The sequence below is a fragment of the Dysidea avara genome, chromosome 1 (assembly GCF_963678975.1).
Source record: "Dysidea avara chromosome 1, odDysAvar1.4, whole genome shotgun sequence".
NCBI lineage: Eukaryota > Metazoa > Porifera > Demospongiae > Dictyoceratida > Dysideidae > Dysidea > Dysidea avara.
Genome location: NC_089272.1, coordinates 8,737,094 through 8,881,272, shown reverse-complemented (window position 1 = coordinate 8,881,272; position 144,179 = coordinate 8,737,094). Strand labels below are relative to the sequence as shown.

At 38.5% G+C, this 144,179-nt stretch overlaps 7 protein-coding genes, 6 long non-coding RNA genes and 1 pseudogene across 21 annotated transcripts; 10 read left to right on the top strand and 4 right to left on the bottom strand.

Annotated features, from left to right (window-relative positions):
• Positions 1–1,350: 1,350 nt before the first annotated feature.
• On the top strand, positions 1,351–4,919 carry LOC136255881 (uncharacterized). Of its 5 annotated transcripts, none has more exons than XR_010701193.1 (8): positions 1,351–1,608; positions 3,767–3,814; positions 4,018–4,099; positions 4,176–4,268; positions 4,324–4,438; positions 4,494–4,565; positions 4,619–4,676; positions 4,730–4,919. It is a non-coding gene; the product is annotated as an uncharacterized lncRNA (long non-coding RNA). The 5 variants fall into 5 exon arrangements; XR_010701184.1 differs by having other exon boundaries at positions 3,712–3,814; XR_010701177.1 differs by having other exon boundaries at positions 3,767–4,099.
• Positions 4,920–22,827: 17,908 nt separating this feature from the next.
• Positions 22,828–23,362, bottom strand: LOC136255386 (uncharacterized). Its single transcript, XM_066048166.1, has 2 exons — positions 23,310–23,362; positions 22,828–23,254 (listed from the first exon to the last, which is right to left on the bottom strand). The coding sequence occupies exons 1-2, from the start codon at positions 23,360–23,362 to the stop codon at positions 22,828–22,830; spliced, it is 480 nt and encodes a 159-aa protein (XP_065904238.1).
• A 14,866-nt stretch (positions 23,363–38,228) lies between these two features.
• LOC136255897 (uncharacterized) lies at positions 38,229–39,345 on the bottom strand. 2 transcript variants are annotated; one of them, XR_010701195.1, is made up of 3 exons: positions 39,172–39,345; positions 38,502–38,569; positions 38,229–38,448 (listed from the first exon to the last, which is right to left on the bottom strand). It is a non-coding gene; the product is annotated as an uncharacterized lncRNA (long non-coding RNA). The 2 variants fall into 2 exon arrangements; XR_010701199.1 differs by lacking the exon at positions 39,172–39,345 and adding an exon at positions 38,760–39,165.
• A 50-nt stretch (positions 39,346–39,395) lies between these two features.
• LOC136255905 (uncharacterized) lies at positions 39,396–41,316 on the bottom strand. Its single transcript, XR_010701200.1, has 4 exons — positions 40,316–41,316; positions 39,857–40,256; positions 39,658–39,810; positions 39,396–39,607 (listed from the first exon to the last, which is right to left on the bottom strand). It is a non-coding gene; the product is annotated as an uncharacterized lncRNA (long non-coding RNA).
• A 2,733-nt stretch (positions 41,317–44,049) lies between these two features.
• Positions 44,050–44,690, top strand: LOC136255947 (uncharacterized). Its single transcript, XR_010701223.1, has 5 exons — positions 44,050–44,157; positions 44,235–44,297; positions 44,349–44,414; positions 44,469–44,537; positions 44,594–44,690. It is a non-coding gene; the product is annotated as an uncharacterized lncRNA (long non-coding RNA).
• A 7,901-nt stretch (positions 44,691–52,591) lies between these two features.
• LOC136255129 (uncharacterized protein DDB_G0290587-like) lies at positions 52,592–53,161 on the top strand. The gene has a single exon (XM_066047879.1). The coding sequence runs from the start codon at positions 52,592–52,594 to the stop codon at positions 53,159–53,161; it is 570 nt and encodes a 189-aa protein (XP_065903951.1).
• Positions 53,162–54,491: 1,330 nt separating this feature from the next.
• LOC136255031 (uncharacterized) lies at positions 54,492–56,014 on the top strand. Its single transcript, XM_066047783.1, has 3 exons — positions 54,492–54,771; positions 54,817–55,879; positions 56,011–56,014. The coding sequence occupies exons 1-3, from the start codon at positions 54,492–54,494 to the stop codon at positions 56,012–56,014; spliced, it is 1,347 nt and encodes a 448-aa protein (XP_065903855.1).
• Positions 56,015–60,143: 4,129 nt separating this feature from the next.
• On the top strand, positions 60,144–61,190 carry LOC136254947 (uncharacterized). Its single transcript, XM_066047699.1, has one exon. The coding sequence runs from the start codon at positions 60,144–60,146 to the stop codon at positions 61,188–61,190; it is 1,047 nt and encodes a 348-aa protein (XP_065903771.1).
• Positions 61,191–77,688: 16,498 nt separating this feature from the next.
• On the top strand, positions 77,689–80,912 carry LOC136255665 (uncharacterized). 2 transcript variants are annotated; one of them, XM_066048482.1, is made up of 4 exons: positions 77,689–78,561; positions 79,571–79,679; positions 80,145–80,373; positions 80,508–80,912. In XM_066048482.1, the coding sequence occupies exons 1-4, from the start codon at positions 78,305–78,307 to the stop codon at positions 80,576–80,578; spliced, it is 666 nt and encodes a 221-aa protein (XP_065904554.1). In that variant the 5' UTR covers positions 77,689–78,304; the 3' UTR covers positions 80,579–80,912. The 2 variants fall into 2 exon arrangements, 1 of the variants encoding a protein (XP_065904554.1); XR_010701034.1 differs by having other exon boundaries at positions 77,692–78,451.
• A 64-nt stretch (positions 80,913–80,976) lies between these two features.
• On the top strand, positions 80,977–84,170 carry LOC136255653 (uncharacterized). Its single transcript, XM_066048460.1, has 6 exons — positions 80,977–81,419; positions 81,465–81,667; positions 81,705–81,960; positions 82,957–83,084; positions 83,571–83,720; positions 83,941–84,170. The coding sequence occupies exons 1-5, from the start codon at positions 81,254–81,256 to the stop codon at positions 83,583–83,585; spliced, it is 768 nt and encodes a 255-aa protein (XP_065904532.1). The 5' UTR covers positions 80,977–81,253; the 3' UTR covers positions 83,586–83,720; positions 83,941–84,170.
• Positions 84,171–84,371: 201 nt separating this feature from the next.
• Positions 84,372–86,801, bottom strand: LOC136255953 (uncharacterized). Its single transcript, XR_010701233.1, has 3 exons — positions 86,202–86,801; positions 85,083–85,191; positions 84,372–84,616 (listed from the first exon to the last, which is right to left on the bottom strand). It is a non-coding gene; the product is annotated as an uncharacterized lncRNA (long non-coding RNA).
• Positions 86,802–99,259: 12,458 nt separating this feature from the next.
• LOC136254695 (gastrula zinc finger protein XlCGF57.1-like) lies at positions 99,260–109,447 on the top strand. The gene is made up of 4 exons (XM_066047454.1): positions 99,260–99,307; positions 99,357–99,443; positions 100,960–101,083; positions 108,403–109,447. The coding sequence occupies exons 1-4, from the start codon at positions 99,260–99,262 to the stop codon at positions 109,434–109,436; spliced, it is 1,293 nt and encodes a 430-aa protein (XP_065903526.1). The 3' UTR covers positions 109,437–109,447.
• Positions 109,448–117,241: 7,794 nt separating this feature from the next.
• LOC136255159 (zinc finger protein 431-like) lies at positions 117,242–138,883 on the top strand (annotated as a pseudogene).
• A 3,139-nt stretch (positions 138,884–142,022) lies between these two features.
• LOC136255868 (uncharacterized) lies at positions 142,023–143,859 on the top strand. Of its 3 annotated transcripts, XR_010701166.1 has the most exons (10): positions 142,023–142,308; positions 142,455–142,498; positions 142,549–142,728; positions 142,778–142,838; positions 142,890–143,068; positions 143,119–143,259; positions 143,310–143,408; positions 143,460–143,547; positions 143,601–143,670; positions 143,722–143,859. It is a non-coding gene; the product is annotated as an uncharacterized lncRNA (long non-coding RNA). The 3 variants fall into 3 exon arrangements; XR_010701167.1 differs by having other exon boundaries at positions 142,455–142,728; positions 143,310–143,402; XR_010701163.1 differs by having other exon boundaries at positions 142,455–142,728.
• The last annotated feature ends 320 nt before the right edge of the window (positions 143,860–144,179 follow it).

Below are 144,179 nucleotides of genomic sequence, written 5' to 3'. Positions count from 1 at the left end.
GGCAATATCTTGGTCAAACTTCTCTGGTACTGGTAATAATTGTCACATTGAACCATTTTTAGATACGATTGATGACTTATTTTTATTTCAGCATATTAATGAACCCACGAGGTACAGAGAAGAGGAAACTCCCAGTTTGTTGGACCTTGTTTTAACAAACGAACAGGATATGATCAATAATTTAGTGTACCTACCGCCCCTGGGAAATAGTGATCACATATGTATAGAATTTGATTTGATTTGCTACTCAGAACCAAAGAAGTATGATAATCTTAAATATAACATTAGAGCAGCTAACATTGACCTAATGAAACAAGCTCTTACTAATGTGGACTGGGTATCTAATATGGAAACTCTCGACACTAATGAGTCTTGGTTATTGTTTAAGTCCATCTTTCAAGATATTATTGATACATACGTTCCTACTTATAAACAAAGAGAAAGAAAAAGTTTGTATTCCAATATTGAAGTATTCTCTTTAAAGAAACAGAAAAACAAATTGTGGAAAAAGTATCATTCAACTCGTTCTCCAACTGATCTATTAAACTTCAAAACTGTAAATAATCAACTTAGAAGCCTAACTCGCAACCTTAAAATGACTACGAAAAGCAATTAGTTCAGAAAGTTAAATCCAAGCCTAAAGCTTTTTGGAAGTATGTAAATCCAAAGTTAAGACATTCCCCAGCATTACTGAATTGATCTGTTCTGATGACACTGTGACATGCTCTGATTTGAAATGGCTACCTTGTTTAATAATTATTTTTCCACTGTTTTTACTAATGAAGATATCACTTCTACCCCTGCAATAGACCCTAATGGTTCCCCTCCCATATCTGAGTCGATAGATTTCACCCCGGATATTGTTTTAGATAAAATTATGAACATGCATAACAATAAGTCTCCAGGACCAGATGGCTGGCCAATTTCTATAATAAAATCTGTGGGTGAATTTAATGCTATCCCATTGTCCATTATCTTCAGCAAATCATTTATTAGTGGAACCTTACCGCATGACTGGAAAAATGCCCAAGTGACATCCATTCACAAGAAAGGTGCTAGAAACAATGTTAGTAACTACCGTCCAGTCAGTCTTACGTCCATTTTTGGTAAGTTAATGGAAACTATAGTTAAAGATCAGTTAATAAGTCATTAATATCGAACAATTTGCTCTCAGCTTACCAATTTGGATTTATACCTGGCAGATCGTGTACTACTCAATTACTTCATGTACTTGATTATTTCACTAAACACTTAGACGAAGGTTACTCTGTTGATGTGCCACAGTGCAACTGGAAGCATATACGGATATATACAAACAGTCATTTTCAGACGTATACGGAGAATATACAGACAAGTACAGAGACGGAGCAAGATGGCAGGCCGTATACAGGTGTATAGCTTGCCAATGAACAACGTTATATATACGTGAACGCCTTCTTCTGTTCACATAGTTGTGGTCAAGACTGACTGCATTGTGTGAAATGTCGCCAGGGGTGAATCGCTATTGTGACAAAGAACCACTACGAGCCGCAGCTACTGATTGACTGACGCTCGAGTGGCAGTATGGTGCAGCCGAAGCACAGATGGTAGAAGTGACTGATGTTTCGAGTGAGTACTAGTTTGTATGTACAAATATAACAGCAGTTAGCCGCCGTCCTTGTTGAGCTACCAGCGGCCCAACGGGACTTGAGGATGAACCTGGGATGAACTGGTTTTGCCCACTCTTGGGTAACTCAGGCGCCCTTGTTCGCTTGTCCCTTTTATTCTTCTAGTCAATGGGTCGGGAAAAGAGAATGAACAACGGATGAAAAATGCGGCTAGCTACACTCAGGAAGAAAAGAAAGTCTTTGGGTAACATGCTGCCACAAACAGTGTCATGTAGCTACAGTCTCGGTGGACATAGAACAGACTTAAGGTGGCGCTGAACCAATTATTTCCAGCCGCACAAAACAATTTGTTTCAACCCACGCGCTAAATGAGCTATTTTAGGATGACCCAAAACTTCGCTAGTGTACAACTTAATCTGTGCCTTAAAAGCTGTGTGTTAGCCTATGATGCTTTAGTTTAGCATACAAAGTTTCATGAAATAACACGCCTTCATTTTTTGCCTATAAAATTCTGAAGTTTTAACCCGATTCTTGGCCAATGAACAACCTAGTACTAAGCCACTTCAGTTCCAACCATTACTCACCTTGTAGAACAATTCTATGCTTTCCTTTTCACTGATAACAACATGGAAAGTAGTGAAAACGCACACCTGTGGGCTACAACATTGGCTAACAACTCCATCAAACCCAAATTGCGAAAATTCGAAGCGTACTATTGTAGAGTATCGCTTACCCAATGCCTATACCAAATTTTGATGGTCTGTGGTGCATAATTTTGAAGTTATTTAGTGAGAAAGGAGACGGTATGGCTAATCAGGGCGTGGTCCATATAACAATAATGCGATGGCAGCTGGTGCTGTTCTCCAGTGAATTAACCAGAGTTGTGACAAGCTAATAGTTTTAAAGCGTGAACAACATTAGTTGTATCAACAAAAGTAGCTAGGTGGTCTGACAGAGCTCGTTCTGTTAGTCAACTGAGAAGCTTTGCTGTGGTCTATGAATGTCTGCGTTTGTTTGTGCGGCTGCCCTTAATCGGTTCAGCGCCACCTTAAATGCTACAGATCATATGTTAGTTATAATTATTTTCAATTTGTATGAATTTGGTTAGACAATATGAATTCCTAGCCACTCTTTACAAACTTTAGCCAGAGAGATTCTTTGTGATGTACGAAATATCAGCATCATGTTATTAGTAAATTTGATTCAAGGTGCAAACGTTAGTAGATTCTTGATGGTAGATATTTAGTAGTGGCCCAACACCGCTTCACATAGTAAAACATCTGTTGTTTTGCTGACCCAATGACAAAACAGTGTTCTAGCCGTAGACTAGTTGCTCACCGCCAATCCATATATGGCAGCATACTTCATCTGTTGTCTGAAGAGAAAGTGGCATGGCCACAACAGACTAGTAGAGTCAATCCAATGGTCCCAGCATAGAATCTGGGCTGGCCTGATTTCTATGGTCCTGGAACAGAGGTGTAAAACTCCGAGTGGGTCAATGAAGGTGAATCCATGGCAGAATTAAATTTTGTTGAGTCAGTCTGGCAATGCTCACCCCTTCAAAAAGAACAACAGAAACTTGCACACATGCAGTAGTATGCACGGGATTGCTTGAGTGTGGGATTGTAAGGGGTCATTCTTTACACGTACTCATAAAACTGTCAACACGCTTTACTTACCAGTTCTACTCGTCTGGTCTCTTGCGTGGGCATTCTGTGGGATGCTTTGCATCTGTGGGGGCTGGTGCAATGTATTAAGAGACCCATCTGTATCACATGAGTCCCATAAAATTATTGTGATATTCCTGTAGTGTGCTTTATTTTATATCTCTGTACCATGTTATTATAAAGTGCCCAGCTAGTTATTAATATAATAACTACGGTTACAGACAAAAGTGTAACTGTTGCATCTTTGTCTCATCTCTCTTGGGTGTGATGCATGTGACTGGCTTAGCCCAAGCCCAAGACAACATGTGGCCATATATACCCCTTAGCTTTGTGTGCTAATAGTATTGGCAAGAATAAATAATAATTTACTGTAGGTATAGGTATGAATTTTACTTGTGTATACCATGTCCTGTGTACAATATCCTCTACTTATATAGCTTCATGTGGGTCTCAAGAATGCAAATTGATGACACAGGCAAGTTTAACTCTTAGGAAGGACGTTGGTGAGCTGTGAAGTCAGATGACCAACATGAAATTGCAGTAAGGGAAAGTCCATGCAGTGAGCCATTACCAATCAGTGTTATTATCACAAGTTTTTAATTTACAACAACTTCATAAATATTATAGGTTTTTTGACTGTTATATTCAGTTACTTGCTAACAATTTACTCAGGATGAGAAAGAAAGCTGATGACTATTTTCTTAAGCTGTAATTTTGTCTTATATCTCTAATTCTGTTCACAGAGCAGCACATCGACACTATGACACCAGCGTTTACAGCATCAACCATGAAGGAGTGAATGAATCACACAAACAGTTAAAAAAGGTGCACATAAACTACAGATAGTCAGATACTGTAATATACAAGCTGTATTATGTTGACTGCATATGTTCTTTCATAGAAGAATTACATGCAGGACATGGACCTTAGAGAAGAGGGATGATGAAAGTAATCAGGTGTTACACGTCCTACTAACCACTGTGGAGATCTGACAGTATGTGTATATGTTGCCCTATAATAATTGGTGACTGTGCACTTATGCAATATAGACTTTGGACTGCCTACATTTTTGAAATGCTGGAAAATTGAATAAAGCATTGAAGGAAAGTGGATATTGTCTACTCCTTTGTAAACTCTGTATGATGTACCTGCTTGGGTGATTCAGTAAGTTATTTGTGCTGCACTGACCCTGTGATTCTAGCAATCTTGAATCTCCAAGGTGCACAAGGGCTGAATATCACAGTGTGGTACGTGGCGCACTTCAAGAGCAGTTAGTTTGAGAGATACCGATGTAAGTAGAGTTATACTGTATAGTTTTGCTAATTTTTATCTGATGCACTACAGCAGTCCCATCAATGACTCCACAAGTTCAATGCACATACTCACCTTGAAACTGGTGTTGGTAAGTATATTTACAACATGCGAAGTATGAACATTAATGTTAACTATTTGCAGATGAAGAAATGATGTGACTGTTCTCAGTATGAAGAAAGCAAGGATTGTGGGTTCTTGCTATACAGCTCATGCAGTGATGATCAGGCAGAACAGTTATAACTGAAAACTCATTGACTATGAGGTTGTTTTACCTTTCTTTTCAGTTTCATTATTGTACAACTATACTTTGTTTTGGCTCACGTGAAAAAGCAACGCGACGTCATTAATTAAAAGGGTATTTCAGAAGGGATATGGGTCGCTTTGAGGGCAAGGTGTGGGTCTAGCAGAAGCGTATAGAGGATAGTATGCCAGGGGCGGATCCAGGGGGGGGGGGGGGAACAGGGGGCACGTGCCCCCCCCTCCCTTAAAAAAATGTATATAAGATCGAGATACTCTAATAGAGCAGTCAATCACCAATCACTCTAATAAAGCAGTCACAGTGTTCATGGGGAAGTGTAGCTTACTTATAGGAAGCTATAAATAGGATTTTATTTTACATAAGGCCCCTATTCGGTGATTATTAGTTTCTCATCCAGCCTTTCTAATTATTATGATGCGGGCGGGAGGGTATTACCATTATACCATTATTTTATAATATTAACACTGATGTACAGACCTTGTCCAAATTGTCTTTCTAATACTACAAACATTTCCTTCACCAGCTGATTCTACTTTTCGTGATCGCCAACTGTTTTTCGACAGTCAACTGAAGGCCTGCTTTGATGAAGTTGATAGAGCACGATTGCAACTGGCACTGCAGCAATTTGTTAAGGAAAACAACAGTTCTCCGGGCGATATATAGCGCAGTGTAGCGTTCATCAACAAAAAATTATAACGATTTGGTATCACGTGTTCTTCTGAGCATGCACAGAGTAAATAATGGCTTACCATGCGGTAGCTTAAGAAGGATGCGGGCGGTGGATGAGAAACTAATAATCACCAAATAGGGGCCTAACATACGTGATAATATATTTGGTAAAGGATAACTAGCTATTATTGTTGTGACCTTTTTTTTTCTTCAACTTTTTTTTTTCTTTCCAGACTCTGGATCCGCCCCTGTATGCAGCCGTATTGAGGTATGTGTGACTCTGTGTGGGTCTATAATACGATTATACTCGTGACATATACAGAGGTGCCGTCTAAGTTAAGAGTCCAGATTCGGGACAGACTGATCTATACGTTTGGGTTGACGCTACATGTATGTAATCAGTCTTTGTTTATATACGTGTTGTAGACGCTGCTATACTGATCAGTCTATGCCTCTCGTTGCGCTGTGCGATATATCTAGATTTTCAAAAAGCCTTTGACACAATTCCCCACCAACGCTTGATTCAAAAATTGTCTTCTTTTGGGATACATGGTAAGATGCTACAGTGGATAAAAGATTTTCTTAAGGACAGAACACAAGAAGTAGTGCTTAATGGAAAGAAATCTAATTCCATTCCTGTTAAAAGTGGAGTCCCACAGGGTTCAGTGTTGCGTCCCATCTTATTCACGATGTTTGTCAATGACTTACCTTCGGTTGTATCAAGTCCTGTGTATATGTTTGCTGACGACACTAAGATTTTACGTGTTGTAAGAACTAGTGAGGATTATTCAGCACTACAACATGATTTGGACTTACTTTATGAATGGTCAATTCATTGGCAACTTAAGTTCAATATCTTGAAGTGCAAGCATATGCACCTTGGACCGATGCATCACTACGGGCCATATTATTTGGATGGAACAGTTATTGACAATATTGGTTCTTACAAAGACTTGGGCATTATCTTGGACCACCAACTTAAGTTCCACCTGCATACCACAGAGGTTGCTGTAAAAGCTAATCGATTACTAGGTTTAATTAAGAAATCTTTTGATTATTTAGATTCTGATATGTTGACTAAATTTTTTACAGCTTTTGTGCGTCCAACACTTGAATATAGTAATGCAGTATGGGGGCCTTTCTTTGTTCTTGATCAAAGGAAAGTGGAGAAAGTCCAACATAGGGCTACACGTTTATTGCCATCATTAAGAGATAAACCATATGAAGAGAGACTAGCAGCACTACAACTACCATCCCTGGCTCACAGGCGTCATAGAGGTGATATGATACTACTTTACAAGATTATCAATAACTATTTCAATTCAGATTTTTCCACTCTATATACCTACTCCGATACCACCATTACAAGGGGGCATCAGTTTAAGCTTTTCAAATGTCACTCAAGATTAAACTGTCGATCAAAATAATTTTTTAATAGGCTAATTAAGTATTGGAACGCTTTGCCTGCGGTTGTAGTTAATGTAAATTCTGTAAATAATTTTAAATCCTTATTAGATAATCACTTATTTGATTCCAGATTTACTTGTTATTATTATTGATTCCAGATTTACTTTTGTATAATAGTTAATTGTACTATTGTGTGCAGATCCGGTATACAGGCTGTGCCTTTACCGGTACTTTAATCATAATCATAAGGTTACGGGCTAGATTTTTTCACTGTTCTACGTTGCTTCTAGTCTCGCGCTGCCTGCCCCAGTATGATTGTTGTACCACCTAAAATTTGGGTAATTCGTCCCCTATTCTTGGAATTGGGATGGGTTGTGCGTGACTACGTCACTTCGGCCCGAGAGGTGCCTTTTGGCGTACCGCAGTACACACAATAAATCCTTCATCCTTATCTTCCCAAAATAACTTACAGGCTTCCATTGATGATCAATTATTTGCAAGCATTTTCAACACCTCACAATCCGTGACCAGGCTCGTTTACGTGCTGTTACTCACTCCTCTGGTGTCAGCAGTGGCTGGCTGAAGGCCATCCCTCAACCAACATTGGGTTTGGCCTTTTCTCCACATGAGTTTGTTATTGCTGTCCGTTTATGGTTGGGTGTTCCTCTTTTCCCATTGTTACCACTTTGTACATGTTTGTCTGTCATAGATCAGTTTGGTGACCATCTTCTTGGTTGCTCTCATGGCCTACTACGTAGACCCTATCCAATGCCATGATGCTCTTGTTTCTATAGTACATCATGCTCTACTGCAAGATCACCCTGGTGTTCTCCATGAGCAAAGCATTGCCTCTGATCAATCTCGTCCTGGGGACATTTACCATCCTGATTTTATTCTAGGCCGTCCTGCTTACTTTGACCGCTCTGTCAGGTGCACAACTCAGCCTTCCTTTATTTCCGCTGCTGCATCTAAGGCTGGGATAGCTGCTGCTGCTGGTGAGAAGGCTAAGGATGACCATTATTTGGAAACTGTTAACAACCATGGTAGTGAATTTTTTCCCCTGGTTTGCGAGTCGTTTGGTGTTTGGACACCCTTTGCTTTATCAACCTTATCCACGATTGCCAACTGTACCACTGTTACAAGTGGTATTCCCAGACAGTTAGCAAGGAAACAATTGCTTCAGCGCTTGTCAGTTACTCTCTGGCGATATAATGCCAAAATGATCCTGAGGCATTATGGCTTATGCCCAGAAGATGGCATAGACTTGTTGAACTAAGTTATTAATTAAGGTTGTTTTGTAGTTAAGGTAGCTAGTTTTGTAGTTAAAGTACTTAGTTTGGTAGGTAAGTTGGTTAGAATTTTGTATAGCATGTATAACTTTATTTCTATACATCCTTCATGGACTTACCAGTGTCCTCCTTTGTGTCCCGTTCATCTTTGCTGACAGTGAAAAGTGTCGATTTGGTGATGGCTTCCCTTCATAACAGAAATCGTCCGTATTTGTCATAGTGGCTACAGAGGTGCTTTTTGAACAGTTCTTGATTCGTAATGCTGTGCAATGGGTTGAACATAGCTGACAACGAAGCGTAATGGATACTTAAGTTTTCAGATGATAATTGATACCTAGATAGGCATGCGTACATTATGCCGGAATAATTTTTGGAATAATCGGTGGCAAAAAGAATCAGGAATAATTCCGGAATAATAGGGTGATCTTCCAGAATAATTAATTAGAATTCGGACATTTTCTGTGTAGTATAACAGAAAAATTTGCAAAGGAACATCCACAATCATTGCTAGCACAAAATTGGGCAAAAAGATAGAGATACTCTAATAGAGCAGTCACTTACCCTAATAGAACAGTCAGACAAGTTTATTTGTGACTGCTCTATTAGAGTATTTCAAACTTTGGATATAGTTTCTATGCTTGCAAGCGGTTATATTTTCAGCTGCAGAAGAATATTCATTTGACTTTTGCAATTCCAAGAATTACTCCGGTAATATTTGAGAATAATAGATGAATAAAAAAGAATTGCCAGAAAGAATAATACGTAATATTAAAAAGCATAATGTACTCAAGCCTATACCTAGAGCGTGCGGTGTTATTTCTTTTTTTTGATGCGATGTGCGTGGTCACAATAATTTATTGGCTGTTGATATTTAGCTAGTCATTGCTATTTTTTTTTAAAAATTAGAAAAAATTGTGGCACAAAAAGGTATAAGAAACGAAAAAAGTGTGATCTGACCGAGGCTCAAACCCACACATCCAGATTTGGAGTACCCACGCTCTACCACTGTACCAACGGTGCTTGCTAGCTACTCCTCTTCTTTTGTACTATTTAAATGTCACAAATATAAAATACTATATATTCTAACCAGTGAAGAAGAAACTAAAGCTGAACCTGACCCTAACCCTAATGCTAACCTGATGTTTGCCAGTTAAACATAATGATGACTTTCACTGTCTGTATAAAGGTAAGTTTTTGAGTGAATTCGAGGTTAGCTAAAGTTGGCCCGGCAGCCCCGGCTTTGCCGGGATGCTCACTTCGCTCCCTCCAACCCTAGCTCACCTTGAACTCACCCAAAAACTGACCTTCATACAACTAGTGTGTTTGATACTCGAGACACTTCTAATGTTTATACAACAAACGACCGGCTAAATATATTTTTGAATGCTTAGCCTGTGACCGGCTAAATATAAAAAAGTTAACAAACAAGTACACAAAAAACTCGGAATTTTCAACTAGAGTCAGTAGGGACCATAACACATTAATAAAACAAGCTGGAGTAGTGCACGATATTAAATCACAGTAAAACAATAAGAAGTGTTATATCCCTACTGTGCATTTCTATTGTGGTATCTTGGCACATTAGGGATATAACACTTCTTATTGTTTTACTGTGATTTAGTATTGTGCACTGCTCCATGCAGCTTGCTTTATTGGATGGTCCCTACTCTAGTTGAAAACTCCAATTTTTTGTGTACTTGTTATTATTATGCAATTATTATTATTATTGGTTACATAATTACAAAACACAGTACAGAAACAAAAAAAACTTTACAGTCAGCAAAAAAAACATCATTAACATAATTAGGCCAAGGGCTTGTGGGGTAGCTGGTGGTATGTATCTTATGGTGAATTCCCTACTTGATGTGTTAAATAATCTTTTTCAGGTGAAAATACTACAAACTGTTTACTGTACACACGTAAGAAGAAGATAATGCGAGAACAATAGTCTTAGTTAGCAGACATCTAGCTATGGAATTCAGTTGGAAATTACATGTGTAAGTACATTGTCTATATACTCATACAGTGAGTGCTATAATTTCATTTGACAGAATGTGTGTGGCAGCAACATGTTGAATCCAGTCTTGGTGAAATCTGTATAGAAGAAAAAAGGGTCTTTGGAAACTGGAAGTGACAGAATGGAATATAAATTAGAATATCTTATGTGTATCTGACTTATGTGGACATAAATCATCAAACAGATGTGCTACTGCTGCTCTAGTATTACCCCAAGGGCCTCTGGAAAGTGTCAGCATGGTAATAGTCCAGTCATTTTATGAAAAAAAGGGGGTCAACCTAAAACTAATTGCAACACAAATGGTTTCAACAGTGTCTAGCACAGAAAAATGTGCTCTATAACATATCAAAAGTCCCAGAAAATTCCATAAGGGGAAAGTGATGACCTTTTTGGCCATTTAAAGCAAAAAAATAGGATTTGTGCTTCTATTTCAGCTGTACATTTCCAAACTATTTATATACATTTGGCATCACATGATTGCTCTCAGCTCACTATAAGGAACAAGATGATACTTGTTGGTATCCATAGCTTGATTTGTTCTAAAGTTATCATTTTACTGGACAAAACTGACATCATTTAGTCCTGCCCATGCACTTAAGTAAATTTTGGTTTAAGCTATTTATTGCTTGTCTAATGATAATTTCCCATGGCAAGGGACATTTTTATAACAGAGGGTCATAATAGAGACTAGAAGGTACCTGTATTACCATGGAAACCAAGAAATAGCATAGCTTTATACACAATTCAGTTGTTTTTATTCTCCATTGTCATGAAGATGGGTTAAATTCTTTACATTTCCAAACCTAACATTGTACAAATTAAGTTAGCTACACACAATGGCATTCACTACAATGGCGGATCCAGGATGGGGCATTTGGGGTAAATGTCCCCCCTACCTTGTGGAGGAGCCAGCCATGCTTCTGATTAAAATAGCTACTAAACTTTGTCAGGCGAAGATCAGTTTATCAATTCATGAAAATATGCACATTTTACAGGCATATATTACAAATTCACCTGAAACCAAAGTGAACCAAAATCAAACTAGCTGTAAAATTGTCACCCAGCACCTTCGTGCGGACTAAGCGCCTCTAAAAATAATTACCGTGTTGCTGTTGTTTAAGACATTCAGAGCCTTTACAACCATCTGAAAAGCAAAAATCAACGGTGAGACACTACTAAGAGGTGATTATTTGCTGCTTCAAAAATGCAGCACTGAACTAGAGGATCTGGCTCTCCACAACCATCTACAACTTACCCTGTTTGTGCCCCTCCCCTTGCTAGCTCCTGGATCCGCCCCTGCATTACTATAAACTTGTACTTTAACCATGGCCATGTTAGTACAAAATTTATTCTCTTGTGTATATAAATGGTAAGTTTTGCTTTCATTCAGTGTTGGTATCTGTATCGCCTTCTTCATGGATTGAGGTATTCGAGTTGGTGCAGCCCGTTCCCTTGCAGTTTCCACAAACAGAGAGCATTTTACAATGTATTTCTTGCAAGTGCATCTCATGCTGCTGCAGTCAGTGTGGCAGTTACATCTAATCATTTTCAACAGCTCATCTGGAGCAGGTGATAAATCAGTTAGCACATGCACAGGCATCAGTTTTCCATCATAGTCTTTCCACCCTCATGCAGTTGGCTGCATTTCACTGATATTGCCTTTCCACTCTTGTATTTGGACATACACACGGAAACTGTGATATTTAGCAGCAGCTGAAATAGGTGGCAAAGTTTGTGGAAGAATAAATGTAGTACTTTTAGCTACCTTTTCACAAAAACGCTAGTCATCAACAATAGATATGGTACATCTGAGGGGGGCCAAAGGATGTTCTGGAGTGGCTGTGTCATTCACCAAAGATACGAAGCTGAACATGAAGAAGAAAACTTTTTTATTGAACAGCACCAACAAGCAGCAGTTGATTAATATGCTTTGCTGCTTCTTGGTAGGCCTGCGCCTAATGTGCCGGCATAATTTTTAGAATAATAGGTCACCAATTTTGTGAGAATAATTCCGGAATAATAGGATTGTTACAGGAATAATTTTGGAACTATCGGACGTCCATGTGGGAATAATCGGTGGAATTAAGGGGCGTAGCAAAAAAATAATCGGTAAAATTATTTTTTTGTACATTTGGATAAAGCAACTATTAAACCTTCTTGCTGTGAAATTTCACAACCAAAGCTTCTTTCTGCTAGGAGATATAGGTGATTTTATCAGACCATGTAGTGATTTCACCATGGACCAGGAATACTTGATTTAACTATCGGAAGTCTCTTTATAATACTTTTAGACAGTAGGAATGGAATTATTTGTAAACAAAGTGATTTGTCACAATTTGTCACACTTAATCACTCACAGAAGTCAAAGTATTAATATGAAAAGTTACTTTGTAATATAATAGACAGTAAATTGACCATATCTCTGGAACCCTTCAAGATATCAAGCTGAAATTTTGACACAAGATGGATAAACATCCAGTGCCTCCTTTTAGCTACAAAAAATAATATTGACCAATGTGCCAAAAGGGATGGTTTCCAAAATTGGGTCACAAATGATGTCATGGCTGCAGGAGAGCAAGCAATAGTGGATTTGTACAATGGAAATTTAAAAGAAGGAGTAAACTCTCTCCACTACAAGTGTTTTTATGAAAATGTAGCTAAAAGAACTACAGTTGTTCATCCACAAACTTTGTCACCTACTTCAGCTGCTGCTAAATATCACAGTTTCCGTGCATATGTCCAAATACAAGAGTGGAAAGGTGATATCAGTGAAATGTAGCAAACTGCATGAGGGTGAAAAGATTATGATGGAAAACTGATGCCTGTGCATGCACTAACTGATTTATCACCTGCTCCAGATGAGCTGTTGAAAATGATTAGATGTAACTGCCACACTGACTGAGATGCACTTGCAAGAAACACAATGCGAAATGCTCTTGTTTGTGGCAACTGCAAGGGAACAGGCTGCACCAACTCAAATACCTCAATCCATGAAGAAGACGATACAGATACCAACACTGAATGAAAGTAAAACTTACCATTTATATACAAAAGAGAATAAATTTTCCACTGCCATGGCCATGGTTAAAGTACAATTTTATTGTAATGAATGTCATTGTGTGTGTACCTACTTAATTTGTACAATGTCAGGTTTGGAATTGTAAAGAATTAAATCCATCTTCATGACATGAAAACAAACAAATTGTATATAAAGCTATGCTATTTCTTGGTTTCCATGGTAACACATGCACCTTCTAGTTTTCACTATGACCCTCTGTTATAAAAATGTCCCTTGCCATGGGAAATTATCATTAGACAAGCAATAAATAGCTTAAACCAAAATTTAATTAAGCACGTGGGTGGGACTAAATAATGTCAGTTTTGTCCACTAAAATGATGATAACTTTTGAAAAAAAAAGTAAGCTATGGATACCAAACAAGTAACATCTTGTTCCTTATAGTGAGAGCAAATCCCAATTGCAAATAGTTTGGATAATGTACAGCTGAAATAGAAGCACAAATCCTTTTTTTTTGCTAAAAATGGCTAAAAGGTCATTCAAAAGGTCACTTTCCCCTTATGGGATTTTCTAGGACTTTTGATATTTTATAGAGCACATTTGTCTGTGCTAGAAACTGTTGAAACCATTTGTGTTGCAATTAGTTTAGGGTCAAACCATAAAATGACTGGACTATAAGTTAGAATTATTTTATGTGTACCTTACTAAACGTTCCCGCAGAGTGCTGGCTTCTCCATTACTACTGCTGCTTCCAGTATCACCAAAGGGTCTCTGGAAAATGACATGCAGCATGGTAAACTAGAATGTCAATAATTATGTGACCCAATTTTGAAAACCATCCTTTTTGGCACATTGATCAATGTTCTCTTTTGTAGCTAAAATGAGGCACTTGTTGTTTATCTAATCTTGTGTCAAAATTTTAGCTGGATATCTTGAAGGGTTCCAGAGATATGGTCAATTTATAATTACTGTCTAATACATTACAAAGTAACTTTTCATATTAATGCAATGAATTCTGTGAGTGTATATATGATTAAGCATGACACATGATGACAAATCACTTTGTTTACAAATAATTCCATTCCTACTGTCTAAAAATATTATAAAGAGACTTTTGATGGCTAAATCAAGTGTTCCTGGTCCTTTTCTTCAATTAAATGCCATGTATCATTGTCTAAGACTTAGTTTTAACCATTCTATCACCTGAACAAATCACCCCATTTGTAAGTTAATTGGTTTCTCACACATGGTGAAATCACTACATGGTCTGATAAAATCATTCATATCTCCTAGCAGAAAAAGCTTAGGGTGTGAAATTTCACAGGATGAAGGCTTAATAGCAGATGTGTAAAAAAAAGTTGTTTTTTTTAATTGCTGAAATTTTTAATTGAGTTTTCCTGCAAATTTTGCATGTTCCCACAAGGATGGTTTTCCAAATTTAGGTCACATAATTATGTGTATCTGACTTGCATGGATGTAATGTTCATGCAGAGTTCTGGCTTCTCTGCTATTGCTGCTCTAGGATCCTTGGAAAGTGACAACATGGTAAGTTAGAATGTCTTATATGTATCTGACTTACATGTTCATGCAGAGTCCTGGCTTCTCTGCTGCTACTGCTGCTCTAGTATCACCCGAAGGGTCTCTGGAAAGTGACAGCATGGTAAGTTAATATACCAATATGTGTATCGGACTGGCTTCCTTGCTACTGCTGCTCTAGTATCACCCCAAGGATCTTTGGAAAGTGGCAACATGGTAAGTTAGAATATGTTATGTGTGTCTTGATTTACATGAACATAAATATTGACACAGAGATCTGGTTTTTTCATCACTGCTGCCCTAGCATATCACCCCAAGAGTTCTGGAAAGTGGCAGCAAGGTAATATGTGTATCTAATTAACTTACATGGATGTGTAAATGTTCACGCAGAGTCCTGGCTTCTTTGCTACTGCTGTTCTAGTATCACCCCAAGGATCTCTGGAAAGTGGCAACATGATATCAATATGTGTATCTTGACTTACATGGACATAAATGGTCACACAGAGTCCTGGTTTCTCCACTACTGCTGCTCTAGTATAATATGCATGACATCTATGTGTTGAACCTTAGGGTTAAGGATCACAAGAAAAGAAACAAGATGATAATTTATGCCCTGCTGAAGAACTGTGACCTCATTTTATTCGTATGTATGATTGTACAATGTTTAAAGGTTAAAATAATTTCACTGACTTTTGTCAGTGAATTTCACAAAAGAAAAACAAACCAAAATTAGTACTCAAAAATCTGTGACTGTTGCAGATGATGCAAGAGACATTAAATAATTTTATATAATTACCTTTAGTTCATTTAACACTTTGTAGGAGTTAACATATAGGGTTTTGTTTCTGCAGACTAGACTAAGCTAGAATATTCTAAACTAGTCAGACTGATTTTCACTACTATGTATTCTAGGCCAATATAAAAGGAATTGTTGTATTCTTGTTTAATGCTGGTAAAATAAGTGAACCTGTTACAACTTGAACTCTGTCGATCACGACAGTGACCACTGTGGCAAGTAGTGAAGGGATGAAAATCCAGTGACCTTCACTAGCATAAGTCAGTGATTTCACTAAACTTTATTTTCTAGTGACCACTGTGGCAAGCATTTACTAATAATTATTTTTTCTAGTGACATTTACTGTGTCGTTTTTACTGTGTATGGAACTCTCTGATCTATCACAATCACTAGCTGTAAATTCCTGTAATAAAACAGAAAGTGAAGGAATCATTCAATTCTTATCAAACTTTGACAATACTCCTTGTTGTTTTTATTACTTTTCTCCCTGTTCCAGTTGTTCCAATACCCCTGCATCTAACAATTATAGCTAGCTATTTGTAGCTAATTATGTCCTGGATGTGCTGTGCTTTGTCATTTTTACTACTATGTTTCACTGTACTGGCCATTTGTGGGAGCAGAACGCTACAGTCAACAGAGCTCCCTGCTGTCTCCATTGATCTGCATTTGTGACTGAATTTGACAAAACAAGGCTTCGATGCACAAAGCTTTGTTAGGAGATATGGCGATTTTAAGTAATCATTGTGTAATAACTTCTCAGTGCCTACAGCTGTGCAAAACAAAATTTGCACCAATTATTCATCTATTTACTAGCTATCACTTAGTGGGTGTATACATTTCTGATACCCAAACTTTGCCCTGTTTTGGGCAGCTTTTTTCGAGTGGGTAATAATATCACAGGTGGTAGTGATAGGGTAGGAGGGTGGGAGGATGGGGGTGGTGGGTGGGCTTAATAAAGGGATATAAAATGAAGTAAGAAGATGATTGGAATCCAGAGGCCAAGTTTGGGCTCTCCATGGCCCTCAAATCACTCCAAATTGACTGAGAACACTATTGGCGAGCTCTCTGTGAAGTCCCAGCTCACTACACACCATTATCACAAAGCCATGACCATTTAATGGCGCCAATCTCCCACTCGTAGCTTTGACAGGGTCGGAAGAAAGCTGCTACAGAAACCAGACTTGCCAGTCCTGAAGAAAGTACAGTGTGGCATATGATAGTGTATTAGACCAGCAATCCATTTCTGGTAAATACGTAAGTTTGATTTTGTGTGTGTGGAAGCCTTGTTATATGAAATCCGGTCACATTTAGTGGAGAGCCATATTCTTGTTGATTAGAACAATTGTGATTTTGTTTGTTTCATTTCAATAATAGTCAAGTCATAGAAAAAATTTTTATATGGCCTCAGATACAAGTACCGTATAGCCTAAATATTTCAAGGGAGAGAGGTTTTGGGGGTTAACAGTGAAAATGTTCTCCATATAGTCTAATACATTTTGGGAGTGTCTGCAAAAAATATAGCTGCACTGTAATCATGTGTATAATTTACTTTGGGGTGTTATTCACTCCCTGGATGCATTGGCATGCTGTCTGCCCAGTAACAATCAATTAATTGGGTAACATTGCTCAACCTCCCCCTCAAACAATTTAGGCTATACGGTAAACAGAGTTCAAATTTGATGTGTGGGAGAGTTGAAACACTGGCATGGTATTACTTGATGGCACTTTACTCTGTAAATGTTGTACAGTCATGTGCTGATAAAGTATACAGGCTGTGCCTTTTTTTTGATTATGATGTGATTTGGGTTGAGGCTTATAGAAGCCTGTACACCCATATGCATTATACATACATAAATTAGATGCAATAAACAAAAATTAACTATGAATATAATTATTGCATTAACATAAATCGAAAGTCATAAAAAGTGATTATCTATAGCTGATTTAAAATTATTTAATGAAGAATTTCCTACAGTATCACTTGTAAGATTGTTCCAGTCATTAATTACTCTAGTGCCAAAATAGTTGACCCAACATGAATGGTGGGCAGGAGGCTTAAGTAATTAATTTTATATGCATGACCTCTAGTTTGTGTATTGTGGGAAAGAGTGAAAAAGTTGGAGTGATCCAGATTGTTGTAACCATTCAACATCTTGAAAAGAAATATCAAGTCACCCGGTCTGTGCCTGTACAAAAAGAGATGGTAAATTCATTGATGTCAGTCGATCTATGTAGACTTGTCTCTAAAAGAAGGTACTATATAGTTTTGTAGCCCACCATTGCACACCCTCAAGTTTACGTTGATCTAATACATAATGGGTCCCCAAATTACATTTCCATATTCTAATATTGGTCTAACCATTTATTTGTACAATCGTGACAGTACAAATTCATTCAAATCAATAAAGCCTCTTTTCATACAAACCAATACCTTGTTCGCTTTCATAGCTACTTCAGAAGCGTGTTGGTGGAACTTTAAAATTCGCATCAAATATATATATAATGCCCAAGTCCTTCTGAAAATTAACTGAGTCCAATGAGACACCATTAAGATAGTAGCCTCCAAAGCTATGTGTGGCTCGACCAAAGTGAATCACTTTACATTTAGTAACATTGAAATTCAGTTGCCACGCATCACACCATTTGGCTAGATTATCTAAATCAGTTTAAAGTTGTATATGGTCTGCCAATGTAGAAATGGTTCGTATAAGCTTGGTATCGTCTGCAAATAAAAACACATGACTTGAGATGGATTCCAGCATATCATTAACATAAATAAGGAAGAGAAGAGAGAATTGATCCTTGTGGAACACCATGCTTCACATCTTGTCAACACCCCATTTAAAACAATGCGCTGTCTCCTATTGGATATAAATCCATCAATCCATCTAAGAAGGTTATAAGTAATTCCATAAAGTTCAATCTTATACACTATTAAAAGCCTTTTGCAGATTCATGTAAATAACAACAGTAGGTACCCCTTGATCAAGTGATTTTGTTAAAATATCCATAATATGAAGTAACTGGATAGTGTACAAATGGCCCCTTAAAAAGCCAAATTGGTGGGATGTCAACAAATTATTGGAGTTTAGATGTTCTAGTATATTAATTTTAATAATCGATTCCATAACCTCTACTACCGTAGATGCAAGACTGCCAGGTCTATAATTACATGCAAGATGTTTACTTACTTTCTTATAACCAAAAGTAATTTTCCATTCCGATGGCAGAACACCAGACAGGAAAGACTTATTAAATAAAATGGAAAGTGAAACTGATAATTAGTCAGAAAATTCTTTGAATATACGAGGAAGCCAACCCTCTGGACCTGGAGATTTATGTTTTTAACCTATTCAATTCATCAAATACTAATGAAGCAGTTATTGTTATATTTTCCAACTTTGGTACCAAAGCTTCTGGATTTAGGACTGGAAATTGTTTAAATTTTCATTTGTGAAAACACTTGCAAAATGATTATGTGGTTTTGGGGGTTATCAGTGAAGGTTTTAGCCTTGAAATATTTAGATGTCCATATAGTCTAATACATTTTGGGAGTGTTTGCAAATCCGTTATTTTTAGCAACATTGCTCAACCTCGAAATATTTGCCCCTCAATATATTTGCCTCTCGAAATATTTAGGCTATACGGTATTAAAGCCTCATAACTCACTTGTTCTTGCCAGTATGAAAGTGATTTTTAAAAGAAAAAGGTTCGGCAGCTGGACCACATAACAAGAGTTATTAACAAGAATTGAGGGCTCAGGTGAATGCGAACAGACTATAGTGGAAGAGGCATGCCTGAAAAGGTAATAATGCACGCATATTAATTTTATTGGCTATTATTGCACAACATGCAGCTAGCTTCATAGTGAAAGTGCCCAACTGCATATATTGAATGTTTTGTGCCATAATATTATGCCAGGTTTGTATACATAGTTATGTGGAAATTCCCTGCTTTGGCAGCAGTCATGAACAAGCCAAAGTAGCCATGTACTGTAGCTACAATTCCATCATCACTACAGTTTTTGCACATTGTCAAACTAATAATTTTCTTACCTTAGTGTATATAACCAAATCAGAGATTATACTTTCCACTTGGTAGGTATACTGTTTCAAGTAATGGAATTTGGAAATGCTTTAAGACACTTTCTCACATGTACATACACATACAAGTGTTGCTATTATGGAGTTAAGGATTTCTATACATACTTTACTTCTGATATTGATACAGATGCTAAATACACTTGTGCTCACTGCCACAGACAGTTTGTAGAAAAATACAATTTTGATCTTCACTTGAAGTACAGTCAAGTCATCATGATGCTAAATCTAAGTGTGGAAAATGTGGAGAAGTGCATATTTACTACACTGATCAACCTTTAACAACATACGTGACCTATCTGTGAAAAGGGATCTTATAGCCTTTCCAATTGCATATTCTTGGTAATCCATACCTTGACTTGTGAGTATGGTACCAGCCTGAAATTTAGTCAATTTACACTCCAATGGGTTAAACATGTGATAGTTAAGTTATGACTCATCAAACTGGGAAATTTGGAAAGGTATAAGACCCTTTTTTGACATATCAGGAGAACTGAACAAAATAACCATCCCACATCCACATACTCAAGCAGTTTCCAATTCTTCAACATCATAGACACCAATACCAGCTGATGATAGTGAACACTTCCAATGTGAATTCTGTGACAAATATTTACACAAAATGAAGATCTACAGGAACAATTGCAAACCCATAATGGAGACCATCCCTGTGAAGGCCAGCATTGCAGCAAGACAAGACATGATAATTTACACAGTAAAGCTCAGAGTGGAGAAAAATCCCTCCAGTGTCAATATTGTGGAAAATCAAACTCTAAACTAAGACGACATTAGCTAACTCATATTAGTGTTGTCAGAAATGTATGCGACCAGCTAAAGAAAGTATTAATTTTACTATAGGAAAGAATTGAATCACGTTAGATGATTATGAGTAGCTACCCAAGTAGTCTATTTTTACCACTGCGAAAACTAAGGCATTTTATTAGGTGTTCTGTTTTTAGAATACTCTACATATGACTGACTTAATCTGTGGTATTTCAAACTTGACATAATCTGATGTAGAACACTGCATAATATTTATGGAAGCCAAGTATATGGTCTATGGCATGGCTTCCTGTTTCAGAATGCTACCAGCATACTCATGGAAGACATAGTAGTGAAGAATTCCTGGGATTTACTGAAAACAGATTACAGTGGACCCTCACAACTCCGACCTCCCCTGGGACCAAAGGCTGTTCAAATTACTGAAACGTTCAGATTTGTGAATCATCAATTTGTTTTAAGTTTTATTGACTAAATAAGTATATAAGAGGTCTTCACATACATCAAGTTTTCAGTACAGTACAGTGCATATGTTTTTGGAGTTAAGTTGAATGAAAGTAAGTGTCAAGGTAAGCTGCTTAGCATTACTGAAAGTGATGGGGTAGTGCACTCATCTTGACATTCATACCAAGTGAAACACTTGGTATGAATAACACTTAGTCTAGTCACTTCTTCACTTTAGCTTATCTTCATTCTTTTTAATGTCACATACAGTTGATTTGCCAATGCCATATTCTTTAGCAATGTTGCTTAAACTTGCTCCTCCAGTAATCTTTTTCAATATAGTAAACTTCTGCTCAATTGACAAGGTCACACGTTTTTGCTTTTCTTCAGCCATATTCTCAACTTTTTAACCTCACTAAAAACGCGTTTATTGCTGGGCGTTAATTATATATATATATATTTTGCTAGCTACATGACCCGTTCGGATTATCCGAGGATTAGGATTAGAGAGGGTCGGATTTGCGAGGGTCCACTGTATTCTACCAGCACATGATTACAACTTTTCATTACAATATTAAGTATAATTATATGCTTTATAACCGCACTGTACATGACCACAACTGGTTGAATGCACCTATTTATAATCACTAACTGGATGACCACTATATAGTTAAGACAGTTATTACGGCACACTGAGCATCCTTCATGATCTGCGCGAAAACGGGTTGGGTCACCCAGATCTGACCCGCCTTTACATGAATGTAAAGACTGGATTTTGTGTGTGTGTGTGTGTGTAACGAATCAACTAGCTAATTAGTTTGATTACATAAACAACATGTCATACTATTAGTTAACGCATGCAGCTTCTTTCGTGAGCCACACCTATTTATTGGGAATCATGTACTACTGTCTATAAGCATACGTCAATCCATGCATGGCCATTTTAGTATCAGCAGTAGCATTGTAGTCTGTATACTGCACGAATCCATTCTCATTACATTATACTTAGAGCCACACCCACTTACCAGATAATTGTTTTTGTATGAGCTATTTTCATTCTTCAGGCTATAGATTTGTTCGTGAGCTACGCTGGAATGTGCGAATACAGTTTGTAGAATACATACAGCCACAATAATTTATCAGTAGGGTGCTTTGAAGTTTATAGGTATAACGCGCAAAACCACACCCACACATAAGGAATGTGTTTCGCTGTCTGCGAATTCAACGAACTATACTACCTCTCAGAGGAGGTTGGACACGATATAAACACTACTAAAACTATTACCGCTAATTGCATTTCCAATACCAAGACGAAGCTTAAGTGATAAAGAAGGTATTAGCAACAGACACAGTGTTTTGTGATGTACAACAGAATTATTATTGAAACATTAGTGCCGTGTCCAGCCTCCTCTGATTACCTGTCTATCCTCTGATTACCTGTCTATCCTCTGATTACCTGTCTGGTTAATACATATAGCTTTTTAGTTAACTTAAGGTTATACATTTGTAAGGCGTAACTTTGGGCGCACGCCTCTATTTTAATCAATCGGGTCACAACTCAGCAGGTGAGTATCTGATTACAACGCTGCGCTGGTAGAGATGTACAAACTGAACATGGAAGACATGGATAATGTACAACCGTAACACCACAAGCTTGTTATATATAATTCTATTCTGTTTACAAAATAGTTAGCATTATTATGCATCTTGTTAGCTATCAGCCAACATCTAGAGTTTTGCACACAATTGTCAATGGTGAACACACACACGCACACACACACACTATAGCTATGCACCCATACACATATAAATGCAAAGTGCCTGTAGCCACAACTACTACTACTACTACTACGGATTTAATGAAATTCTACATGTACAACACATTGTACAGACAATAGTAATGATGTAACAAGCCAAAGCCTAAGCTACATCATACACAAATTAACATTCCTAAGAACGTCAACTGTTCCAAGAATGGCTGCCTTCTGCAAGGTGGCAAAAACTACTTCATTATAGGCTGGAATCTTCTTCAGATGGCTCTTCTGATTCTTTGAAACTATTCCAGAGGCTCCAAAAACAACTGGAACAACCACTACCGGCTGACAATAAGTCCTTGACATCTCCCCTGCTAACCACTGGTACTTGGTTACCTTCTCATTCTCTTTGTCAAGAACATTAATGTCAGCCGGACATGACACTTCCACAAGCAAAATCTTCTCCGGAGCCTCCTTCATAAAAACAACAATATCTAGGCGATTGCTCACAACCCGGGACATGGTGGTCATTCCAAAGTCCCACAATATCTTGATTGTGGCATTCTCTACCACAGGCAGTGGCTGATGAGAATACCAACTGTTGGCAGATGTACGAATGCCAAAAGTACGACATAAATGCCAGTGAATCACACGGGCCACCAAGTTGTGACGATGGAGATAGCTTGTTGGTGCCAGCATTGGGCATCCTGCCATTAAGTGCTGAATGGTCTCCTCGTGACTGCCACACAAACGACACATTAGAGTTGGTATAGAGACATGCATTATTTTTGCCTCATACACTCTAGTCCTTATAACCTGGTCCTGGATGGCAAAAATAGTGCTTTCTGATTCACCATGCAAAAACTCGCCAAGCCAGCGAAAGCTCCTTGATACATCTATTGGGTTGGAGCAACACCAGTTAACAAACTTACCATGCAGTGGTTTGCCCCGCAGAATATCCCAGCGACACAACCTCTGGCGATCACAAACTAAGTTTTTCAATTCATCAGCTGTAGCTTGAGCTAGGTCCCCATCTACAGAGAGTGCAGCAACTTAAGTATCCGCCCTTGAGCAAACTGACTTGCGTGGTGGCAATGATGTGTCCAACAAATAGCACATTCTAACCAAAGCATCATCAGATGTACGTAAATGATGTGCCAGCATAATAACACGACGACGATAGAGATCTTCAATGTTTAATAAACCTCTACCACCCGAATGATGGGGGAGGTAGAGGCGCTCTACTGCAGAGCGAGGATGTAAACTATTAGATGCCACCATTGTCTTACGCACCAAAATGTCAAATTGAGAAATCTCAGCTGTGGTCCAGTCAACAATTCCAAAGCCGTACGACAATAGCGGCACACAAAAAGAGTTAGTAGCCTGCACCTTAAAATGTGCATACAGAAAACTTGTCCATATAAACTTAAGCCTGCTTTTGAACTTACCAAGTACAACATCCCTACAGAGTGCGTGAGCAATGCCACCCCCCTCAGGGAAGCCCAAATAGCGATACAGACTAGCAATCTCCAACTCAGGAATCTCATCACTACTCAGTACAGGCAGTGGGCCGGTTTGAACAATCTTTCCCCTCTTGATGGTCAATTTAGCACACTTTGAGATTCCAAAACTCATTTGAATGGCATCTGAAAATCTCTGGACTGTATCCACCAGCTTGTAGAGACTATCATCATTTCGAGCGAAAAGTTTTAAATCGTCCATATACAACAAATGAGTTAGAGACACATCAGAACTCACCTTATAGCCATCAAGTCGGTCCAATAAATAGCTCAGCGGGTTCAAAGCAAGACAAAACAACAGTGGGCTTAATGTGTCACCCTGGAAAATGCCACACTTGACTGACACAGTAGACAATTGTACAGGCGTAGTATGTGGCAGCTGAAGGAATAAAGTTGTACGCCACAGAGGTAATAACTGTTGTAGACAAGTGATTAAAACTTGTGGGAAGTTAAAAAGATGTAAGCATTCGATAATCCAATTGTGTGGCACTGAGTCGAATGCTTTTTTATAGTCAATCCACGCCACTGACAAGGAACGATTCTTACTGTGTACTTGGTGCCAGATACGATTAGTGAGTAGCAGGTGGTCAGTACATCCATACTGACCCTTAGCACAACCCTTCTGTGCAGGATGGATGAGTTGATTGGTTGCACAGTGATCAAACATCAAGGAAGTTAAACATCCAGTCCATATCTTATAAACAATATTCAAGCAAGTGATAGGGCGATAATTCTTTGGGTTAGTCGGATCATCAGTTTTAGGTATCAATATAGCTCTACCAAACGGTAACCAGGATGGCACAGTTTGCTCACACTGCAGAAATTCATCAAATGTACGACACAAATAGGTGTGAACAGAGCCAAACCGCTTCCACCAAAACCCCTGAATCCCATCTAGACCTGGGGAAGCCCAGTTTCGTAGACGCCTCAGGGTAGTGGCAAACACAGTATGATCAATACATGATGCAGATTGAGCATGTGAAGACTCCACAAACTGCTCCCGTAGCTGGGACAGCCAGGGAGTCCTTAAGTCTGCATAAGGCTGTTTCTCAAAGATATTTGTCCAAAAGGTAGTCAAGTCAGATAATGAAGGTTCTCCAGGAACAGTCTCACTACTCGATCCAAGTTGACGATAAAATCTTCGTTGGTTATAACGAAACAACGAATTTTGTTTGTATCGTGTCACCCTATCATTGTACCTCCTTAAATGGGCTGCTGAACATGTAATTTTCTGCTTAAGGGTTTCAGTAGCAATCAAAAAGGAGTGCACACTATTGATTCCATATAGCTTGAATAAATGCCTTTTAAGTGCTAACAGTCTAGGAGTAAGAATGGAACTGGAGTTGATAGCTGCTAATTGGGATAAATGTTTTCTCAGTTTATCAATTCGAGATGCCAAATGTTCCCTCCAACGACCCCGATTGTTCTGTCCACCAGTACAGTTGTTGGAGTTACCCTCAGAAATGTATGCTACAGCCTTAGCAGCAGCATACACCAAACAATTACACTCTAAGAGATCAAGATGCATAGCCGTCATTATCTAAGATATACATCTATTAGCAAGTCGTATCAAATCCTTCACGGTTTTAGTCTCAGCAACACTGGGCACAGTGGTCCTGGATGAAAAGCAGGTACTATCTAGATCTTGCAGAAACATTGTAAGTTTTTCAAACACTTGTGCCAATTCTGGATCAGCATTGCTAGCACAAAACTCAACACATGACAGCAATGAGTCATATTCCCTGTTAATCAAAGATGGAGCGTCAGCAGCAGGAGCAGGGCTAGCAGTAAAAACAGCAATAGAGTTGACAGCATCGTTTAATCCATCGTCAGACTCAGAAACAATCACATCATGACTAGTCGTGGCATCAGCACAGGCCTCATCACTAGTAGTAGAGATTTCCAACTAAATTAAATAATTAACATTCCATACATTCATTGGTATGACAAATATCGTGCATTTTTCCAGGGTCATTTTAGTGCAAACCCCACCTCAATCAGTGGTTCCTATCAAAAGGTATAAGGAAAAGAAGTTGACAGTGTGATGATTTTTGTCTACAGCATTTTCCCTGCTTTTTATGTATATTGCATGGCACCAAACACAATATTCAAAGTGTCATAAATCTAGATAGGAAACTAATAACGATATGAAATTTTCACCACATATCTATTTTATGAAGAACAGCATATGAACTAAGTAAAACCTCTCAAAAGTGACCACTTCTTTGTAGACTGACCACTCAGAATACTACATGAATAAAGCAAGTGATTCACAGATAAAACTGTGTGTATTGTGTAATACTAAGTATACACAGGTACCTAATGCATTTTCAGGGATAAATAACTAGAAAAATCAGTAATATTTTATAACATGGCAAGTACTAGAATCACAAGTCACAATTAACATATACTTCGGAAACATGACAATCAGATAACACAATGTAAGAGCAACATTATTTTTAAAATAGATTTGTTTGGACACTGCTAAGCTTTATTTGTCACATTGTAAGCACTAAGGATGATAATTATTATATAACACAATGACATCACTATAGTACCAAGAGAAATTATAAATAGTTTCTGATCAAAATTACAATCACTGAAGCTGCTATAAAATGGATCAAAACAGTAGTAAATACACCAGAATATAACAACAGGTAAGTGTGAAGCCATGTAAGGTTGGTATCACATGCCAGTCTCCACTTTTGAAAAGATTATGCTCAACCTTGAACCTTATTTTGCAATTCCGCACAAGACAACAAACTGCTCACCTTCAAACTATACTTGCATCGATGCAGGGGGATGCCTTGAAGCCCAGGGTGATTGTAATGCTGAATTCTGAGCAGTGCTAGATGGCGATTTACCTTTAAAAGGGCCATATTTCCATCGCAATCCAACATTAATCGTCCTCCAATCAAAAAACACATGGCAAAATCGAAATCAGCATAATATTATACGGTTTTCCCAGAACCACTTTCTTCGTCCTCATCAGCAGCAGATTCACGCGGAAACACTCGGAAACTTCGGCTATCACAGGTGCCACATTCTTCCAATTAGAATTACGTACGCAATTATTTGTATGGGCTCCCTATGGGGATTTTTATTTCTCAAACTTTGATTTGCTGTATTTCAATAAATACCTCATGGATTTTAATCCAGTAAAGTGCATTACAAAGTACGAAGCATTGGCTACCATTTACTGGAACGGAAGCTTGTGAAATGTTTATTGAAGGTGTATAATTTAAGTAGCAAAAATATGTGTGAAAAATTGGTAGGTTGGAAATCGCTACTAGTAGAAGTTTGGCATGACACTGATTGTTCAATAGCCTGCAGCTCAAATTCAGTTAACAATTTAGAATGTATCACAGCACGAGCCTGGCAGCATAAATTGTTCTCTGATCTAAAGGACTTACTGGGGTTGCGAGCATCCCATAAACACTTCAGACGATTCCTATAGCCTTTGCCTTCTAAACGAGCGGTGTAGTAGCACATCATTAGTTCAGTATTCTCCTCGCGAGTCCATTTTCCACGTCCCTGGGTCGGCTGTGACAAAGGGCGCGCAGCGTCCAACAACCCAGTAGCAGGGCTCTCACTCGGATATGGTAACAAACCCGCGTCATCCATTGGAACTAGTCTAGGACGATAAGCCAGGTTTAATCCGGGTGAGCATCAATTGGAGGAGCGTGACCATAGTATAACTTCAAGTCTTTGAGCAAATCGGCAGCCAAACAAATCAACTTGACTTCAATCAACTGCAGAATCAAACGCGGGTAGGATAAAGGTTATAAGCACGAGTTTTGAAAGCCAGCTTTCTAGCGCTACCCGTACGGTCACGTGACTACTACTACTACTACTACTACTACTACTACTACTACTACTACTACTACTACTACTACTACTATGTCTGATTTTCATCAAGCACTATGGCTTGACTTTGATCATTACAGGATATATCAATAGCCAAAAATTTGTATATAGTTCACACATAGTCTCAAAAATGACATCATTATAAAGTGTATAACCTAAATAGAAGCCAAAACCACCACTATTAACAATTCTTTGCCATCATCCAAATACCACACCACAGTTCGACTTTCATCAAACATATTGCAGACTACCACTCTTAGCAATTTTATTGTCTTCATTTTTAATTCCTGTATCCCCAGTCCAACCTAAGTCAAGCTATTGTGTTGATATAAACAGACGTGAATCGCACTAATGTAATAGATATCATTTATAATTGGCATAACTACAGAAGCCAAAACCACTACTATTAGCAATCTATTGCCATCATCCAACTCCAACACCAACAGTCTGACTTTCATCAAACACAATAGCTTGACTTCGATCGGACCGGGAATACAGGAATCAAAGATGAAGACAACGAAATTGCTAAGAGTAGTAGTCCACAATATCTTAAATAAAAACTGACATGAATCACGCAAACGTATTGATATCATTTATAATTGGCTTGATTACAAATGGATATAGTTTATACTACAGAAGCCAAAACCACCACTATTAAAAATCTATTGCCATCATCCAACTCCAACACCAACAGTCTGACTTTCATCAAACACAATAGCTTGACTTCGATTGGACTGGGAATACAGGAATCAAAGATGAACACAATAAAATTGCTAAGGGTGGTAGTCCACAATATCTTAAATAAAAACCGACACGAATCACGCATACGTATTGTTATAATCGGCTTAACTACAGATGGATATCGTGTATACTACGGAAGCCAAAACCACTACTATTAACAATCTATTGCCATCATCCAACTCCAACACCAACAGTCTGACTTTCATCAAACACAATAGCTTGTCTTCGATCGGACCGGGAATACAGGAATCAAAGATGAAGACAATGAAATTGCTAAGAGTAGTAGTCCACAATATGTTAATAAAAACCAACATGAATCATGCAAACGTATTTATTATTGGCTTAAATACAGATGGATATCGTTTGTAATTGGCATAACTACAGAAGCCAAAACCACCACTATTAACAATCTACTGCCACCATCCAACTCTAACACCAACAGTCTGACTTTCATCAAACACAATAGCTTGACTTCAATCGGACGGGGAATACAGTAATCTAAGATGAAGACAATAAAATTGCTAAGACAAAAAGTTGTTAAAGGTGATAGTCCAAAATACATTTCATAACTGGAATCAGGAATCAAAATTATAATAAAATAAGCAGATTGAGTAACAAATACTAAGAGCACTATAAATATTATTTAACCATACTGTACTTTGGCATATACAGAGTGGAAGTCTGCATAATTACCATGACAATTGTATATCCATGACATACACATACAACATACAACATAGACATAATATATATAACCATTAATGTACTGATTATTAATTTGCACACAAATTAAACACAACAAACCTGCATACAAAAGTTGAGCCCTTAGGCAATACATTAAAATAATTATGCAGATTGTTACCTACGGCTAGCTACACACCTATAAACTGCTGTTTATGCAGGTTGCTAACTGAGCTTGATTAAAAGTACAATATTATACTATTGCATAAGCTATAGTATGTACAAGTTGAGCCAAGCCCTGAGAAAACAGCCAAAAATGGTCTTTTCCATTCCAGTTAACTATGGGATTATAGTGGCGACAGTATAAAAGTGCCAAAAGCGTACATGCATGTGTACGTAGTTTGACTCTAATAAAGGTTTGGGAATGGGGCCCAACAGATGGTACTAGCTTCCCAATAGAAAATGTATTATAGTGAAACTTTTATATAATATAATATATACAGTGGATCCTCACTAATCCGAACAGCTCTGTTCTCAAGTTGACAAAAGTTTGTTCAGATTAGTGAATTTGTTTGGATTAGTGAACCCATTAATTATATACAGAACCTAATTCAATTACTCTAATAGAACATACATTTGTTTGCAAATACTCTAATAAAACAGTCATTTGTACTGTTCGGATTATTGAGCGTTCGGATTACTGGAGTTCGGATTAGTGAGGATCCACTGTACTATTATTGTGTCAAACATTTGAATGAAAACATTTTGAAATGGGTTTAGTGGTTCAAGCAATACTACAAAGGAGTCTATAGAGCTTGTGTATTTCCATCCAAATGTTTCTGAGGTCTCAGCTCACTGCGTACATACTATATTATAGTGTGTAACAGTATACTATGTATATGTACATAGTATACTGTACCTATGTATTTATATACTGTATGATATTAAATCTTTAGCAGGTGCAATATATTTCATGGCTTTAATAACTATGTATATATCATATATTTGAAAATGTTATGAATTGAAGAGAAAGGTTTACAAAAACCCACATTTAGTTTTCCTGTAATCATACTTAGTTAACGTAAACCAATTCTTTGCAGTTATAATTACAGCTCAACAGCACCAGGCTGATAGACTTTAGAAATGTACATACATAATATTATACTCTTAAATGAATACACGTATGTATATATACACACATGTATTTATATAGCTGCCACAATTATATCTACTTGATTTTACTTCCATTTGCTGTAGCTTTACTTGACAGGTAACATTACTTGAGCTTTTCTTACAGTAGTTGTGAGAGCAGATTTGGTCTCTTCTGATCGTCACTCTCAGCACAAAAATAACCAAAAACGTATAAGCACAGCAACTTATAGTTACATGTAATTCTCTCACCTTGCATTAAGATTGATTGAAAATGTGTCAGACCCTGAAGTAGCTAATGTTATTTACTTGCAGATTAAAGTGCAGTAGTTAGGTTGCCTTGTACAGTTTTCATAAGGCTCCAAATATAAGCTATCACAATAGTAGTGAGGTTCAATTATAATCGTTGATCACCAGTTCCTGTCATGCATAGTAATTTAAGTGCTATGCTAGCTAATATTGCAACACTGGCGAAAGGGAACACCTTCTCTTACTGCATGCCACTGCTACCATAATATATACTAACGTAGATACACTAGCTGCAAATTAGTTAGTGAATCTGAAGCCAAAAAATATCACCACAAATAACACATTGTGTAATCTATCTACTTACAACCATAATCACCAGGGGGTAGGTCATGATGTCATAATACATATGATCTTAGGTAAGTAAATTGAGTCCATTGATAATTACATGCTGCAAAACTTAATGTAAAGGTTTCTTGCATAATTGTAGATGATAAAGTTTGATTAAATTTACTACTAGCGATTAAGAATATTAATACAGCCAACAATAACACAGACACCCAAAAATAAGGTTAGCATTTATTTTAAATAATGCCCTATTGCAAAAATCACCGTACTTTTGCTGCGGTTAGGTGGGGCCAGGCACTCAAAAACTATTTCTATACTATGACTTACTATTTCTGGCAATAAATATAGCGGTAAACTTCACAGTTTACTAGAACAAAACTCTACGGCAAAATGTACAGTACACATATGTCATGCAATTATTGTGATGTCGTGACCTACTGCCTGCATAATCACAACCACAGACACTTTGCAGCCATAATCACATTCTGCATGAATAGGTTGATAAATTAACCAAAATTGCCACCAAGTATCAATTATTTTTTGGTAATGCACCAACAGATAAATAGATTAAAACATAAACAGCATGTATATGCGTAAATTGTGTACTTTGCGCTTTGTAGGCTGGCTTACTTGCATGGCTGAATGGCTGATGTTCAGGTCTAGCTAGGTGGCAGCACATCAGCATTCTGGTGGTTCTTGCCTTGATGATGGATCACTGTGAAGGTATAATTACTCTCCATCCACCTTGTATAGTGCTCTAGTTGTTTCGAACTACACTGTATACCTACACGAAGACATTATATTTTAATATAAAGGGCTTCACATTTAGGCAATCTTGTTTCATGGCCTGAACAACTCATCGTTTTCATAGATTGAATAAATTTATATCCTGACCCACCATCCCTATACTCTTAAGACTTGTTTGGGAAGTTGAATTGGCCTCATGCACTTAAACATTTTATGCTGCTAGACAGCAGCTGGCTTTATGGCCTTTTCCAACAATAGGTGTTTGAATGATTGCCCGTGACTATACCGTAACCTTGTATACAGAACAGGAAATAAACAATAATGATAGATGATAAATTTGCAACATATCATAGTTTATATGTACCTGTGGTTTTATCCAGATTTCTTTACATCATCCTTCAAACCGTAGTTTCCATTTATGTTGACTCTTGTAGCTCATACGGATATACAATATGCATGATGAAAACACAGTATAAACAGAGTGCATACCTTTCTCATATGTAGCTATGATAATTATACGATGAATTCCTTGTACATCACAGAGCCTCAAACTGCATAATAATATCTTTTGGCCAAATGGATTGCTGAGATCTATACAATAGTAATATAAATTAATATTCATCAACATGGTTATTCGGTAAGTATCATAATACTGTATATGAAATGATGTACAAATAGCCCATCGGCAAGTCAACATTGATATTTAGCATCCAGCTACAAAATGCATTGGACCACATTTAGATGATATAGTAGCCACTGTCAGTTAATGAATTTAGCAATTCACTAAGTTGATTTCTGACATAACTAGCTACAAAAATTAATAACTTGATTGCCATTGTTTACTAATGACGTTTGAAGTGATGCACAACTGACACCGTACTGCCAGTGGCGTAGCTACCAATGAGGCAACCGAGGCAGCTGCCTCAGTAAAAATTCTCAACAACAGGCTGAGCAAGCCTGAGTTTTGGCACCCCTGATTGTCTACCCAAACGTTTACACTAGACAGCATTACTGTATCACACATAATAGAATCTATGGCTGTAGTACTAAGCAGGGCCAGAGCCTACAGTGACACAGTGCTGGACCACTTTTCAGCTACTTGAATTTGTAAAAGATCGAGATACTCTAATAGAGCAGTCATCATAATATACTCTAATAGAGCATTCAGTACAGATTAGCCACCGTTCTCGTAACACTACTTGGTCTGAATTATTTACATTTACGTTAATTGTATTAAATAACTTTTCAGTACCAATGAGTCAACTGCATGGCATTGAGCTAATTGATCATACAAATCAGTTACGATAAAAATAGCTTCCACATGTCATATATTTTCAAAATTTGCCTTGAGAGAGCATGCCCCCAGATTCCCTAGCTTGACGTGCTTAGCACATGCAGTTGAACATCATATGAAAGAGATAATTTCTGACTTAAATATCACATCAAATCAATAAAAAAGTAGTGTGCACGACTATGACCTCCGTTGCAGTCTAGCTATGGATGGCCTGCACCACTCAAACTATCTCAGGACTAATTCAGTTTTTTTTGTGCTGGTTGAATGCAATTTAACTAGTTTAATAATTGAATCATGGTATACTGCAGCATTAACTAAGCTGGAGCATCACTTATGACATGTAGGAAAACAGTTCTTTCATCCAACCAGAGAGTCAACCTGCAATTGTTGTACCACCTATACTTGAAAGTATTTGTGAATCAGTTGAGTCAGAAGCAGACCCTTTCAATTAGGTCAATGTATAAACTTTGCCTTGGTAAAAATTTATTCCTGGCTACGCCACTGACTGCTGGTACCGTCTATTTGGAGTACATAATAATAATAGTGGATAATTATAGCATATATGGCCTGCTGCTACATAAACATGATAAACTGGGTCATGGGATTTCCCAGCCTTTATAGTCCAGTCATTTTAGCCAAAAAAATGGGTCAACCTTTAACTAATTGCAGCAAAAACAGTTTCAACTGTTTCTGGTACAGAAAAGTGTGCCCTACAACATATTAAAAGTCTCAGTGAGTCTCGTGAGGGGAAAGTGCTTTTTTGTGACCTTTTATGGCCAGTTTTAGTGATTTTCAGTTCTATTTCATCTGTGCATTATCAAAACCACTCAAATTGGGTATAAAATGATTGGTCTTACCATAAGGAACAATGTGATACTTGTTTGGTGTCCATAGCTTAATCTGTTCAAAAGTTATAACCATTTTACCTGTCACTTTAGTCCTGCCCACGCATATAATTGAATTTTGTTTAAAGCAATTTCTTTCTGGATTAATGATACTTTAACTATGGCAGGAGACACATTTTCACAACAGAGGGTCATGATGAAACCTTAGATGTATTTGTTGGCATGGAAACACATAAGTACATACTTTTGTACAGTTATTGTAATTATTGTAAGATATGAACAATACTTAAGATGATATGCATTACAGAAGATGTACACAACTGAGTTGGTGCAAGTTTAAAGTAGAATTGTTTTCAAGTACTTCTGAATTAGTACATCCTGGCCTTCCCATAAGCAACAGAGCATTTCACATTGTGCTTCTTGCATGTGCAGTTGTACACTTCATACTGCCAGCTAAAGTCAGCCTCACTTGGTGCTTGTGGTAAATCAGAAAGTAATGGAGTTTCATGCCCATTGTAGGGGGTTCATTTTGCCACAGCTACCTTTTCACTCAAATATTTGAAAATAAACTTAGCATTTTGTATGGATGGGTAAAAGATGCGTTTGTGGCAAAGTTTTGTTGATATGTTTGTGGCACAGAATTTTAGTGACTCACCAGGTGTCAAATTGTACAAAATATCTAATGTTTGTTCTGCAACGGAAATTTCTTCAGGGGTAGCTGACTCTTTAACATTACAGGTTTGGCTTGTTCTCAAATGACTTGATGGATATGTGCACTTTACGATACCATACAGGTGTGAGGTAGTATCACAGCCAAGGAATGCATGCAGAGAAAGGACCCAATTACTCATTTATAGCCTTGATGTTCAGCTTTTTTGCACATTTATTGGAAGAAAAAGTAGACTGAGACTCCAGACTGGCATGATAGCATAACTAGATGTGACTGTCGGGCTGAGTGTACTATCTAATAGACTTACCAGTGTTATTGATTTATAATTACTAGAGATTTAGATTGGCCGTCACTCGAATCTAGACAAAGAATTGATCAACTGCAAACATTTTATGAAGGGATCAACAACTTATCAGGATTATCTGTTCCACCAAATTTCTTGTCAAATCAGTAATCCACCAGACACCACCACACTCACCAATTTTTCCAACCCAGTATACGGTCCAATTATTACCAACACTTTATTTTCGAGAACAATCAAAGATTGGAACAGGTTACCAGTAGCTGTCTCATAGAATCAAAAAACATACGTAGATACATTTACCAATTGCTTATTGTCTATCTAATCATTTGCTGTATGTTTTGTGTAAATGTGATGTCTTTCACTCCCTGGGTGCATCGGCAATTGCTGTCTGCACAGTAAAAATAAATTAATAAGTAAGCAAAACGTTTTCTGTTGCTTATGGCAAATACAGAGAGTCGGGATGTACTAATTCAGAAGTAATCAAAAGCAATGATGATGATGATGATAATGATGAAGATATGAGTAAATATATTTGTATTGCACTCATTCTACTTTAGACTCAGTTGTGTACATCTTCCGTAATGCATATCATCTGAAGTGTTGTTGATATCTTACAATAATTATCACAATAACTGTACAAAAGTACACACTTATGGTTTCCATGGTAACAAATACATATAAAGTTTCATCATGACCCTCTGTTGTGAAAACTTGTCTCCTGCCATGGTTAAAGTATCATTAATCCAGAAAGAAATTGCTTTAACAAAATTCAATTATATGCGTGGGCGAAACTAAAGTGACAGGTAAAATGGTTATAACTTTGAAACAGATTAAGCTATGGACACCAAACAAGTATCAAATTGTTGCTTACGGTAAGACCAATCATTTTGTACCCAATTTGAGTGGTTTGGATAATGCACAGATGAAGTAGAACTGAAAATATCTAAAAATGGCTATAAAAAGGTCACAAAAAAGCACTTGCCCCTCACGAGACTCACCGAGACTTTTGATATGTTGTAAAGCACATTTTTCTGTACCAGAAACAATTGAAACTGTTTTTGTTGCAATTATTTAAAGGTTAAACAGTAAAATGACTGGACTATTAATTAGTTGATCAGAATCAGCAATTTTGAGGTTCGATTGGTTGGTAGCTGTTAACAAAAAACAGCCGATGTGCATTGCTATAACAGACTAACCATCTTTAATACAACATGTCACGATTCAGTCTTATACCTCGTCTGGCACTCTGCAAATGGACAGTATACTGCAGTATGGGGCCACACGCGGAACGCAAGGTTTACTACTCTGTGAGACACTATCCAAGGATAGATATAGACATATCATCCAGTCATCAACAGTGTTAAAAAGAGCGATTTCCTTTACTCTCCTACCGCGCGCTTGTAACGTATAAACGCGCGTCAATCTGTATAAATACGTATAGACGGTCTACCTACCGCATACTCTTAGTACCATTCTTTATTCATCGTGTGGTTTACTAGGTGGTTAACTTTGATGCATTCCTCTGTATCCTGAATAGAAGAGAGCCTTTTCAACAGTATGTTCTCGCACTTAACTGTCGAGCGAACATCAACTGGTGACGTGAATTAATAGCTACACAGTGACCTTCAAGTCGGACGGCGCAGTACGGATACAGGTCAACTTGGACTCAGGGGCGTAGCTAGCCAGACGGTGGTGGGGGGGGGGGGGGGGGGGAGGGGGGGCAGGCATCCCCCACAAAACACTCGACATTGTTCATAATTGCACAAAAGGCTAATGACCCAATGATGGGCTAGCCAACATATGGTGTCGTATTATTACAGCTAATCTACATAACTACTTCATTACTGATTGCTACCAGCTATCACTTATCAGTGGAAATATTTTCGTCGAGCATCATCGCACGTGCCACAACTGTAGAGTCTACTCCAACAAATTCGTCCATAATCCAGTAGAACTATATTGTGAATATTTTAGTACAAATACAAATACAATGCCGCAATGTCACAGTTACTTACGTCAGCCACAGTCTGTGCTGCAGTCCTAGCACACTGGCATAGTATGACGAGCTCACTCACTTCAGCCGGCGAAATTCAAACGCCATGCATTGGCACGAAATCCCAATTCTATACCTTTCCCGTTAGCAGAATTTGTAAGCTTGTGACGAATCATCTGACTGACTGACTGACAAAGTGGAAAAAATTAAACTGGTATGCCACAACACTGTACGAAGATCCAGTGTGATTAACTCGGGAAAATAAAGTTGGTCCATTTAACACTTTATCACCTCGTAGGTTTGTAGCATCATTGCATATCACTTGTCACTTCTGAGTTGCGACTCTTGCGAAGTCACTTTGAGCGGGTCATCTGTCTTTAGATTCGAAAAATGCACTATCACGTGAGTAGTGTAGGGTAGCTAAATATAGAATTGTGTCTAATATTTTCGTTGGCGGTGAAGGCATAGTGTCTACACGGGGGAACCCCTGGGGATTCGGACATACCTTTTTTAGCGCATCGTTTTATTAATTGCTTGTAACGCGCAAGAAATCATCGCATTATTGTTAGGCGTAATCTGTGAATTTGTGCAGTTTATAAATTTCGCTGCGCATTTTGTGAATTCATAAAATGCGCAACAATTTATAAATTGTTACGCAATTTGTGAACTACCGTAAGAGCTGCGCATTTTATGAACTCTTTGGATTCTGGTCCATTCAGTGTACCGCCGTTACGTTCTTGGCTGATCAAGTGCGTATTATGGCTGCTTTCAGAGAGGTGTAATAAGCCCCACAGATTGGGAAGTTTACTGCTCTGCCCACAGATTAGTATATAGATGGCATGGATTGCAAATGATGCTACCAATAATTATCGTGTTTACGCCTGGTTATTAATGATTCTAATGGTCTAATGTGATCCAATTTTTTCATTTTCTTTTATATAACTTTAATAAGCCCCTTGATAGCTATATGTTTACTACAAGGAACATGGGTCAAGACGGTTCCGCTTTCTCTGTATTGACTATCTCTCCCTCCAAGGTTCTTTTGCGTACTCTGCAGTTGGATTGGATAAGGTGCATTCTGTCTGATCAAGTTCCTGCATGGAGCACACATCCAACACCACGCCCCTGATGTACTAGCTAGAACACAATATTTATATTCAGTATAGATCTAATTGATTTTTTAATATTCAAATTCAGCTTGTGACAAAGTTACAATTTTAACTTGGAATTAGCTCCAATACAGCAGTTAGCTATACACAAACACAGGCCAATTCTTTGAACAGCATGGCCCTACAAAGTTAAAACTGTTTTCGTCCTGTGAGATTGTCACTTCATGCCTCTTAGCACTGTCTGTGGTACCCCCCCATGAGCAACTATTGCACCTGACCTACAGAGTTCACACACATAAATACAAGATTCGTTAATGTAACTAGAGCTCACCAAGGGAGTTGTATCATCATCCACCAAACCAATCATTCCACAGGAATGGCAATAGTCATTCAATGGTTCTAAATAAACAAAAATATATATATATTTTCTTCACAGGATTATAATTATCACAAGGCATTGACTTCTATTGATGCACTATACTACGTAAATGCATGTGAACACCATACTATTGACCTGGATGTCAAACCAATGCATGCACATAAGTTTTGTCTACAATGTTTAACTGAACAATGATTAACTTTTGCATACTGCAATTTCATTCTTTCAGCATTCTTTCGGTACTCTAAGTCTGCTGCCTCCCGAATTGCCTTATGGCGATCACAAGTAGTGAGGTGATCATATGATTTTTCACTGTGTTTTTGCTAACAGAATAATAACATATTGCTATAAACATAAGGGCATTGCTGAAATCACATAGACAGAACACCAAACACTACAGTTATAACAAAACCTCCATGCTTAAACAACTTGATAAAAGAAATATAGGCCTCACACAATAAGGACAAAGATTTTCACTGAAACTAAACATTTTCACTTCTTGATATGAAAAAACCTTGATCCCACAGAATGTATTTATACATGGCTTGTGTAGTTATAACTAGGAGGTTTCACTGGTCAAAAAAGCTATAGCAGTCTACACAAAATTGGTAATGATTTGTACCTCTGAGACTCCGACTCCATGTGATCAGATGGTGATGACGTATCATCAGTAGGAGATGCTATAGGAGATACAATTTGATTTGACAATGGTTTGTCAGGTAACAGTGGTGGCACACTTTGACATGTTTGCTGTGGTGACATCCTTGAGCTAGATAGTGGTGATGCACTTCTACTTGGTCGCTGTGGTGACATAGATGGTGATGTACTTCTACTTGGTCGCCTTGAGATAGATGGTGGTGATGCACTACTACTTGGTCGCTGTGGTGACATCCTTGAACTAGATGGGGGTGATTAACTTCTACTTAGTCGCCGTGGTGACATCATTAAGCTAGATGGTGGTGATGTACTTCTACTCAGTTGTTGTGGTGATATCCTTGAACTAGATGTTGGTGGAAACACAGTTGGTGGTAATTCATCAAATAGCAGTGACACATCATCTAGTTGAAAGTGCCACTTGATTTTTTTACATCACTATTGAACCACTAACCATCTTTGATAAGATCAGTTAAATTCTCTTCCATTATACAATGGTCAACTCCTTCGGGAAGTTCAGCAAATGGGGCTAACCTTGGTGGCTGGCCAAACACCACTTCGTATGGGCTTTGTTTTAAAGTGCGACACACTTGAACATTTAAATTATCTGCAAGGGCACATTACATATTAGTTGGGCTCATACTAGTACTTACATTGAATACATGGCAGCTAGTCAGTCCAAGATACACAGTTGGAATCCTTGTGCTCACATTTAAATGCTTGCAACTGCATTTCTACAAGATGGTTGCCCTTTTCAATTAAACCTTGTGACTGTGAATGGTGAGGTCTACCATTGATTATTGTCACTTCTCCTGGCCACGACTTCAATATCTCTCTAATAACTTCATTAACAAATTCCCTTCCATTATCTGACTGCAATATTTTGGGGAGCCCAAAATATGGGAAAACCTTGTGCACAAGCCCACTAGCTACTTCAATGGCACTCTTGTTTATCAGTGGCCATAGCATGTGAAACTTTGACCAGTGGTCCATGTAATGTGCAATGCAGCAATAAGAATCATCTGGCATGTGCCTCATATCTATCAAATCAATCTAAAATAAGCAAGAGTGAATAATCCTCTATGTAAATTATATTCTCTCCCACAACAAACCTGACAATGTGTTAAAAATCCTGATGAAATGATTGGCTTCAAAGGAGCAGTACAATTCTGTGGCTGCTTCAGCTGGCAAATATGGCATGTGCTACAAAAATATTGAGCTGTCTCCCTTGGCAAACCTTCATACATTCTTTGGACCTACAATAGTAACACAATTAGAAATTATGATAATTGTGGGCAAGTTTGTTAAATACACATACTTAAGAATGCCGGGAAATATAATTAGACATACAAACAAAAGTGGGCAAAGTGTGAAATAGGTACTGCAATCAAATACTAAAGAAAATAAATGGCACCTCTCAGAATGTTGTAGTTGAAAACCATACAAATATGAGATGAAAATGAGTTTTGAATAGTCTTAGTGTATCAAACATCAATCCTGTATTTTAAAAAATCGTCAAAACCCATTTTTTTGTCTGCCTGACTGTCTGTCTGACTTGTCACAACGTCAGAGGCCAAACCAAAGCAAGCAGTACATGGCCACCACAATAACAAACTCACGAATAAACCTTTCTGGTTCTGACAAGTGTCTGTTTTCTGTTATATTACATGATCATCTCCTTCATGCAAGGAAACCATAATAATAAGGTGTTAAATTTCTGTATAGACACTTTCCTTAGAAGAACAAGTCAAACAACTATTTGACATTTAAACTACTGACAGATACAATACATGTAGCTTCAATGATACAATGACATGACTGGACCACACTCTTAAACAATCAGAACACATACATGCCACACTTCAGAGCCACACAATTATGTCCTTTAATTGCAGTCAGCTGCTGTTGAAAACAAAACAATGGGAACTGCACTCCTATATCTTTAAGTATTGAAATCAAGACACTCTAATAAAGCAGTCATAGCCAAATGTGTATAACATAGCTATGCCATAACAAGAACAGTTAACACACTAGTGCAATCAGAAACAAGTTGATGTTGTGCTACTTCTAAAAACCAAGCACCATGCAGCTAGCTAACTCATCTGGAATTAACCATTACTATTTTATTATTTTAACCAATTCGTTATATCCCTGATAGATATATGCCAATATATTATGGTCAACATCCAAACCAAATTTTCAAACTCTTCTGAAGTTATGGCTGTGAATATAAGCACTTGTAGTCAGTATATTCACTGTTCAAATTGATTTCTTTGCTCAATTTTCTACTGTGTAGCACTATATTCCCAAAACTACTTCCACAATAGGCTAAAACATTAGTTGATCATCTCAGCAAGAGCCTGCATTGCACACACGTAATGATTTCTTTTATTATCTCAGTATTATTTCCAACTCAGTACTCCAAGGAATGGGCTCACATGTTTAGTTACAAAATTAAATTAAGCGTGGCTATATTATAAACATAGGACCACCCCATCTTCACTATATTATGCAGTCTCAGTGACCATAAAACTTGGTGACACTTTAATAATATGACAGCATACACAATTCCCATACCTCTGCAAGCGTTTTCTTGTAGCCTACATGCCCATTTTCCGTTGAGTTCACATGCTCTAATATATCATAAAACTTCTCAGCTGTTGCCACTATGCGATGATTACCAAAGACTGTTTTGTCATTATCATTCTGTAATATAGTTTTGTGAAGAGAGGCACAAAAAACCATCATTTCTTACTCTTTGAATAAAGTAACTTCTTCGTTTTAATAACCCAGAATTTGAAGGAGTTTGAAACCGAGCTTCTTTCAATTCCATTCAGAACGTCAATGATTTTCTTAGCCTTCTCCTCTGATACTGTCTTGCTTGTAGTGGTGTGATCAAAATACTTCGTTCTGCAGAACTTTTCGAACAGCTCTCTGTGACCTTCTTTCGACATACTGACTAGCTAGCTAACTCGTTGAAGTTCACACCTCGAAAGCACTATAATAGTATAAGAACCACTAGGAGGTCTCGTGAACCACCAGGTGTGAACGAAATTAGGTCTTAAATCGCGTGAACTACCAGGTGTGAAACGATAGTTGGTCGTAAATTGCACACTCGATCGCACCGCACCGTGTCCTCATTCGAGCTGCGCAATTTATAAATTGTTGCGCATTTTATGAATTCACAAAATGCGCAGCGTAATTTATAAACTGCGCAAATTCACAGATTGCGCCTAACATTATTATCAGCATTCACAAACGAGTTGAATGTTGTGTGCACTCGCGTAGTAGCGCACAAATAGTAATTTGGAATGTGTGTCAGTTACTGGAAAACTTGTGACGGAAGTTAAAAAAACACTACTTAGTGACGGGGGGGGGGGCAAATGCCTCCCCTTGCCCCCCCCTTGGCTACGCCACTGCTTGGATAGTCTCGCGGCGCCCAACCCTAAAAAGAGGGTCTGGTGAAACTGTGTACAAAAAGTTTGGCACTGCCGGAATGTTGGAAGCTCCAATCAGATCGCTCCATTTCAAATTGATTATGTAATGTGTACATTTCAAAAGATTCGCGGCTTACGGTTAATTACATCCGGTGACTCTGCTGCTTAAACTCATTGAGAAAACAGCCATACAATTCTGTTGGGTTCGTTTTAATGTTGAATAAATAAAGTAGCGCTATTGGTTTGGTGATGCTGTAAGCGGATCTGGTTGAATGGATGTTGTGACGTAAACAGTGCACTTACGTAACACGTAAAACGTCATCCAATAAACATTCCAGAGCTCAAACATTTTGTACACAGTTTCACCAGACCCTCTTTTTAGGGTCGGGCGCTGCGAGACTACTGCTTGGACTGCTATAATGCTCAAGTGGACGACGCAAAGAATCGTTGTTTAAATGCTAGGATACAATTGGTTTAAGTCAGAATTTATGCTATCTTACTCTTGCAGGTTAGCGACTGTAATACTCACACTGGCAACACACCACACTGGCCTCAGTCACAGTCACCATTGCAGCTGCGCGCTTCCGCCCGTTGCGAGACCCGTTGGGAGTCAGCCAAGCTCAGACTCGGTTAGGCATGAGGCTATTATGCTCCAAAAATTGAGCATTATGCTTTTGAGCAGTGCTCAAAAAATCACCTATTATGCTTTTGAGAATTGCCCATTATTCCCAAAATTATGCCACCATAATTGGCTAATAATGCCAGTTTATTGCTGTATCAGACCATTTTCATTGATGTTTAAGCTTCAAATAGTCTTGAATTCTTTAACTGGTTGCTGTATTAGAGAATTTCATTTCAATATGACTGCTTTATTAGAGTAAATAATATTCAATGACTGTTCTATTAGAGTTTCTGACTGCTCTATTAGAGTTTCTGACTGCTCTATTAGAGTATCTCGATCTTTTTTAACGGAATTGTGCAATCTGCAGATTTTCCTACTGTTAAAGCTATATAAACACCTCAAAATGCTAGCATAATTCCTGATTTCCACACATACCTATTATGCCCGAAATTATGCCAGCATAATCGCCGCATCCCTAGACTCGGTCAGCCATCTGAAGTGCAGGGAAGTATAGGTCTCGCCGCACAGAGATGAACTATGAGAGCTATGTGTTAAAATATTCATCAACATATAGATTCTTTATTGTGTATCCTGCAGGTGGTAGGTATCGAGGGAAGCAAGTGGGATGGGTGATACTACTGGCTATGATGATTCGGTATGTATCTGACATTACATAGCTCAGTGATTTATTGTGTGCTTGTGTATTTCTATATACAGAATGCCATCAGCAATCAACTCAGAAATGATCAAGGCTTCCCATTGCTCAATTGTTCCATTGCTGAATGTTGTACGCAACATGTTTCAGACTTATCACTCAGGAGCTATCATAAAAATGGACCAAAGATGGATATGATTCTTTATAAACTACATGCTGTACAGAATAGGTTGCATGAAGGTACATACATACATGATGTGTTATATGATATGAAGTATAATATTGTTGAGGAATTGTGAGTGAAATTGTATCTTTAGAGTGAAGTGTGTACCCAACATCGTGACAGAAGTGACAGGAAAGGAAGTGCTAGTAGCAAAATGGTAAGTATAACTCTCTTGAGGAATTGGTCAATCAATGAACTTATGTGCTAGGAGTGAAACAGCTAGCCCACATAGTGGTAGAAAAAATGCCAGGACCATAAGTGCCAACAGCAAATGGTAAGGCTAATATTATTAAGGGATAAGTTCGTAAATGAAATTAATTGTGTTTAGACTGAATCAGCTGAGCTACATAGCACCAACTAAACAATAGTCGAGAACCATTTGAATGCAAAGACAGTGGTATGTACATAATTGTTGTATATACAACAGTTTATTAATATCTGTACACGTCATAGTATCAAGAGGAAGGAAGACTAGAAGTTTTTGACACACTAAGCGGAGATAATGGGAGTGACAGTGATTATGGGGGAATTGTGTTGTAAATATTATATTGCAAGTATTAAAATTTTACGCGAATTTTATAACCCAAACCCGGAGTCGCGAATATAGATTAGTGCTCACGTGCATGGCACAATTACGCCCATCATGACGACGCGTCTCGAGATTGATACGAGTATAAAGACGGGTCCACGTCTTGAAAGGTGGTTCCACCACGGTAAGCTCGAACCTCGTCTTGGGGTTAAGTACGAAATCCGTAGTTGTCGCGTATTTGCTCAGCTACGGGTATCTTTACGGGATAATTTCGTCCCGTAATAGTCTCTTATTTAGCTGTGTATGTGTAAATTAGCGTATTCATATCTTAGCGAGGTCGCAAGACAATGATGATGATGACGACTCCTAAAGATTTTTTTATCACGTAACGCCATACAAATCTATTGAGAGATGTTGCATAATGTAAGACTAATATTGCGAAACCGACCCAACACGTAAAAAAACAGTTTTTTTAAATATAAATAACTCACAGTAGTAGCCGCGCGTCTTTATATGGGCGTGCGCTTTGTAGTTTCTTGGCCGCGTGATCCACTACCGTGAGTCTTGATAATTATTATGTATCTTATTCATGTCGGGTCAACTATTTTAGTACTAGAGTAATTAATGACTGGAACAATCTTACAAGTGATATTGTAGGTAATTCTTCATTAAATAATTTTAAATCAGCTATAGATAATTACTTTTATGACTATAGATTTATGTTAATGTAATAATTATATTCATAGTTAATTTTTATTTATTGCATCTAATTTATGTATGTGTATATATGTAATTGAATGGGTGTACAGGCTTCTAAGTCTCAACCCAAATCACATCATAATCATAATCATACAGGAGGTGTTTAAAATTAAACTAAATCTGAGAGCATTTTAAAGTTGCGTTCGCATTGTTTAACCAGGAAATTTTTTTCATATAAAACACTCTATATGAGATTGAATCTGAGAGCATTTTGATAACCATTTAATACCAAGCTTATTATAACCTAAGCATAGTGTAATAGTCACTTACAATTTTAAGGGGTGAGTCTGAGATTTTAAGTGGGGGGACAGTTCCCCCTAACAGTCCTAGAATAAACAGAGTGTTTGATCTCCGGCGCTACGACGAAAATGGAGATGTTGTACCAGAACTTCACAATAGTGGCTCTATTAATTTTAAAAAAAAATTATTTATTGATTAGCAAACACCCGACAGGGTTTTTACGCTAATGTACACGGTACGTACACATAAGTGCCTAGCTTAAGTTACAACAATATAGACGGGTTGCCTTTTTAAGGCGTGGTCGTTTTGCCGTAAATTTTCCACATACTTTCCGAGTTCGCTAAGTCAAAAATGTATTAAGGCTATTGGAGAAAATGAACGTTTCGGTTAACTTTAGCAAGCAAGAGTTAGCCAGCCTTCAGAACAGAAAGTATGTTATAGAGAAAAGTTCGAGCTGTAACATATCCAGCGTGTAAGGTGAAGGCTGAGCGAGAAGATGATTTTCTCTCAATCTCGGGGTTTTTGGAAAGCGATAAAACTCGCTGAAAACATTCTTTGTAAGACTTTGCTACTACTTAGAATGATAGACTGGATGATTTTAACTCACCTTGTACCTTTGAAGAATCAAAAACGTTTGTCAAACTATTTTAAAAAATGGGTTTTTTGTTGACTTCTTGACCAACATTGTAATCATGCGTAAAACGGAAAGTCGCATTTTCTTGCGTTACACAAGGGACACGCCCTAAATAGGCAACCCGTCTATAAGTGCCTATAGTTTAAGTTACAATAATGATTAGTACTAAGTTACAATACGTGCTAAGTTACAATAAGTGTTAGGTTACAATTAGTGCTAAATTACAGTAAGTGGTAAGTTACAATAAGTGCTAGAATTACAATGAATACTAAATTACAGTGAGTGCTAAGTTGCAATAAATAGAATAAGTGCTAAGTTACAGTTAGCTATAAAGTAGGAGTAGTTGATTGTTTAAATGTTTCAAGATCAATGGTAGATAGATTTGGGATACATAGATCGTTCCAATGGGGAATAGTTCTGGGTAGGAATGAATAGAGATACGTGTTTACTGAAGATTGTACAAGTCTGATCATGATGGGCTCTGGTAGCAGTTTGATTTAATGATGGCAGTCAGCGATTTGGGACCAGTAATAAATGATTAACTATCTTGTACAATACGATGAGGCGTGCTTGCTTTCTGCGTTCTTATAAAGACGGCCAATTTAGACTCTAAACCACTTTTAGGTAGAGCCGAAGAATTTGCCATTGTAGACGCCTTAATGGTTAGACCAGATAGGTCTATATATATTTAAGCGAACTGCAGAATGAGATATTTTAAAACACTGGGACTTGGGCAAGTATTAGTACCATTAATACTTTTTCGAACGATCAAAAGCTTGGGATACTCTAGAAAACAAATTCGACAGGTCGTTCTACGGAGAAGTGATGTACAAATGAATGAATTTATGGAAGAAATGGGCTCAGTACTTCTCCGCTGACATGCAGTGGCGTAACTAGACTTGCACCGACACCAGGGCCCAGTGCAATAAGTTGAAATTACATTCACAAGTTTTCTGTATGTGCAGTTGTACCACAATTCTGTAAAGCAATATATTATTATTATTATTATTAAGTAACGCTAGTAAAGTATTCGCATTATCAAAGCGATAATTACACATACGCCTGGATTTTGAGAAAGATCTAGGCGTATGGGTACCATCTTCTCTTAAACCTTCCTTGCACTGTGATAAAGCTGCAGCTGCTGTAACCAGAATCCTGGGAATGCTTAAAAGAACATTTACAAAGTTCTCTAAAGAATTGTTTATCTTCCAGTTTAAAACTTATGTTAGACCACAGCTAGAATATTGTGTCCAACTTTGGTGTCCATATCTAGCCCGGGACATTGACACTCTAGAACATGTACAAAGGCGGGCCACTAAACTTGTGAATGAACTAGTCAAACTACCTTATGAGTCAAGGTTAAGGGTTAAGTAAACTCAGACTCTATTCTCTTTACTGTCGACGACAACGAGGGGATCTAATTGAAGTTTACTGAGCTTTTACACGGTTATTATGATGTCGACTGGTCAGGTACTTTACTCTAAGCTCTGTGCATCACACAAGAGGACATTACTTGAAACTTTTCAAAAAACCATCATGTAATATGTGTATCACGTGTGTGTGTGTGTCATGTGATCTGTCACGCTGCAAGTGGTCCCCCGCCGCAAGTGGTCCGGCCGGACCAACCACCGCACCTCAAGTAGTCCGGCCGGACCATGTAAAGTTGCTGCAGATGGTCCGCCCTGCTGCAGATGGTCCGCCCTGCTGCAGATGGTCCGCCCTGCTGCAGATAGTCATCCCTGCTGCAGATGGTCCGCCCTGCTGCAGATGGTCCCCCCAAAGAAATCTTCACTATCAGCTTCCCAGTCAGTGCTAGCTCAACGTCTTGATCAAAACGCACTGCCCTCCACGGAATACTAGTCTTGAAGCAGTGAAGCGAAATTTGAGTAATGCATGACCTATTCTTAAACAAATAATTCTGAACATTGCATTGTTTTGCATTTGCACGTGGTTCTTAATTTGTATAACGCCTTGTGGGCACCAGTGTCCCTTTTGATCCCCCTTTCAAAAATACTCTAATAGAGCAGTCAGTCAAATCATGGTCAAATAGAACAGTCACCATGATATAGCTTAGTGTCATGTAGTCATCCACATGCAGTTGTCAGCAGTATGTGACAGGATAACACTAAGATGCATCTCCAGAAGAGGCTACAAATAAAGCTTTTGGGTATCTTCACCACTTCAGAGTAACTTGCAATACTCAATTTACTTTCTCCACTTTCCAGAGGCCATGACACACCACTCGAACAGTTGGCTATAGTTTTCCTAGTTCTATAATAAAACATGATTTAATCTCTATACTGTAATTTAGGCTGGAGTATGGGTTAGACAGCTGTTCTACCAATGGTGATAATCATTAATTTACTTGGATATAGGCTTGGACAGTGATCAGGAACTACCAGCTGACAACCCTTGTACTTTTCATTTTTTATGCCCATGTATAGTAAATGTTCCAACATACCCCGCCCCCTTTAATGTAACTCTTTAAGTATATGTAATGTGTTTTTTATAAGTAATGTAATTCGGTAAGTATAAAATTTTGAATTTTAATGGCCGGTAGCCTTGAGCTAGCAGACCATCAGTACAGTATCCTAAAGATTTTATTAATTGTACATCTCTTACAACGTTGAAACCGGGTCACTACTGCTGACCCGGATGACCCACTGACCCGGAAAGCAATCCGGGTCAAACCCAGATGTGACCCGGATGTGACCCGGATTGACCCGGATGTGACCCGGATTAATTAAAGCCGAGACATGTTTCAGCTAGTCTCGAGCGAGCGAACGAGTCTACATTTTGAGCGTTCCATTCGTGTTGAGTAAATATTGCAACTTCAGCCTAGCTATAGATTGAAGACCAAAAAAAAAAAGGTCTTCACCTACTGACAATAGCTACCCCTCACCATAGATACCCTCAGTTTCGTGCTACATACTACACTTACTAACAAATGGGCGTGGCTGAGCGTATGTTGGTAATGCGATAAGTGGGCGTGGCTCACGAAAGAGCTACGCGATAGCGTTTATAAGTTTCCACGTCGTCAAACGAACAATTTCGTTTCTCACGTGATCCAATCCGGGTCAGACCCGGATAAATTGTAAACCGGGTCAGACCCGGATGACCCGGAGAAAATGTCACCCGGATGACCCGGATGACCCGACCCGGTTTCAACGCTGATCTCTTATTCTATACTTGTATGCAGTACTGTAAAGTAATAATCAATCAATCAAGCTGCATGTTTCACGCTTCATACGCAGCTTCAATAGTTATAGACAATAATTTTTTGAACATGTCAACATGTGCTAAAATGTCAGTTTCGTCGAAAATGCTATATACAGGCAGGTTAAAGCTGAAGAGTTCTATTCTAGTCTTAGTGTGTAAACCATACACTCTCCATTAATGATACTAGAACTGATGCAGTTTGGCGACCTTACGTGGTTCTTACAAGCCAATAAGTTAGTAAACTTAGAGTGTGACACATAATAGTTTAACTGAATCACCACACACAATGGTTTTATTGTTCTATACTGGCCATATCATTTATCTTATTTACTTGGTTACACTGCTTGAAGTATCTTAGTTTACTACAGTGGTATATCCCCAGTATATGGAACAGTTAATTGTTTGTTATTTTAGTAGTTTTTCAGTAAACCCGCATTCACTGAAGTTTTACTGAGAGTTTAAAACTTAGTAAAATAATTATGTTCCATATACTTAAGTTTACTGACACTTTACTATCAGTATAACTACAGTAAGGCATCTTAACAAATTAGTAAACTAAGAACCTTCAAGCAGTGTTAAACACTGCAACATTTATTACCTCAGTTTCAAAAATCATTGTAGTGGCTATTCAAACTTGACCACCTCTTGATGTTCTAAAACAATGTTTAAATTTTGAACACCATAGGCTGGATTTTTAAGCACCGCTCAAAAGCATAATAGGCTATTTTCAAACCATAATTGTGTGAAAATGTACCCATATATATGTGTGAACTTGAAGCATCAGTGTTATGACCAGACCACCCTCACTGTTGGCCAGTGCTATGATATAGGTTAGAATGACTACCAATCAAGTTAAATAATTGCCAAATCTGAAAGATTCACTTGATGTCCATGCAACTATATAAGTTACTGTATATTTCACCATTTTACACCAGGTCGTGGTTGTCACATGGTTATATAGAAAAGGTTTCACCATGTTCACAACAACACTTCACAAAAGCACTGATACACAATTCATCACGAAGATTGTACAGACCACTCAAAGTTGCAGGACTCAAAAAGAGTATACATGCAATATAAAATAATTATTTAAGTGTGAGTAAGTTAGTTATTGATCACATGATCTTTACAAACAATTATTGTTGACAACAATATCTGGTATCTCTGATCTATTACTTGATATTATGACATTCTCTTCTTGTGCATTATGCTCCTTGACTGTGCAGGATATGGTCAGTAGCTGTAAAGAGCTCAAGTACTTTAATTATAGATGGTGAAATTGCAGTTCCAGTTTACAACTGCAACATAGCTATTGATTCAGATGGCACTGATCTTCCTGGAGACTTAATGACTACAATATAAGCTCATCGTGGACTGCATTATAGTGTTATGCATGAGATCAGTGAAGGCATATATTACTGCACTTGTATGAAAATCCAGCTCACAATTTAATCATGCCTCATGTCAACGACATAAGATTACCTTTCCAAGAACCTATTAAAATTGCATTTACGTGATGTGTATTATACTTTTCATCGTCATTTAGATAGCACTATAGTTATAATGCATTGATGTGAGTACATTATATGCTCAGGAATCACAGCCCATAACCTGCTCTGCCAGTGGATTGTGCCAGTCAACATCAATACTATGAACACTAATAGTTAGCTACTAATAATAGTAAAACTAATAATAGTATCAGCTAACGTTTTGGTGCTATGTCATTTTATCTTGTCGGCATTAAGCTGCAAGTTTAATTGTACAGTGGAACCTCTTTATTAAGGACATTGTGAGACCCAGAATTTTTGGCCACGTTTTGCTGTAATATAGAGGTTTTCCTTTTTCAGAGGTAAAATGTATTGACCATACCAGTTAGGGCCAAAATTTTTGTCCTTATTATGGAGGTTTATTCTATTGTGTCCTTAATTCGGGGAGTTTATTAAGAGAGGTTCCACTGTGTGTACTAGCTAGCTATAGTGTTTTTACCCCTAATGTTTACAGCAGCTGATCCAGGGTTTATCAAAGGGGGTGAACCAGTATATGGAGTAGGGATCTGTGCCTCCCAGAAGCTAAAGCTTTTTGCAGGACAAAACATCTTGAATGGTTTAGATCATATTGCTTTTATGTGGACTACACTAATCAAGAGTTGTATAGAGTGACAATCATGCCAGCAGATTGTTATTATAGACCTAAAGAATGGCATACACAAGATCGCATGCATTTCATTTGCAAGATATCCTTAGCAGGCTAAATGTACCAATGCAACTGTAGATTTTAGGTGACTGTTCTATTAGAGTATTGACTGACTGATCTATCAGAGCATCTCGATCTTGTATAACACGTACGCATACTAGTAATTATAAGGCCAACTCGGAGGCCGCAGTGGAACGGGAAGCTAGGTCGGCAAAGTGGGGCACTTTGTACCTAGCCCTACGCCTTCTCAAAGATCTCTATGATCGAGTCTATGATAAAGCTAGTGGGGGACCACTTATGGCAGAGAGGGGGCCAACTGTGGCGGCGTAAGTTTTCCGGGGGGGACAAGTTGCAGTGCTGCAAGTAGTCCGGGGGACCAAGTGTAGTTGCTGCAACTGGTCCGGGGGGACCGATTTTGGGGGGACCGGTTGTAGCATGACAGATCTACCACGTTTTTGTCAGTAATGATTAAAGATGGCGTATAATACCGAACGCACGGCAGCGATATAGACCCTATCTACTACATGGTCCTTCGAGCCGAAGACCTACGGATCGATTTCATTTAAGATTAACTGTCAGGATCTCGTCAACCCGGACATACTACTCGTATCTCGCCATTATTATTAACCCACCACAAGAAATCCTTGGTACCGGGCATGGTACCCTGGAAGGCGAGTAATTGATTGTGTCATAGAACTTCTTGTTGTGTGTTGTTACCCGTGTAGGAAGTCTCGTGCGGAGTTAGCGCGCGAGACTACTGCTCAGTTTGGCATACGTTAATTGGATTGGACGAAGCGGAAGTCCTGGCAGTTACCCACTGACACGCCGAAACCTCATTGAACGCAACAATAAGTGAGTTAAGTAATTAAGGCACAGTATGTCTGAAGGATTGAGTAGAAGGAGAAAGATTCGTGGCGGACATAGGGGGTCTGCTACACGTATGGTTCATGAGATATATGAAGCCATGGAATCCACAGATGAGAGAAATTCCATGGTAACTAAGCTAGAACAATGTAAGATATCACTTGAAGAGAAACTGGAGATTATCAGACAGCAGGATGATGAAATACTGGAGTTGGTAGGAGATGAAGAAGTGGAACATGAGATCGATGAAGCTGATACCTTTAGTGGAAGGGTGCATAGAGCCATAATTGATGCCACTCGTGCAATCGAAGTAAAATTGGTCCCAACTTCAACGCAAGTAACTGTAAGCAATCCCACTACAACTGATGAGACGAGTGCCCCCTCCACTGAAGCTTCTACAGTAGCTGCTGCTACGACCAGTGCAGCAACTGAAACCCCTACAGGTACTGCTGCTGCTACAACCAGCGCCACAGTTCCTGAAGTTTCTGAGACTACACCAGTATCAATACTGACAGATACTACTACACCAGGTACAGTTTCCACATCCAGCATAGGCGGCGGAAAGGGGGGGCTAGGGGGCTAAAGCCCCCCCTCGGAATGATATCACACCGAAATTATCTTTCTTGGAGTGGGGCTGAAAACCGTGATAAAGATCGAGATACTCTAATAGAGCAGTCACTCTAATAAAGTAGTCAGTTTGTAGAGAGCTATGAAAGGATTTTTATGTAGTTTATCAGCTAGAAATGGTAGTTGGTGAGGTAGAAAGCTCTTGTAAGTTGGTTGCGACCTTTTTTTTTTTGTTGGTCTCACCTTACCAAACTATAGAAATAAGTCTGGGTCAGCCCAGCCCCCCATCATATCAACTACTTCCTCCGCCGCTGACATCCAGTACTGCTCCTCCTGCACCAGTATTCACAATTCCAACGTCATCTTTGACAACCGGATTGCCGGTCATCCCTCCACCTATCTTCAGTACGCCTGTACTTCACTCAGAGACAAGAACGACGTTGGCTTCAGTGGTGTCATTTGATGTTTCAAGCCCGCTTCACTCCACTGCTTTAAGTGTTGGTCCTTTGCCCAAGGTGAAACTACCCAAACTAACTTTAAAGAAGTTTAATGGTGACCTCACGAAGTGGACACCTTTCTGGGACTCCTATGAAACCTCATACATAACAACCCCAGTTTGTCCAACATTGATAAATTTGTCTACCTTAATTCACTGTTGGAAGGCCCAGCATCAGAATCGGTGGCGGGATTAAGGATCACGGCGGCCAATTACAATGAAGCAGTATCTATTCTCCAGGGCAGATTCGGTGACATAGATCAAATCGTGGGAAACACATGGAGGCACTACTTTCACTGGAAGCAGTTACTTCACAATACAACTTGAAGGCATTACGTCACTTGCACGATCAAGTGGAGTCACAGGTGAGGGGTCTCAGAGCCCTTGGCATTGCAGCCAACTCCTATGGTAGTTTGTTGTCACCCGTAATTTTGAAAAAGCTTCCCCAAGAACTACGCCTAATTGTGAGTCGAGAAGTAAGAGAAGGAAGATGGAATTTAGATGAACTGATGATGTGGAAATTAAGGCCAGGGAACGTGCTTCTAACACGTCCAATGCAAGCACTGACGGTAACCGTCTACCCAAGGCTCAAGGCAAGAGCCTGCCTACTAACACTGCACTGTATTCAAGTGAATCCCCTGTTCCTAAGTGCTCTTACTGTAGACAACAACACTCCTCCATTTCATGTAGAATGGTAACCGATCCAAATGAGCATAAGCAAATTTTGAGGAAGGCGAGAAGGTGTTTTGTGTGTCTCAGAAGACACCACACAAGCCGTGATTGTCGCTCTACTTTAAGATGCACGGGCTGTGGAGGGAGGCATCATACTAGTATTTGTAATGGACGAATGATGCAGGATGGAGCTAGATCCCAGACCATTAGGCAGAATCAAGGTACTGGTGGTATTCCAACTACTATTCAACCTCAGATGCTGCAAATCCAGGACGCACCCAACACTGGTGGAATGGTTCCCAGTATGCCAACTACCACTGCTGCATTTCAGAGTAGTACTACTAAGGTGCCAGTGTTGTTGCAGACAGCACAAGTGTCTGTCTTCAAGCCCTGTGAGCCAACTATATCAATGAACATACGGGCAATATTTGATAGCGGAAGCCAACGATCTTATATAAGTGAGAGGGTGAAACATTCCCTCTGATTAAACATGCTATATTCAGAAACCATGTTAATCAAGACCTTTGGGTCTGAGAAGGGCAATAGACAATTGTGTGATGCTGTGTCAGTGGGGATCAACCTGCGAGCTGGGGGGAGTATGAACTTATTGTTTTTAGCTGTACCATTTATTTGTGAACCGTTGTGTGGCCAAACAATATCATGTGTAACAGAGCTATATGAGTATCTTGCTAACCTAGATTTTGCAGACTACTCATGTGATGGTGATGAATTAGAAGTAGACAAGTTGATTGGTGCTGACAATTATTGGAAATTGGTCACTGGCAAGCTGATTAATAGAGGTGATGGTCCTACTGCAGTTCATACAAGACTTGGATGGGTATTGTCTGGACCAGTTGAAGGCTTGCTATCTCAGAATACATCATGTAACCTTGTGTCGACTCATGCTTTGAAGGTGGATGGCTATGTGCCACAAGAGTCCGAACGCAGTTTGGACAGAACTCTCAAGTCCTTTCGGGACTTGGAGTCACTTGGCATAAGGGAAGGTGAGGCGGATGTGTACGAACAGTTCCAGAAGGAAATATGTTTTAAGAATGGGATATATGAAGTTAACCTGCCGTGGAAGGAGGCAACTCCCACCTTACCATCCCACTATGAATTATCCCTGAAGAGACTTACCGGATTGCTTAGATGCTTGAGACAGTCCCCAGACGTACTCCGACGTTATGATGATGTGATCAAGGAACAGCTTGCTGCTGGAATTGTGGAAGTTGTGAAGGATGAAGGGTCTCAGAGTAAGTTGACCCATTACTTACCGCATCACCCAGTAATCAGAGAGGATAAGTTGACAACGAAGGTCCGGGTGGTTTACGATGCCTCGGCCAAAACTCGAAGTCCATCTCTTAATGATTGCTTGTATGCGGGGCCCAAGTTTGACCAATGTATTTTGGACATACTACTTAGATTCAGGTCACACAAAGTAGCGCTAGTGGCTGACATAGAAAAGGCCTTTCTACAAATCTCAGTTGCGCCATGTGATAGAGATGTACTACGGTTTCTCTGGATTGATGACGTACACAAGAAGGTACCAGCAGTCTTGACACTAAGGTTTGCCCGAGTTGTCTTTGGAGTGTCGTCAAGCCCATTCCTTTTGAATGCCACTATCAGACATCATGTAGAGGAATACAAGGATATCGAACCATCATTTGTTGAAACCTTTAGTCGTTCTATTTATGTAGATGATGTCAGCTTCTGAGCAGCAGATGATGATGGTGCCTTTGACCTCTATGCCAAGGCTAAGAAGATACTACTTGATGGAGGTGGGGACTATTCTACGGAACGGAACGGAACGGAACGGAACGGAATGATGGACTAAACTGCGGAACGGAATGCTTTCTCAGATTGAAGCTTGCAGCTTACCATTGCTGTACAAGTTATCAGTGGCACTTCCAGCAGGTAATCAAACGTACCCCAAGAAAGATAAAACGAATTTAAGGATCGATTGTGGGTTCTTGTTGGTTGTCATTAGTAACGAAGTACTAATTGTGGGAATAGCTGACTCAGTGATTTCATCTTCGGATATATCAAGTAGGGAACTTACTGCATGACTTTTTTTTACTAGTATGTGAGTTATTTTTACTTACTTGACTTTAGAATGTACAGTCTGAGGCGAGGTCTGAGGCCCAGCCTTTCTAATCGGCATAAATCAGTATGTGTATAGCTACACTACAAAGGAAATAAGTATGGTGACAAGCTGAATCAACTCAGTCTAAGTAGAATCTAAAGGAATTTTGTGCAGTGTGTGAGGAGCAAACATTCAGATACCTCAAGGAGGCTATATTGTGTGAACATCAATGATTCATTAAGAGAGTAGTGGACTATTGTCAGATATCTCAGCCTGAGTACTGAGTTGAATTCTGGATGGGGTCTATTTTACAGAATGGAGTGCTTTCTGAATCAACTTGCAGCTTGGCTAGCTGCTATCATTGCTGAAATTGCATTTTATCAGTGGAACCTCCAGGAAAATGGAATAGGATAATTATAAAACATTAATTAAGTGATTGTTTAGGTAATCATGACTTTATTCAGTCTAATAAACAGAATATATGGTTGATTGAGTGAGGTATCACTTTCAGAATGTTCAGACGACCAGTGATGAGATGCATGGATTCATCGAATTTTTGTTGTGGTTGGAGACATTAAATATCCAAAAGCAAACTGACTGTATAATATTAATTCACTTTCTTTATATTTTCTCAATTTTGAGCCTGTATACAAATAATTGAATTTTCCTTGTCAATAGAAATCCTAGAATAAGATGGGAGAGAAACTTATCTTTGTTTACCTATACTGTACAACCAAGAGTTCGTAATACTGATTTGTATGGGGGAGAGTGTCTAACTCTCAGTATGGCCTGTACAAACACCCTGTGTAAAGTTCACCTTTCATCAAATAAGACACCTTTACTGGGGGATAGAAAACTGTTGATTAGAGTTGCTGAAGAAGGTAAAGCCTTTGTTCTGAAATAAGGCCGAGGTGTTACTTTAAGCAGGGTGTTTGGTGAATGCATTCAAGTTAGACACTCCCCACCTTATTATGAACTCTTGGTACAACTTCAAGGGAAATGAAGAAAGCATACAGATGAATCAATAAAATCACTACAGTAAGGTGAATTACAGACTAGTGAGATCTTGGTTAATTAATGACAGTGGTTGGAGATTAAGTGTGGTAGCTTCTTGCTCTTGAATATGTTGCAAAGTGGAAGTACAAATCAAAATGGGATATCAATTTCATTATGAAAAATTTGTATACATAAATAATCTAGCATTACTATTTTATTTGTCCTCCACTTAAACATGCTACAACAGTACTAGTGTCAGTAAATTGGCAGTGAGTCTACCTTGAAATCTCAACTCTAGAGTAGATCCAACACAGGACAGCCCGCACTGTAACAAATACATGTGATCCCATTGTAATTTCATGGACCAGCTGGACTGGGAATCACTTGAAAATAGACGAACAAATTTAACCTGTTTTGTTTGAAGTGAAGCATGTGAAATGTTACACTTAAGAAATCCTAGGATTCTTAGGTGGTATGTAATTAATGTAAGTGTTCCATTTCAGGTCTGACTAGATACATTGAAATTACACACACATCCTGGTCCAAATTACGTTTGCCTGGTGGCTACGGGCATGGTTTCACATGCGGCTTATAATAGAGATTTGGCTGATCTTGGAGTTTTGACATTTAGCCTGATTCAAGGCTAGCAGTCAGACACATCCTTGAATTGTGCAACAGATAAAATCAGCTCACTATTGAATACGGCATTAGTCCACTGCACCAGCTGTTAATATATAAATAACTCCGTGCATACACTTCAGTGATGTTTGCAGAATATACCCTCCTTGCGGTCTGCCAAAATATTTGCTCCTCACACACTGCACAAAATTCTTCAAGTTTTAATTCAGCTGGCTCTTTCCTGTTACCAGTATCTTCCTGCTTGCTTTATTTATACACTGACTTATGACTTGAAAGACCGGCCCAGACTGTTTTCTGAAGTCTAAATAAGAAAAACAGCTCACATAAAGTTCCCTTCTGTATGGATGAACATCACTGATACAGCTCATCCCACAATAATACTTCGTTACTAATGACAACCAACAAAAACCCACAATCGATCCGTTAATTCTTTTTATCTTATGTTTAACCACCCACTGGAGATGCCACTGCTAACTTATAAGGGAAGTTTCAGCAATGGTAAGTTGCAAGCTTCAGTTTGAGAAAGCGTTCCGTTCCGTGGTTTAGTCCATCATTCCGTTCCGTTCCGTTCCGTTCCGTTCCGTAGAATAGTCCCCACCCTTGATGGAGGCTTCAATTTGCGTAAGTTCGTGAGCAATTCTGAGGGACTACAGCAACGCATAGAGTCAATCGAGGGTGGGCTAACTGCCAGAAAATGTAAAGGAGAATGTGAATCCGTAGTTGATGAAGACAAGACCTACACCAAGGAGGTCTTGGGTGGGAAGCAAAGGAACGATGTAGAGCAGAGAATACTGGGTGTAAAGTGGAATTTTGTACAAGATCACTTAGTATTTGATCTTAGTGAGCTGGCAATTCTTGTAAGAAGCGTCGAAGCTACTAAGTGACAGATAGTCAGTGTGGCTAGCAAGTTTTATGATCCTTTAGGATTTGTATCACCCATCACCATACAGTTCAAAATGTTGTTCAGAGACTTGTGTGTGGGTAGGGTTGGATGGGATGAGCCATTGGCGGGAGAGCTTCTCAACAAGTGGAAGGCTATAACTTCACGTTTTGACAGTGTCACATTGTCCATACCCCGATGTTATTGTTGGAGTTCTAGGCAAGCTTCTCAACAGTACAGTCTCATCGGATTCTGCGATGCATCATCACGAGCATACGCTGCAGTAGTGTACATAAGGGTTGAAACTTTAGTGGGAAATTCAGTTGAATTTGTAAAATGCAAGGTCTTATATATTGGCAATGCTCCATACACCGGCAATTATACTATAGCAGGAATCCAGCTGGAGCTATTGGATAACATTCGAGATCTTGGCATACAAATTGACTTCAAATTAAAATTTCACATTCACACAGATATGGTAGTTAAAAGGCCTACCGGATTCTAGGTCTCATCTGTGAGTGTAAGGACTCTGATGTCATGGTAAAACTATATAAAACACTTGTCCGCCCAATTGTTGAATATAACAATGTCATATGGGGACCTTCTTACACACTTGACAATCAAAAACTTGAAAGAATGCAGTGTAAAGCAACCAGAATGATTCCATCTATCAACCATTTATCATACTACGACAGATTAAGACATCTAAACATACCATCTTTACAACACCGTAGATGAAGCGGTGATTTGATATATTTGTACCAAATTCTCAAAGGCAGTTATGATATAGAAAATCATTTATTTGCCCCATCCACTTCTACTGTAACAAGAGGTCACACAAGGAAATTATTCAAACATCACACTAATTCGTATACAAGATATAATTTTTATAGTAACAGAGTAATCAATGACTGGAATTCATTACCCCAATCTATTGTTGATTCTCCCTCTGTCAATGATTTTAAAACACTGCTGGACAGACACTACAGTAATTGCTTGTTTGATTTTGTATAGTAATTAGAATAGCTAAGTACATAATAATTATTAATTTTGTTTATGGATGTACAGGCATTAACCTTTATCCTTAAAATACAAATACAAATACAAAATTTGTGACCGCTAAGACAAGAGTCTCCCCAGTTAAGGCACAAACAATCCCTAGACTGGAGTTACTGTCAGCACTTCTCCTTGCTAAGTTGATAAGTAGTGTGTCCTCTGCACTTGAACAAGAGATGGAATTTAACACTCTGTTTTGTTTTACAGACTCGAAGGTGGCGTTGTGCTGGATCAGAGGACTCGAGAAGGACTGGAAACCATTCGTCCAAAACCGGGTCAACGAGATACGGAAGCTAGTACCAATTGAATGTTGGCATCATTGCCCTGGTAAAGAGAATCCAGCAGACGTACCATCGAGAGGGACAACGCCTTCGGAGTTGAACAGGAACGTGTTGTGGAGGCACGGCCCAAGTTGGCTGGTTAACTTGACCGATGTACCAGAGGAAGAGACAGTCATGTCCGATACGTGTTTGGAGGAGCTCAAGGCTAACCAATCCAGTGCTTCACACTCCTTACTGAGTACAAGTGAGTTAGTTAATTTGAAGCAAGTTGTGGATTGTGAGAAGTTTAGTAGACTAAGGAGATTGTTGCGTGTCACTGCTTATGTGCTGAGATTTGTGGAGATATTGAAGAGTAAGATAGGCAGACGCCAGATGGTAGAATGTTCGGAGGTGAGCTCAGCGGAGATAGCTGAAGCAGAATCCAGGTGGCTTTTGACAGCACAGCATGAACTAATTACGGATAAGGCATTTCCCATGTGGAAAAGGAAGTTTGGTCTTTACTTGGACGATAAGCAGTTGTGGAGATGTGGAGGTAGATTAGAGAATGCGGACCTCCCAATGACTACAAGACATCCTGTGTTATTACCGAAGCATCACCCCTTGACAGTTTTGGTGATAAAGGAAGCGCATGAACGAATCATGCATAATGGAGTCAAGAAAACTCTTAGGTCAAGGTATTGGACCGTTCAAGGGAGGCAGGTTGTGCATCAGGTGTTATCCAGGTGTGTGATTTTCCGACGATACGAGGGTCTGCCTCAGCGTACTCCACAGCCTCCGCCGTTACCGCAATTCAGAGTGAAGGATGATCCAGCATTTACATATGTTGGTATAGATTTTGCAGGGCCACTATATGTGAAAACCCAAGGACTAGTTGTGGAGAGGAACATAGGCGGATCTAGGAGACACTGTCAGGGGGTGCCAAGGGGGAGCAAGAAATTTTAGTGCACTACAGTGTTTATTTCACTGTGTAGGCATGAGGCTATTATGCTCCAAAAATTGAGCATTATACTTTTGAGCAGTGCTCAAAAAATCACCTATTATGCTTTTGAGAATTGCCCATAATTCCCAAATTATGCCACCATAATTGGCTAATAATGCCAGTTTATTGCTGTATCACACCATTTTCGTTGATGTCTAAGCTTCAAATAGTCTTGGATTCTTTAGCTGGTTGCTGTATTAGAGTATTTCATTTCAATGTGACTGCTTTATTGGAGTAAATAATAATCAGCGACTGCTCTATTAGAGTATCTCGATCTTTTAAAACGAAATTGTTCAATCTGTAGATTTTCTTTTAAAATTAAGTTGTTCAATCTGTAGATTTTCCTATTGTTAAAGCTTTATAATCATCTCAAAATGCTAGCATAATTCCTGATTCCCGCACATACCTATTATGCTCGAAATTATGCTGGCATAATTGCCGCATCCATATCACTGAGGATAAGAATGGCGGAATTCTAGTACACAAATTATATTCATTTGTATAACTTTATTTAGCATATAGCTGGATGAATGATGGACATACAGTTTTTAAGACTGTAGTTGGAGAAAATTTTAAAAATTTGACCTCCTAGGTTTGAATTTGAGAGCATTTTTGATAGCACTTAGCTAACAAAGTGTATGCTTTGCAATGCATACAAAGATTGGTTGGCCTATCTGAGATAAACCTGTTTGATGGTAAAGTGCATACCAAAACAAAATAAGGAGTAGCTAGCATTGTTATATTTGTAAATTGATGACATTAGAACTGCGACTGTTCTATTAGAGTAGTGACTGCTCTATTAGAGTATCTCGATCTTTCCACAAAAATTCAAATCTATTTGTCTCGCTTTCTTTATAGTGTACAGTTTAGCTATAACTGTAAAGTACATTTATAATTGTTGTCTTCTATTTGCCCATTGGCTTTCTATACTTCTGAATACACTGTGAATGCATGATTCTAGTTTCTGGTATCAATATAGTACTGAAAGTCCAAGGGGGGCAAGAGAAGGGCCAGGGGGGGGCACAGCACTCCTTGGCACCCCCTCAGATCCGCCTATGGAGAGGAAGGTATGGATATGTTCATATACATGCTGTGTGGTGCGAGCAGTGCATCTAGACATAGTACCGGATATATCAGCCAATGCCTTTCTTCGATGTTTTAGACGGTTTACCTCAAGGAGGGGATTCCCTCGTAAGGTTGTATCAGACAATGGGAAAACGCTCAAGTCGTCGGCCAAGGCTATTCAAGCAGTGCTAACACACCCAGATGTGAAGCAGTACAGCAGCCTGGTCGGGTTGTAGTTGCAGTTTAATCTGGAGAAGGCTCCTTGGTGGGGTGGAATGTTCGAGCGAATGGTGAAATCTACTAAGAGGTATATATATATTTGTTAATGTACAAACTCAATCATGAGTATATTCGTACATATGTAGGTACCTCAGAAAGGCAATTGGAAGAGCCAAATTGACTTATGATCAGTGGCGTAGCCAAGGGTGGGCATGGGCGGGCATTTTCCCAACCATCACAGTTTCTTGCCCAACCATCACAAACTCTTGCCCAACCATCACAAGTAGCTTAAGATTCACGCGAGGATTCACAGCAGCACACAAAACCACGCTACTTTAATACTGTAAAGCGTAAACATGTACCTCTTTTCTTGAACCATGATTTCAGAAGAGATCGAGATAGATGGTATATCACGTGATCCACTACGTGGAAAATCCCTTGGGAAGTCCCTATAAAAGACGTACGTGCCACGCTCCTTGGCGCGGTTTAAATTCGAAATTTAAAATGGAGTCAAAGCGTGGTACACTACAGTCGTGGTACTGTACCTCTGATTCACAGTGAGTGATAATCGTCAGTAGGATTCAGTGTGGATGGTGCTGACAGCAAAAGATTTCGTTTCCTGAGTGGATTTGTCAAACGTATTTTTTGATAAGGAAAGTACCGTAAAGCCTACCTTACTGCTGATGAAAGAAAACAGGAAAACGTGACTCTTCTAGATAAAAATAATAGCATATGCAAATGGAGCTGGAAATGGAGAAAAGGTCAAGTCATTATAAAGTATCACGTGCACAAATTGTACTGATTAACAGAGTTGTGGTTTACACCAGATTCATGCAAAATGTACATTGGCTGCTGTAAGTCTGGGACGAAGCTTTCATGGCATGCTGATAGAGTAAAGTATCAATTATCGGACAATATGATGTTCGGACAGCTGCCATTCACTTCCTGGGAATCCTGCAGCTTTGGTTGTTGTACTAAAAGGTAGGCTACACCAAGCAATAATTATCCTCCAATAATCAGCTTTGCATGATTAAAAGCTTAAGAGTTACAGCCAATAGTATGCTTAGTAGTTGGCACAGAATCATGGCTGAATCCTACCATTTCATCATCTGAGATATTTGCACCACAACACTTTGAAGCATTTCGACAAGACAGAAATGATGGTTATGGCGGTGTCTTTCTGGCATGTAGTAAGATGTACAATTGGGAAAGCTTAACTCTTACAACCAATGTGGAAGCAGTTGCTTGCAAACTCCAGCTAAATCATCACCTACTTATAGTACTGGCTGTCTATAGACCACCAAATAGTGATGCTGCATATCTTCAGTCATTGTGTAATCTTATACAGGACATAATAACTGACTTCCCTGGGGCAATTATTTGGATTGGAGGAGACATAAATCTCCCTAACATTGACTGGCTTACAAATTCACATAATGGAAATAATTACCCTGTGTCTTTTTGTAACTTAGTACTGGAACTTTTCTGTGATTCAGGTATCTCACAAATGGTATCCTTTCCCACTAGGGGAAATAACACTCTGGATATTTTTGCTACAAACAGGCCAAATCTTATAAATAAATGTATCCCCATCCCAGGAATCAGTGATCACGATGCAGTTTATGTTGAATCATTCATTACGGCAAAGTACAGGTGTCCAGCTAAAAGAAAACTTTATCAGTGGGCAAAAGCTGACTTCCAACTGTTATCACAAGTTATTACAGAATTTACTTCAAGTTTCACTAGCTCTAATACAACCACTTCATGTGTACAGAAGATGTGGAATGACTTCAAAGCAATGTGTGTGGATTGTATGGAGCTTGTGCCTTACACATATCCTAGTTCTAGATTCAACCAACCATGGGTAACCACCAGAACCAAACGTATCTGTAGTAAAAAGAAAAGGTTATATAATAAAGCCCGTTCTACTGGGTTAGCAAGTGATTGGTCCAACTACAAAAACATAAAAAAGTTATCTCAGCATGAATGCCGCAGAGCATACTACAATTATGTGTCAAGAATATCTGACCCTAGAGTGAACAACAAAAAGTTTTGGTCTTTCATTAAAAATTGTCGTAAAGATACTACTGGAATCACAACCCTGACAGTTGAAGGGAACACAATCACAGATGATACAGATAAGGCTAATGCTCTTAATGATCAATTCAAGTCTGTGTTTACAATAGAAGATACTTCAGTAACACCAGAAGTACCAGGCCCACCTTTTCCAGATATGGACTGTATTGAAGTTAATGTTGAAGGAGTGACACAATTACTGTCTAACTTGGATGCTCAAAAGGCTGGTGGCCCTGACAATATTCCAACCAGATTTTTGAAAGAATTCTCTTCAGAACTAGCACCTTGCCTTACAATGTTATTCCAAGGATCCTTAGAACAAGGAATTATCCCTGATGATTGGAGGAAAGCTTTTGTGGTACCTGTTTTTAAGAGAGGGGATCGCTGTTTACCAGCAAATTATAGGCCAATTTCTCTTACCAGTGTTGTGTGCAAAACCCTAGAACATATAATATCTTCAAATATCTACTCTCATTTAAATAAACACAATGTTCTTGCTGACCAACAACATGGCTTTAGATCCAGAAGATCTTGTGAAACCCAGTTAATTGAAACAATTGATGACTTTGCCACTACTCTCAACCTATCAGGACAAATTGATGCAATTTTCTTAGATATGTCTAAAGCCTTTGATACCATACCTATAAACAGACTCTGCAGCAAACTTAGTCACTATGGTATTTGTGGAAATATATTAAGATGGATTAAAAGCTTCCTGACAGACAGATCCCAACAAGTTGTTGTGAATGGTGAATATAGCCAACTGTGTAAAGTAACTTCAGGAGTGCCACAGGGGTCAGTGTTGGGACCACTCTTGTTTCTATGTTACATTAACGATATTGCACACAATATTTCATCAAAAATTCGGTTGTATGCAGATGATACTTTACTCTACAGAAGTATTCATTCTGAACAAGATGTGGTAGCCCTTCAGAATGATTTGGATACTTTATCACAATGGGCTGATGTTTGGCAGATGTCATTTAGTCCTTCAAAGACTGAATTTTTGAGAATTACCAATAAAATGAATTATGTTCAATCATCCTATTACCTATCTAATACCTTAATACCATCAGTAAGTCATACAAAGTATCTGGGTGTCATTATCGACAAAAATCTTAAATGGACACAACACGTTAACATGATCACTGCAAAAGCAAACTCAGTAAGAAGTCTTTTACAACGGAATCTAGCAAAGTGTCCTGCAACAGTTAAATGCTACTGCTATAATACATTTGTTCACCCCATTCTAGAATATGCCAGTACAGTGTGGTCCCCATACCATGAACATAACATCTATAAATTAGAAATGGTACAGAGAAGAGCAGCAAGGTTTGTGATGAATAACTATAATAGAACAGCTAGTGTGACAGAAATGTTGAACAGTTTACAATGGCACACATTGGAGAAGCGAAGAAATAGTTTGAGAGCCTCACTAATGTATAAAATAATTAATGACATGGTAGATATTAATGTGCACCAACAGTTTAGACCAAGCAACACCACAACTAGAGGTCACCATCAAAGATTTCTGCAGTTGCCAACAAGGGTAGATGCTTATATGAACTCCTTCTTTCCTTTTACAATAAAATTATGGAACCAACTAGATGATCATATTATCCAAGCTCCATCTCTTGATTTATTTAACAATTATATAAATTTGTAAATAAGTAGCTAACTACATATGTACGAATATACTCATGATTGAGTTTGTACATTAACAAATATATATATATAGTCCGATAAAATCTATGCTCGGATAAAACTATCAGTTGTCGAACTTTGATTTTTACTACCAGTAAACAATGTCCAATTTATTTCAAATTTGTATGCAATATACCTGTACTCATTAGCTATTAATGGCCAAAAAATGGTTTCGTTATCTTTAGCATAGAGGGAGTACGAGCCTCCCAATTTTTAGCGGTATTGTTGGACGCCCTCCGCTTTAATTTAGCCATGCCCACCAACAGAGTTCATGCTTTTTGCAACAAATGCACCAGTGCTAAACCACAGAAGAAGGTAAATAAATATCTTTCAAGAGTAGAGGTGTGTTTTAAAGTTGATATTCAGGATATTTCTATTGGAACGCAGTATTTTTGGCTCCTAAATGAAGGAGATGCACGCTAGGTAGGAAAATGAAATTACGAGGCACAAATTTCTGACCAACCACATTTGTTAGTCTTGGTGTCTCAATCACGAATACCACCTAGAAATGAAAAGATGTTCCATTTTCTACCTTCTATGGATGCACAAAGCAACATTTTCGTCCTTTTTGTTTCACCCATATAAGGCAGAGAAAGAAAAGTCTTTCAATTTCCGTGACAGTATTTGTGATAGGACACCAAGACTAGTATATGTAGGTGGTCAGAAGGTGGTTTTACATAACTTCATTTTTCCACCTTGCGCGCATCTCCTTCATTTAGGAGCCAAAAATACTGCGTTCCAATGGAAATATCCTGAATATCAACTTTAAAGCACACCTCTACTCTTGCGAGATATTTATTTACCTTCTTCTGTGATTTAGCACTGGTGTATTTGTTGCAAAAGCATACAAACTCTGTTGGTGGGCATGGCTAAATTAAAGCGGAGGGCGTCCGACAATACCGCTAAAAATTGGGAGGCTCGTACTCCCTCTATGCTAAAGATAACGAAACCATGTTTTGGCCATTAATAGCTAATGAGTACAGGTATCTTGCATACAAATTTGAAATAAATTGGACATTGTTTACTGGTAGTAAAAATCAAAGTCCGACAACTGATAGTTTTATCCGAGCATAGATTTTATCGGACTAAGCATACTATTGGCTGTAACTCTTAAGCTTTTAATCACACAAAGCTGATTGTTGGAGGATAATTATTGCTTATTGTAGCCTACCTTTTGGTACAATAAACTAAGCTGCAGGATTTCCAGGAAGTGAGTGGCAAAAGTCCGAACATCAGATTGTCCGATAATTGATACTTCACTCTATTTGTGTTATAGTTCATAAATTAGCGCCCCCGGCTTTCATTTGGGACCATGTGGCGTTTAATTGAAAAAGCATTTCATATCGCTGTGGTGGTTGGTCTGTAAACTATACTGGCAGTTGATTGTGGTAAATATATGATAAACTGTTTACATTGTAGGTTCAGCAGTTTGATGTCACGTGATACTCAGCTACGGCGATCGTCGGTGGATGCCTGCCCTACGAGTTTAATAGATAGCATATAGCTAGTAAATGTTTGCATGCATGCAAGCAGCATTTATTTACACTATAGTATAGGTAGCTGTAGGCCTTGTGTACATACAGTTTTTAATATTTTTCTTTGATAATGTCTCACATGAAAGTGAGTGTGTTTCTTGTGTGTGCATGTTATGCCCAACCATCAAATATTGGCTGGCTACGCCCCTGCTTATGATTAGCTCTTGACCACCCTCACTGAAGTGGAGATGATATTGAATTCTCGACCTCTGTCGTACATGACCAGTGATGACGTTGAAGAACCTCTTACCCCTTCACATTTGATCCTGGGGCGAAGAGTGACTAATCTGCCAACACATTATGAACATAATGATGAAGACTTCACCGTTTCCCAAGATGTGTTGAGCAGGAGAATGTAAAATTTCCATAAGATTTTGATCACTTCTGGAAGAGGTGGCAAAGAGAATACCTCTTGTCATTAAGAGACTGTCACCGCTACGGCAAGGGAGGTGATGTTAAGGAAGAACTTTGTCCTGGGAATGTAGTAGTACTGTATGATGATAGCAGTCGAAGAGGATTTTGGAAGCTAGCTAAAGTGGAAACGTTGATAAAGGGCGTTGAGGGACGAGTGAGATGGGCTGTAGTGCGTATCCCATCTAGAGAAGGAAAGACTACCACCCTCAGACGTCCTGTGAACCAACTCTATCCATTAGAGATTAGTTGTACTGAAGATCTAGACGGTAGAAATGAAGCTCCTAAAGTTGTTAGCTCAATTGAACCATCAGCAATGCCAGTTGATACAGTATCCACTGAACCTACGATTTGCCGACCCAGAAGAGCAGCCGCTCAACTAGCAGGAGATTGGATGCAGACTGTGCTCCATGATGAACAGTAAACTGACAGTCTTATTATTTTGTTGTATGATTTATTTCTTTTTGTACCTTGTTGACCTTGTCTTTCACATGGTCAACGGGGGGAGGATGATGTAATATATGTATCACGTGTGTGTGTGTCATGTGATCTACCACGTTTTTGTCAGTAATGATTAAAGATGGGGTATAATACCGAACGCACGGCAGCGAAATAGACCCTATTTCCTACAATAACGTCTACTTTTAAGGTCGATTTTTTTTCACCCAGAGAGTGATAAATACATGGAACTCCCTGCCAGCAGGAGTTGTTTCAGCACCAACAATCTCTACTTTCAAAGCAAGTCTTGATAATCATTGGAATGACATAGGATATGGATATGAACAAAGGCCTAGTGCCTAAACTTTATTTTTTGTAACCCTGTTTGTATATCCATCCATTAATAATAATAATAATAATATTAATAATAATAATATTTGTATATAGTTCGTTACATTCCTTGTACTGTTCGGCCTCTGTTAGCTTCAGTGCTTAGCAAAAACCTTTGTTTTTCCTTGCAACATTATTATTATTATTATTATTTAATGGACTTGTAGATGCCAAGGCAAGCTAACATGCCAGGCTAGGCCGCAGGCCTTTGAAGGTGCCCATATCTCGATTGCTTCCAAAAGCAATCTAGATATGGGGGTAACCTCTTCTTTTTACCAACACGAGGACAACCCTCATAATTTATGCTTCCAACATAAATTATGAGGGTTTGTAAGATTGTTGTTGTTTCCAAAACTTGTTCTCTGTTCCCCCCTCGTGCTGGTAAAAAGAATCGCTATTTATTATTATTATTATTATTACTGTGTAGAACCTCACAGGGAGTATAAACGCACAGATGCAATTACAATTAAGTGCTAGCTATAACAAACATGCTGTGATAGTTGATCCTTAAAATCAGTCAAGTTGTCTATCATCACTAGTGGCTCGGGTAGCTCATTCCACAGTTTGGTAGCGGAGGGTAGGAAAGAGTCGGAAAAAGTCTCAGTTCTGATTGGAGGGACGATGTAACGACAGGGTTGTCCTCGTGTAACTGTGGTTAGTCAGGGGCGGATCCAGGAGCTGGCAAGGGGAGGGGCACAAATAGGCTAAGTTGTAGGTAGTTGGGGAACTGAGTAGATTCTCTTGTCACAAGTTAGTTTCTGCATTTTTGAAGCACCAAACCATCACCTCTTTATAGTGTCTCACTGCCCTTTGCAGATGGTTGTGAACTCTTAAAAGCTGTTCAAAAGGTTTCGAATGTCTTAAACAACTGCAACACGATAATTATTTTTAGAGGCGCTTAGTACGCACGAATTAACGAAGGTGCTGGGTAACTATTTCACAACTAGTTTGACTGGTTTGCTTTGATTTCAAGTGAAATTCTACCATATTTTCACAAGTTTAATAGCAAAACTGATCTTGGCCTGACAAAGTTCAGTATTTTATTCGGAAGTAGCTATGGCTAGCTTCTCCACAAGGTGAGAGGGGGGGGGCATTTGCCCCAAATGCCCCATCCTGGATCCGCCATTGTTAGTGGCAGTAAGTTTACAGTGGTTTCCACAAATTCTTTTTCAATTTTGTAGAACAAAATCAGTTTTAGGTAATTTCGTCTACTTGCTAATGTGGACCAAGAAAGATGATTCATCATGTTTGTGACACTGCTATACCGAAATTGTCATTCATTACAAAGCGTGCCATACTACGTTGTATCTTCTTTATTTGATAAGTTTGGCATTGTAGTAAGGGACACCACACTGGTGCAGCATATTCTAGAATTGGCCTGACTAGTGATTTATAGCAATTTGACTTTATGGCTTTTGGACACTGGTACATATTTCTTTGTAGAAACGCCTTTGCAGAGTTAGCTTTGGAACAGATATCATTGATGTGATCTTTCCAAGTAACATGGCTGTCAATAGTGGGTGGGGTCTATTCTATGGAACGAAACGGAACGAGTTTTACTCTTTTCACCACCTTTCATAACCCTTACGTAATATTAAGCTCAAAAGCATCCAGACTTCCTACTGTAGTTGTTGCTCTCTCTCTTCGACTTTAGGGCACGCATCTAGTAGTTGCCGCGAGTAGTCGACTTTAGGGGATGCGTCCAGTAGTTGCTGCGAGTAGTAGACTTTAGGGGAAGCGTCCAGTAGTTGCCACGAGTAGTAGACTTTAGGGGAAGCGTCTAGTAGTGTTAGCGTTAGGGTTAGGGTTAGAGTTCAGCTTTGGTTTCTTCTTCACCTTTAGGGTTAGGTTCTTCTTACTATATACAGCTTATTTCGTTATTCACATTTATAAGATACAAAAGAAGGGAATCAAGGGAGCTAGCAGCGGTAGCATAATCGGTAGCACACTGGACCATCACACTGGGATCCTGGGTTCGATCCCTCTTCAATATTGCACTTTTTTTCGCCTTTTTGGTTCACCGTTATTTTTCTAAGTTCTGTAGGGTTATGAAATAGGGTGAAAAGAGTGATACCCGGGGTGGAACGGAACGGAACGGAATGATGGACTAAACTGCGGAACGGAATGCTTTCTCAGATTGAAGCTAGCATCTTACCATTGCTGTACAAGTTATCAGTGGCACTTCCAGCAGGTAATCAAACGTACCCTAAGAAAGATAAAACGAATTTAAGGATCGATTGTGGGTTCTTGTTGGTTGTCACTAGTAACGAAGTACTATTTGTGGGAATAGCTGACTCAGTGTGTTCATCTTCGGATATATCAAGTAGGGAGCGACTTGATTTTACTAGTATGTGAGTTATTTTTACTTACTTTGACTTTAGAATGTACAGTCTGAGGCCCAGCCTTCCTAATCGGCATAAATCAGTATGTGTATAGCTACACTACAAAGGAAACAAGTATGGTGACAAGCTGAATCAACTCAGTCTAAGCAGAATCTAAAGGAATTTTGTGCAGTGTGTTAGGAGCAAACATTCAGATACCTCAAGGAGGCTATATTGTGTGAACATCAATGATTCATTGATGTTCATACAATATATTTAGTGGACTATTGCCAGATATCTCAGCCTGAGTACTGAATTGAATTCTGGATTGGGTCTATTTTCCAGAATGAAATGCTTTCTGAATCAACTTGCAACTTGGCTAGCTGCTATCATTGCTGAAATTGCATTTTATCAGTGGAACCTCCAGGAAAATGGAATAGGATTATTATAAAACATTACTTAAGTGATTGTTCTACTACCTGATAAATTAAGCAGGTCTCTTTAATTCATTTATTGCATGACCAAGGCAAGTTTTGTTACTACAATACAGTAACCGATTGGATGTCAGTTGTTTCTGCTTATCTTGACAAGATAAATAGTTTAGAAGACCACTCAATTTCTTCAGTTTCAGAGGATTATATCCACAGAGAAATTAACTAGAAAGTTACTGGTCACATGAAAAGGCTAGGTGATCATGACTTTATTCAGTGTAATAAACAGAATAATATATGGTTGATTGAGTGAGGTATCACTTTCAGAATGTTCAGGCGACCAGTGATGAGATGCACGGATTCATCGAATTTTTGTTGCGGTTGGAGACATTAAATATCCAAAAGCAAACTGACTGTATAATATTAATTCACTTTCTTTATATTTTCTCAAATTTGAGCCTGTATACAAATATTTGAATTTTCCTAGTCAATAGAAATCCTAGAATAAGACGGGAGAGAAAATTATCTTTGTTTACCTATACTGTACAACCATGAGTTCATAATATTTGTATGGGGGAGAGTGTCTAACTCTCAGTATGGCCTGTACAAACACCCTGCTTAAAGTTCACCTTTCATCAAATCAATACCTTTACTGGGGATAGAAAACTGTTGATTAGTGTTGCTGAAGGTAAAGCCTTTGTTCTGAAATAAGGATGAGGTGTTACTTTAAGCAGGGTGTTTGGTGAATGCATTCAAGTTAGACACTCTCCACCTTATTATGAACTCTTGGTACAGCTTCAAAGGAAAATGAAGAAAACATACAGATGAATTAATAAAATCACTACAATAAGGTGAATTACAGACTGGTGAGATCTTGGTTAATTAATGACAGTGGTTGGAGATTAAAAGTGTGGTAGCTTCTTGTTCTTAAATATGTTGCAAAGTGGAAGTACAAATCAAAATGGGATATCAATTTCATTATGAAAAATTTGTATACATAAATAATCTAACATTACTGTATTCATTTGTCCTCCACTTAAATATGCTACAACAGTACTAGTGTCAGTACATTGGCAGTGAGTCTACCTTGAAATCTCAACTCTAGAGTAGATCCAATACAGGACAGTCCACACTGTAACAAATACATGTGATCTCACTGTAATTTCATGGACCAGTTGGACTGGGAGTCACTTGAAAATAGATGAAAAAATTTAACCTGTTTTGTTTGAAGTGAAGCATGTGAAATGTTACACTTAAGAAATCCTAGGATTCTTAGGTGGTATGTAATTAATGTGAGTGTTCCATTTCAGGTCTGACTAGATACATTGAAATTACAAACACATACTGGTGCAAATCTCGTTTGCCTGGTGGCTACGGGCATGGTTTCACATGCGGCTTATAATTGAGATTTGGCTGATCTTGGAGTTTTGGCATTTAGTCTGATTCAAGGCTAGCAGTCAGACACATCCTTGAATTGTGCAACAAATAAAATCAGCTCACTATTGAATACGGCATTAGTCCACTGCACCAGCTATTAATATATAAATAACTCCATGGATACACTTCAGTGATGTTTGCAGAATATACCCTCCTTGTGGTCTGCCAAAATATTTGCTCCACACACACTACACAGAATTCTTCAAGTTTTAATTCAGCTGGCTCTTTCCTGTTACCAGTATCTTCCTGCTTGCTTTATTTGTACACTGACTTATGACTTGAAAGGCCGGCCCAGACTGTTTTCTAAAGTCTAAATAAGAAAAACAGCTCACATAAAGTTCTCTTCCGTAGATGAACCATGGATGAACATCACTGATACAGCTCATCCCACAATAATACTTCATTACTAATGACAACCAACAAAAACCCACAATCGATCTGTTAATTCTTTTTATCTTATGTTTAATCACCCACTGGAGGTGCCACAGCTAACTTATAAGGGCAGTTTCAGCAATGGTAAGTTGCAAGCTTCAATTTGTGAAAGTGTTCCGTTCCGTGGTTTAGTCCATCATTCCGTTCCGTTCCGTTCTGTAGAATAGACCCCACCTCAATAGTGACTCCCAGATATTTGGCTGATGAAACTTGTTGTAGTTGTTGGTCATAAATGCTATAACTGTGTTTAAAGGAAGTTCTCTTGTTTGTTATTGTTAAGTGCACACATTTGGTAGGATTGAATTTCATTGACCATAAGTCAGCCCAGTGTTCTAGTTTGTTGATATCATTTTGTAAGATTAGGCAGTCGTTTTCTGAATTGATAACTCTGTATATTAGGACGTTGTCTGCATACAGTCTGATTGTACTGTTTACAGAGGTAGTTTTGTCATTGATGTATAGTAGAAATAGCAGTGGGGCTAGTACTGTCCCTTGTGGGACACCTGAAGTAACTGTATGTGGTCTGCTAGATATTCCATCAAGTACTACTGATTGAGACCGATCAGATAGATAGTCTTTAATCCATGAAAGGAGTTGTCCATTAATTCCATTGTGAGATAGTTTGTGACAGAGCTTGTCATGAGAGACTTTGTCAAACGTTTTAGCAAAATCAAGAAATAGAGCTTTAATGTGCTTTCTATCATGTAGGCATTGGTGGAAGTCAGTGATGGCACCAATTAGCTGGGTTTCACAGGATCGTCGTGCACGGAACCCATGTTGACTATCATTTAATACCTTATGGTTTTCTAAATGCGAGAATATAGAACAGTATATGACGTGTTCTAGAGTCTTGCAGCAAACACTAGTCAGGGAAATTGGTCTGTAGTTTGAAGGATCTGTTCTTTTACCTTTTTTATGTATGGGTGCTACATTAGCTGATTTCCAGTCAGAAGGTATTTTTCCTTGGTTAAGCGATGCTTGAAAAATTAATGTAAGTAATGGAGCCATTTGCTGTGCAGTCTCTTTAAGTAATTTTGTTGGGATGTTGTCCGGACTTGTTGCTTTGTGAGGGCCCAGATTGACTAAAAGATTATACACTCCATCTACTTCAACTGTTATTGGTGGGATGTTAGGAACTGGTGTACTATTTATGTCAGGATGAGGAGACTGTTCATCTTTAATAAAAAAAGAAGAGAAGTAATTGTTAAGAACGTTTGCTTTAGAGCAACTGTCAGAGTAGGATTCACCATCTACCTGTAGGGTATTGATGGAAACTTGATCTTTACGCATGCTTTTGATGTATCTCCAAAACTTTTTTTTGTACATTTATTGTGAGAATCTAAAAGGGATGAAACATAGTTATTGTGTGAGGTACGACACAATCTTTGGACTTGTTTCTTCAAGTTGTGATAGGGTGCCCAGTTATCATCTGTGTTTGTTCGACGTGCTAAATTGTACTTTCTCTGCTTTTTCCTTGACAGTCTCTTAATGCTGTTTGTGATCCAAGGTAGTTGGTGTTTAATAGACTTCTTTTGTGGCATCATCGCCATACAAGCTATACATAGTGCTTTATACTCATTCCATAGTATACCAATTGGGTCACTATGGTCATAAACATGTAAGAATGTGTTGGAAAACTCTGTGATGTAATTCCTTATGTTGTCGAAGTTGGCTTTATGCCATAGGAAGATGTTTCTTTCTTTGTTCTTGTGGTGTGGCACAGTAATTGAAGTTAAGATCAAGACAATTTCGTGATCACTGATACCTGGTATGACTTCACATGATGTAATAGTTGTTGGTCTATTAGTAAGGAAGATATCTAATATGTTCTGGTTTCTTGTTGGGGTCAATACTGTTTGAGAGAAGCCATGATCTACTATAAAGTCTAGTAGCTACAGCATTACAAAGTGCTAGTGAGTAGGTGTTATTCACAACTGTACAGGCAATTATTTCACACTGGTTCAAGTTAGTTATTTGGTACTCTATTACACTTAAGTCTTTTCTAAAAGCCAGTAAAACCCCACCGTATCCATCAGATCGGTCTTGTCGGAACAAAGTATATCCGGTTGGAAAAAATTCTGTGGAATTGATGTTTGGTAAGAGCCACGTTTCAGTTCCAAAGATGATGTCAGGTTGATGTTCATGAATCAGGGTAGAGAGCTCTGCTCTTTTAGCTAGCACACTTTGAAAATTAATTACAAACAATTTCAATTGAATTAGGTTATTATTTATCAGTGCATGAGGGAGATCTAGTCCCTCCTCTGCTCTATTCTCCCGTTTTTTATTTTGTAGCTATTGCGATCCTTATTCATCTCTTTAAGCTTTGAGCATAGCTGGCGGTTAGCTTCTCTCTGTGAAGGAGTTAGATCAGGGGTAATGTAAATTTTATTGTACTGGCTGGATGGATCAGCCTTTCGAAGATTTGTGCAATTACGTAGAATAAAGGCCTTGGACTCAACACTGTCTACAGTTATTTTCAGTAATCTTGGCTTTCCTGACTTCTTTCCAAGCCTAATATAGCTTTGGTCACACTGGTCTTAGCCCCAAAGTAATTAAAAATATCTGTAACATGTTTGATATCATCGATCTTTCGAGTTTCACCTTCACTAGCATTGGATTCAGCTAGGTTATGCACGATCAGGCTGAGTTGACTTTTCTCCCTCTCTCTTTCTTCATTTAACGCAGTCACAACAGTGTTTTCAATAAGTGGGAGTGGTTTACTAGAGCTGGCATCAGGGGAACTAAACATTGAACGACACTTTGACAGTTGCAATTGTAGATACAGTTCTTCTTTAATTTCATTCAGTTTTGACTCAACCACTGCTAGTTGGTTTTCAAGCTGACTTTGCTTTCCAGGTGCTAGTAGACTATCCCTTGCAGGTGGGTTGGTCTTGTTGTCATCGAAGTATTCTAAAGCTTCATCCAAATTTGGTGCACAAGTACAACAGAAAAACACAAGGTTGATGCTAGACTTACGTAGGATATCACACTCATCATCTTTCAAATTGGCACACTTACTGTGCACCCATGATTGGCACCACTGGCACTGAATACTGCATTCCTCATCATAATTAATTATAATCTTACACTTAACACATGTATCACCTCCCTGATTCTGCTTCTTTGGTCTATTAGCTTCTGGTGACACTGAACTAGCCTGCTCCTTGCGCTTGATAGCGACAGTTTTAGACATTTTATTCCAAATGGCACGCACCGCTGTTTCAATAAAACACCAGACAACAATAATTCTACGAAATTAGATTAAACCTTCGAGGGTACCGTTAGTAGAATGAATGTCACGGCACCACAGCTGAAAAACTTCGCCGAGAAGAATTACTGAGGATGGGACGAATTTCGCTACTTTCGGGATCACGTGATTACTTGACTCCTATTTGATTTTTTTCCCGGGCTTGATGGACTGCCCTTGCCTACCACCCCCAGCACATAAATGGCCTGTGCTGGACAAACCGGGACTTTCTTAGTCTACGGCTAGTCTCGCGTGGCCAGACCGATTTTTTCCGTATATTGGGTGGGGAAAAAAGCGGTCTGGCCACGCGAGACTAGTCTACGGCAAACTGAGACTCTGCCCGAATCAGCTCCACAATTGGGGGAATCTTAACATAGTGACCGATGGATGAGCGGGCTCCGCGGATGCATTGTATGGAGGACCGCAAGAGAGAGGAAGATAGATAGCACCTTAACCACCCCATGACAACAGAGTAATCATCGTCCCACTTATTTGAAAGTTGACGAGCCAAGCGTTGATAAAAAACAGAAGCCTCATGAGCCAGACCACCAGAGGCAGACATTACCAGGTGGGTAAAAGAGGCATGCTCCTTCTCACGAATTCTCTGAGCATACTCACGTTTCTTAATGTTCTCGTGCCTCCGATAACAGGAGGCCAGTGATGAGGACGCATTAGAAGCAGCCAGAGGGTTGAACACCCGCACATCCACAAAACATTTTCACTTCTTCCACCCCAAAAACCATTCATGGCGATGTCAAGACGGGCACCATCTTGGATATTGGCAGAAGCAGGGTAGTCCTGCTGTGAAACCGGCTGGAGCTCTGGTTCAACAGCTACCTGAGAGCATACTTCAGTCAGCAGGGTAGCAGTTAGATCTCTGATCTCATTGTGTCGGATAGAAGGCAAGCCACTCTTGGGACAGGATAAAGCATGCTCCACTGAAAAGGAAGTCCCACATGCACAGTGAGCAGGAGTCCGCTGAGGAGACCACCCATAACGTAGTGCCACGGCATCATGAAACGCGGACTTATGCAGTGTAAAGCATTGTTCCTGTAGGGGCCGGGTGGTAAGCCAGTTGGAGGCCCCTTTGGCTGAGGCTAGATCTAAAGCGCGTTGAGAGGAGGGATCCAAGTGGGTACGCAAACTGGAAGATCTATCCGAATAGTTGGAAGATTTGGAATTGCGGATTGCGGACTTGCGAGATAGTTGTTCTGTTGCGACAATCGCAGTGGCTATTCGTCCTGCAGCCGGACACCACCTTTCTGCGCTATTCGTCCGGAACTTCCTGTTTGCACACGTGAGGGCTCACTTGCGTTCAGGTTGAGGCGCACTATTAAAACAGAAGAGTCTTGGTTGGTTCTTGGACGAACTATGGCGGTATCCTTCGAAGTTGGTGACACCTTTTCGTCCTATAAAGATTTGAAGAACCGTGTTGAAGAGTTTGAAAAAATTAATTTCGTTCAGCTTGCCCACAGGGATTCCAGGACATTGGCAGCTGCAGCTAACAGGGCGCCTAAGGTAGTGGAGAAAGCAAATAAAGAGCTTGTGTATTACAGCATTGTGTTAACTTGTGTGCTTGGGGGAAAGAAGCACAAATGTGAAGGATCCGGTGTTAGACCAACACAAAAGTGAGTCCATCATCAGTGTCTGTAGTGTCAGTTATACTCTGATCAAGTTTTTGTGTCTTGTGCATTGGCCAGAGGGTACATGACCAAATTTAATTGTGAAAATAGCCAATGGCTGACGGGTTGCTGTATTTGGTGGATCAACGGATCACGTGATGAACATATTATTCTACTACTCATTGGATTATTGTGTAATACTCTTGATATAGTAATTATTTTACTAATAATGACAAATGCTGCACCTTCATCGCTAAAATGTCCACGCACTGTTTATGGATTTAGCTAGCTACGTAATCATAGATTAGATCCACTACCTAGCTTTAAACACAAAAGTGTTGTTTTTTTGTCATTAATTTTAGTCAAGAGGATGAGACTACGTACAGCCAGCCCATACCACAACTGTAATCCTACAATCATTCTATAATTTACCTTCTTCAGGCTTTATTCTCATGGAAGGAGAGTGTGCCGAGGCCCAGACCGCTGAATTGAGTCAATTCACCGGCTTTCCTGTTAAGAATATTTGCTTCTATAAAGATTGTCAACAGTGCTAGCTTGCCAAGTTAACTTACTCAGGCTGTATCAGTTAAGTCAGTAAAATCCAGACTCCTCAAACACATACCTATCCATGGAAAATGATGTAGCTACTTGTGCAGCACCAGATAGTGGACTATATAGACTACGTACTGTATGCATAAGTTTAATATGACCGCCATAGCTAGCTAGCTAGCTAGCTAAATCCGTAAATCTGAAACGGTGAGTACAGTTGAGAAGTTAAAATGAAGTGAAGTGAGCAGTGTTTTGTCATTATACTAGTAAACTAATTATTATATCAAGAGTATTACAACACTGACATTGCTTACACATCTCCAATGAGCAGTGGAATATGTTCATCATATGAACCGTCTACCCATGATCTATCGACCAATGATTTGCCCAATACAGCAACCCATGGCCGACTGCAATTTCTAACAGTTTATATACCATGTATACTATTTTATGTTCTGCTTTGCAGGACAATCAAGCAAGGCTGCCCAGCTTCAGTGAAACTTTGCTTGACAGAAGATTGCCAGCAGCTCACAGTGTCTCATGTCAATATGAATCACAATCATGATGTCAATAAGGTTGTAACTGATGTTGATTGTGTTGGTTGTGTATGACAGCACTAATGCATAATCTACTGTATAGAGAGAAACTTTGGCAGGGGTAAACTTTAGTTAAATTGCATTTGGTGAAATAAAAACTTTGGCAAATTCAAGCTCATGCAATGTTTAGCTATAAAGAAGCTAATCTGAGACGCTATGAGTAAATGGCGGATTTGGCTAAATCACCAAATTTGTCGAAATTTCCCTCTATACGGTATTGGAGTTGTTGATACTATATACTTTTGTAACCTTTGGTTTGCCTGCACATTATTTATTTGTATAGTAAATTGAATTACAAACATATTGTTAAAACTGGCCTTGAAAGCCTATGAAATAGTGTGCTGTGTATTCTAAACCACTTTGCATGGTAAATATGAGTTTGATGTGGATAATTACAGCTATTAAATGAAATAATTATAATGATAATCCATTTTTTACTAATAGGAGATGTACAGCCATTTACCAAGGCAAAGGCAGTTAAACAGTACCGAAAAAGATGAAGCAAAAGTGTTTTTTGGGATGAAAGTGAACAAGAAACTATTGCAACAGCACTTAAGCAGCTCTGGAAAAGTTGTCACTCTTAAAGACATTTCAAATGTACAAAGAGAACTGAATTCAAGTAGTTCCGGGAATGATTTGGATGGTTTAGTTAGCCGTTTAAGGAAGCTTGAAGGTATATTTATTTTTGCTGTTTTAGTTTTACAGTGCAATTAAATCGAAAGATGTTTAGATGTGTGCTGTAACTTATTGTACATGTAAAGATGTGTTTATATTATATAATAGTGTAACAATTTATCCTAAATTTAGGGTCAGCTGTGGATGTATTTGTTGATGAAAAGAAAGTATTTACAGGGCTGTTTTCCAAGATGCCATGGTGAAATACAATTTCAATTGTTTCCCAGAAGTCTTTTTTTATGCTACTTATAAACTTAATGAATTTCGGATGCCACTGTACTTAATGTTAGTGATTGACAGCAATGGACAAAGCGAAATAGTTTCACTGTTCCTTACATCACTTGAAACCAAGGAAGCCATCACCAACAGGGTAAAGGCTTTCAAATCTGTTAACCCATCATGGTGCAAAGTGGGTGTTGTAGTTACGGACAAAGATTTTACAGTGAGAACTGTGTTTGAGGAGCAATTTCCAGGAGTACAATTACAGATATGCTTGTTTCATGCTTTAAGGTCATTTCGGAGGGAAGTGACAGCTGATAAACTCCTGGAGAAAGGGATTACTCTTTAGAGATCATAACAAAGTTGGGTATTCTCGTTCAGAAGAAGAGTATGAAAAGCATTATGCCACTTTGCTAGAAACTGCTCCTAAATCTGTTGTCAACTACTATAATGCTAACTGGAATGTTATCAAGCACGAGTGGGTAGAATGTTTTAAGTCAGCTTGTGTTACCTTTGGTGAAAGAACCAACAACAGGTTGGAATCAATCAACAGCAAAGTAAAGAGTGTCTGCTCAAAATTTGCTAGCCTCTCACAATTTTTTGACCAGTTTTTTTCAGTGCTATCTGTGTTACGGAATGAATGGGACCATGGCACAGTTATGGCATTGGTGAAGAAGCCAGTTGTCTTTGAGTCTGATCAAGATGAATTTGTGAACTTAGTTACACCGTATGCTTACCAATTTGTTTTGAAACAACAAACATTGCGGAAAAAAGTCAACATTTTAACTCAGCAAAATGATTTCTATACAGTTTCTTCCAGTGAAGGTATTAATATTGCTTCATCAATTATTGTTAGTTTGCTTTTCATAGGTACTTTATCAGTGACTTCTAGCTCTTGCCAATGTGCATTTGCTAACACTATGAAACTGCCTTGTCGTCACATATTTGCGGTGCGTGATTTGCAGAAGTCACCTCTGTATTCTGAAGTTGGTGTTGCCAATAGATGGAAGCTGTCTTACTTGAAGGAGATTTTCAAAAACAAAAGTTCAACAGTTCAAGATTGCTCGTATGAGGTATGTACACCATGTACTATACCTAATGCACCTGCAGGTTAGCTATAGAAGTTCTGGTGATACTGTTCAGGGGACTAGTCGTAGCACACTTACCCAGCATCAGAAATTTCAGAAAGCCAAAGCAATTGTTGACAAATTACCCTCTCTTGCAGCAGAAGTAGGAATGGATGAATTCATGAAGAGAATGGATACACTGAAGCAGGTTCATGATGCCTGGGCTCATGGTGGAAGTGTGATAGTTTTTGATGAAGATGATGAGAATATTCAGCAACTCCGCAATGAGAATAATCCATGTAAGTAACCATATTGTGTAGCAAAAACTTCTGTGGCTTGCTCACCCATTAATGTTTGTAGTTAAAGTTAGCATTTGTCTCATTCAAACTTAGTGCACTTTTTGTCCTAAGAAACGTTACTACCCTAAGAATTAATAGCTATTGAGTAAGTGCTTCATCTATTTTGATAGCACAGAGGTTAATACGGTTGCATTATAAAATTATTGTTATTGCATGTTTTATATAAATACTGTATGTGAGGTTGAAGGAAAGTATTTTTTGCCTTTTGAAGTTTTACATTATACATATATGTGTGTAACTATAAATTGTGACTGAATTTGTGAAAGGTTCCTTTTCCACACATTGTACATGCCAGCAAGCAAAATGATGTAACACTTGATTCCTTATGCTGATTAACTTGCTCTTAGTTTCAAAATTCAGCTAAACACTTTAGCTGCACTCATGGAAAATAAAAAAGTTATGAAGTAAGGCTACATCTCGACCTCGATAACTGACAACCATCTTATCTTGAATATCGATATAATAATGTACTTTTGTAAGCACAGTTTTACATATTTGTTGACGTAAAGTCCTCGTCAAGTCATAAGTTTTACCTGTTCCTCATTTAATTTGATACCTTTCCAAAAGTTTTTCATCTGACTGTGGTTGATATATACTAGATTGCAGAGATTTACTATCATCTCGATAATGAAAGTCTTTATCTAATTTACAATAGGTATCTAGATTATCTGTTTATCTAAATTATCTTCCAGCCCTATTATGAAGCTTCAAGGTTCAGAAATGGGTAGAATTTTGAGTATGAAAAAGTACCTTTTTGTAAATCTGATCACAAATGCCAGAAACTTATGGGGAGCAATGTTTGGAAAACATAAGAATTTCTGAATATGCACTAGGTAGCTAGGTTCCAGCCACCTATGTTCTTTCCCAAAAAAAATTAACTAATTTTTGTTTTCAACATTTCTGGCATACTGTGTGCCATTAATAACTGGATAATAGCTGTTCAGATCAGCAATACAGTGGACACTTGTGAAGGACACTTAGTACCACCTGTCAGTAGTGAAGTAACTATAGATGGTGGTGAGGTTTATCAGAGTCATGATGAGGAGGAGAGGACAATGATGATGGTAAGCAGGCACATACTGTAGCACAGTTCCATTTGTGAATTTGATTAGCAACTGACAATAATGATAGCAGCACACCTGTGCTACTGGACGCCAATCGTAAAGCTATAGCACTTGTACGTATATAATGAATTCTTGACCATATGTTTTGACCAAGGTGTGTACTAATTTAAGCATGTGCCTTTCCCCAGTAGTACCCCCAAAAAGTGTGTCATGTACATCTTATCTGACCACACCCAACAAATTTGTCTTAATGTCAGACACATCATTGAAAAACTATAATGCAAATCTAGTAAATTTTTAATATGAGAAATGTTTACCCAATTACGGTATGATGATTATGACAGTGCATGACAATTGTGCACTGATTTTCAATTATCAAACGTGAATTACAATAAGATGCACCATTTATTTAGTATTCAGGTAGACCAAGCATTCAATTCAACTGCGAACCTGTTTGGTATTTAAATCACACAATTTGTTTGCTAGAATTTCAAGATGTAACACTGCCACCTAAACTAAAGAAGAGAGGCAGGCCAAAAGGGGCAGAGAAAACTGTAATTGGGTTATCTAGAAAGAAGAAAAGATTGGACAAGCCTGTGCCATTTTTAAAGAAGTTGCCACTTGACAGAGGAAGAGGTGAGCAACTAATGTGACCTGATTTTGTAACACCTACCGTTTTGGCACATACACATATATGGACTTCTGTAGGCATGTGAATGCCCATGGATTATTATAGAGGCCTTATAAAATACTGTTTGTCTATATATGTTTTAACATGGTGTACAAAATGTAGGTTTTTCCAAAATCAGGTCACATAAATTATTATATTATACACTATTGTTGTACTGTATTCTAGTAATTCTACAGTGGTTTGTGGAACCTAGAGATTGTCTTTGCACGAAAGGGCTTAATTCAGGAAGATGGTGTTGAAATTCTACCAGAACGCATTACAACATCTTGTTTAGATAACCAAGTCCATTTGGATTCATGCAAGAAGTACTTCACTCAGGATGGATGGATGGCTGTACATAATGTGGTGGAAGCAATAAAGAATCCTGCTTATTACTGTGGCAGCTGTACTCGCCCTATTAATGATGATGAAGATGATTCCATACAATGTGATAGTTGCCTAATATGGTATCATTTCAAGTGCGTGAATTTAAAGCAGAAGCCAAAGTGTGCAGTGTGGTTTTGTCGTTCATGTTATAACAACATTCTTACTTAGTGTTAGTTGACCCCATAGCAGTACTGCATACTCCAACACATCAACCCTTTAAGTCTGTGCACATTATTAGTTGTTTTACATTTTTTAGCAATTAATCCATACAAGTGTATTACACAACAAAACTACAATTTTACATATAACAATCCTGCTGAGAAGTGCTTAAATTAAGTGCTTTGTATCTTTTCTCCTATAAGCTTAAGTGCTGTTGTATTAGTCTCTCATTCACGTTCATCTCCAATAGCAATTTCACTTCATCCTTTTCTGCACTGTTTAACTTTCTTTACCTTGGTAAATGGCTGTACATCTCCTATTAGCAAAAAAATGGAATTTCATTATAATTGTTTAATTTAGTAGCTGTAATTATCCACAGCAAACTCATATTTACCATGCAAAGTGGTTTAGAATACACAGCACACTATTTCATAGGCTTTCAAGGCCAGTTTTAACAATATGTTTGTAATTCAATTTACTATACAAATAAATAATGTGCAGGCAAACCAAAGGTTACAAAAGTATATAGTATCAACAACTCCAATACCGTATAGAGGGAAATTTCGACAAATTTGGTGATTTAGCCAAATCCGCCATTTACTCATAGCGTCTCAGATTAGCTTCTTTATAGCTAAACATTGCATGAGCTTGAATTTGCCAAAGTTTTTATTTCACCAAATGCAATTTAACTAAAGTTTACCCCTGCCAAAGTTTCTCTCTATACAGTAGATTATGCATTAGTGCTGTCATACACAACCAACACAATCAACATCAGTTACAACCTTATTGACATCATGATTGTGATTCATATTGACATGAGACACTGTGAGCTCCTGGCAATCTTCTGTCAAGCAAAGTTTCACTGAAGCTGGGCAGCCTTGCTTGATTGTCCTGCAAAGCAGAACATAAAATAGTATACATGGTATATAAACTGTTAGAAATTGCAGTCGGCCATGGGTTGCTGTATTGGGCAAATCATTGGTCGATAGATCATGGGTAGACGGTTCATATGATGAACATATTCCACTGCTCATTGGAGATGTGTAAGCAATGTCAGTGTTGTAATACTCTTGATATAATAATTAGTTTACTAGTATAATGACAAAACACTGCTCACTTCACTTCATTTTAACTTCTCAACTGTACTCACCGTTTCAGATTTACGGATTTAGCTAGCTAGCTAGCTAGCTATGGCAGTCATATTAAACTTATGCATACAGTACGTAGTCTATATAGTCCACTATCTGGTGCTGCACAAGTAGCTACATCATTTTCCATGGATAGGTATGTGTTTGAGGAGTCTGGATTTTACTGACTTAACTGATACAGCCTGAGTAAGTTAACTTGGCAAGCTAGCACTGTTGACAATCTTTATAGAAGCAAATATTCTTAACAGGAAAGCCGGTGAATTGACTCAATTCAGCAGTCTGGGCCTCAGCACACTCTCCTTCCATGAGAATAAAGCCTGAAGAAGGTAAATTATAGAATGATTGTAGGATTACAGTTGTGGTATGGGCTGGCTGTACGTAGTCTCATCCTCTTGACTAAAATTAATGACAAAAAAAACAACACTTTTGTGTTTAAAACTAGGTAGTGGATCTAATCTATGATTACGTAGCTAGCTAAATCCATAAACAGTGCGTGGACATTTTAGCGATGAAGGTGCAGCATTTGTCATTATTAGTAAAATAATTACTATATCAAGAGTATTACACAATAATCCAATGAGTAGTAGAATAATATGTTCATCACGTGATCCGTTGATCCACCAAATACAGCAACCCGTCAGCCATTGGCTATTTTCACAATTAAATTTGGTCATGTACCCTCTGGCCAATGCACAAGACACAAAAACTTGATCAGAGTATAACTGACACTACAGACACTGATGATGGACTCACTTTTGTGTTGGTCTAACACCGGATCCTTCACATTTGTGCTTCTTTCCCCCAAGCACACAAGTTAACACAATGCTGTAATACACAAGCTCTTTATTTGCTTTCTCCACTACCTTAGGCGCCCTGTTAGCTGCAGCTGCCAATGTCCTGGAATCCCTGTGGGCAAGCTGAACGAAATTAATTTTTTCAAACTCTTCAACACGATTCTTCAAATCTTTATAGGACGAAAAGGTGTCACCAACTTCGAAGGATACCGCCATAGTTCGTCCAAGAACCAACCAAGACTCTTCTGTTTTAATAGTGCGCCTCAACCTGAACGAAACGTGAGCCCTCACGTGTGCAAACAGGAAGTGCCGGACGAATAGCGCAGAAAGGTGGTGTCCGGCTGCCGGACGAATAGCCACTGCGTTTAACAATAGCCTAATTGGTACCCCGGTCCAGAATGAATTGTGAAAGAGGCTCAGTAATGTGACACGAGGCTGAGTACTCCTCAGCTGCAATAAGAGTGACTGACTCCTATTTGATTGGTTCTTTTAGAGTGACTGACTCCTATTTGAGTGACTGACTCCTATTTGAGGCTGACTCCTATTTGAGTGACTGACTCCTATTTGAGGTTCTTTTAGAGTGACTGACTCCTATTTGATTGGTTCTTCAAATAGGCTGACTCCTATTTGATTGGTTCTTTGTTGTGTGATCGTTTGAACAAGTGGAAATCTGGTGTTGATGGTATCTTAGATCTTTGGCAAGCTGCAGGTGCTCTTCAGCGGGGCTCTTCAGCTCGATCTGTCGCTACTTCTGCTGAGTCTTTGGAGAAGGGGAACATTAGATGTGCTTTGCGCTGGGCCTCAGATGGACGTTATGGTAATTCGCTACGTACTCTAGGCTCTAGGGGTGTTGCTTCCGCCTACGACAATGTTGCAGCTCGGGATGATTTGATCCATCGTCATCCTCTTAATGTAGCCTTACTTGCTGGTAAGCTTGATTCTCGTCTTGCTCCTTGGTTTTGTGGTGCCGCGGCACCATTGACTGCATTGGTGAAGGGTTCTGGTGCCTTTCGTCCAATTGTTGTTGGTGAGACCCTTCGTCGTCTGGTCAGCAAGGTATGTTGTGTGTCTGTGCGTGATTCACTTCCTAGTTTGCTACTTCCTCATGGTCAAGTTGGTGTAGGTATTCGTAATGGATTAGAAGCTGCTGTACATTCTCTTCGTACCATCCTTGCTACTGCATGTGGGCTCTAATTCACTACCAGAAAAGTATGCCATGAAACGTCTATGTTTTTTCCATGAAATGTTAAACCGCCCCTATGAAATGTACCATGAAAGTCAATTCATGGTATAGCATGGGTTGTATCATGGGCCATGAAATGCATCTCCAGATCAGATTTTCATGGTAAATTCATGGCATTGCAGAGATTTCATGGGTGCAGTACCCATGAAACGTTAAAATTCATGGGATAAACCATAGGTATTTTCATTGGTATTTCATGGTTATTTTCATGGCAATTTCATGCACTGTTTCTGGTAGTGATTGTGAACTATGTTGCTTAAAGGTGGACATGACCAATGCATTATTATGCATCACAGTTAGACAAAATATGTATGCATTAACAAATTTACTTGGTTAGTCTATGTGTGACGCGGTCCTAGTAATAATAATAATCTGCAACTATGTGCATCAGGGGAAGCCGTTCCATCTCTTACAGATCATTTTATTCTTTATTTTTATTTATTTATTAAGGCTTTACAGTACAAGTGCTGAAGGTCTGTAGGACACCTGGTCCTACAGCCTGTTTAAATCATCTGATGCTTCCCCGGAGCTGGGCCTTGTAAGTGGCCCTAGGAACTTTTAATTGTCCCCATTATTGTTATATCAGTTGTGTCCAGCACACATACCTTTTGTGCTGGGGGCTGTAGGCAGGAATAAAAAAATAGATTTAAAAAGAGCTGTGTCAATAACAGAGTGAAAACGCGGTCTCAATGACTAAGGAAGGGTCACTTGATGAAGAGAGTTGAGCCAGTTCTTCCCCAGCTGGCGACGACCCCGACACCCCTTCTACAAAATATGATCATGCAAATGTTATACGCAACACTTAACTGCACTGAATAACTAGCTAGCTCAAATTACAACTACAGAAAAGTGTCATTTAGTAGGTATCCCACAAGTTACCAACATCTGTCTGTTCCAGAAATGAAAAGGTTGACAAAGATGTTTTGTTTTGTTGGGACAAACTGTAGCCACCTGTATAAAATAGTTTGTGGTGACAAAACTTTTGCTTCAATATCTTTTCAAAGTGCATGAATTCATGTACTGATAGTCTTCGGCCACCCTCCTCATGTATTTCAAGTAAACTTTGGAAAGTGGTAAGTTTAGGAGAGTTCTCTATTAACACTCTAATACCCACAACAGATATTGATGCTACAGACAGAAACACATGTACTAGTCCACCATGAGCTGAAACTGACATCATAAAGGTATCGGAGACAACTGTGGCTGTTGAAATGACATACAGTTGCTGTAAGTTAAGGTTATGGGCAAGTGAGAGGGATGCAAGAGGATCACTGAGATTAACAATTCTATAACATCTCAGTTCCTTACAGCTAGTAAGAATGTCCTTTGTTGTGGTGGAATGAAGATTATGCACTGCACAGTACTTCAGAGATATTAAATAACTCAATGAAAGCACACCATTCTCAATTGGCACTTCTTTACACGATCTGCATGAAGTATACAAGCAGTGAATCTCCAATGCTAACAACCATGAGCATCTCTGATACAAAGAAGCTAAACTTTTCTTATGACCAGCATCTCCTGTTGATGGGGTAACAATAATACAGTAATCTACCACCAGGTGGGTCAGTTTCATGTTACTTAGTATTTCCCACAGTTGAATTTGATTCTCCACAGCAGAAACTGATATGCCTACCATGTTGAGTCCTTGAAAATTGTGACAGTGACTTGCAATAGCTTGTAGACCATGTAGGCTCGTCAAGCATTGGCAGCACCTGCTGATTTTAAGTTGTTGAAGATGAGGACACACAATGGCAATTTGTTCTATATCACTTGGAAGTAAGCAGTTATATTTTGATACATCAAAATGTGTCACACAATGAATACTAGTCACAATGTTATAGAACTGTGGGTAGTAACCAAGCAATAATGTCTCAGCCTTGTAGAAAATCTGACCAGCTCTATAGCAGTCAGTTAGCTGTAAATAATCCATCCCTTGTATTCCACATTGTTTAGCTTGCACAAAAGGAAGAGCAGCTGTTTGTCCAAGATGTAGTTGAAAAGCTGGTAGAACTGGAGAAAGATTTAATGGTATTTTATAACGTGGATAAATTTTTAACCAAGCATTATGACCTGCTGGTACTTTTGAGTTCCATTGTTGCCAGTTAACTATCAACTCCTTTACCATTGGCATCTGAAACACAGTAAAGATAATGATCAATTTTGGTGGCCTAAATTTTACTCTTGCCCATTCTTCTAACACATAAAAAAACATTGCTGGTTGAGCATATACTGTAACATATAATGTTAGATTTTGCAACTTTAAACCAATTTCAAGTAAATGTCGGACATAGGTGAACATACCAATATCTAATGTATGTAACTGTTTCATTTTTTTTACAGCCTCTCCTAGTAGCGCTAGTTGATTACGATTCAATCTCACTACTGGTAGACTAAGATGACTTACATTGCTGCAGTATTGTAGTATTTCCTCCAGTTTTGGTGCCAAGTATCCTGGAAAGGCTAGTCGTTTGATGTGTTCTCCACGCTTCTTCAACGTGTTCTTGACACAAGTCTCCTCACGAGAGTCGTAATAATCCCACACAAATTCATGCCATAGTGACGGTGTTTTGCTTACAGTTTGTAGTTTCTGTGAAACGTACAGCAGGTTGACTTTATCACGTGAAAACAAGTACGAAACGATCATAACCAGTAGCTCTGTTGGAAGAGTAAAGATAGGAACGTCAATAACGGACTGGTCCTGCTCCATCAGTAATAGCTATTCCGGTAGCTTTCCGTATATTTCCTAATTTGACATTGGTTAAGTACGTATAGGTAGTAATAAGTATATAGTTGGGTAATAAGTAGTAGTATGTTGTAGTTTTCAGTATGTACGTGTGTTATGATCATCATAGTTTTCATTTTTTTATAAGTGGGGGTCCGACTTCAACTGGAATCCGACACGAATCACTTGGAATCCATAAATGGAATCTGGAATCTTGATGAAGAATCTGAAATCTCTGGGTATTTGTAAAACCGGGAAGGGAATGGGAGCGGGAGATTGCTTGGTAAAAACCGGGAACCGGGAGCTGGAAGATCACGCGTACTTACTCTTTTCACCACCTTTCATAACCCTTACGTAATATGAAGCTCAAAAGCATCCAGACTTCCTACTGTAGTTGTTGCTCTCTCTCTTCGACGTTAGAGCACACGTCTAGTAGTTTCCGCGAGTAGTCGACTTTAGGGGAAGCGTCCAGTAGCTAGTTGCCACGAGTAGTCGACTTTAGGAGAAGCGTCTAGTAGTATTAGCGTTAGCAGTTAGGGTTAGGGTTAGAGTTCAGCTTTGGTTTCTTCTTCACCTTTAGGGTTAGGTTCTTCTTACTATATACAGCTTACTTCGTGAGTCACATTTATAAGATAGAAAAGAAGGGAATCAAAGGAACTAGCAGCTGTAGCATAATCGGTAGCACACTGGACTATCACAATGGAATCCCGGATTCGATTCTCCTTCAGGATTGCACTTTTTTTCGCCTTTTTGGTTCACCGGTTTTTGTCTAAGTTCTACAGGGATATGAAATAGGGTGAAAAGAGTAACTCAGATAATGGAATGTAGGAAGTCTACAGTAGGAAGTCTGGATGCTTTTGAGCTTCATATTACGTAAGGGTTATGAAAGGTTTCGAATACCCACACTACAAGCAACTAACCACACTATGAAAGGTTTCGAATACCCAAAATACCCACACTACAAGTAGTCGCCCCTGGTGACTACTTGTAGTGTGGGTATTAGACGCTTCCCCTAATACCCACACTACAAGCAAGCGTTGTTTTAGCACTACAGATGATGCAGATGAAGACCCACGCAAGTAGTCACCAGGGGCGAATCTAGGAGCTGGTAGGAAGGGGGGTGGACATAAACAGGGTAAGTTGTAGGTGGTTGGGGAGAGCAAGATTCTCTGCATTTTGAAGCAGCAAATAATCACCTCTTAGTAGTGTCTCACTGTTGATTTTTGCTATTTTGGCCTTTTCAGATGGTTGTGAAGCCTTAAAAGCTGTTTTAAAAAGCTCTGAATGTCTTAAACAAACACGATAATTATTTGTAGAGGCGCTAGTAAGTAAGAAGGCGCTGGGTGACTATTTTACAGCTAGTTTGACTTTGGTTCGCTATGGTTTCAGGTAATTTGTAATAAATGCTAGTAAAATGTGCATATTTTTATGAGTTGACAAACTGATCTTGGCCTGACAAAGTTTAGGGGCTATTTTAATCAGAAACATGGCTAGTCTCGCGCCGCCTGTCCTTATACCTAGAATAGGGTCTGGTGAAACTGAGTACAAAAATTTTTAACGCCGGAGTTTTAATTGCATGACGTTAACATTGCTGCGTCACTGCTCACTGTAAAGCGTGGATCGATGACCAAGAGGCTCTAGCTAATAGAGGGATTCAGTTGTCATGTAGACGGGTTTCAGTTGACACAGTTTAATGGCTTCTGGTCATTATTATTATTATTGGTTAAATAGGGCAGACAGCCGAGGCTGATTAGGCCCTACATGGTACAAGTAAATACATTATAGACATTCAACTATGGCCTCTGAAAATTTTGTTAAATTGTCCATTTCTGTCAGAGGTATTTGTAGTACATTCCATTATCTGATCGTCTTCGGGAAAAAGCTTGTCATATGTGCAGTGGTACTTGTGGATGGTATCATTAGGTGGAATGGGTGATTTTGTCTAGTATGTGTGGTGGTAAAGTGATAGTAATCAGGTAGAGATAAGCCAATCATGTCGTGCATTATTTGGTAAAGATGTTTAGTCTTTGTTGCTTCCTTCTCTTTGCTAATGGCAACCAATTAAGCTGTTCCAGCATACTACTGACACTACTGTGATAGTTATAGTCAGAAAGGACCCATCTTGCAGCACGCCTCTGGACTTTTTCTAAAAGTGTTATTTGTACAATGTAATGTGGGTCCCAAACAACACATGCGTATTCCATTAATGGTCGAACTAATAATAAGTATGCTTGATATCAGTTGAACATTTAGTAAGGTGGTGTTTGAGAAAGTTTAACATCCTTGTAGCCTTACTAGCAACATTAGTAACATGGGTAGACCATGAAAGGTGATCGTCCAACGTCACTCCAAAGTGTGAAGTAATCATACAAAAAAAAGTCTCTACCAATTCCGATGTGTTCACTTTTAAGAAAAAGAAAAACAAGTTATGGAAGAAATATCTTAACTCACTCTACTAGTGATCTATCCAATTCCAAGTCTGTTAATAAACAACTGAGGAACTTAACCTGCAATCTGAAGAATGATTGAGAGACCACTCTGCAAATTCAAATCCAAAAGCTTTTTGGAGTTACATTAACTCAAAAATGAAGATCTGACCGGTTATCTCTGAGTTACTTTGTCCTGACTGCTCCTTGGTCAATTCTGATGATGATATGGCTACACTTTTTAATAATTATTTTTCTAGTGTTTTTACAAGTGAAGATACCACTACCATCCCTACAACTTATCCATCTAGTGTGTAATGATGGACTTAATATTTTAATGTATTAATTATTGATTGTACCAATTAATGTATGAAATGTACGCATGCGCAGTTTGGAGTTTTGACAGTTTCCCTCCAGACTTGCTTAGGCTGTGATTGAAGTGATTAGTGCTTTAGTGCTTTAGTGGTGAGACCACAAACATCACAACTGGAGACGAGGATATAGACTACGTACGTACGCGTTGTTTATCCTGATGTAATAATGGCCGCTACTTCGACTTGATTGGTTCGTTACCAGTGTTCAACCCTGACAAGGACAAAATTGACGCCTATTTGGAACGCGTGCAGTTGTTTATGGATGCCAATGGCATTCAAGGAGATGAAAAGTGAGTGGCAGTCTTACTCACGGCCATTGGAAGTGACACTTACGCACTGCTACGCAGTTTGTTGGCGCCTACAAAACCGCGCGACAAGACTTTTCAGGATCTTACAGACACATTGCAGCGTCACTTTGACCCTAAACCACTAGTGATAGCGGAGAGATTCCACTTCCATAGGCGAGACCAAGCCGAAGGCGAGAGCGTTAGTGAATATTTGGCGGAGTTGAGGCGTCTAGCTACCCACTGCGAATTTGAGCAATACTTGGAACAAGTCTTGAGAGACCGTCTGGTGTGTGGTATTCGTCATGATAACACGCAGAAACGTTTGTTACTTGAATCTAACCTGTCCTTGACTAAAGCAGTGGATATTGCTCGCAGTGTGGAAGCTGCTGAGAAACAGTCTACACAGTTGAAGGAAAAGGGATCAGCTAATGCTAGTCAAGTGTTGAAGGTTCAGACACCAAAGACTAAGGAATTATGTGACAAGCAAGGTGCTTGCATACGTTGTGGAACACATGGACATCAGACAAGAGACTGTCACCACAAGAATGCTAAGTGTTTTAAATGTGGCAAAACAGGACATTTGGCTAAGGTCTGCAAGTCTAGGTTGCCGAACAAACCTTCTACAAGCCAGACAGGATCGTGAGAGGCCAAATGGATTGATGAGTCTTCAGAGAGTTAGCCAATTGACCAAGTGACTGGCAAGGCAACTAGACCATTTACTGTGGAGTTGTGTGTAGAAGGCACCACATTAATGTTTGAAGTCGATACTGGTGCAGCTGTCACTCTGGTATCTGAGGAGACATACAAGAGGCATTTCCCCAGCAAGACCCTACAGCGATCTTCTATGAGATTGAAGACCTATACTGAAGAACAAGTTCAGGTACTTGGACAAATTGTTGTTGATGTATGTTATGGTATACAAAAGGGCCCTTATGTATTGTATGTGGTAAAGGGGGTAGGCTCTAGTCTCCTAGGGAGGGATTGGCTTAGACACATTAGACTGGACTGGAGGAGTGTTGCACAGACTGTGGCTAATATCAAGTCTGTATGTCACTTGCCACTGCTAGAGAGGTATTCTGAGGTTTTCAATGACCAATTAGGAAAATTTAAGACAGGAAAGGCTCATCTTGAAGTTCAACCAAAAGCTGTTCCAAAGTTTTGTAAGCCCCGCCCAGTGCCCTTGGCATTGAAAGAAACCTTAGAAAGGGAGCTCTCCAGGCTAGAAGAATTAGGTATATTAGAAAGAGTTATTCATAGTGAATGGGCTGCCCCTGTGGTAGTTGTCCCCTAGGGTGATGGAGCCCTAAGAGTATGTGGGGACTACAAGGTAACAATTAATCCTGCTTTAGTGGTAGACAAGTACCCATTGCCAAGGCCAGATGAACTAATGGCCCAATTAGCAGGTGGTCAGAAGTTTTCGAAACTTGACTTGAGTCAAGCGTATCAACAAATTGAACTAGATTGCGAGTCCCGTAAATATGTCACTATCAACACCCATCAAGGGTTATACCAGTATACCCGAGTGCCCTTGGGGTAGCATCTGCCCCAGCATTGCTCCAAAAGACAATGGATTCGTTGTTACAAGGAATACCGCATACTATATGCTACCTTGATGACATTCTCGTTACGGGTAAAACAGATGTGGAGCATTTACAAAACCTTGAAAAAGTGTTGAAACGATTACAGGAACAAGGCTTAAAGGTCAAGGTTGAGAAGTGCAAGTTCATGGAACCCTCAGTAGAATACTTGGGCCACTGTATTGACTCTAGTGGTGTTCATACAACAACAGAGAAAGTCAAGGCTATCTTAAATGCTCCAGTACCACAAAATGCACAACAACTGAGGTCCTTCCTTGTAATTGGGCTGCTACATTATTATGGGAAATTTGTGGACAATCTTTCATCTCTACTCCACCCTCTTAACCAACTGCTGAAGGCGGGAAGTAGTTGGAAGTGGTCAGCAAAGTGTTATAAAGCTTTCCAACAAGCCAAAGAACGTTTGGCATCAGCACCAGTGTTAGCACATTACGACATCACTCAGAAATTAAAACTTGCTGCAGACGCATCGTCATATGGAATTGGGGCTGTTATTTCTCATGTGTATGACAATGGTAGTGAAAGGCCCATCGCTTACGCTTCCCGTACTCTCTCAAGATCTGAAAAGAATTATTCACAAATAGATAAGGAGGCATTAGCACTTATATTTGGTGTACAAAAGTTTCATACTTACCTGTATGGTAGAAACTTTATTCTAGTAACAGATCATAAACCATTAGTTATGCTGCTGGGTCCTAAGAAGGCCATTCCACCACTGGCTGCAGCGAGGCTGCAGCGTTGGGCCATAATCTTGGCAGCTTACTCATATGATATTGAGTATAGGCCAACACACCAACATGCTAATGCTGATGGGTTGTCACGCCTCCCTGTTGAAGCAGAAACCAATGATTTTGATGAAGCAAGCTTATTTAATGTTGCCCAGATATCAGCATTGCCTGTTACATCCAAAGAAGTAGAGTTAGCAACTAAGAAAGATTCCGTTTTAAGTAAAGTATATAGGTACACCCGATCAGGATGGCCTGCTCGGGTAAGTGCTGACTTAGCAGTCTACAAGAATCGGAAAGATGAGCTTACTATTGAAGGTGGCTGCCTGCTTTGGGGAATACGTGTTGTGATACCCAAAGCAATTCAGAAACAGGTCTTGGAGGAACTACATCAAGATCATCCTGGGATTGTAAGGATGAAAGCTGTGGCGAGGAGTTATGTTTGGTGGGATGGAGTGGACAAAGATATTGAGGCAGTGGTGAAAGAATGTCAAGCATGCCAAACTGTTAGGAATGTACCACCCAAGGCATCACTCCACCCTTGGTTATGGCCCAGTAAGCCATGGCAGCGGGTTCATGTGGATTTTGTAGGGCCTTTTTGTGGCCAAATGTTTTTGTTACTTTGTGATGCACATTCTAAGTGGCCCGAAATAGTTGAAATGACCAGTATTACAGCTAATAAAACTATTCAAGAGTTGCGCAAGATATTTTCATCGTATGGGTTGCCTGAGCAGGTAGTCACGGATAATGGTCCGCAGTTTACGTCGGAAGAATTTGCCACGTTCATGAGGAACAATGGGGTAAAACATATTAAGTGTGCACCCTACACCCATCATCCAATGGGGCGGTAGAGAGACTAGTTCAGACTTTCAAAAGGCCATGAAGGCCAGTGAGAAAGATGGTCGTACAACATCTCACCGTTTAGCTAGTTTTCTACTCTCGTATAGAAGCACACCCCATGCTACCACCAATGCACCACCAAGCGAGTTGTTTCTAAAAAGGACCTTAAGGACAAGGCTAGATCTTCTTAAGCCAAAGGTAGATACTGCAGTCCTTAGCAAACAGTAAAACCAGAAGTTTTAGCATGATCTCCATTGCCGGAGTAGGAAGTATGTTGTGGGGCAAAATATCATGGTACTAAACTTGCGGGCAGGACCCAAATGGGTGCCGGGGGTGATTGTAGAAGTTCTAGGTCCATTGACGTACTTAGTACAGCTTAAAACAGGAATGTTTTGGCGCCGCCATATTGATCAGTTGCGATCCACTGATGTTTATGTGGGAACACCCCATATGGCAGATGCACCTATTAGTTTGTCAGATGTGCCTGTGAGTGAGACAGAGAGTGAGACAGTTCCAAATGTGCCTGCCATCCCTGATATAATTGGAGAGGACACACAAGGTACCCCTAGCCAGGAAGGAAATCCCTCAACAGTGCCTGAGGCAGAATCAACTGGCTTGTCACCTCCTCCTAGACGTTATCCAGTACGGACTAATCGTAAACCTCCAAAAAGATACACATAAGAGCCCTAGAGACTTGTAATGACTTAACTAGTAGTTATTGTATGACTAGTACATTTATTTTATTTTATGATTATGTAATTGTTAGGGTGGAGGTGTAATGATGGACTTAATATTTTAATGTATTAATTATTGATTGTACCAATTAATGTATGAAATGTACGCATGCGCAGTTTGGAGTTTTGACAGTTTCCCTCCAGACTTGCTTAGGCCATGATTGAAGTGATTAGTGCTTTAGTGCTTTAGTGGTGAGACCACAAACATCACATAGTGCTCCTCCTATTACTGATTCTATTGATATTATATATTCCCGAGATTGTCTTAAAGTAAAATTACCAATCTTCAAAACAGCAAATCCCCAGGACTTGATGACTGGCCCATCCAAGTAATCAAAACTATGGGTGATTTTATTTCTGTTCCATTATCTATTACCCCCAAAAACACCTTTGCTGTAAAAAAAGGCGCGTCCAAGAAACTACAAGTATCTGTTACCCCATGTAAAACAGATAAGCTGTAGAAAAACACTCCATGAAATTAATGGGTAACTGAAAGAGCTGATATCTAGAGCGGCCAAGAATCAATGATGTTACTACAACTGACTATGATTACCAAAGAATACCTTGGCTGTAGAACAGGCAAATAAAAGTACCTGGCAACTAGAACAGCTGCTATCTGAGGCGGCCAAGAATAAAGTTAAGTTGATGCAACTTGCTACAATTATTAACTTGCAACATTGAATCTTAATCATTCAACTGTGTTCTATACATCCTTGCTACGTCCTAAATTAATTCTTTGTAACTCTAATTGGCTGGTAATTTGGCCGCCTTTTCAATAGTCAGAGTAAAGAAAAAAAGGTGGCCGAATTACCAGCCAATTAGAGTTACAAAGAATTAATTTAGGATGTAGCTAGGGTGAATGTATAGAACACAGTTGAATAATTAAGATTCAATGTTGTAAGTTAATAATTGTAGCAAGTTGTATCAACTTAACTTTTATTCTTGGCCACTTCAGATATCAGCTGTTTTGGTTGCCAGTTACTTCTACTTGACTGTTCTACAGCCAAGGTGTACTTTGGTAATCATAGTCAGTTGTAGTAACATTGTTGATTCTTGGCCGCTCTATAGATATCAGCTCTTTCAGTTACCAATTAATTTCATGGAGTGTTTTTTCTATAGCTTATCTGTTTTACATGGGATTACAGATACTTGTAGTACCTTGGACACACCTTTTTTACAGCGAAGGTGTTTTTGGGGGATATCACTAATTTTTGTCAGTTATATAATTTACAGACCCAATGTTCAAGTCATATGGGAGTGTATGATGAATTCTGCCTTGTAGATGTGTTGCAACCAAACACAAAATAATCTGCATGCTGATAGGTGGTGAGTATATAACATACATTCCTATAGTAGCTGTTAATTTTTTATTAGGACAAGGGCCAGTGGAAATTACTGGTAATGTCAAGCAATAATGGCTACAGTCAGGGTTACCAAAGATGTGTGTAAAGCACTTATTTGCAAAGCATGCTTTTCTAGGTAATCTTGGGGAATGCCACCATCTTGAAATAGCAACTCTGAGATTGCATCTGGTATTTGGGAGTGTTTTCAGGCAGAGATGTAAATATTCAGCTATATTGTTCAATGACTATTCTATTAGAGTATTTTATTGCCTGAATGTTCTATTAGAGTATTTATTACTTGATTGTTCTATTGGAGTATATCAATTATTCTGTACTTATCAATGAATAAAACCTGTTATGGCCACTACCATAGTGTCCTGAGGACAACTTACCAAATTGGTTTGCCACTCGTAGAGCTAGATGCTTTGCTAAGGGTTATAAAAGAGATCACAAACATCATACTATTAATTTATTTCACCTACATACAAACACATGCTTACATCATATACAAGCACAAGATGAACACAAAATGTGCAAACACTATACACACATGTTCACAAACATACACCACATATTGGTTGTACTCAAGTCAATATCACATCTCTTGTGAAATGCTCTTGTAGGTGAGATGGTAGTGCCCTTACTTGGTGCTAAAAAGTTCTTGCAGAAAAGAAAATTGTGTTGTAGATTCTGTTTAGTGCAGATTAATTACACATAGTTAAGCCATGAGGATATCCAAGCAAGTGTCTTTGGTGTTGCGACTGATGTTCCAGGTTAGTTGCATGTGTGTTTAAGGTTAAGTTCGTGCTTGTTCTTTTACAGGTCTCACTTAACCTTGTGTCGTCCTGCAAACATCTGAATATTGTGCAAGCTGTGCGGAACAACCCCAACTCATATACACAATCATTGGCAAACCACATGCATATGTACATTCAAGCAATCTGTTGCAAAAGTTGAAAGCCACAACACAAGCTCATACCGGAAAACCACGAACCACATTCCAACAATTTGTTACAAATGTTTTTGCACCATGGTATGTGCATAATGATTGATTAACGAAAGCAACAACACAAGCTCCATGTGCATTAATGGAAATAAATAAATTCCACCTGACTGACAATTATCACGTGACCTATTGAGGGATATCCCTTGAAAAGTCCCTGCATAGTAACACTTCAAGTGAAAAGTGAAAAGTGAACACACATGATACGCGATTTATACTATTATTATTGATGGCAGTCCAGGTCTTGAGAGGGAAGTATAATATTTTTAAACACTAAAATACATTAAAGTACGAGTACCGCAATGTAGAGCCATAACCAAGAACAAGTTCCACTCGATTGACAATGATCACGTGGCCTATTTCAAGTGCACACACGTGATACGCGGTTTATATTAATTATACGGAGTGGCTATTCGTACGTTGTCTGGCGCGGCCGCCCCTTCAATTAGAGATTAAGGGTCTGTCTAGCACTGCGTACTTGTGCCAGATTACGAGAATCAGGTGCAACCAATCAGATCACTTGGTTGCTAATTAACGCATAACTCGTACGAACTTTTCTCGTGCATTGTGATGGTGACAATACGTGGAGATATCTTTTCTGAAAGCAGAGGACACAACAGAAGGCGTTTGTCGAGAATATTTTGCCGTCTTCTTGACTAAGTAAGACATTATCGATAACAACGAAAACAGAGGAATATGACACAAGCCACCTTGCCATTTAGGTTAGGAGGCTTGGGCCTACGTGAATCTGAGCGTTCTGCTGCTCCTGCATTTGTGGGGTCCTGTAATTCTTCCCGTATTTTAGTGTCACGTTTAGTGGAAACTTTTGATGTTTTTATGCCATTTCCCGGGGAGGATTGTTCCCTCGCTTTCTTCGAAGGTATGTCTGTTTCTGTGTTGCAAAACTCCTCTCAAACTGACCTTCAAGCCATTTTAGATGATTCACTTTTTAAACAGCTTGTAAGCAGTTCCACCATTTGTGATCAAGCACGTCTGCGTGCTTTATCACATTCTTCTGGCACCAGCAGTGGTTGGCTTAAAGCACTTCCACAGCCTGCTTTGGGTCTAGCTATTCCTCCTCACGATTTTACTATAGCTTTACGTTTGTGGCTTGGCATTCCTTTGTTCCCTTCTTTACCACTCTGTACTTGTCTATCTGTCATTGACCAGTTTGGTGATCATCTGCTGGGGTGCTCTCATGGTCCCTTGAGGATCCAGCGTCATAATGCTTTAGTGTCTGTTGTACACCATGCCTTGCTCCAAGATCACCCTGGTGTTCTTAGGGAGCAAGGCATTCCATCTGACCGATCTCGTCCTGGCGACATATACCACCCTGACTTTCATCTTGGTTGTCCTGCCTATTTTGATCTCTCCGTCAGGAGTACCACTCAGTCTGCTGTCATATCTTCTGCTTCTTCTCAGGCTGGGGTGGCCGCTGCTGTTGGTGAGATAGCTAAGGACAACCAGGACCTCGACCAGGACATTGTGAATGATAATGGAGGAGATTTTATCCCTCTTGTATGTGAGACCTTTGGTGTTTGGTCAGGTTGTGCAGACGTTGGCGTATAATGACAAAAATTGTCTTTAAGCCTAAAGACAAGATTTTATGCCAATCATTTCTTTAACCCTAAAGGCAAGATTTTACGCCAAGCTTGTCATTAAGTACTTAATGACAAGCTTTTACGCCACTGTCATTGGCATAAAATGCATTGTGAAAGTACCTTTACAGGGAAGTATACTGTATAGGGAAGATTTTATGCCAAGCAGTTTAAAACAAAGAATTCACATGACTAATCACATGATGCCTGCCTAATATTACATAACTGTACCTGTAGGTATCTGTATTCTACCGTTTCATCATGCTTTCACTTTTCATTATATGCTTTATGTCCCTTTCCTTACTTTCTTATGCCACAGGAGATAAATCAGTGGATGATAACAGTGTGTAGAATAGGAATGCATGTGCTTTTATTAGAATAATTTTGCAGCAGATCATGTGATCATTGCAACTGTCATGCCATAGATTGGAGATAATTTTAATGCATGGAAAGAGTGTGTACTGAATAGTTGTCTTGAAAACACAGCTCTACAATTATTGTGATCAAGACCATAGCTCTAGGAATACAAATGTGTGCTTTTATTAGAGTTTCCAACACTGAAATTCCTATTCAATTGGTGAGAAGTTAAGTAGTGGTTGAATGCAGGCAAGATCTCGGATCCCAGCTGTTGTGGCTCCCTTGGCGCATGCCTAGAATTGCATGTTGCTTAGCAAGTCACCACTGGGTCTAGGATTCTTTTCTGTATCTTTCATCCTTGTAGCATAAGTAGTCAATTATTGGATTGACTCAATTACTGGAATGCACATTTCAATTATTGAATGGGAAACGGCAAAATGTCATGGTATAAAATAGTGGCATGGTTGACAATATTTATGACCAGATTTGCAAAAAGGGGTCTTTCACACACATCTGATTATATGATCTTAGCTTAGTGTTCAAGACAAATACAAAGCTGAATTTTTTTCATCCATCAACCTATGTTGGTGCTCACTGCTGTCCAAGTGCCAATCTGTAGTTATGAATTTCCAAAGTTCGTAAATTGGATGTGTATGGAAGACTCCCTTTCGCAAATCCGTCACATTTTAGCAATTTGTATCAACCTCCCCCCCTCCAAAAGTGATGGTTACCACACAGAGTTTTGATCCATGTTTACATTTCTAAATGAATATCTTTGCTATGACTGACCCAATTAGAAATTAGAGTGTGTTAAAGGCTATTATACTACTTCTACTAATTACGTTTCATGATAAAGAAAATTGACGGCTAATGTATTTTCGTTATTATGGATTTGGAACCTTGCACCTTCAATGGTACTTGGTGCCTGTCACTTTAAAGTCTGTGGCAGTCTAATATCTGTTTCTGCTTCAATGTTGATCACCAAACAATAAAGGAAACAAGCCAAGGCAAACATTAACTCCAGCATTCACTGAAAATACCATAATAAAACACAGCACAGCTGCTGTCGAACTTGATGGTTGAACTGTTGAGACTAACTTGTGATTTAAGTGGATATAGCAGTTGTACTGAAAGCAGAGGTTAGTGAGAATATAGACCAGAATATTGTACTATCATCTAGTAAATTGATAAGATGCATAGTGTGCTACATTGGACTTTGAGCAAGCCTTTCATCACACTATGTAGCACTATCTATAAAAGCATCCAGGATATCAAGAATAAAGCAGAGGATTTAGCATTGGCAGGGAACTGGTTTCACTGTTAGTTGCTGTAAAACTATTAAATGACCATTGTGTATTGAACTATCAAACAATTTGTGTGCATTTTTACAAAAATAATTCAAAACTCTTGTGTTACACAAGTTTACATGCTGAAAATTAAAGGAACTCATAGTTACATGGGAATTTTATCAAATTTTTGATGGCTTCAGAATTTTAGCCAGTGGTCAGATAATCTTCTGATATGTGAAACACAAATATATGTGAGCTCCGACAATTGTTACTGGGCCTGCGAAAATAGGGCATGTGAGCACATGATTTTTGCCTACTTTTTCAACCTTTGATCACTCATAACTTTGTACCATTGTGCTATGACAATGCAATTTTTAGCGCTTAGTAAGCATTTAATAAGTTTTATGATGCAAGTTACAGAATACAAATATTCCTTTCCAGTAGTGAGATACAACTGGTACAGTGATCGGATGTAGTTTGTACCCACATGCCCTGTTTTTGCAGGCCCAGTCACAAATGAGTCATGGTGATGGTAACTGATTATTTTGCCTCCTCACCTTTTCAGCTGGTACTGGTCAAGGGAGGGAGCCATTGACATCAAACTTAGGGTACAGCAAAACCTGTACAATATCAAGTGGAATATGTTTGCCAAAATTTGTGTCTGAGGAATGTTTAAAGCAAAGGTAGTGTTTGCAGAAATAAGAGTGTTGAAAATTGATTGCTTACACTACCTTGTTTTTTACTCGCATGTAGGAAAGCATCCTTGTACAGGCTATGCCTTTTGGTTCCATCCTGTCATTTTGAAAAGCCATATAAACAAAGTAAATTACATAGTAGGTGCTATCCTACTAGGGACATGTGATAAGGCTATCATGCAGGCCTGTAAATAAAAGGAAGTCAGAAACATAGCTAATTGCTTAACAGGGAAATAGTACACAAACAAAACAAAAAAAAACAAGTAAACATAATAGCTGCTTTTATGTAATTTCAAAATGATTCCAAAGATGTATAAATAGTGTAGAAAACATATATGACACATCAAGCTGAAACAATGGATTTATGTATATCTGCTGAAACGTATACAATAATAAAGAGTCAGTGAATGCTATTTCCTAACAATTGTTTATGCACCAGGGGCGGATCCAGACTTTTAAAAAGGGAGGTTCCACTTTGGAATTGCAACTTCAGCCTAGCTGTAAGTTGAATACCAAAAAAAAAAAGTCATCACCTACTGACAATGGATGCCCTCACCAACTATATTTCCTTATTTATAACTAGATACATAGCTCGCTATATCACTCCTCAAAAGACTACTGTGACTGCTCTATTAGAGTATCTCGATTTGACAGCTCTATTAGAGTATCTCGAATAAAAGAGGTAACTTTTGGTTAACAATGCATACAAATGTTAGCATACTGCTTTGGTGATAAACTACTAATCAATCATTAACAAAGTGATGGAAGTAAACCGTCCTGTTCAAAAATCACAAGTTACTTCTGATTGACAAGTCACACATCTTTGTCAGGGAAATTAACTTCTGTCGTCTCGTCATCATCATAAAATCGGACTACCCATTTTCCTGTGATAAGGTTAACAGTTGACAGCCATCCTCTGTACCATACACGATCATGGTATCGAACTTTCTCTTCATTCCTTCCTCCATTATCAATTACCAAATTTTCTACCTGGTTTACTTTGACCCTTCTTAGTTTTTTTCTGCTGCTGGCTGTTGTCAAAATGCTGTTTCTTATCTGGTGGTCCCAAACTTGCTGCACTATCCTTACTGCCACATTGTCGTGCCTTTCTTTGACTGCAGCCTTCATTCACTGTTCCTCAGATGCTTCTGATCAATAGGTTATTTTCGATCCACTGTCAGCTGCAATATACTACTGAGCAAAAACCTTATTTTCTTCATAGAAAGACTGCATTGCACAAAACAAAGGTTTTTTCTGCTGTCACCACCCTTAACTAAGGAATTGGCTCTTTCTACACCATTGGTGCTTCTTGGTGCACACCTGGAGCCATCTTCGTAAATGGTTTGCTCAACATTTGTAAATGGCTTTCTCTTGTCCACCATTCCACCCAATGCTTGGCACCTGACCAATCACAGCCAGAAACATTGTGATTTGCTCTTCAGAGAGTGGTATGCGAAGCTGTTCACTTGATGTTTCCTGTGTCATGCAACACATCAAACAATTGTAGTACATGCTTCTTTCTGCTACAATCTTTATTCTTTGCAATTAAGCAGAAGGCTTCAACCGCTGCTCTTCTGTTTCCCTTTGAAACACTGCAGTACACCCTTTCTGCTACTTTCTGGTAATATCTTGTCCAATGAACACTACAGCCTTTCAGTACCAGTTCAGCAGTTTCTTCACCAATCACTTCCCGCAATCCTTTGGATTCGGTATCACTCCAGTCAATTATGATTCCTTTAAGAGTTTCACCAACCTTAAACATTCCTTATGGTAATGAACAAAGAAATAACAGAACAAACGATTATTTTAAATGCCAAACATAAAATGATAGAAAATATTGTAGTCAAATAACAAATCAGAATAGGAAACAAGAAATCAGAACCAGTTATAATAGTTAGCTACTAATAATAGTATCAGATAAAGTTTTGTTATTATGTCATTTATATGTAATTTATCTTGTCGGAATTAAGCTGCAAGTTTAATTGTGCAGTGGAACCTCTCTATTATGGACATTGTGGGACCCAAAATTTTTGGCCACTTTTTGCTGTAATCTAGAGGTTTTCCTTTTTCAGAGGTAAAAATGTATTGACCACGAGACTGGTTGGGACCAAAATGCTTTTCCTTATTTATGGTGGTTTTTTCTATTGTGTCCTTATTAATTCGGGGAGTTTGTTAAGAGAGGTTCCACTGTATAGCTAGCTATAGTGTTTTTACCCCTAATGTTTACAGCAGCTGATCCAGGGTTTATCAAAGGGGGTGCACCAGTATATGGAGTAGCGATCTGTGCCCCCCAGAAGCTAAAGCTTTTTGCAGAACAAAATATCTTGAATGGTTTAGATCATATTGCTTTTTATGTGGACTACATTGATCAAGAGTTGTATAGTGTGACACTTATTCCAGCAGATTATTATTATAGACCTAAAGAATGACATATCCAAGATCGCATGCATTTCATTTGCAAGATATCCTTAGCAGGCTAAATGTACCAATGCAACTGTAGATGTTAGATGACTGTTCTATAGAGTATTGACTGACTGCTCTATTAGAGTATTTCGATCTTGTATAACTGACACATACGCATACTAGTAATTATAAGCCCACACAGCCACAGTGGAACAGGAAGCTAGGTCAGCACAGTGGAGCACTTTGTGCCTGGCCCTATACGCCTTCTCAAAGATCTATTATTGAGTCTATGATAAAGCCAGTGGGGGACCACTTGTGGCAGAGGGGGACCAACTGTGGCGGTGTAAGTTGTCCGGGGGGGGGACAAGTTGCAGTGCTGCAAGTAGTCCGGGGAGACCAAGTATGGTTGCTGCAACTGGTCCGGGGGGACCGATTTTGGGGGGACCGGTTGTAGCATGTCAGTCCACAGCAAAAATCATCTTGTATCATCAAGGCAGCACAGAGCTACGAAGGTGCAAAAATTGCATTTTCTTTCTTTCTGTCAATATACTTATGGGTGTTGTGCGCCGGCTTCTTGGGCCGCACGACACACTACCGTGTGTCTTGATATCAGTGAGTGTAGGGCATAGGATAAGCTAATTTGAAATGTGTGTCCTTGATTTCTAATAATTTGTCCTTGATTCTCAGTTTGCTGCTTTTAATCTGAGTCAGATGATGAATATGATGAAATTGTATTAAAGCTCTTGCCATATTAATACATTGTCACATGGTTTCTCACATTAAAGTGTATACTTTTTAATGAAAAGAAGCATATATATATATATGTAGCACAGGAAAGAGTTAGCACAGAATAATCCTAAGGTGACTAAGTACAATAGTGGTCATATTCCTCAAATGCAATTTTGGAAACTCACCCATATGGGTGCATTGTTGATTCACAGAAAAATGCATTTTACTATTTAAAGCATTGTAACTCACCAGCCCTGGCAGCTACACAATGGATATTTCACCAATGATGGAGCAATTTGTGGCCTTTAAGAGCATCTGGTGACCACAAACTTTTGTACCATTTTGGGTAGGTTTTTCACCAGTGTTGTATCACGAGATCTCGAAAGGCGTGGAGGGTGGGGTGGGTAAAAAATAGACTACAAATTGAATGAGGATGGTAACCAGACCACATGCAGTGGCATGAAATAGGCTGAAATCTCATTAACAAGGCATATATCACAATTCAGCTCCCCACTCATCTGTCCAGAGTATTTGAATCCTCTAAAGTATGGTACAGATGTCTGGTATGGTTATACAGGCTGCCAGAGAACTGTCTACCAAAAGCAGGCCCAACAAGTTAAAGACAAGTTTGTGTTAGCCTGATAATACAGCAACTTCGTGCTGGTGTTATCTCAGCTTTGACTTTTTGCACAAATTGGTTGATTGTGTTAAACCCAGTCAGATATTTGTTTATTATCACCTTAGCCAGCAACCGAGACATGAGTTGTTATTATTATTATTATTAACACTTTACAGTGACCAGCACTGAAGGTCTTACAGCAACATGTGCTGCAGCCTTAGGATTACCTAACCTAATTTCAAGGACTTAGACTTAATGACTTATAGTATTATACTCATCATCCTAATAAGTAACACAACAATATAACAAACATTTTGAGACCAAGAATTTTTTTATGTACATGTATGCGTGTTAAGGATCCTTCTTTTAGAGGTTAAAATGTAATAGTCACACCTGTTAGTACAGAGATTTTACTTATGTATCTATTTTTAGGTTTCACTGTATATGGTTTAAATTGCTACAAGCTAATATGTGACCAGATTTTACAGAACCGAACCAAATCGCACATCAGGCAAAATCAAACTAACACCACCAGTGGATAGCTACACTATCGTACTACAAGGTTTGACCCTCAGCACTACTCAAACTACACGAGGCTGGTTTTAATAGACGTCTTTTCTGGGTGGTGTGGAGTGCCCAAATGGCGGTTTCAGGCCTTGTGAAGGACCTGGCTTGGCAAGAATCAGTGGTTTACTGGTGGAAAGCCTTATAATGTTGGCCAGACGTGTTCTCTGTAGATTTTGCTACATATTAGACACTAAGGAGCCAGCACAGCCCTGTATTCTCGTGTCTGGACTCCAATCGTGGTCTGCCTCCATTTTGAGGCCTATCTTTTGCCCTTCCCCGCCACCCCCCAGCCTCCACCCCTTTGTGAGCACTCGTGATACTACTTCGCTCGTCCAACTGCTCAGATTTTCTATCTTATTTGGCGGGAAACTGTACAAGCAGCTACAAGTACTGGAAGTGGCTTGAAAGGTAACAGATTGATGCATCTTTTGTGTAAATTTCATACGCGTGCTTGCTATCCTTGGAGAGTTATGCTGGCTTCAATTCTTTAAAACCGTTTATCTCGAAACTTCTAATGTGCGATTTGGATCGTTTTTCCAAAATCCAGTCACATATTTTTAAGAATAAATTGATGTATAGTACACTATTTGGTGCATATTTGCTTGTAGATTCCTACTACACTGTCTGCTCAAGCCCTCAAGAAGTTTCCAATTCTTCATCACAGACACCAATACCAGTTGGTGATAGTGAACACTTCCAATGTGAACTCTGTGACAAATCTTTTACACACAATGAAGATCTACAGGAACACTTACAAACTCATAGTAGAGATGATCCTTATGGCAGCAGCTCTTGCAGTGAAGAAATTGTGGGACAAGATAGTCTGAAGACACATGTAAAACCTCGCACTGAGGAAAATCCCCATCTGTGTCAGTATTGCGGTAGATCATTTAAGGGAAATAGATATCTGAAACGTCATTTATTAATTCACACTGGAGAGAAGCCTCACCAGTGTCCGTATTGCAAAAAGAAATTTAGAGAAAATCTACGTCGTCATATTAGAACTCATACAGGGGAGAAACCATACCACTGCCAACAGTGCAGTAAATCATTTAAAGGAAAGGATAAATTGAAACATCATTTATTACTTCATACTGGAGAGAAGCCTTACCAATGTCAGTATTGCCGTAAATTGTTTCGAGACCAAGGAAATCTACGTTGTCATACAAGAATACATACAGGCGAAAATCCATACAAGTGTCAGCATTGCAGTAGATTGTTTCAAGATCAAAGCAATCTACGTCGTCATATAAGAACACATACACGAGAGAAGCCATACAAGTGTCAGCATTGCGGTAAATCATTTAATGAGAAATGTAAGCTAAAATATCATTTGCCAATTCATAATGGACAGAAGCCAGAACAACATCGACGATGCATTAAATTCCACCAATGTCAGTACTGCAGTAAATCATTTAAGCAAAAGGCAAACTTACAATGTCACTTGTTAGTTCATACCGGAGAGAAGCCATACAGATGTCAACATTGCAGTAAATTGTTTGGAGACTACAGTAATCTACACCGTCATGTAAGAATCCATACAGGGGAGAAGCCATACTCCTGTCAGGAGTGCAGTAAATCATTTAATGAAAGAAACAAACTGAAACGTCATTTGCTAATGATTCATACTAAACAAAACTAATTGCAGTATCAAAACATAGTTGTGCAATCCTGGGCACGTGGGCACATATAATTCACCTACTTTTTAAAGCTATATGTATAATTAATAAACAACAGCAAAATTATGTCCTTTTGCTAAGCACATGTGTTTAATTTAATTGTACTTACATTAATTTGTAAAATTAAAGTGGGTGGATAAAATGCATTGCCATGACATCATGCAGTCACTGAAGTTTATTGGTGTGTTCAGCTCTTTAAGAACTACTCTAACATGAGTGTGTTTCTAAATGAAACATTTGGGAGCCAATAATCAGTTGTTAAAAGTTATCACTGTATTCTAGAAACCTGATTGATTAGCCAGTTATTCAGTGAGAGTGAACAGCACAACAAGACAGACATCACTGATACTATGTTCATAATACACGTGGTGCTAGTAGTTTCTTTGTGCCCATTTTCTTTTTGCTGACAGCAGAAGATTTTGATTCTTATTAGTGCACCAATGTTAGGATAAAATGAAACATGCCTCCAACAGTTGAAGTAAGTAAATTGATTCCATCATGTATTGTTTTCCGTATGTGGCAGGCAAAACTTTTATAATTAGCCTAAAACTACAAAAACAACCAAACTTGATATCATACAGATGGTAGTGCTGTACAGTAGGGATCATTCAAGTTTGTTCCTTCTCACTCATGAAAAAAAGATTACCAGCTGCGTACTGTTGCAGAAATTCAGAAACCAGCCTAACAATCTTTTAATGGCATGCGGTATTGGTTAGGTGAATATCAAGCCCAAAAGTGTCTTTAGTGCATGCAACACCTTACAGGCTGCCACAGAGTTGCGAATTTCTTCTGATTGACTGATTGACCTCAGACAAGCATATCTCAATAATTTCTAAGGATACAGGCTTGATTTTTTGTTAGACGTCACTTCAGCCTGGCATGCCACAGTATGTATACTTTGCACACATCATAAACTTACCTTTGTGTTCCATTTCTTTTTACTGACAGCACGACATGTTGAAGTATTATAATGCTAGCAGATCAGCACTATATGTGTATGCATATTCTCCATCTGTATAGCTGTGTAATGTGCAGAACATTGTCGAATACTCCAAAATGGCTAGCAAAGTAACAATAATATTGCTAATCAGTATAGAGGCTTTCTTTTGCCATGCGACTGTAACTTCATAGTATAGGGACAAGAGTAAATAATATAGTGGAGTCTAGCACAATACAGAGCCTAGGCCTGAGTCAAATATGCTCAAAATTCTTCCCAAATTTTTCACCTATTATGCTATTCAGTGTTCCCATTATGCTAATATGCTTGCATTATACTCCTAGGTTAGCAACATTACTTACAATTATCTTGAAAGATTTCAATTTTTTATCAGTGAATGCTCTATTAGAGTATTTCACTACAAATTAAGTGACTGTTCTATTAGAGAAGTTATGATTTTGAGTGCTCTGTTACAATTTGCGCATTCCATTGACTGCTTTGTTAGGGAGTTCGATCTATTTGGAATTAAGCTCCATAGTTTAAAATATCCACCTACGTATTATGCTAGGCATAGCACTTCAACTTGTTTTACATTGCTAGCAAGCCTGGCAGAGCCTCTACAAAAATAATTATTTTGAGTGAAGAGTTTCCTCTGTAAAGCTTTGTGATTTTTAGTTCTATTTGTGAAGATTGTTTTAATCATAACATTTCTTTGTTCTGTCAATGTGCACTAGTTAACATGTCTATAATAATTATTGTGTTAGACGCTCTCCTCTCCACTATTATTAACTCTTGGTAGGGATGATTTCTTAAGTGTGTTTAAAGAAGGTCCCTGAAGTGCTAATTTAATCCTTATACTTTTAGCAAGAGTTTGAACTCTGCTATATAGCTACTGGCTTCTACAAATTAAATCATATGGGCTAAAATGGAATTAATTTTTTTTGTATTTCATGTGGTGATCTAATTGTTTAAGCACTCTATTGTCACCACCTGGTGTGGGATTTTTTTTCTCATAGTTTTCACTTTTCAAGTTCAGGTTTCTGACTCCCTATGATACAGGCTACTTTGTTGCCAGTTCTTAGAGGGATTAATAAACCAATGAGAAGTCACGTTTGTGGTAGCTAACTGGCTGGATCCTAGATAGAGCAGGATGTATGGCAGGCACTTGCCTAGACTGCAAGCTGTCTGTGGATCAAGTCACCACCTGGTCTGGGATGTTTTCTGCATTCAGCATAGTTTCCAGGTTCGGGATTCTGACTCTCTGTGTCACAGGCTAACTTGTTGCCTCCCTGCATGGATAAAATGGAATTATTGGAACTTTGTGTTGCCTCCCATGGCTAACTTGTTCTCATGCTCCATGGATATTTGAACAATAATAATTATTATTGTATTGATTCCTATAGCTTGTAAATTCTCTTACGTATATACTGCTGACAATGCTGGTATGCATGATATTGGTAGGCATAATGTCAGATAGATATAGTTGTACATGTTTTAACTTGAGATAACTAGCTACTCTAGGTAGTGCTGAGCAACACAAAATTAAATTTGAGCCTAACATCAATATGATATTTTTTTATGAGAAAGGAAAGTTAATTAAGGTGCTAAGATCTTGCTGCATATCAAACAGTACTGCAGTAGTAGCTACTGTATATAGCTATAATATTTTTTAGGGTTAAAGATTTGCTGTTACCCATATAATATTGCATAGCTAATTATGACAGAGAGTAGCAAAACATCCCACCCCTGACCTCTAAACCTTATATTAAGAGCCATGTCATGCATTCACAAAATTTGAAAATAAATGTGACTGGATCTTGGAAAACCTACCTTTTGGGTGCAAGCAAACTTTTCGGGAAAACTCAAATGAAAATTTCAACAATAATATTTTTTTAATTGAGTTTTTTACACATTCAGATAAAGCAACTATTAAACCTTCTTGCTGTGAAGTTTCACACTCATAGCTTATTTTTCCTAAGAGATATGGATGATTATATCAGACCATGTAGTAATTTCACATGTGTGGGATAACAATTAACTTACAAATTGGGTGATTTGTTCAGGTGCTGGAATGGCTAAAACTTAGTCTTAGACAATGACACATGGCATTTAATTGCAGAAAAGTACCAAGAATATTTCATTAAACTATCAGAAAAGTCTTTTAAAGTATTTTAGATGGTAAAAATGGAATTATTGGTAAACAAAGTGATTTGTCACCATTTGTCACCCTTAATCACTCATAGAATTCAATACATTATAATTTTAAAAATGTTCGTTTGAAATGTACAGGACAGAAAATTGGCCATATCTCAGGAATGCTTAAAAATATAATTATTAAGCTGAACTTTTAACACAAGGTAGGTAAGTACCCAGTACCTCATTTAAGCTATAAAACAGAAATTTGACCAATGTGCCAAAAAGATAGGTTTTCCAAGATCAGGTCACAAATGTTGGTTTGATGATTTTCAACCATAGGAACTTTGTGATGAACCCCAATGAGGCACAGGTGGGAGGTTTCCACCCAAATATCCTCAAACCAAGAATTTATTGAAACACTCTAATAGAACAGTCAAATGCACTAGTACATAGAACAGTCGTCACATGCAATGTTTCATAATTTCTAGAAGTCTGTGTGTTCATAACATGGTGTTGTAAATACAAGTTTTTATGTTAAGCAGTGGCTGTGCATATATTAACAAACAAAAATCACATACCTGCATCAATCATCGTTCCTCATGATTAACGAAGACTACTCAAGCAGCATAATTATTCACTACAATCATTTAGATATTAATTTTATACACAAACATTGCTCTGTGCATAAAAATAGTACTAAATTTTATGAAATACCTATAACTACTGGAGGTGGTGCTCTTAGTTCCAACTACAGGTCCCCTGCCCATAATTATTATATTGATCTGACAAGACCAGCTGCAGTCTTATTATAGCCTTTCTAGACATCCAAGTTTGATAACACATAACTTTTTATGCCTTAATTACTATGGATTTATCTATGTACTTGAAACGTTGCCATATAATTGTGTTACCTAACTGCTTTAAGCTGACCGAATTCCAAATTCTTAGCTACCTTATTCATAAGACAAAATTATCAGTTGTCAAATCATGCTTGTTGGAAAGACAATAAGACTGACTGACATGATAATTACTAGTGCTGTACACTGGTGTGCAATTAACCAGTTATTAACAGTGTTGTCTAGGTCAGCCAATAACTGGTGAAGAAACATTTAAACTGGTTATTATCCACCCACTTGGTAAACCATAAATTACTCCTGCTGACAAGTGTTAACATCATAACATAACCTCAAAGCATGTGTAAATATGTGATTGTAATAACTGCTATTGTAAGACAGGATATTGATGGTCACTTTGGTACCACCCTAAACCTTCCAGCAGGCTTGTGAGTACCAGTGACGTAGCCAGGAAAATATTTTTACTGAGGCAAAGTTTATTGAAATAATTGAGAGAGTTAGCTTCTGACTCAACTGATTCACACACACTTTCAAGATTGGGTGGTACAGCATTTGCAGGTTGACTCTCTGTTTGGATGGAAGAAATTGTTTCAGAAGACTCTGAGCATTTTCTACATGTCATAAGTAATAGTTAATACTACAGTATATGCATACCATGCTCCAATTATTAGACTATAGTGTAATTGCACTCAACACAAAAACTAAATCAGACTACTCCGGAGATATTTTGAGTGATCAGGCCATTGTGGGCTGCAATGGTAGTCATAGTCATGCACACTACTTTTTCAGCATTGATCTGATGTGATGTTTTAAGTCAGAGATTATCTCTTTGATGTGATGTTCAACTGCATGTGTTAATTATGTCAAGCTAGTGAGTCTAGGGGCATGCTCCCTTAAAGAAATTTTTGAAAATATATGCTTTGAAATGGTATGTGGAGGCTATTTTTTTTATTGTAACTGCTAATATATGATATGCATGATCAACTGATTAACATAAATGTAGATCAAGCAGTGTAATGAGAACAGTACTAGTGGCTATAATCTGTACTGAATGTTCTATTAGAGTATATTACTATGACTGCTCTATTAGAGTATCTCGATCTTTCTACAAACTCCAAGTAGCTGAAAAGTGATCCATTCAATGCCGGACTGTGTCGCCAAGGGTTTTGGCCCTGCTTAGTACTACAGCCATGGATACTATTGTGTGGTGGTACAGTAATACTGTCTAGTAATGTTTGAGTAGAAAATTCGGGGTGCCAAATCTCAGGCCTGCTCAGCCTGTTCAGTTGAGCATTTTTTTACCGAGGCAGCCCGGTTGCCTCAATGGCAGCTACGCCACTGAGTACACATTATGTCTGCCATGCAGGGGCGGATCTAGGATTTATAAAAGGGGGGGGGGGGGGGGCTAACTCAAGGTATTAATCTCTTGGGTAGAGATGTGCAAAGCATGCTGGAACTAGGGGGGTCTGGGGGCATGCCCCCCCCTCCCCAGGAAATTTTTGAAAAATAAATGCTAAAATACTGCAATTTGGAGACATTTCCACATAAAATTCATAATATTTTCTGCCTGTAGATATTTTATATACTGCCTTTAGATTATAGGCATGGCTCTCTGAAGCATTTTGTTAATGGAAAAGTTTGGGTAGGTACAGACAACCAAGTACATGATGCACCCTCTCACAATTGCACAACACTGAATAGGTGCATGTTAGAATAATAATGTTGAAAGTGGAAAATTTTGAAATTTGAACAATACAAGATTGAATCTGAGAGCATTTTCAATGGAAATTGTGTACCTGAATTAAGTATTGCCATACATATAAACTACACAAGTAGATGAATGAAGTAGATGAATGAAGTACTTTAAACAGACCAATGCACTTCATTGTATGTATAGGTGCAGGCAGATTTGGAAAAATTCCATAACAGAACCAACTACACGTTTCCAGTGAATGTTCTATTAGAGTAGTTAGCTGACTGCTCTATTAGAGTATCTCGATCTTGTACACTTCCAATGCTGATTCGGGTCCTTGTTGCATAAACTTTAGCATAAATCCACTGATAATACCTTGGAAAGATGTTTATAAGGTGGTTTTATGAGTATTTGTATTATTAGTGATCATATAATTATGCTAATACAAATTTCATTATAATACTCAGCATATTGATCAAGTAAAGCCTAAATATGAAGGGGGGGGGGGGGGGGGGGGGGGCTTCAGCCCCCAAAGCCCCCCTCCCCCCCTGGATCCTCCCCTGCCATGCAATATACAAACAAATTAACCAGTTATTGCCAATTATTGGTAGGCAATTAACAAAATTTTGCAGGTGTACAGCACTAATAATTACATAGCTACCTACAACTATGGATCTGTGTACACATGCAGACCCTGATAAAGACATAAAAACTAAAAAAATTAATCTGTCTATAACTAGCTAGCTATAATGTTTAATATTCGAGAGGTCCCAGGTTCGATGCTCAAGCAGGGACTTACTACTACTACTGTTGTTTCCTTGAGCAAGAAACTTACTCCAGCCACCCAGCTGTTAAACATATTGTATATGCATAATTCAGGGCACAGCTGAAGAACAGCCAGCCTGTCATCGCTGTGCTAAAACAGAAAATCAAGATTGCCAAATGTCTACTGATATAACTAATGCATGCACACAATTATGAACGTGTACATTAATATTGTAAGATATCTATGAATCACATAATAGTTGGCACCTGCAGCAGGGGTGTAGCCAGGAGTTTTGAAGGGGGTTCCAACAGCAGTTTTGAGTTACCAGAAAGCAGAAACAGCTGGGGGTACATCAAAACTCAGCAAATTGCTATAATAATTTAGTATATATTAATTGAAAAAGTATAGTGCATATAAGTGCCTCTGGGATGAAGCTAGTACAAGATAAAGCTACCTAGTGGAAACAGACAGCATAACACATAGAGACAAATATAGTAATCTGTAAGTGATAGTTATTCCACTGGTATACATGTGGAACCATGAATCCACTGATACAAATGGAATGACTTACAATCAACACATTATAATGGATTCACTTCTCATAACACCAGTGATAAATTACTGGAGTTCTATATCTTTAAACACGACACACCAAAGCTATTGTGCTATAAGGTCTTGCTCAGTTTTGCATTTAGTGTTAGAGTGTCCGAAAAACTTCATGTTCCTTAACATATGGATCACTGTGGATATGACCCTAGACAAGGGGGTGGCACTCCATTATATTCTGTATTCCGATATTCGTCCTCAATTCAAAACGAAAGTCAAGTCAAGCAAGAAATTTGCAGTAGGTCAAAAGACAAGCTTCGTTTGTAAAGTGTATACCACAATTGATACTTTTAGAGTTACAACTTAACCATTATTTTATGAAAATATGCAAGAATTTGGTCAAAAGTCAAGCGCGGATTTTCACGTAAGTCAAAGGTCAAGGCTTATTTTTCGCTTTGATCGAGGACGAAGATTGGAAGTACAGGAGTGCCACCCCCTTGCTAGAGTACGGTAGTATACGTGATTGCCCACCTGACTGCTCTATTAGAGTATATCGATCTTTTTACGTAGTTTTGAAGAGGGCTCATATTACCTCTGTAAATCCTTCCCTGAGACTGAGATGAATACAAGCTTTATCAAATTGTTGTGCTGTGCCATACACTATTACTCACTCAATTGTGTCAGTCCTGTCACACTAAATGGTGTGTTAGGGTCCTGCTGGAAACTCAGAAGTCCAGGGGGTTCCTGAACCCCTTGGAACCCCACTTCCTACGCCCCTGTGCAGAATATTAGAAGCTCATCAAAAGATGCTGGTAACTTTTTTTTGCTGCGCTTTAAATAGATGGTAGCTAATTGCCACGAGTTCATCTAGCTGATTACACATCAATGGAGACGAGAGAGTGCTGCAAGAACACAAAGGTATTAAATGAGTATTATTTATTGGCATTGTATGTAGCTAATGTTGAACAGTTAGGGAGGTTTTTCGAGCCTGCTTGATCTGTGTAAAACTGGCACGGGGTGAGCAATGAAACTGTACATGTGTATTCATCTATGAGGCTAATGTTAGAAGCGACCTCACTGGTTTGAGCACCACCATCAAGTGGCACTTTCAAGCGAGCTGGAGGCAACTTGCGAGACTAAGTACATAGGCTTTTTTCAAGAGGGTGTCACGTATAGCTAGGTACACATGTAGCAATAGGTAGCTATCTCTGCCACCGCGCAGTCAAATTAAGTCTTGCCCCATCGAAATTTCGCTGTGACCTGTGACTCTGGTTACAAAGAGCCTTTTCAATCTTTGACGTGTGACTTGATTAGTGATTGTGGGTTGAAACGTTTTATCTTTGACTGTTGACTTGGCACGAATTTGGTGGCCTTGACACGTTTATGACCATGGTTGAAGATCTACCTACTGTGGGAGTGCCTGTGTGTCACCCTAGTACCTTGCTTTTCGCCAGTCAGTTTCCCAGCGCTTCCAAGTGGAGAAGGTCATAATGCTGGGCTTATAAACTAGCTAGTTACTACGTACACTGCTGTCTATTCTATGTAGCTAGTGTGGTGTATAGCTAATTATATTCATTTGCCTTAGTCTTGTGATTCACTTCAGCGATCAGTGAACAAACTTATCAGGGAACCTTCAAACACTGTTACGGAGGACAATTCAATATACTCTTCTCGTTTAGTATCTATACATATTTGACCAGAACAACCTTTCTTTCAACTGTGGGCCACAATTCACACCATAGTTTAGTAGCTAGTTACGTTACATGTAATTGGCTAGCAGACTATCTTGTAGTAACTTTGGAGAACAATTCATCCTATCATCCCACACTACTGTTCTATTGCTGGAGGACAATGTAATGTGTAATCACAAGCCTACCTACTTTATGCCTTTTATGGTAAAGGTGTCTAGTGGTTAATTTATTGTTTGCATGGCTTACCTTGTGTAAATAAGCACTTGTATGGGTTGTTTGCGCTCTTGTAAATCTGTGAGTGACATATTAGCTACTAGATTCAATTGTGGCTTTGACTTTACAGGAAATGCTAGAGATTTAGGTGAGTAAGCGTGTGAGCTGGAGATTTGCATGTGTCACACGTCTAATGCGTGTGACTTGGACAAGTCTGGTTTTCTTTTCTGCTGTTCTTGTAGGTGCTTTTAATTTGCTTCCCTACTCTCTGAACTGCATGCGTACGTGTGTATGCTGGTGATTAGTTACTGTATTTTAAATAGATGGCAGTTGCCAGGAGTCACTGTACATGTATCACATGTCAAATGGAGACGAGAGTGTGCTGCAATTTATTTTAACAGAAATCGCAGAAACACAAAGGTATTAAGTGAGTATTATTGACATTGTGAGCTGGCATTGTAGAAAAGGTAGGGCAGCTGCTCGATCTGTTTAAACTCAAAATGGCCCTTGAAAATGGCATGGGGTGAGCAATGAAACTGTGTAGGCTACGAGAATCATGTTATAGAGGCAACTTCACTGTTGGTTTGAGCATGACCAACAGTGCCACTTGCAAGTGATGCAACTTGCCGGTTGAGTTTATACCAAGTACTCAAGAGAGTGACATGTAGCTACATGCTGTAGGTAGACCTGTGACTAGTCAAAGTCTTTACCCGCCAAAAGTTTGCTGTACCTGTGACTCAGACAATCTTTAACCTGTGACATAGTGACTATATTTCAATACTTCAGTTGAAATTTTTTATCCTTGACCATTGACTTGGTGACCTAGACCTGTGACTTAGAGTTTGACTACAGTGGGAGTGCCTGTGTGTTTGATTTCTCATGTTTTGCCAGTCAGTTTCCTTTCTACTGTTAATTTGCTTCCCTACTCCCTTAACTACATGTTGTATTTTGAATTAGTAATTCTGTGTTGGCTATGTTGCTGTAATGCTAAGATACTTTACAAGGTAGAAACTTGTTAGAGAGTGTAGTAGGAGGCCCTTGTCTTTTGAGATATAAGTGTTTGTTTGCTAATGATGTAGCACTGATTTGTACTTTGTGTCTTAGTGGCAGGGGTTTCCAGGGAATTCTTAACAGTTTGCCATGTGGTACTCACCAGATTATTCTTAAAACTACACACATGCACAACCTCTTCAAATACCCTAGCTGCAATAACTATTCCGACCTTGAAGTATGTAGTGTATTGATGTATGCAATATAATTTGTACCTCACTGCAGAGTTTGCTTTGACTCTTAACATCCCAGAGACCAAGCTACTTGTTGTTGGGGTTAACTTTACAGCTGAGTACGTAGCTCTGTTAGAACTAGGTGGTGGTAGTGTATAAGTAGTGAAGAAATTTAAGTAATTTGAGGCCATTGATTGAGGCTCATGGGGTAATTAATCACAGAATTGCACAGGAAGTTTTTAGTGAGCTTCACAATTCTGTGTGCGATCTTAGTTTGGAAATAAAAGATTGGTCTATTAATCTGTAGTGCTTGGTGTCCAATAGTATTGTGCAGAGACCTGCATGGCATGGGCTCCCATGCAGGTAATTGTAGAGAATTTTCATCGTTGCTACATCAGATGTATAATGGGTACAGGGAAGGCTGTGCAGAGGGTGCAGCATTTCACCACTGGTCATTTGGTTGAAAGGTACATGAGAAGTCTGTTGACAGTCTGTAGAACTCGGCCAGGCTCCAATGGCTAGGTCATCTTGCACATATGTTTGATGATTGCATGCCAGAAAGGATCTCATTTGGATGGCTGTCTCGGACATGACCTGCCCATAGTGTGAAGCTAAGAAGGTTAAACAAGATTACAAGCTATTCCATCAATGACTCATGGTACCATCAAGACATTTACGAAGCAGTTAATTACAACAATAAGCTTTTTCTAAATCTGTACTCTTCCACTTCTCTTGACAAAATTGACAATCAGCATTTTCAGTGGAAACTTATTGCATTGTCAGCAGTCTCTCATATTATTAAAGGCTTGTTATAATTATAATCTTAAAAACTACTAGTATATATTTTAAAAGACCAGTAAGTATGTATACAAGTTATTGGTTTAAGAGCAACAAGAAACGGTATGTCTTACCAAACTGTTTACAGTTTGAAGTTGATTCATAGGCATTGTGTGCCTTGTTCACCTGTAGTTGATAAACTATACTCATTATGTTCACATGGCAATAGGAAAAGCAGTAAACATGCTCTTCAGCAGTGACCTAACTGAACCATTGCATTTTGAACAGCTTTTAAGCACTCATGCCTAATAATACACTTGCAATTTCTAGGTAGTTGTAATATAAGTAATTAAAGGTTATTTGTGATTTAACACCACCTACTTTAAATTGTTTATCAAAGATGCAGCTATTAGCTTTTTGCCAGCATAACTTTGCATACTGCAGATATTCAATGTAATCCTCACCTGCCTGGACTGTTATTTTCCCCTGCTGTATTTGGGTAGAAGTTCAAAAGTGATATATATTTTATAGTTATAATACGCTTACCAGGGATATGACTAAAATATACACACAATTCACGAGAGCATGTATATTTAGTCATATCCCGAGTAATCGTGCTATAGCTGTTATATTCTACACCCCAGTAGATGAAAACGATTATAGATAGTAAGTTATAGTGAAACAGCACCTCCTGGAGATGGAAATCAATAGAAATTCTTGATGGATCAGACGTTTTACACTTTTAACGGTGCCACGCCCACATAGTCACGATTAGTGAGTTATCCACGAAGCAGACAAGAGTTCATCGAAACTTGTTCGGTGAATAATTGTTGGTTGATTTAGGCACTTGTTATTAGAGACTTGTTTACCGTTTAGATAAGGATTTCGCGGAATGTGTGAAGTTACACCATATATGGTAAGCATAGCCACAAATCGTGGTATATCAGTTATATACCACAGCGCGGCGCTTTTGATCTCAACCACAGGTGTGGTATATATATTATATAGTTATACAACGGCCACGAGTGCTCTGCCTGATATAAACGCACGAGCCTGAGGGCCGTCAGGCCCGAAGGCAAGTGCGTTTATACAGGCAGAGCACGAGTGCACGTTGTATAACTGTTATGTACCACTCACCTAATAGGTGGGAAGAGTCTCACAAGACAGCTGTAACACTTATAAAGGCCAGGTTTCTAACATCGATTGTGGGTAACCAAGCCAGACGTTGCGATGACGTTCCCCCTGTAGTACTGCAGCCACCTGAGATATTGAAAGCTAGTACGCTATGGGTTATATCACTAACCTGCATTCGCTGTTCGACTCTCATCATGTAGTGCTCAGCATGCCAGTGTACCATATAGACTAAGCACCAGACTAATCACCATAGTGATTCTCTCGAGCGAAAAAAAGCAGCTAAATATACGGTTTAAGTAAACAAAACCTAACTACTAAACGATACTAGTCTAATTCTTACTATTGACACTGGCTAAACTTGAATCTGGTGGCATGACAAAACTGGTTCCCACAATCGAACGTAAAGGGTAGTCTTATTTAGAATGTATTTGTTTTATTGAGTCATTGTCGAAGTGGACTACAGTTTAATCTGGGCTAAGATGGCACCAGACTAGTAAGGTGTATAAGTACGTTTATATATGTGTAGACTAGAGTTGTGGCCACCCGCGTTGGCTTTTTCGATCGCCATTAGCTGCTTGTAAACATTATACGTATTGGTGACGTTATGGCCCACAATTGACCTTTACATGTCAGGCTATAAAAGAATTCGAGTGATCTGTGAAGTGTCTTTCCACCTATTAGGTGAGGTGTCGTAGTGGTCTTCGCCACCGGCACTTGTGCTATGCTGCACAAACCGCAGCCAGTGCAATATCTGTATATTGCACTGCGGTCGGTGCATTATAACTTATAATGCACTCGTTGTGGTCTACAAAACCGCAACCAGTGCGTTATAAGTTATAATGCACTCGCTGCGGTCTGCAGCAGTGCAATATACAAATTATGGCACTGGTGGTGCCTTTGAACTGCCCATGCAGAGTGGTACATATATATATATATGGCCTTTTGTACACAAGACTAATCCTTACCTGTGTTAACCTTCTTAATCATTAACTTTTAAACTGGTTCTTTTTCCAGTTAAACATCTTGAAAAAAGTGTTATAATGCCAATGAAACCTAACCCATAACTGTCAAATAAATAAAAGTGCAGTCCATGTATTTCCCAGGCTCACCAGTCATATTAACATGCTTACTGTTGAAAATTCCTTCACCACGTTGAGTAAAGCTTTCTTTTGCGATAGTTCAAAGCATCGTATATCTCAGTATCAATTCGAACCATAAATGCTCAGCACTCCTTTGGTCTTTCTTCAGAAGATTATGAAGTCATGCACATCTTTTATAGTCTCTGCACACTGTTGGTGAATTTTAATTGTCACCAGCTTAATGCATAGTGCCTTATATGGAAGGTTGTGAAATGCATTAATGTATTACCATGGTTTCATTGGTTATAACACTTAGCTGGTGTCTTTGTATCACCTGTAAGGGAATTTCCATTCTTTATCCACACCATTGTCACTAGTGGATTTATTTTGCAAGAAGCCACAACATACTTTGGTATTAATTGAAGCCAATAAAATGTACCACAAATCAGATTCAATTATTGGTTTGCTGAATAAGGTAATGCTGGTTACAAAAAATTCCCAAGATGTGTTTTTGTGGGGATGGTGTAAAACATTGACTGTGGACTATGGGATTGAAATAAAGCAGAAAGATGAAACTTGGGCCAAATCCTACTGTATGGTGCAGCTAAGGGCTATATAGCCAAGTTAGGAATTGGACTGAGTGACAAATCATCTGAACAACTTCTCTTCATCAGTATACTTTGCTAAGAACTCACAACATTTTCATTAGCTATTCAGTCCATAGTCCAGTCCATAGTCCACAGTCAATATTTTGCACCATCCCATTTTTCTGGGCGTTACTATTCAGTGGACTGGACTACTGGACTGACATATTTTTGGTTTTTGCACATTCTATGGTTGGATTTACAGAGTCTTGTAGTAAGCACCTTTAGGGCACCTGTAACCCACTTCTAAACGCTGAAGACAAACAGTGGAATATGCAAAAACTGTCTCTTAATCATTTCATTATGCTACTGTACAGCACTTATAGTTAATGTTGTAGGCAGTGCAGGGAACCAGCGATCAATTTGCCAGTAGACAATATCCTTCGAGATATCCTTCTCTGAGAGCAAGCAAGGAACAAGTTAGTCTCGCATGGCCAGACCTCTAGTGGGCTTACCAATTAGAGATTTTTCAGCACGGGTGCTTATAAGTTTTAACTGATGAAATGTGTAATACATGTTAGGGTCCACAATCCAAAAAGTCAACTTTTAAAAATACATCATGTGGGTTTGCAGGTACTGTAAATGCTGTAGAAGGTTTAGACAATTTGCTGGCTAAACTGCAGTCTTGATCTAACACCATTCATTGTGAGACTTGCCAACGGTCCTTGAGGAGAACACAAGACATTTATAGACACAATTGTGTATAACTACCCGTCCTCATTAGTTGTGAGAGTATTCAGAATAAGCTAGATAGTTTCCTTCCAAGTTCAGACGTGTGTACATGCAGTAGTGCTTTTTCCCCAACTTAACTACAAAAGGCGATCTGGGCACGAGACTATGTACATAGTGTGCGTTGTATATGGATGCATATATAGTGTTTATGTAGTGTGTCTCTTAAAGTGCATTGAAACACACGCAATACACAAGAGTTTCCTAATGCAAGCATTTCAGGATTATTTTTTAAGTATACCTTTCTTATTACAGACTTCAGTATAAGGATTACTCCACTGAAACAGGACAGAATGATGACATCAAGACCGCACCAGTTTAGGAGCAACAATGGCAGTACCATAGATGATGTGATCTGTAAGTATGGTAGTGTATAGAGACTAAGTTGCCTGCACAAAATACTGTCTTACCTTTGTGTGTGTACTGTATACTCCATACAAACTTTCAAGAATTTTAGAGGTACGTAATTTTCATGGATCAACAGCATTTTTCACTGAGATTACCTAATGTATTATACAGTATTGATAATTGTTACTTTTTAAGGATGAGAATTTTGTGGACGGGCACAAGCAACCATGAAATCTATGAATATTACATCCCTCGAAAATGTGTGCATACAGACGCACACACACGCATGCACACACACATCCACACAGACGCCCGCACACACACACACACACACGCATACACACGCACACGCACACGCACACGCATACACACGCACACGCAATCTAAAGACTGAGGAAACAAAAGCTTTAATGGTTTAAGTCATTTTATTTTTCACAGAATTTAAGATTATATAGCATGTGATATACTGTATGTACATAGTGTAGTGTGTGTGTGTGTGTGTGTGTGTGTGTGTGTGTGTGTGTGTGTGTGTGTGTGTGTGTGTGTGTGTGTAGTGTGTATGTGTGTAGTGTGTAGTGTGTATGTGTGTGTGTAATGTGTGTGTGTGTGTGTGTAGTGTAGTGTGTGTAGTGTAGTGTGTGTGTGTAGTGTGTATGTGTGTAGTGTGTAGTGTGTATGTGTGTGTGTAATGTGTGTGTGTAGTGTGTGTGTGTGTGTGTGTGTGTGTGTGTGTGTGTGTGTGTAGTGTGTGTGTGTGTGTAGTCTGTAGTCTGTAGTGTGTGTAGTGTGTATGTGTGTGTGTAATGTGTGTGTAGTGTGTGTGTGTAGTGTGTATGTGTGTGTAGTGTATTGTGTGTGTGTGTAGTGTGTGTGTGTTTTTGTGTGTGTGTGTAGTGTGTTTGTGTGTAGTGCAGTGTATTGTGTGTGTGTGTGTGTAGTGTGTGTGTAGTGTGTGTGTAGTGTATTGTGTGTGTGTGTGTAGTGTAGTGTGTGTGTGTGTGTGTAGTGTGTAGTATGTGTGTAGTGTGTATGTGTGTAATGTGTGTGTAGTGTAGTGTGTGTGTGTAGTGTATTGTGTGTGTGTGTAGTGTGTGTGTGTGTGTGTGTAGTGTAGTGTGTGTGTGTAGTGTGTATGTGTGTAGTGTGTGTGTGTAGTGTGTATGTGTGTGTGTAATGTGTGTGTGTAGTGTATTGTGTGTGTGTGTAGTGTATTGTGTGTGTGTGTAGTGTGTGTGTGTGTGTGTGTGTGTGTGTGTGTGTGTGTGTGTGTGTGTAGTGTGTGTGTGTAGTGTGTGTTTGTGTGTTTGTGTGTAGTGTAGTGCAGTGTATTGTGTGTGTGTGTGTGTAGTGTAGTGTGTGTGTGTGTGTGTGTGTGTGTAGTGTAGTGTGTGTGTGTAGTGTGTATGTGTGTAGTGTGTGTGTGTAGTGTGTATGTGTGTGTGTAGTGTATTGTGTGTGTGTGTAGTGTGCGTGTGTGTGTGTGTGTGTGCGTGTGTAGTGTGCGTGTGTAGTGTGTGTGTGTAGTGTGTGTGTGTAGTGTGTGTGTGTAGTGTGTGTGTGTAGTGTGTGTGTGTAGTGTGTGTGTGTAGTGTGTGTGTGTAGTGTGTGTGTGTAGTGTGTGTGTGTAGTGTGTGTGTGTGTGTAGTCTGTAGTGTGTGTGTGTGTAGTGTAGTGCGTGTTTGTAGTGTATGTGTGTACTGTAGTGTGTGTGTGTGTGTGTGTGTGTGTGTGTGTGTGTGTGTGTGTGTGTATAGTGTGTGTGTAGTGTGTTGTGTTTGTGTTGTGTTTGTGTGTGTGTAGTGTTTGTGTTGTGTTTGTGTGTGTGTAGTGTTTGTGTGTAGTGTATGTGTAGTGTTTGTGTGTAGTGTGTGTGTGTAGTGTGTAGCGTGTGTAGTGTGTGTAGTGTAGTGTAGTGTGTAGTGTGTGTAGTGTAGTGTAGTGTGTAGTGTGTGTGTGTTTGTGTGTGTGTGGTGTGGTGTACAGTTCTAATGCCTGTGATGAAATGTTATATTCTCTTTCACACATTCTTAGATTGTGATGTTGAGTGTTGTGCTATGGAGAAAAAGCAAAGGAAAATGGACCTTGCTCCTGAAATTATCAAATTAAAAGGTGTAAGTTTTAGTAATAGAAATTATAGTGACCCCACTGAAACATGCAGTATTGGATCAGTTGCCCTGATATCTGAACATTGTATTTCAGAGAGAAAAGAGTGGAGATAACGTGCATTATTTTCACTTTGGAAAGTTATTCGAAACCGTCAACTGTCTTATGTTACCACTGTTTTTTTTTTTGAAAATGCCAATAATATTGCAAATCAATATGGACCAGAAATCAACCTCATATTCTCCTTACACAGTGTTGGGACACTTACTTTTTAAATGTAACTAGTTACATATTACATATTATCTACAACTGAACTATTTAGTTACAGTTACATATTACCCATATAATAAAGTAACTACGGTACCACTCAAGCCAATGTCGCACTCGCTCGTACACGGAACTTTGCTTGAGATTTAAAAAAATCACTAATTGAGGGGTGTGGCAACTGTTTCACTCATGAGACAACGTGGCAGCTGTTTTGTTCACAAAAATCACAAGCAAAACAGTTGCCATGCCCCTTAATTAGCAATTTTTAAAAATCTCGAGCATAGTTGCGAGTGCTACGTTGCGCTTGGGCAATACCGTATAATAATACCATACCTGTTTCACTGCCCATACAAAAGTTTCAATAGTAGCAGTGGAATTTATCCCGTATTTCACTGACAGCAGTGAAAAAGTTGTAATTGCAATTTCATTGGCTAGAATTTATGTTAACAATGTAGCGCCAATTAGTGTCGACGCGTGTTTAGTACATAGTGACAAATTGCGTACATGGCAATGGTAATGCACAGCATGCGTATATGCAGCGAGTATGGTATTAACTGGGAATAGCATGGGTAGCAGTGAAATTTGGGATAAATACCACTCTTGTTGTATTGGAAATGGTAAATTTCACTCGGCTTCGCCTCGTGAAATTTATCCCCATTTCCAATACAACACTCGTGATATTTATCCCAAATTTCACTGCTACCCATGCTATTACTAGTACTAATATTACATATTGTATTAGGTTGTGTCCACACCCTTACGCTGTCACATGTGAAACTACCACTTTATCACGTGACATGATTGCATTGTTGGACAATGTGCAAATCTTGGTTATAAGCAAAAAGCTAATGAATAAGCTTCATTCAATAAACTCCATTACTTCATTGTGGCTAGGCATTACTCAATGTATTCAGTAAATTCATTATTTAAAATAATAATATCACGTAATATTAGACTAGTTACAGTAACTTCATTACTTAGGTAACGTGTTACATTTGCAAGTAAAATAACTTGAGTTTTATTACCAATTTTTGCAGCATATTTCGTTATATTACTCCAATTCTACAAAAGCAATAATTATTACATAACGCGTTACCCCCAACACTGCCCTTACATCACCAAAGGAACTATACGTAAGTGCTACCAATGAGTTTCTAGAAAATTTTGTGGTTGATTGACAAATGGTTACCTTAGACAAGTAAAGCGCAGTGATGGCTACGGTTGTGAGCTTGATTTTTCACTATTAGACATAGTTTGTGCTTTCTGAGCACATTATCTTGTTGCATTGAAAATGGAAATTTCACTCTCATGAAATTTTACCCATTTTCAATGCAACACTTGTGGTATTTATCCCTAATTTCACTGCTACCCATACTATTCGAGTTAATACCATACTCATACTTTGGTTGCCTAGCAACAGTTGTTAGGGTCTGGTTGCTATGGCTCAAATGGAAAATCAAATCAAAATAGCTCATAGCAACCATTGCTAGGCAACCACCAACATGGTAACCTTAGCAACTGTTGCCATGGAAATCATTTCTGAGGTAAACATTTTGGGACATAGCAACCATACCTTAGAAACGGTTGCTAAGCAACTGCACTACATACTCTAGCCAATGAAATTGCAATTATAACTTTTCACTGCTACCAGTGAAATTTGGGATAAATTTCACTGCTGTTATTGTATGGGCAGTGAAACAGGTATGGTATTAGTATATGTAATAGGACGCATGGCTGTGGTATTTGGGATTAATAGTGCGAGCATTGTAAACAGGAAGGAGTAAAGTAGTGCGAGGTGAAGCCGAGCACTATTTCCTTCCTGTTTACAATGCGAGAACTATTAATCCCGAATACCACAGCTATCCGTCCTATTGCAAATTAATCTGACAACCATAGCAACTGTTACTAGGCAACAGAAATTCAAAAAATAACCATTGCAAAAGACCAATCACACTTAGTAACCATTGCCTGGCAACCATTGCTATGGTCTCAAAATGACTTTACCACAGCAACGGTTACCTAGCAACCGTTGCTAAGCAACCATATTGTGTCATACCTTGGGGCATCTATCACTATGGTAACAATAGTTGTCAAGTCGGACATTTACTTCTAATATAAACACACCACACTATTTTAGCCAATCAAATTAGTATTATAGATTTTTGTCATGGGACCTTGACAAACAAGTGTAATACTTTATTCTATTGGCTAATCGCTTGACGTATTTCAATATAATACGTCAAGCTGCTATTGAGAGTATTATACAGTAACACATTCAGTTGTTGGATTATACAGGATATAATTTTATCGCGCTGAATAGTTGTTGATTTATGGGTAGTACTCCAGTGGTTTCAGATTTGCTGTACATCCAATTAAGCAATGATGATTGAATTGTGTAGTGCATGCGTGGGGTGTGAGTGTCATAAGCGGTACTGCTACACATGACGCTACACTTTCATGCTACACATGACGCTACACTTTCATGCTACACATTCACGCCCTACGTACGTCATGTGATTTAAATAGAAATGCAATCGTCAGTACATGTTAACTGTAACTCATAGTGTATGATATATTTGCTTGAGCTTAATGCATGCATGCGACTGTTACAATAGACAGTACAATAGGGAAATACATAATCACCTAACGTACAAATGTAATCCCTACATTCATGGCTAAAGTAGGAATCAAATTTATGTGTCAAGTGATGATATTAGCTGTGTAATCTTCACTTTCTATTGTACCAATCCCTACTGCTGTAGTTTGTTAATTCCTTCCTGTTTGTCTAATCTTATCCCAATCATTGTAAGAGTATGCAAAACTTAAAAAAGAATTATTTTATTTTATTTTATTTGCAAGTTCAAGTGATTGGTTTCCACGACTTTGTACCTTAACACTTTATTATCCAACCATGTGTGATTTTACCTGACTTTATTATACAACTCTTTATAGTGTTTATATGCTATTGAATGCTGTTTGTGTGAATGATTTTGGTATGGTATAGTAAAAAAAATTGGCGGTAAAAAAGTTTGGTGAAAAGCCACTGTAGAAAAATTGGTAGAAAAAACTTTCGTTCAGCACATGCACTACTCCAGCTTGTTTCAGCACTATCTATGAATATGCTATGGTCCCTACTGTAGTTGAAAATTCCAATCTTTTTGTGTACTTGCATAAACTAGTTTGTAATGAACCAGTATGTCCACATCATATTTAGTTTGTAAAGCTGGTTTTTTTTTTCTTTTTTTTTTTTTGCAGAAAATTATAAACCTTTTGCTATTCTTACTACATATGTATGAGTATGATGCTATGTACTAATGATTTAATTACAGACTTCAGTATAAGGATTACTCCACTGAAACAGGACAACATGAAGATGATGACATCAAAACCTCACCAGTTTCAGAGCAGCTATGGTACTAACTTTGATGACGTGATCTGTAAGTAATGATCTTTTGTATTGATATCTGGTGGATAGGGAGAGAAATACTTAATATGGTGTATTATGCAAGCCAGACATCAGGTCTTAGGCATTTAATTAAGTGTTGTGTTGATGGTTTGGTGGTGACCACAAGTCCTGCCTAACAGTAAACTCTGTGAGGTTTCAGGATACACTGTTGTGCCAGCCTACTTGTATCAGGTAGCAAAATACATTTATAACCTGTTAGCCTGGTGTTGGGCAGTATACTGTGGTATTTTCATCATACCATTTGAAAGGTATACATATTGACTTTCATATTACCAGCATAATATTGTATTGTGCTATGAGGGAAGCCAGACATTGGGTCTTGGCATTTAATTAAGTAATGTGTTAATGGTTTAGATGTGACCACAAGGCCAGCCTAACAGTAAACTGTGAGGTTTCAGGTTACAACCTACTGCCAGCCTACTTGTGTCAACTGTGTAAATGTTAGTAAAATGTATTTATAACCTGTTAACCTTTAGTAACTTTTTCTTGTGGTATATATCCAACTTTGGATAGTAACTACAGATTAACACAGAGGTTGGACGCGCTTTAAACACTACTTAAATATATTGCTCTTAATTGCATTCTTTTGTTTGGTATTTCACGTTACCCTCAATAGTCGTAATACTAACTGAAAAACGATGGAGTTCACTGGGGTTCGTTAGATATTCAGATCATCCTTCACGTAAGCTTCAAGGCAACGTACTTTGTTTTCTAAAAGCACTCTAGATTTTGGGGTGAAATTAATAAATTGCGATTTGATGCATACAACTTGACCAGACTTGTCACGTGTGTTTTCTATAATGAAACAACGTACCTTCACTGCGTTACACTGAGATCGCTGTATTATCCTCCTCAATAAAACAGATTTTGCGTAATTTATTTTATTGGCACTTTAATCTCTGGCTTTTTTACCAGCTTAATCAGCGGGATTGACTGGGATTTATCACGCTATTAGATTTAGAAATACATAAGCTTTCAAATGCATTAGTTTTAAAATTGTCTTGAAATGAAGATTTTCCAATGAAAATGTACAGCTCACGTGAACACGTCCAACCTCCTCTGAGATTAACACTTGACTGTTTTTATCACAAATAGAGCAATACCTGGTTGATTAAAAATGTGTTATTAGTTTGACTGCCAGGATACCGGGGTATTTTCTCAACACCGAATACCGGGATCAAAAATGCCACACCGCCCAACACTATGTTAGCCATGAGTAACTTACTTGTGGTATACATCCAACTTTGGGTCGTAACTACAGATTAACAGTTGACTACAAATAAACATTAAAATGTGTATTAGTTGATCATCAGGACACCATGAAATACCGGATATTTTCTCAATACCGGATACCGGGAGCATAAGTGCAATACCGCTCAGCACTACAGTGGTTTTGTTAACAGATGCTAGCAGTAAATGTGTAGCAATAGAGTGCCAGTAATACTGGTGGAGTAGTTAAAACAATGATTTCAACAAAGTTCTGTTTCTGATCCTCTCCAGCACAGAGAGCTTACAAAATGGTTACTTAGTTCATTGTTATAATATTGTAATAGTTGTTCATGGCTTTGGCTATGGCTTTGCGACGTTTATGAGCTCCTGGTATAGAAGCTTATTAGCACCAAAGACTATTAGTAAACTAAAGCCATTCATGCTTTCAGTGCTTACAAGCTCCTAGTTATACTGTATATGCAGAACAGCCTACCAGTTGGTTCTACAAATAGATTACGTGGACAATTTCTGATAGTCTGATCACCAAAAATTGAGGCAGTTCGGTTAATGCTCTGAGAAAGAAGATGAGGAAGTACAATATAAAACTTAAAGCATTGCCTATGCTTGTGTGTACAAAAAATACAGCACTCGGGGGTGTCTTGAGGTCAATACAGCACTAAGCTTTGTGTCGTGTCATATTAGCCTCTCTACACAGCCCCTTATGCTGTATTTTCCGTACACACACGTGGCAGTACTTTAACTACAACATACAGTACTACCATACTGCATGATTACAGTAGGACCTCAAACTTTCATTATCTGAACCCTCGATTATCCAAACAGTAGCGATGACTGTTCTATTAGAGTATTTTGTCAACAGATGTAAGTTCTATTAGAGTATTTGAACACAACTCTGAATGGGCTTCATATATTCACCTATCTGTAAACTGTGATTGAACTGATACACAGGTGTTCAGATAATGGAGATCCCACTGTACTATCAAAGAACTTGATTATAATATAGTGTCGCACCGTTAACCAAATTAGCTGATTATTCAATTTTAGCAACAGAATTAGCCGATACCGATAACTGATCTGATATACTGTACACTAATATCCCTAACACTCATCCTCATCATTATTAAATGACTCATAGATATATTAGTGCATTGGTGTATAGCTAATTCTAGGCTAAAATGTATAGTTAGTGTATATCACAAGTAAAAGTTACAGTAACGCATGGCACACAGGTATTAAGTACTGTACATTTAATACAGTTGAGACAAGTGGTTGACACTAAGAAAACTAAAACTTCACTTTGGGTATGGCTAGGGCTGAGCGATTGTGACATTTTGCTACTTTTACAATTGTGGGATGCAACATATCACGATTATGATAACGATCATGATGTTACGACTGCACAACTTTGTATGACTTATTTAATACACAGTGAAATTGTGTACAACTGTTCAACATAATAAAGGCCATAGGCAGTTACAGTTTAATACAAAGAAAACAACATACAGTGGTTCCTCGATTATCCGAACTCGTTGGGCCCTGGGTGTGTTCAGATAATCAAAAAATTCGGATAATCGAAGCCAATTCATTTATATACAGAGCCTTGTTCAACTACTCTAATGGAACGCACACCTTATATATAAAATACTCTAATAGAGCAGTCATCGTTACAGTTCGGATAACCAAAAGTTCGGTTAATCAATGGCTGGATAATCGAGGGACCACTGTGATGAATAGTAATATCCTTAAAATTCAATGGTTTCTAACAGGTGAGCTTTAAACTACGCAATAAGATTTATTTATACAATGAACTATTATATCAAGCTTGTTTCCCAGATTGTGTTCTTCCACAACAGTATGTGCCACCATTTTGAATTTACAATTTACTAATACACATTTGCATGTGATGTCACAACATCACGAATATCACATCTCAACATTGCGATGTTCAGAGACAATCACGATTAATCCCATAATCAATATTATCTCCCAGCCCTAGGTATGGTTTGTGGTCACCACTATACCATTAACACATAACTTGATTAAAATGCTAAATAGCTTATGTTTAGCCTCCCCCCAAATCTATACAGTGCAGTAGAGATTAACATTGGCTTTGATTTAATAAATTAGCTATTGGCCAATATCGTTCTGATACCAAAAATTACTGAACTAATTATTGGTGCAACACTATACATGTATAACATTTTTGTCAGCTCAGACATTCGTACACCCGTGCTTGTCAATCTACAGTACATGCATAAGGTTACCAACCTTAAAATGTTATTGCTAGAGCCACCTATAATGTTAGTTCTCCAATTGCTGTAAATGTAATAATTATGGTGTTCATATAATGTTATATAGACTATTATTTGCTTGTTATGTACACTATATTGTTGTTTCTGTTTCCAGTTTGTGATGATTGTGATAAATCATACCATGGTGACTGTCCAGTACATGGTCCTCTAATCCCATTGGATGAATCCCGGGGGTGGGACCAAGACTCAAAATTCTTTACCAGTGTACCAGTACCACTACAAGTTACAGTGAAGATGTCCTCCATTATGAATGCTGGCAAGGGAGTGTTTGCCAAAGAGTTTATACCCAGAAGGACTAGGATTGGTCCATACCAAGGAAAAGTGGTACTAAAAGAAGATGTAACTGATGAAATTGATACAAGTTACTTCTGGGAGGTATGTACAGCTGTAGTGCAGTGATTGGTAATAGCATGGGTAGCAGTAAAATTAAGGTAAATACCGCGAGTGTTGAAAATAGATAAAATTTCACAAGGTGAAACCAAGTGAAATTTCTGTTTTCAATGCAACAAGAATGATATCAAACAGTATGGTAGTACTGTTTAAGTGGGGATTCTCTGAAAATGACATGTGCCGCCTAAAATACAGCCTTTAAAAGCATCCTAGAGACAACGAAAATCACCTTTATGGAATAGTATTAGTCCATCTAACATGAAATACAGCATTAAAAACAAGAAAACATTTACCGGTGACCAGATACAGAATTTTTTTAAAATCTCCAAAACTTGAAATTTGTACTAACTTGCTCACTCACTCACTCACTCACTCACTCACTCACTCACTCACTCACTCACTCACTCACTCACTCACTCACTCACTCACTCACTCACTCACTCACTCACTCACTCACTCACTCACTCACTCACTCACTCACTCACTCACTCACTCACTCACTCACTCACTCACTCACTCACTCACTCACTCGACTCACTCACTCACTCGACTCACTCACTCACTCACTCACTCACTCACTCACTCACTCACTCACTCACTCACCACAGTTGCAAGCCTAGAGCCCAAATGAAGTAGTGCATAGTCACCATTTTACGCCACAACAACAAACTCACTGGTGAGATGTGCCCTGTACGCCTTGTCTTTCCTTTTATCTTCAATCAGGTGGGTTGTCTTCTTCAAACATCGAAATCATACCGAGATGTTAATTTTCTGTATCAACACTTTTCTGTAGATGCCACAAAATTATTTCAGAAAGCGCTTTATGCTGTTGAAAGAGCAGGGCGCTTATAATTACAAGCGTTGCACGTGAAACATTAGGGCTGCTGAGTTGTCACTTTGACTTTTGCCAATGCCTGGACTGCAATTGACAAAGAGATTTGTTATTTAATAGACGGACTGATACTCGACGGCTTATTCCTCTAAACACACTGACTCAGCCACTTAGTGCCGGATGGCAAGATCATTGGATATTACTCGAGTGGAAATTGTATTACTTCATCCTGTTAGTTGAGATTAAGCTCCAGACAACTGAAAGGGCCTGTTCGTTTAAACAACTTCTGGCCCCGGGTGAATAGAATGCGGACCATGGCATTGAGACAGGTCATAGATCTGAGCACCACTATTAGCTACTACGATCAAAGGTAAGCTATGCATGCACTTTAATAAACTGTACAGGAACTTAATAGCTAGCTCACAAGTTACACTGTAACCAGCTGTGCCACAACAAAAAAAAAACAACTAAAACTAGTATTCTAAAAAATGGTTATTTTAAAAATGAAATAGGGATCTATGCAATAAAAAGTAGTGAAACAAGAGATGAATGATGGTATTACAGCATAGCTTGATAGGAAAGTCCCTTCTTCGGCACATTGGCTATAATTTTGCCCAATGCCAAAGTAGGGACTTTCCCATCGAGCTATGTTGTAATACCATCATTCATCTCTTGTTTCACTACTTTTTATTGCATAGATCCCTACTTCATATTTAAAATAACAATTTAAAAAAAAATGTACTAGTTTATCTAAACAACCAAAAATTTTAATATTTCTATAGCAAAGGCTGCTAGGCGAATACCAACATTGTTGTCTTAGCAACTGTTACCATGGAGATTGTTTCTAAGGTAACTACCATTTTAAATCATAGCAACCATACCTGTTGCTAAGCAATAACACAATTGATGCCACACTGTAGTACATATTCTAGCCAAAGAAACTGCAGTTACAACTTTTCACTGATAGTGAAATTTAGAATTAATTTCAATACTGTAATAGAGACTTTGTATGGGCAGTGAAACAAGTGTGGTATAATTTTAATTATATAATTAATCTCGACTTCCATAGGTTAAAAAAAGTTGTTCTGAGTCATACTACATTGATGGCAAGAATGAGGAACATGCTAGTTGGTTGAGATTTATCAATTGTGCTAGAAATGAAGAAGAACAGAATTTATTATCATTGCAATACCAGGGTAATATTTACTGCTACACCATTAAAGATATTCTACCAGGCACAGAACTATTAGTATGGTATGGTGAGCAGTATGTCAAACTATTGGGACTACCAGTAGAACATATTATCAGTAAGGATACAGTAGTGTGCATGATAAATGTGCAGTGTAACCCAAAATTTTTACCAATATGCCGGTTTTTATGTAGCAGTGTATAGTAAGGATATGTAAAAATATTTATTTAAATACTTTACTGACAGAGCGTACCTTAATGGACAAAAGTGTTGGTGTATCTGCCACCAAATCATGAGTACAAAGAATAGCCTTACAGAAGTATTATCAGCTTGTTTAAATAATCGCAAAAACCTGACTTGGTTTACTGGCTTACCTGCCTACAATTGAAAGGAATCATATATTTACCATTTGATGACACAATAGTGAATGTAGCTTGTATACCTTTTCTGGTTTCCACCAAGCATGTAGGCATGTACAAAATTATGTACATATATAGGAAGACACATAAAAAGTTATTTGTTGAAGTGCTTTCCCTAAACAGTAAGTAGATAGTTGAACTATAGTTGTAGCAATCGGTTCGCTTCTGATAAACAGAGCAGTATTCCACCCTGTTTTTTGTTTGTTTGTGGTTGTTTTTTCACAGATGTACTTCTCATGGAGTTACGTAGCTTTGAGGCTATCAGCCACGCTCTTTAATGCACCAGCCTTGCTAGTTAGTTAAATGCTTGCTTTCATGTCTGAGATGATCTTTGTGGTTAACTGTGAAAATACATCAGTCAGCCTACGTTACACGGAGAAAAAAAACTATTTAATTTTTAATTTCTACACAATCATTTGCTGAACACCATTAAACACTCTCGTCTCCATATTAGTGTCAACTTACATGATCGATCCCTACCATATAGTACAACCAACAAACAGTCGGTATACATACGCAGTAAGAAATACACACAGAGAGATCAATTGTAAACAAATGAATTAACCTATTTTGCTTAACTTATGTACAGATGTTCACGTTTAACATGATTAGCTAAGTATACAGTACTTGTTTTTGTTTGTGCAGATTTCAACTACAGTTGCTCCTATTGCCAAAGGCAATTTGTGGAAAAGTACAATTTTGATCTTCACTTGAGGTACAGTCAAGCTTGTCGTGATGCTAATCCACAAGTGTTCAAGTGTGGAAAATGTGGAGAAGTGTTTACTACACTGATCAACCTTCAACAACATATCAGGAGACATGAACAAAATAACCATCCCACATCCACATACTCAAGCTCTCAAAAAGTTTCCAATTCTTCAACATCACAGACACCAATGCCAGCTGGACTCTCCCAATTTGAATTCTCTGATGAATCTTTTACACAAAATGAAGATCTACAGGAACACTTACAAACTCATAAAGTAGGCCGTCCTCGTAAATCTCAGCACTGTAACGAGATGCATGTTAAAACTCACAATGGAAAGAAGCTCTACAAGTATCAATATTGTAGTATTCCAATAAGACACAGAAGTGCACTGAAATGCCATCAGAGAACTCACACTGAAAAAAGTCCCCTTCAATGTCAATACTGTACAAAAGCATTAGCAACGACTGCATCACTTAAAAGTCATATGAGAATGCATACAGGAGAGAAGCCTTACAGCTGTAAGCATTGTGGCAAGTCCCTTTCATCATATAGTGGCCTTCAATGCCATTTGAGAACTCATTCAGGAGATAAGCCATATCAATGTCAGTACTGCCAAAAGCAGTTCATAGTTCATAGTTCATTGATAGTGCATTTAAGAGTTCATACAGGTGAATAGCCATACCCATGTCAAATTTGTCAAAAAGCTTTTAAAACCAGCGGTGCACTGAAAATACATTTACGTTCACATACTGGAGAGAAACCCTACCAATGTCATTATTGTAATAAAGCGTTTACAACATCTGGTAATCTAAGAATGCATGTACATACTCACACTGGAGAGAAATCCTATCAGTGCCAGTATTGTTCCAGAAAATTTGCAAGATCTGAACGACTGCAATACCATTTGAAAACTCATAGAGGAAAAAAGTCTTACCGATGCCAATATTGCTACAAAGCCTTCTCACACAATTCTGTGCTAAAGAAACACCTATGGATTCATAAGAATGATAAGGTCCTTCAACGTCAGTTTTATAGTGAGGTATTTGTAAAATCTAATGCTCTTGGATCACAATTAAGAACTCAGAAAGGAGAGAAGAGTTATGAATGTGAACAATGTAGTAAAAAATTCACATCCCGCAGTGGTATTGTATTTCATATGAAAGCCCATGCAGGAAATAAACCCTACCAATGTCACTACTGCCATAAAGCTTTTGGAAGGAAGTTTTCACGTAATAGACACATGGTATCTCATACTGAAGGAAAACTTTTCCAATGTCTACACTGTAGTAAAAAAATTATGTCAGCTGCTGGTTTAACATATCATTTAACTACCCATACAGGTGTGAAGCCATACAAATGTCATTATTGTCCAGAGGCTTTTCCATTCAACTACTTGTTAAGAAGCCATTTACGATCTCACGATTCTGAGAAACCATTCAAGTGTCAGTACTGCTGTAAAGCTTATCATAAATCTTTTTGTCTTAAAAGACACCTGAAGAGTCACAGGAATACTGACACATTTGCAGATTTGACTGCTGCATGAACAAATAAATAACCACCATTTTCCCATTTCATAGTGCTATGTAGATCACCCTATCAAAGCACTGTAGTAGTAGCTGTGTAGTACACTAGTGTTATTAACTCTGTGATTGTGTGTGCTGTATTGGAAGTTTTCCACATTCTCCTTATAGAAATAATTATTTTCTTTATACAAATAATTGTGTTTCACCATGATGTTCTTGTTATCTCAAGTTGTATGCTCCTTACAGCCCAACTTCACACATCTGGTATAAGGGTTCTTACATTGAGCAATTGTACTTCCAATATACATAGTGTTCAGCTAATAGCTACCTGAAAACTGAAGAATGTATATGCACAATGCAAGTGAGTGAGCAGCTCACCTGTGTAACTATTGCCCACTTGAATGAGTTAATGTTATAAGACATGTCATATCACTCATATGTAGCACCAGAAGTACCTGAAAACATGGATTAATTAAGGAGGCAATTGCAAAACAAGTAAACAATCAAAACGTTTCTGTTTCATATTTATTCACTTGTATAATATCATAGTAGAAAGTTGTCTGTACTTGGTAGCAGCAACTCTGTCGTGAATGATTTTTGTGATTAAGCAAGTGATGCAACAAAATTTGCTTATACATAAATTGAGGCATAGGCGGGACAAGAAAAGATCTAGGTACTCTAATATATAGAGCAGTCACAGTATTCAGAGAAGCAGTGTAGTAAGTTACTTAGCAATGTATGTGTAGTTATAAATAAGGAGATATAGATGGTGGAGAGCAGCTATTGTCAGCTGCAGGTGATTACCTTTTTTTTTCAGTTGGCCTGCTCCACTGCCCCTGAATTGAGGGAACTTAGTAATTACAAGCTGGGTCCTATACAGAACCTTAATATGTAGGCTCTAATAACTATGGCCAAACAATCAATTCAAAAGTCCACTCTGTGCAAACTGCAAGAAGCAATTTCAATTATCCTTATAATTGAGTATGCAACTCAAATTGTAGAACAGTCATACTAAGTAAAGAGCAACACCTCACTTCTCTTTTATAAATGTTTATTACGTGGCAGTACAGAAATTCTGTTATGAACTTTATCCCACTCCAGTGTCTTGTTGAAATGTGTAGAAGTCACTAACATAATTATTATTTGCTACTCTGTAAAGGTGGCTACATTCTAATTAGTATAGTGCAATTCACCACAAATTTCCAGAATTTATAATTTGGTGTAACTTTTATAAACAGGTAAATAAACTGATTCAATAAAACGTTTTGCTAGTATGAAAAAGTTTATACCCATCCTATTATTGTTTCATAGTGGTATTGCTCCACCCACTTTATTTGGAAACCTGACTATTCTAATTATAGAGCTATTTTGCTGCTTTTTCACATTTTTTAGGCTTACTTGAAATTTCTCTCTGTAATAATTTTGTACTACTATCACCGTAACTTTGTGCAAGTTTTGGAAATCATTGGATTTTACTACAGGAAGAAGTGTAAAAATAATCAAAAAGTTACGAAACATGACTTCCGAAGCAGAAATATTAAAATCGCTCCGTAATTAGAAGCCTGACTTTAATTATACACTTCGGTTTTAATCCATCCATTATACTTGTAGGAGTAATCACACTTTTAACAAACTTTGCACTTGCTAACATTTTAAGGGATTACAAATGATATATACGCCCATAACAGTGGCGAATCTAGGAATTTATAAAGGAGGTTTCCAGTTTAGAAGGTGGAGATATATATTGACATGAGATACGCAAAAGTTTGCACTACATTGTCTGGTTTGGTAAGATGAGACCAAAAAAAAAAAAGGTCACAGCCTAGTAATAGTACATAAAATATATTAAATAACTTCCTACCCACTACTTTAGTAGCTACTGTGACTGCTCTATTAGAGTATCTCGATCGAGACGCACGCCGCGATAATTAAAACATTTTTAATTGTTACGCAATCATTTTTCAAAGAGGGTTTCCGTGGAAACCTTGAAACCCCCCTAAATCCGCCACTGCATAAAAGTTTGTTCATTTTGGAAGTTTATGGTGAACTGCACTATAAGCCCCAGCACAGCACGCTGGATGTACAAACTATAATACAGCGGAATAGTTGCAAATAATAAACATTTCGTGTACAACTTACACTCCTTATGACATTTTTGATATAGTACCACTGCAGATTTGACCTTTGGTGACCTTTATAGCCATTTTAAAATAGAAAATTCACTACTGTATTTATTTCCCTTGATCAATGATCATAGGGCATTATTTTATGCTGTTAACATGGTTTCAAATTAAAGGTGTTTACCTAACAAACAACTTGACTTTGGTTTGAAGTGAATAGCTCATTTCAATTTCCTTTTAACAACCTACATTCAGTGTCACAATCACTGCATCAACCATCATTTCAGCTTTAATTTGCATTGTCATGAAAAGTCCTGACCAGATCAACCACATCCTCAGACACTCCTGTCCTAACCACTCAAAATATCATACAGCATGATAGTACTGTATAGTAGGGACCACTGTGAAAAAAAGAGGAATATAAGATGGTATATCTAATGGCTTAAACTATACAAATAATCTCAGTATAGTCTTGCATTATACTAACTATCTTATAGTTTAGTATAAACCCCATCTTATATTATGGGAAACAGATTATACTTTAGTTTAATACACATTCTTTGTATGGCTTTGTTTACTTAACTAAATGTGATAACTTTATAGCTTCACCATCAGATCTCATTATTTTTAGCTTCACCATCTCATGTGACTTAAGATTTTTTTCACTGTACCAAACAAAGTCATGATGATTTTACAATAAGTAGCTACACTTCTGTTAATCACTATAGCTAGCTAACTAGCTTCAGTTTGTTGTGATAATTTCATACGCACACATTTTCATATAGCAAAGCATATAATACCAGAAAAATTAATTATTCAATCTAAGAGTCATACAAATCTAGATTTTCTTGCACAGTTAGCACACCTGCAAAACACTGTGCAAAAAGTGGGATATAATATGGTATTTCCAGTGGCTTATTGAATACAAATAAGCCTTAATATAAATCCTGTATTATACTCATTTTATACTTTAGTATAATCCACACTATACTATTGCATATATGGTTTCAGTTTATTTACCACATTACCTCAAATAGCTTATATCTAATATAATGCCCACACTATACCATCGCATATATGGTTTCAGTATATTTAACACATTAACTGAAGTCTTACAAGAGATTGTTAGTATAATGCAGGTTATACCAAGCTTTTTTGTATTCAATAAGCCACTGGAAATACCATCTTATATCCCTCTTTTATCACAGTGAAAGTTCGTAGTAATGCTTGTTTAAAATTGAAAGGGTCAGTGGTGTGCGCATGCGTATTAGATGCAATTAAGTCGCCATCTTTGTCGCTATTGTTGTATCAGAGGTTGTAAATGTGAGTGATATGACGGTGTATCTCGCGGAGAGAGTGTGCGCGATCGGCGCCATCGTCCAATGAGCCACGATGATAGTTATGGACCACAACTGTACATCCCTGCTGGCTGTAGCCAGTGGTGAAGTGGCACGGCCAAGTGGAGAATTCCTTCAATGGCAGCAATCAAAAACAGCTCTAGATGAGTAAGTATTAGACTAAAATGATAGCTTGTACGATAGGTTTAGCCGTATTAAATTGTTTATTGTGTATTGTATGACAATGGCCTGTAAATGATTCAACTTTGGTGTTGCTGTGTACGTATTACATGTTTTATATCCTGTTATTTCAGCTTATGGCAGATGACGAGTGGACACAGTTCATCAGCCATCAACGGTAAGAGTATGCATGGTCTGCTCTTATGATTTTGTATATTATCTCTTCAGTGGTACAGTTTCTTGTCGAACCTCTTAGTTCTACAGGCTGTCAGTGTACAACATCTGCAGTGTTAGTTTCCTTCAATGGCAGCTGCTTCCTTTAAAGAATCTGGTAGCGACCACATGTGGACAGTTTTGTTCTTTTTCCACGGAGTTGTTCAACGTCATCTTCTAATTATACTTACAGCTGTAAGTGCATTAAGCCTGATTGTGTTTTTATTAATTTTCTTTTTAATAGGGTAGGAATTATAGACTTGGTCTCAGTTCTAGGAAATTCTTCTTATTGCTAACATCTGTAAGTAAGTATACTGAGAGTGTCCAGTATACAATTTATATTTACCTTCATTTAGGTTTGTGGAAACTGGTCTCATTTCTTCTGGGAACCGGTCTCATATCTTCATACTTTTTATCAACAGCTGATGGCTGCTATATACCTCGTCTGGCACTGTAAATGAGTTGAGTGCTTTCAAGAACCTGTTCCATCTTGTTTGTCCTTATTTCACTGACCATGCTCGTATTGCTAACAAAAGTAAGTTCACTGAGAGTATGCAAATTATATTATATTTTGTCTTGTTTCAGTTGTACTTAGTGATTACAAGATTCTTGGACTTGGTTATCAGTGTATCAGATGCTTCTTGTGAGCTTACATAACACGTTAGCCCAACAAAGTCACATACTAAGTGGCTATTTTATGTCTGGTTAGACTCACTGATAACAACTGTAAGTACACCAAATAATCTAGAATGTGAATTATGTTTGCCTCCATTTAGGGTTGTGAGACCTGGTCTTATCAGACTTGTCTTAGTTGTACATGGATTGTCGGTCCCAGACTCGGCCTCAGTTTTAAAAGATTGTTACAAACTGTATACGTAAGTACAATGATTGTTCAGTATACGCATTATATTTACCATCGTTAATAGAGTTGTGGGACCTAGCCGCCATTCTACATGGTAATACTAGGTTTCCAGACAAGGTCTCGGTTTTATGAGATTCTTATTGTTACAAACTGTAAGTCCAACGATTGTCCAGAATACACATTATATTTACCATCTTTGTATTAGAGCTGTGGGACAGTTCTACCAAGGCAACTAACAGATTGTCACAGAGTTCTACATAGTGATGATAATACAGGTAATTTGTAATGGAATTTGTGAATTGTATTTACTGTCGTACCTGCTGCAGTTGGATAAAGACTGATAAATGACGAAATTGATTTGATACTGTCATGGCTGGCCAAGGAGACATTGATTTACTAGCTGTACCTATTGTGGTTTTAATATATTTACAGAATTTAATTCATTACAAATATAATTATAGAAATTATTTAATTAAGCTAGCCACAGATTATAGGAAAGTAAAAAAGTACAGTAGTATAGTAGCCAATATATGGTTGAAATAGGCTTAGTTTAGTCTGATAATACACTGCACTATACTAGTGATTTAATCTCCAATATATGACTGTCTTAAACGTATTCAATAAGCTTGTTATAGTAAAGTCCTAATCTATTAATATATGCTGTACTATTTCATTCCAATACTAACATAATAAGACTGTTATAGACCTTATTATTCTGAGCTTTTTTCACAGTGGACCACAAAGGAGTAGGCATGGCCCTGCACAAAATAACATACAGCCTTAA

What these genes read in the sequence shown, in the direction of transcription:
- LOC136255031 (XM_066047783.1), top strand. Translation starts at nt 54,492, where the DNA reads ATGCAGGATGGAGCTAGATCCCAGACCATTAGGCAGAATCAAGGTACT. An exon ending in AAGCCAACGATCTTATATAA is followed by an intron (nt 54,772 to 54,816) that starts GTGAGAGGGTGA and finishes TGCTATATTCAG; the next exon opens with AAACCATGTTAATCAAGACC.
- LOC136255665 (XM_066048482.1), top strand. Translation starts at nt 78,305, where the DNA reads ATGGCGGTATCCTTCGAAGTTGGTGACACCTTTTCGTCCTATAAAGAT. An exon ending in ACAATCATGATGTCAATAAG is followed by an intron (nt 79,680 to 80,144) that starts GTTGTAACTGAT and finishes TTTTACTAATAG; the next exon opens with GAGATGTACAGCCATTTACC. An exon ending in CCGTTTAAGGAAGCTTGAAG is followed by an intron (nt 80,374 to 80,507) that starts GTATATTTATTT and finishes TCCTAAATTTAG; the next exon opens with GGTCAGCTGTGGATGTATTT.
- LOC136254695 (XM_066047454.1), top strand. Translation starts at nt 99,260, where the DNA reads ATGAGGATATCCAAGCAAGTGTCTTTGGTGTTGCGACTGATGTTCCAG. An exon ending in ACTCATATACACAATCATTG is followed by an intron (nt 99,444 to 100,959) that starts GCAAACCACATG and finishes GCTTCTTCTCAG; the next exon opens with GCTGGGGTGGCCGCTGCTGT. An exon ending in GACCTTTGGTGTTTGGTCAG is followed by an intron (nt 101,084 to 108,402) that starts GTTGTGCAGACG and finishes ATTTGCTTGTAG; the next exon opens with ATTCCTACTACACTGTCTGC.
- LOC136254947 (XM_066047699.1), top strand. Translation starts at nt 60,144, where the DNA reads ATGGAATTTAACACTCTGTTTTGTTTTACAGACTCGAAGGTGGCGTTG.
- LOC136255653 (XM_066048460.1), top strand. Translation starts at nt 81,254, where the DNA reads ATGGCATTGGTGAAGAAGCCAGTTGTCTTTGAGTCTGATCAAGATGAA. An exon ending in TACAGTTTCTTCCAGTGAAG is followed by an intron (nt 81,420 to 81,464) that starts GTATTAATATTG and finishes TGCTTTTCATAG; the next exon opens with GTACTTTATCAGTGACTTCT. An exon ending in TTCAAGATTGCTCGTATGAG is followed by an intron (nt 81,668 to 81,704) that starts GTATGTACACCA and finishes ATGCACCTGCAG; the next exon opens with GTTAGCTATAGAAGTTCTGG.
- LOC136255129 (XM_066047879.1), top strand. Translation starts at nt 52,592, where the DNA reads ATGTCTGAAGGATTGAGTAGAAGGAGAAAGATTCGTGGCGGACATAGG.
- LOC136255386 (XM_066048166.1), bottom strand. Translation starts at nt 23,362, where the DNA reads ATGCCCAATGCTGGCACCAACAAGCTATCTCCATCGTCACAACTTGGT. An exon ending in TCGTCACAACTTGGTGGCCC is followed by an intron (nt 23,255 to 23,309) that starts GTGTGATTCACT and finishes ATCTGCCAACAG; the next exon opens with TTGGTATTCTCATCAGCCAC.